Below are 121,250 nucleotides of genomic sequence, written 5' to 3' on the forward strand. Positions count from 1 at the left end.
GGCATCCCCAATAAAATAACTTGTCAGGGCCGCAAGTGCACGGTTGTGTCGGTTTTAGTATAAAAAGTATCGTATCCACAGAGACCAATTTAACAAGTACCGCTTCTTGTCGTTTCTATGTTTATCTAAGGCGAAATTCAAAACAATGGTTTCGCGCGTAAAATAAATATTGATTTTAATTAAATATTTGACGTGTAGAGACCAAAACGATGGTTTCCGTCGACCTTCGTCACTCGAGTAACTTTGCACTAATTCAATAGTAATGAGAAAAATAAAACTTTTATGGAAAGTATTGAACAAGAGACTTTGTTTGCTTTCGCAATACAATGTCAGAATTTTTAGGCGCGTAACTACCTACTTTCGTAGTATATAGTTCCAAGCTTAAAAAATTTCCTTTTCTTAATTCAATAAATTCCTAATTAAAAGAAAAGAAGTGCTTTCGCTTTAACCTTTTCAGTTAAAAATATGAAATTTTCTAAAGTCGGATGTCGTTTTCGCTCTTTCGATGCGTAAACGATATCTCGGTGTCTCTACTTTCGTAGTAGACTTTTTAAATTGCAAAGCAGAATTTTTCAAAACAACTATTTAAATTCTCGTCACAATAAACAGGCGCGCAGTTACATGAGTTTCGTCAGTACAACGGTCCCTCGTTTTGAACTCAAATAAAACTACTCAGACATAATGAAATAACAATCTAAACCTATTTGTGATAGATTCATATCAAAGCAAGTAAATGAAAGGAGCTGAACCTGTTATAGTTGGAAACTTTATTAAATAAAGAAAAGCAAGAAAGAACAGCTGCGATAGTGTGCAATTTCAATTAGTACCGTAGTATTAATTCTCTTGAACCTTTGAACCGTAGATATTCAATTCCAATTGAAGAAAAGACTCCAGGAATTCAAGAAGCAAAAGTATAAAGTGGAATCAAAATATTATTACGTGGAGCCACTTGAAATAAAAGGAATAAATGGAATTAATATGAATAGAAGCACCGCAAATTGAAATTGAATGGATCGAAATATAAATCAAAGGAGCAACATCAAAGTAATAACAAGAGTTAGCGGCTGAAATCAAAATTGCCGAGAACCAATAGTTTTGAAACTATTATATTGTACGGCAGCTAGGGTTCAAAAGAGATAACAAAATAAAACAGAAATTGAAAAACTCGGCTCCTCCGCAACTGAGTGTCTCATGTGCTTCTATAGTCTAATTCTTGAACAGAAAAATTGCCAAAGGTCGTTGGGCTTGTGACACATGATTTCTTCCTTTTCCTCATTTTAGTTCACTTCTGCTTTTTACACCTTATGGTCCTGAAACACATCAAAGTACTAGCGGTAATCGTTCAATCCATAGAACATGTCAATAATTCATCAAGATCCGCCACTAATGTCGCATTCATCATTACTAAGTTTACCTCTGTCTGCAGCTCAGAGAATAACTTTATAACACATCAATAATTCAGAAATATTAGATGTTATTATTTACAACAAAAGAGAAAATAATGAAATCCATAGAACATGTCAATAATTCATCAAAAGTCAGATGAAAAATACATAACCAAGTTAAGATTGACACCATTTTATCAGACATTTAATTTCATATCCTAGTCGGTAATTTATGGTGAGTAATATAATAAAAATCTATTCAAGAACAAAAAAGAAGTCCCTCTATCCCACCTTATCCAAAATAAAACGCAGCAGCAGTGACAAGTGTCTTTTTATTAAATAGGTAACTTCAAACCTTACTATTGAATTCTACTTGCTGAAATATTTTCAAAGCTCGAGAAAGTTCGGTTTTTGGATGATGATGATGATGATGTAGTTGTGCAGAAAGATCTTATCTATCTTTGGTTGATTAATTTGAAGGGAGACATAAATGATGATGATGTGAGGTTTTTGAGATATAAATGGTGTTGTCACCCCAAAAGAACAATGAATCATTACAATACAACCTACCAAGCACAAAAGTAGCAAGAGAATAGTAAGCGAGAGACAACTCGAGGCATCAACTTTATCGCAGTTCAAAATTTATATGAAATCATATATGAAGAGTAAAGATTATTTTGGACAACTAGCTATTTTTGACATTTCGTATACAAGATCAAATGTAACCATCTTTTTTCTTTTTTTTTTTGTTGCAGAGGATAGAATGTAAAAGGTTTTTGCATATTTGTTGATGTGAAGTGGAATTTAGCACCTAATTGTTCTGTTTGAAGATGGTTATTATAAAATGGCTAGTTGTATGCAGATACCATATTTCCACTATGCATTCAAACTTAAATTTTGGGCTATATTTAGTTCGTTATAAGACCAACGACTTCTTGCATTTTGTCTGCGTTTTACAGCGTTTCTTTTTTACAAACATACCTTTTGATAGAACCAATAATGGAGGATTCACTATAAAATGTGATTAAGTTTTCTGTTGTTGTTTAATTTCGACTTTTTAGCAGGTTGTGGCAGAATGTGATGATATTTATCCTAATCTCAGAAAGTTATGCACACAAACCACACTAGTAGACCGTTACAAAGTCTATTGTAGTGGATTGTGAATCCATCATGCGTGATGCAACCTAGGGGTTACCAAAACATCTCGTTGTTTTGAAATAAAAAGGTTGTTCGATGGAAAAAGTAAAAGTTCAGCCACATCTAAATTTTCATTCAAAACCAAATCATTCTTAATCATGTTATTCATCAGTCCACTATTACATGAACTAATGGTAAACAGAATAAAACAAATCTTGATATATAAAAAAGAAATGTCCAACAAATCTAGTAACAGCTTTAGCAAAGGCCAATACCTTTCTCAGTTACTTGATTAAGGCAGTTCCTCCAGTATAATAATCTCAGGAAGACTATACACACAATCAATAACTTCAACTATAACACAAACTGTTGATAGATGATGTTAGTAACTTAGGTAGTAGTGATAGTTAAGAGTGTAGTTGGATAGTGAAGAAGGCTTTAGTTGATAGTTGAAATATAGTAGTAAGTAGTGTGAGGACTTGGAGCAAGAATATATTGTATTGCTCTCCAAATTAGATTGATTGGATTATTTGGATTGATTACAAATGAGTACATGCTTGCCTATTTATAGGTGTGAATGTCATGTTCTAGATAGTTCTTTCTAGACTCTTCATGACATTTCATACTACATGTGTAGTATTAATTAATTCTAAAACATACTAAACTATTCTAGAGAAATCTAGGCATGTACATCATTCTATAAACTACTAATGCATTCTAGAGAATTCTAGAAATATGCAGCACATTCTAACACTCCTCCTTGATGCATATTTCGGTAACTCCAAGCATAATTCGTAGTAGCTCAAATCTTGATCTAGCCAAATCCTCGATTGATAAAATGTTGATCAATTCTTGTGTACCATGCTCGAGGATGTTTATTATGCCCATTCAAAGATTTTCTTATTCTTAGATCTTTTCCTCCATTGCCTTTGGCACATAATTCTGGTTTTGATGCCACTTCATAGTTGTCAGACTCATGTTTAGCCAAGTTGCAAGTTTCATATATATCCACCAGTGATCCCACTCTTGTTGGAGTAGATTTTAGAGAAGAAGTTTCTTGTTGAAAATGTGAAGGTGGCGTACCTGGTTCCTCAGTTGCTTCTTCTATAGCTTCACTGTTTGATTGTTTTATTGGAATGGTAATGCTGCTTCTCTCAACTTGTCTTGCATTCCTATTCCAGCTTGCATTTTCATCAACTTCAACTTTGAAGGCAGTGTTAGTAGTATATTTGAAGCTTATTGGAAAGCTTCTATTTCTTTTTTCCATTTTTATTTTGGCTATCTCTTGCCTTTTGTGATTGTTGTCATATATTGAGCATGTGTCTCCTTCAAAGTGTATAATATATCCTTTCTCCAACATTTGACCAATACTCAAAAGATTTTCTTTAAGATTGGGAACTAGTAAAACGTCTTTGATAAACCTCGTACCTTTCTTAGTCTCCACCATCACAGTGCCTTTGCCTTTAGATTCCACGACTGAGTCATTTCCCAGTCGAACCTTTACTTTGACAGAGTAATCAATATCCTTGAAGATGCTCTCATCTTTGGCCATGTGATTGCTGCAACCGCTATCCAAGTACCAATTACTTAATTCGTCATTGGAATCTTGGGTGGCATAAAAAAGAAGTTGGTCATAGTCACGTTGGTCCTTCTCACACTCATGCTCTTCAACGAAGTTTGCTTGATGCTTATTTTTGCTATAGCAGTCCTTCTCCACATGTCCAAATTTCTTGCAGTATCCACATTGTGGTTTTCCGCGCCATCGACAATATTGCTCGGCATGATTGGTCCTCTTGCATATGCCACATGGAGGATAATCATCTTGATTTTTCTTTGAGAAATTTCTAGAAATATCTTTGTTTCTAGAATTTTCTCCATTTTTCTTGTTTCCTCCAAATCCTTTATTTTGAGACCGTAATTTAAGCTTTGATTGAAAGGCATTTTCAATTGTATCATCGTCATGCCTAATCAATCTTTGCTCATAAGCTTCTAGTGAGCCTATTAATTCTGTCACTGACAAAGTAGACAGATCTTTGGTTTGCTCAATCGTAGTAACAATTGCATCATACTTACGAGGAATAGAAATTAGAATTTTCTCAACAATTCTTTTGTCGAGAATACTATCCCCGTAAGTTTTCATTTGACTCACTAGTTCTTTTATCTTGGTATAATATTCTTTTATGGTCTCAGACTCTTTCATTTTTAATAACTCAAACTCACATCTTAGAGTCTGAAGTTTAATGGCACGTACCTTGTCACTTCCTTCAAACTCCTCCTTTAGTGTACCCCAAGCATCTTTGGCACTTGTAGCTCCCATTATTCTTGGAAATATATTGTCTGCTACCGCTTGTTGCAGAAAGAACAATGCCTTTGCATCTTTCTGTTTATTTTCCTTCAACTCCTTTTTCTGAGCTGCATTAAGAGTTGAAATGTCTGCGGGAATTGTAAATCCTTCATCTACAATCTCCCATAAATCTTGAGAGCAAAAAAATGTCTTCATTTTAATGCTCCAAAAATCATAGTTTTCCCCATTGAAAGTAGGGATAATCATAGATGATGGTTGAATGGTATTAGCCATGGCTTAGGGAAAAGTTTAGAAATTGTGTAGAATATAAGGAGGGTTTGGTTGAAATTTAGGTGGATAAATTGTCTACGCCCAATATATGATCGAACGTAGCTCTGATACCACTGTTAGAAAATATAGCGTGAGGGAGCTAGTGGTAGGGACACACATTAGTGATGAACATATTGTAGGAGGAGACACATTAGTGATATGGTGAAGCCTTCAATATTATTGACATTGCATCTCAAAGGCTTAAAGGCTTGAATACAATTGCACCCATATAAGTCTATTTATAGGTGCTTATAGATGTTTCTAGAACTAGAATAATCTAGGCCTTTGTTTGCCTTTTCTACATTAGAATATTATGGATGTTTCTAGGCTACAACTTAACCTAGACATTAATGGAACAATCTAGAAACATATAATAACTTTAAGCTTATTCTAGTTTTCTCTAATGTATTCTAGAAATATTTAGAAATGTGCATCATATTTCAACACTCCTCCTTGATGCATATTTCGAAAACTTCAAATGTAGTACGTAGTTGCTCAAACATAGATTTGTGCTATCATCTCCTCCTGCATTGATACTCTTCATAGTTGATCAATTTGACATGATAGAAAATTTGTGCCACCTCTTGCCGGAATATTTGTTATTGGTCTTGATGAAGACTTCTGCATGGACCATTCTTCCTCCTTAGTTGCATGTGAATCTCCTTGTCGACATTGTTGAAGATTTCTGACAGGGAGAATTTCTTGTTCATAATTGCTTGTGAGTCTCCTTGTCACTCATGTAGTAGATTCTTGACAGGGACTCATTCTTGCTCTAGTAGTTACCTATGCTTGTACTCAAGTTAAGCATCAGAGGTCACATGTCTCCATTTATATTTATTGCCTGGACTTGTGCTCTATTCGAACTTGAGTGTCTTATTCGCCATAGGTCTTCGACATTAGTCGGACTTGAACTTTAAAGGATCGGGCTGTTAGGCTACCTGAACTCCTCTATAGCCTTCTTAGTTTTTTGTTTGAACTCAAACAGAGTAGAGCCTTGTGGCTACATGTACTCCTTTTGTGTTTGAGTCATAGACTGATAATTTCTACTTTTGTAGAATTCATGTTATAGAAGAACATATAGTTGGTGACACGAGGTCATATTTTGCTACGCTCTGTTAATGACCGAACGCAGCTCTGATACCACTGTTAGTAACTTAGGTAGTAGTGATAGTTAAGAGTGTAGTTGGATAGTGAAGAAGGCTTTAGTTGATAGTTGAAATATAGTAGTAAGTAGTGTGAGGACTTGGAGCAAGAATATATTGTATTGCTCTCCAAATTAGATTGATTGGATTATTTGGATTGATTACAAATGAGTACATGCTTGCCTATTTATAGGTGTGAATGTCATGTTCTAGATAGTTCTTTCTAGACTCTTCATGACATTTCATACTACATGTGTAGTATTAATTAATTCTAAAACATACTAAACTATTCTAGAGAAATCTAGGCATGTACATCATTCTATAAACTACTAATGCATTCTAGAGAATTCTAGAAATATGCAGCACATTCTAACAGATGAGTTGCAGCAATCCCTTCGCCGAACTAACATAAGAATCCTCACAGAAGTAAATCCTTACAACAAAAGAATATGTACATATGCTTAAATGAAGAAAAAAAAAGGAAAAGGGTCATACAGTCTTGAATGATGAAACTGCATCGCAGCATGCGAAGAGACTGAGAAGAAAACTCATTAATCAAGGAAATCACAGTCAAAGGCAGATCGTCACTGGTGAACGACCTACAAAGGATAAGGAAAAGGCCATTATATTGGTGATGTTGATTAGTTTGTGAGGCATCTGCAACATTGTATATATTTTCTTTTTCATTTTTTATTAACAAGTCACAACTACCTATGGGGTCAAATAAAGTGGAAATGAATTAGTTCGTGACAAAAGAAAGAGAATAGTAATTTAACGAAGACATACCAAAATTTATTTGGTGTTTTATAATCCTAGCTAATAAAAAAGCTAAAAATAAATCTCCGTGAAAATAATTTACGTTAAGACGGCCGGCAGTAGAATTCACCACAACAATTGTTGCGAATATGTTACCTGAGAGTATTGCATAATGGTATAGTTCAGGAGGGTCTTCAAACATATGTTATCTGAGAGTATTCAATCTTTGATTAATGGCGCAATGGAAGACAATGGAGACCTTAGGCAGTGTTTTTGCTGTCAATTGTGTTTAGAACAAGGCCTTTTTCTTGTGCAGTTTCAGACAACTTAATTTTGTTAGTTGGTATATTACCAACTGAATCCTCAAGTTGTCAAGTTGTAATGATTTTTTTACAGTCTCATTAATTGTTGATTCCAAGCATGAGTCAGACGAGGAAGACGAGGAGTAAAGGGAACTTCATTATATTGTTGATTTTAATATTGCAAAGCATGGTGATACTATTAGATATGCTGGCTGTCGGCATTTTCGTTATAGTAACTTGTTCCCGATTCATCACTCACAACCTAAGACCTGCCATCCGCCAAGGGTTCCAAGTTCGGAGGTGCCTCACTCCCAAACACGATGTGGAGTCCCAATCAACAACAATGGTGGGGGGACTCACATGCACACACACCGAGGGCTTCGAAAAGTCCGTTATAAACGCCATTCCCAAATTCATTTATGCTAAATCTAAACGAGAGGAATCACATTGTGAATGCACCGTTTGTTTGGATGAATTTGAAGAGTTATCATATTCGTACCCTCCCTCTTTCTTCCCACAGTTTCCATGTCGTTAGCATTGACACTTGGCTCACTAAACAACCTAACTGCCCTCTATGTAGCTCATGTCTTCCTTGTGCTCAGTTTGACCGGTCCTCTCTAAGACCTATTATGGCGGATAGGCCCCTCCGTCCAATACGACAAAATAAGTCCTTGTTGCATCTGTATGAATCATCATGAATATGCATGAGAATCCTCATAGCAGTAAACCCTTACAACAAAACAAGATGCAAAGTTGAATGAAAACATAGAAAAAAAAAGGTCATACAGCCATGAATGATGAAACTGCGGCATGCGAAACTGAGAAGCAAACACATTAATCAAAGAAATCACACTCGAAGCATTGGTCGCCAACACGAAACAAAGGACGAAGAAAATATCATCCATAGCAAAAGCATCAGAAAGGTTTCACTGCAGTTCAAAGGAAAGCAGAAGAGATGAAATTTAATTGATTAATATATAGGAGAAGTAGAGCATAGTAGTTAAAGAACGGTGGATCCATCGATCAAATTGGCAAGGAAGCGATGGCAAAGAGAAAAACTTTCAACCCTATTGAGTTCTAAGACGATCGACTTAGAATCCTATATTCACACGTTGTGTTTAGCCGCATCCATCCTATGAATAATCTAAATATATATTGTGTGAGTAGGTCGGTTTTATTCTAGGGCTTCAAATATCCTTATTTATTAATTTTGTTACGTCTGCAGCAACTTAACCTAATTCTTTCCCGCTCATTTGCTGTTTGCAATTTTTTAACCTAACAAATTCTATCTAAAAAAATGCATTGCACACCAATTTCATTCATATCCGCTTGCCTTTTTTTTTTGAAGAAATTATTTTCTACCATATCAATGATCACGTATGATCCTTCTATTTTATACTTTTCTTTTGGGTCAAGAATTTTACACTTTTTTTTTTGGATTTTTTTTTAATTTCATGCCTTTTTTTTGACATCCTTATTTATTAATTTTGTTACGTCTGCTGCAACTTAACCTAATTTTTTCCCGCTCATTTGCTTTATCAGGTTTGCAATTATTTAACCTAACAAATTCCATCTAAAAAAATGCACTGCACACCAATTTCATTCCTATCCGCTTGCCTTTTTTTTTTTTTGAAGAAAATCTTTTCTACCATATCAATGATCTTACGGGTTAAAGATTATTTATTGGTCTCTATTATAGTCGAAAAAACTCGTGCGACGCACGGGTCAAAAGTCTAGTAATATTCAAACCTAAATTATGTGTTAGCTAGCATCTTGGGTTGGGTTGGATTTGAATGGGTCCATACTCCATACTCCATATCATATGCGTATACTAGGGTTCCACACTTTTCTTTATTTTTTATTTTTATGTTAGATCAGGGACGGACCCAGAAATTTTAAGTAGTGTGGGCCATACATATATAACATTTCATTTCTAATACATTATAATTGTTCTATACGTTTTTTTTCTTCATATTCTTCAAACATTGAATGATTTTCTCATTTGCAATGTTAATAAAAACATCATTAGTAAAAGTAATCAGACAATTTTCTCATTTTATCATTAATCTCTCTTGCGATTTCACATCAAATTCTTGATAATATTCACAACAGAAAGAAAAAAAATTCAATTGTTGCAGTTGTCACAGTTAATATACCAACAGAAAAATAAGCACAACAAAACTAATTATATAAATTCACTCAAATAACCAAAACTCATACTCAACTAAGCACTACCAAAATAATTATATATATTTTGTGATATTAAGTTTTTAAAATAAATAGCATCTCTACCCCATACTTCTCTTATCTTTGTCGTGCCTTTTGTATATACAATCTAAAGCTACACAGACACGCAAAAGCTAATAACAAAAAAACTCTATCTACCACGAGAAAATCTTGTGTGGACCAAGACCAAGAATTTTGGTTTGGTCACACACAAAGAGAGAAGAGAGAAGAGAGAGAAGAGAGAAGAGAGAGAAAATGTAGAAGAGAGAAGAGAAGAGAGAGAAAGAGAAAATCTTGTGTGTGTGACCAAACCAAAATTCTTGGTCCTGGTCCACACAAGTGTTTCTCATCTACCACCAACACAATGGGTACTAGTTTTCTGATTTATTTGTGAAATGTAGTGAGGGCCCAGGCCCAAAGAGTGGTCTACCTGGGTTCGTCCCTGTGTTAGATCAATATAAGACTTTCACTACAAATTTTACTTTTCTTTTCTCCAAATAAAAATATCCAATCTTTTCTCCAAATAAAATATTCAATTAAAAAATCTATCACACTCTTTTTTATTATCAAGTAGCCTAATATGAATAAATGGAGAATTCATAGTTCAAACCTCTACTCTTGTATATTGCAATATCCGTACCTACCGAGTTATTTTCAATGGGAAATTTTTTTACCACTAATTGCTTTAAATTAAACATTAGTTTTTGTATAAGGTAGGTTAAATTATTTAGGTATAAACTTATACCCAAAAACAATATTATTTATGGCCAAGCTTAACTTTTTTTGTTTTGTTGAGAAAGGCCTAGCTTGACTTCATTATATTGTTGATTTCAATATTGCAAAGCATGGCGAACACAGCTCATCGGTTATTTTCAATATTTATGAATTTCATTACACCCGTTATAGCGATACTATTAGTTATGTTGGCTGTCGGAATTTTCGTTATAGTAACTTGTTCCCGATTCATCACTCACAACAACGATGTGGAGTCCCAATCAACAACAATGGTGAGGGAACTCACATGCACACACACCGAGGGCTTAGAAAAGTCCGGTGCAAACGCCATTCCCAAATTCATTTACACTAAATCTAAACGAGAGGAATCACATTGTGGCTGCACCGTTTGTTTGGATGAATTCACAGCTTCCCTCTTTGTTCCCACAGTTTCATGTCGTTTGCATCGACACTTCGCTGACTAAACAACCTAACTGCCTTCTATGTCGCTCATGTCTTCGTTGTGCTCAGTTTGACCGGTCCTCTCTACGACCTATCATGGCGGGCAGAATAGGCCCCTCCATCCATCACAACAAAATAAGTCCTTGTTGCATCTGTATGAATCATCATGAATATGCATGAGAATCCTCACAGCAGTAAACCCTTACAACAAAACAAGATGCAAAGTTGAAATGAAAACATAGAAAAAAGGGCCATACAGCCATGAATGATGAAACTGCAGCATGTGAAGGAACTGAGAAGCAAACACATTAATCAAAGAAATTACACTCGAAGCATTGGTCGCTAACGACGAAACAAATGACGAAGAAAATATCATCCACAGCAAAAGCATCAGAAAGGTTTCACTGCTGTTCAAACGTAAGCATAAGAGATGAAAATTAATTGATTAATAGATGGAAAATAGGAGAAGAAGTGCATAGTGGAATTATATGCATACCTGTTAGTTAAGGAATGGTGACACATGTTGAATAATAGATCGAATTGGCAAGGAAGGGATGGACTTAGAATCCTTATATTCACATGTTTTGTTTAGCCGCATCCATTCTATATATATATTGTGTGAGTAGGTCGGTATTATACTAGGGTTTCAAATAATATCTTATTATTATCTTATCTTATTATTATTATTATTATTATTATTATTATTATTATTATTATTATTATTATTATTATTATTATTATTATTATTATTATTATTATTATATAATCTTAATTACTAAAGCTTAACCCTTCAAGCTATTGTTGCCCTAATATTTTCTCCCCATTTTTCCCTCCACTTTTCTGAGCCATTGGATCTTGCACATTTAGGCGCCATTCAATTTTAGCCAATGATCATCTTACTTAATGCTACCCGAATTTTGTTATCAAGTTTGCTATAATTTTGGCCAGCCGAATCCTTATTTTTTAACCTAACAAATTTCATTCATATCCTCCTTTTTTTTGAATCAAATATTTTCTACACTTTTAGGTTTGCAATTATTTAACATAACAAATTCCATCTAAAAAAATACATCGCACCAATTTTATTCCTATCCTCTTGCCTTTTTTTTTTATGAAGCAAATATTTTCTACCCTAACTTACTAAAGTTTAACCCCTCAAGCTATGGTTGCCCTAATATTTTCCCCACATTTTTCCCACCACTTTTCTGAGCCATTGGATCTTGCACATTTAGGCGCCATTCAATTTTAGACATTAATCATCTTACTTAATGCCATCCAAATTTTATTATCAAGTTTGCTATAATTTTGGCCAGCCGAATCCTTATTTTTTAACCTAACAAATTTCATTCATATCCTCCTTTTTTTTTTGAATCAAATATTTTCTACACATTTAGGTTTGCAATTATTTAACATAACAAATTCCATCTAAAAAAATGCATCGCACCAATTTTATTCCTATCCTCTTGCCTTTTTTTTTATGAGGCAAATATCTTAATTACTAAAGCTTAACCCTTCAAGCTATTGTTGCCCTAATATTTTTCCCCCATTTTTCCCTCCACTTTTCTGAGCCATTGGATCTTGCAAATTTAGGCGCCATTCAATTTTAGCCATTGATCATCTTACTTAATGCCAGCCGAATTTTGTTATCAAGTTTTCTATAATTTTGGCCAGCCGAATCCTTATTATTATTTTTTTTGAATTCCTATCCTCCTTTTTTATATTCCTATCCTCCTTTTTTTTTCGAATCCTTATTTATTTTTTTTTGAATTCCTATCCTCCTTTTTTTTTTATTCCTATCCTCCTTTTGGCCAGCCGAATCCTTATTATTTTTTTTTGAATTCCTATCCTCCTTTTTTTTTATTCCTATCCTCCTTTTTTTTAAGCAAATATTTTCTACACTTTTAGCTTTGCCATTATTTAACATAACAAATTCCATCTAAAAAAATGCATCGCACCAATTTTATTCCTATCCTCTTGCCTTTTTTTTTATGAAGCAAATATTTTCTACCCTAATTTCCATGTAAACTTGGTTATCTTACTTACTAAAGCTTATCCCCTAAAGCTATCACCTTAATTACTAAAGCTTAACCCTTCAAGCTATTGTTGCCCTAATATTTTCCCCCCATTTTCCCTCCACTTTTATGAGCCATTGAATCTTACACATTTAGGCGCCATTCAATTTTAGCCATTGATCATCTTACTTAATGCCAGCCGAATTTTGTTATCAAGTTTGCTATAATTTTGGCCAGCCGAATCCTTATTTTTTAACCTAACAAATTTCATTCATATCCTCCTTTTTTTTTTGAATCAAATATTTTTTACACTTTTACGTTTGCAATTATTTAACATAACAAATTTCATCTAAAAAATATTCATCGCACCAATTTTATTCCTATCCTCTTGCCTTTTTTTTTATGAAGCAAATATTTTCTACCCTAACTTACTAAAGCTTAACCCCTCAAGCTATGGTTGCCCTAATATTTTCCCCGCATTTTTCCCTCCACTTTTCTGAGCCATTGGATCTTGCACATTTAGGCGCCATTCAATTTTAGTCATTGATCATCTTACTTAATGCCAGCCGAATTTTGTTATCAAGTTTGCTATAATTTTGGCCAGCCGAATCCTTATTTTTTAATGTAACAAATTTCATTCATATCCTCCTTTTTTTTTTGAATCAAATATTTTCTACAAATTTAGGTTTGCAATTATTTAACATAACAAATTCCATCTAAAAAAATGCATCGCACCAATTTTATTCCTATCCTCTTGCCTTTTTTTTATGATTCAAATATCTTAATTACTAAAGCTTAACCCTTCAAGCTATTGTTGCCCTAATATTCCCCCCCCCCCCCCCCCCCCCCCCCCCCACTTTTCTGAGTCATTGGATCTTGCACATTTAGACGCCATTCAATTTTAGCCATTGATCATCTTTTTGCTATAATTTTGGCCATCCGAATCCTTATTTTTTAAACTAACAAATTTCATTCATATCCTCCTTTTTTTTTTGAATCAAATATTTTCTACACTTTTAGGTTTGCAATTGTTTAACATAACAAATTCCATCTAAAAAAATGCATCGCACCAATTTTATTCCTATCCTCTTGCCTTTTTTGTTATGAAGCAAATATTTTCTACCCTAACTTACTAAAGCTTAACCCCTCAAGCTATTGTTGCCCTAATATTTTCCGCCCATTTTTCCCTCCACTTTTCTGAGCCATTGGATCTTGCACATTTAGGCGCCATTCAATTTTAGCCATTGATCATCTTACTTAATGCCAGCCAAATTTTTTTTATCAAGTTTGCTATAATTTTGGCCAGCCGAATCCTTATTTTTTAACCTAACAAATTTCATTCCTATCCTCCTTTTTTTTTTTTGAATCAAATATTTTCTACACTTTTAGGTTTGCAATTATTTAACATGACAAATTCCATCTAAAAAAATGCATCGCACCAATTTCATGCCCACCAATTTCATGCCTTTTTTATCCTTATTTATCCTTATTTATTAATTTTATTAGGTCTGCAGCAACTTAACCTAATAACTTCCCTCTAAAATTTTGCATTAGATTAGCAGCAATTTAACCTAACAAATTCCATCTAAAATGCAGCGCACCAATTTAAACTAACAAATTCCTTCTAAAATGCAGCAATCCCTAATATTTCTCATCGCTGATAAGCTTTTTATTCATATCCTGTTGTGTCATCGTTTGTATATATCTATTGTTTCTGTAGAGTTTTTTTTTTTGACAAGTTGTTGTACACTTATTAATGATATTTTTTTTTGTTACAATTATTAATGATATATTTGTACTATATTTATAAACAATAGAGGATTTTAGGCTGACTTTTGTTATTCAAACTATACCTTAAACAATTTTGTTTGTTACATTTGAAATTCATAAATATTTATGCTTATAATTTTGATCTATATAAACTTTTTTATATAAAATATCGTTCATAATCTATATGTGTTAGCGTAATAAAAAAAACGAAAAGACAGCTATGTGAATGCCCGTCTTTCCACACGTTGACATAATGTAAATCAATATTTTTCTAAATTAAAAATAAATCAAATTATTACGTGGTATATCCCATGAAAATAAAACTATCACATCCCTCCCTAAAAACAAAAGAAACAAAAAACTATCACATTCCTTAAAAAAAAAAAACTATCACATGCTTGAAAAATTCTATAAAAATCCTAACGAATCTTTTTCATTTTTATAAAGGAACGAATATCTTAATATATATATATATATATATATATATATATATATATATATATAAATGTTAGATATTCTCCAATCAACCTTAATTAACCCTAATCCCGCCCTTTTTGGCTGGTCTAAATATATTTTTTTTTAAAAATTGTTTTGCAAGGAATTGAACCAACTACCCATAACAACACCTTAGAGATTTTACAACTAGACCAATAACATTTTTATTGAAATATAGTTGCTTCTAAAATGGATATGTAATCTTAAAGGCCTTTTTTTTAAGCCACTAACACTCATTTTTATTGTGTTTATTTTCATGTTTGATTAATTTCACATAATTTAATTTATGACTTTTATTCCATGTTCATTTTTGTTGATGCAAACTAATGTTATAATTTTCTTTTTTGAGATTTTGCATGTCGATCACTCTCAAACATCGCTTAGTTTCATTGTTTATATTACTTTGAATGTAACTCTAAAATTAATAATATAGTCACTTTGATGTTTATATAAGAAACTCTACAAAACCCGTACATCGTACGGGTTAGAGTCTAGTAAAGCTTAACCCTAAAGCTATTTCTAACCCTAATATTTTCCCCCCATTTCTCCCTCCACTTTTCTGAGTCAGATCTTGCACATTTAGGCGTCATTCAATTTTAGCCATTGATCATATTTCATATTTATCTCTTCTATTTTCCGAAACAACTATTTCATATTTATCTCTTTTATTTTCCGAAACAACTATTTCATATTTATTTCTTCTATTTTCCGAAACAACTATTTCATATTTATCTCTTCTATTTTCTGAAACAACTATTTCATATTTATCTCTACTTCCGAAACAAATTGGCCCTACAACTATTTCATATATTTATCTATAACCCTATTTTTCCGAAACAACTATTTTATATTTATCTCTTCTGTTTTCCGAAACAACTATTTCATATTTATCTTTTCTATTTTCCGAAACAACTATCACTTATCCTTTATATCTAATCCTAGCAAACATGCTTACCCTAATTCTTTATATCTAATCCTAGCAAACATGCTTACCCTAATTCCCAACCCCTAACCCTACTTTTTTGGCTCCAAATCGTTCCAGACCGTTAGATCATTATAATTAGGGAGGATATAATATCAGCCGTTGATCAATTGTTACTCCTTGAAATTTGATTCACATGCTTAGGGAAACAACGAGCCTCTTTCTCTTCTCTGAAAACTTTTCATCACTCTGACCTAACCCCCTCTCTCCATTTTCTCTCACACCCATTCTCTAAGGTACCTCTGCCACCGGAATCTAGCGGATCACCGCCATTTCATCTCCGCCGCCCATGGAATCTCCCTTTCTCTCCCTCACCCTCGCCTCCTCCATCAAGATTTTGGTTGATTCCTCCGTTTCTCCCTTCTCCCTTCACAGGTCGAATCTTCCCCTCTCTCTTTCTCGATTCATTCATCATCGGTTAATTGTTACAAACTGCTATCAATTCATTTCAAACCTGGTGCTTCCTCTAAAAATCTACTCAGCTGGTTGGATTTATTCTTCCTCTATTATTTCACGGGTGTTGGTTTCTCATTTGTTTTAGATCAAGAAGGTAGCATCCATCACACAAGATGTTACTTTGTGCAAGGAAGTATTTGATTGGAAGAGATCCACGTAAATGTTCAGGTTCTCAATCTCATAAGATGTTATTTTTGTCAATCCGGAAAACATGTTTGTTGCTTTGATTGGTTTGTATACTTAATATTCCCTTACAACTTCTCAAAATGTTAACTTTGTAGCTACCACTGAGTTTTATAAATTTGGGTAATGTTTTATTTAACTGGAATTTTATATTGATTTATTAAATTGTGGTCGATAGTTAGTTTGACATTTTCTGAAATTGGTGTTGTCAAAGGATTTTCTATTGTTAGAAATGGGATAGTGCAATTATATCATCAAGGGCTGGTTTGGTCATAACAAATTATGAGGGGGATGCACTGACGTCATGGACATAATATGCATCACTTAATGATTTTTATGGTGGTTCCTAGAATTGTTTATAAGGAGTTTACTTTAAATTTTATTTTCTTCTCTCTTCTGCCAATTAAAGGGATGAATTTTCTCTATAATTTTCGTTTTGTAAACGCATACTTTATAGATTTTCTTTGGTCAAAGTTATATGACATTTGAAGGTTGATTGATTGATATGTTGAAAATATGGCTTTGGTTCTCTATAACGCCGTAATTTAAATTGATTTTATGGAGCTTAGAGAAGGGAAATAAGTCTATATAAGGTAAAATTTGTAGTTATTAATCAATTAATTGTGTAGCTGTTATACTCAATAGTCAGTCCAGACAAGGTAAAACTAAAATTAATTGATTTACTTTTATAGTTTCATTCTTTGCTTTGGTTTGTGAAGATAAACATTTAAATGATTGAAGTTGACTGACATATTATCAATATTGGCCCTTACAATGTCTGCTGAGGGAGAATGGGTGAGTTTGCTATATTTAGAAATTGAGTGATTCTTTTAATGATTGCTTCTACTTTGATGGCGTGCCTTCATTATGTTGACTCTTCACTCTGCCAATGACTCTGCGAGAAAAGTCTCAAATATAGGTTACTAGATTCAGAGGGCGATATTGGTTCGTGGGGACATGAGTATGTTAGGTAAGAATGGTTTAATTAGTTTCAAAGTTATGTACTCCCTCCATCTTAAAATTGTCTTTTCCATGCTGATTTAATTAAATTTTGGGCTGAAATATATTCTAAGAATTACCATAAATCTCTTGATAATAAAGTTTAAGCAATATGACACAAAAAACTTGAGCACCCGGTAATAGATATGTTTTCATTATAGTATTTGCTAACTTGAGATTCTAACCATAACTCTGTGTATATCTCATCAGGTATTCCACATAACCACTGCCATAGCTAAAGCTTTCAAATGATTGAAAAACAAACTAAAGTGCAACTTGCTTGAAAGGTAATCATATGATAATTATATAAAAAATGTTATTTTATAGAGATCATATGGTTATATTAAAACTATCAAACATATCCTCTACCTTATTTTTTATATGCAGTTTGTTGGTATTATTTGTTTTACATGCCTTGCCCTCAAAATTTTATTGACATTGCTTTTATGGAAGGGCACGACCTTGATTGACATCTCTCTAGAGTGTGTATGTGAAATAAATTGCAATATGTACACAACTATATCAATTTCTCTTTGACGATTTTATCAACAAATCTTAAGTATCAGATTTTAAGAGCTATAACTATAGTGTTTTATATCTAACATGCTTTTAATTTCTATTGGGCATTGAGGTGGCTGCTCGATCATAATGAAGTGGAAGAGTAGGAGATCGAGTGATGGTTGGCAGAGCTTCTTGAAATTGGAATAGGAGGGAGTGAAGACCGCGGGGGTTCACCGGCATTCATGAAAGCAGAATCTCGGCTTATTTGGTATATATTATATTGATAAATCTCAATTATAGATGAAGTATACACTTCTTTTAGTTTTGCTTTGAGAGAAAAATAGGTTGCTTTTGTAAGTGTCTGGTAGAAGTGATAGGATCATATTATATTTGTTTATCTCTTAAAACTCTTTCTCTTTTGAACCACTATCAATATTTTGTTTTACCGAGTGTATATTTTGATCATCTACCTTCACATGATAAGGATTTGTGGACTTGGTTCATAGTAAGACTATTGGATTCCTGTCATGTGAAAGTTGTAGACTACTTCAATTCAAGCTACTTCCAAAGCACCATCATTTTCAAGTTCCAAGGAACTCATCTCTATTTTATAAGGTCATTCCTTGAGGTCTTTATTATAACCCGATTGTTGTGCATGGAAATTTAATTTACTTTTGGAATGCAAAGGTAATGTGCATTCTTTGTTAATGATTGTTGCTTAGATTTTCAAATTATTAAAATCATGTTTCTTAGTTCGATTGTGTTATACATGTACTTCAATTTTTCTTTTGATTTAGTGAATGATGAAATTTGGTGAGAATTATTAACTTAAAGTTTCTGCTGCTATCTTAATGCTATTCTCATACCTCAATTTTTTTTTTTTGTAAGTACATCTCATTTTTTTGCCATTCATATAAACTTCATCGTCTCATTTTGTTTTTCCTTCCTCTCTACTTGCTAACAATCTTCATTTTTGTTTTAATATTATGAAGTTTTGGCTGTGATTTTTTTATATATTGAAGGGGGCTTATATTAATTATTGCTCAAATATGTTCATACTGTCTCAATTATTCTATTGAAGCATTTATGATGATTGATAATGTGTTTTTTTGGTGCTCCTATTTTTCTGGTGTATATGGAACACTAAGGCACTGAATTTTTTGAATAGGTGAAGGCAGATAGAGAAAGGTAGAGGTGGATGTAATGTTGTTCTATGGTTTGTTCTTCTCCAATGGAGGAGGTAATCACGGAGCATCTGGATTCTTCCATGCCTCGAGATAGCATTACTGCGACAATTCAATTTCAAACGTTGAGGTGATGCTTAGATCTACTTCTCTTATGAAATCAGATTATTCACTATGAGAAATGATTCATACTTAGTACTTTCTGTGCTTTTATTCATTTGCATCCTTATTGATTTTTTTGATTGATTCTAAATTTCTTTCTGTATTTTTTTCCCCTTATTTTTTGCACTCTCTTGATATTTGTTTCCTTTTCTTTGGGAAGTATGTTATGTCTTGAATTGTTCTTAAAGAATCTGATTGAATTTATGCAAAATCACATCTATGTGTCTTTTGACCATTTTATGACATATCTATTGATCTAAAATTGATACTTTGATTATCTATTTTTTGCAGGTTTCAGTGGTTTTTCGGTAGCCAAATTCAATATAGTGAAGATTAAAAAAAAAAAATTATATTATAGCTTGAAAGAAAAAATGTACAATTGAAAGAAAAATGATTATCTCAGATTTTTTTAGGAGTTATTGATATTGAGATCTGCAAAGTAAATTGTCTACACAGAGTGTCTAAAGAATTACAATATATTTTTGTTTATTGGTGCAAGTATAGTGTCATAGTGGATCTCATGATATATGTGCAGGGTGTCTAAAGAAGTATGTGTTAGTACAGGTAATTGTTGAACTGATAATGAAGAAGTATTCCGCAATTTGTAATGAGTCCTGCTGTCTGACTGCTATGCTACTTTGTCAATTAAATAGGTAATTGTTGAACCGATAATAAACAGAATTTGACATTATTTCTTTTTTTCTCCAAGCCTGCAAATGATAACTTTATTTGTTGATGTGTTTGTCCAGGTCAAGTTCAGTATGTAGCATAAGTTATTGGCTGTTTGTGCATCATTCAGAATCAATTTTCTAAGGTACCTTCTGCTAAATCGAATGGTAGATATTGAATGGCATATTACTTACTGTAGTTTTCAAATATAATAGGCAGATTGTATATTAAAGCATGTTAATGTTAATGGTTAAATAGGTATGTTGCTGTTGACACCATTGCCTCTAATTGGATTTCTCTTTGGTTGTTGTTGTAGTGCAGATGAATTGGGAACCAATTGACAGGACTTTCATGCCACTGTTGTTACAAGAAAAAACCCACAGCTTATGAGATTGCTATCTGTTTAATGACTTTGAAAATTTAATGTGGATAGGCCTCCCATGTTCAAAGTCTATGTTTCATTTGTTAGAGGCAACATGTCTGTCTTTGATCTCATGAAGTTGTTTTTTGCTATAAGTATTTCCTAATTAGGTGTATTGGAAGACTAATTTATGACCCCATTAATGCATTCTGATATGTTTCAATATTAACTGCATCTGTTTACTATTACTATGTGCATCTCATAGCAGGTTTATTGGGACCTAAGTGAGCATGTTTTCATGAAAAATCCTTCAATACATGTATTCCAAGTCTATATAATGACATGGTTGATGCATTATGTTATGCTAAATTGTGAAAGGCACATGTTCACCGTTATTAAGTGCCGTATTTAGTTATTACAATCCTTAACGTGCAATCTTAAAAAGTTGTGTATCCAATAGAAAGTAGATCGTGGCGTAATCACGTACTTTAATCACACTCACATTAAGTAGACAGTGTCAATTTCTCAAATAACAAATACGATTATTCTTTATTTTTTAAGTAATAATGTTTTAAACTATATATGACCCGTGCGGCAGCACGGGTAGACGAACTAGTTATTCTTAAAGCTTATTACGTCTTGCTATTGTTTAACCTAGATTTTTCCCTCTAATCACCCATCATTAAATGCTAAAATGTAACCCTAAAAAAAATTCCCTCCTTTAAATGTGCAATTTGAAATTCAAAAATTCCTTGTATCCCTCCTTCTGCTTTTTAAAATCGGAATTTTTAATAGCTTGACTATAGTTGTGACCTTTCCTATTCTAATGCCACATTTAGTGCATTCTTTTATGAAAATTGTAACCGCTTTCATTGTTAAACAACATAAAACGTGCTAATTTTCTAACTTTTAGAATATCAATTAATGCACTATTAGTTTATGTGTTGTAATTCAAGTCACTACTATTTCCCATACAGCCTCTTCTCTTATCTTCTACTACTATATACATACACGTATTCCATCTCCAACCTTCAATTGTTTCATGTCTCAAACATTCAGCTATTCTTCTCTCTCTATTTTTCAAGCTTCATATTTATGCTATTCTTCTCAATGGTATACTTGCTGAACAAAAACATTGGTTATTCCATTGATAAATGATGATAATGGTGATGAAGAATGTTAGTGCAAGCTGATGAGGATTGAGATAAAAAAGCAAAGGTCTACCATGGATTTAGAATATATCAGTTTTGCAAAGTAAAGAGGCTTGAAGATTGTGAGAGGTTTTATTTTTATTTCTACAAAATATTTATAACAGGGCTTTTTGCTTAAATATTTAAGTATTTATATGTTAACTAGCATGGACACCCGTGCCAAGCACGGGCTAGAATGTCGTTATATTTGATGGAGGGAATATTGTGATGTATCAGGTGTTACTTAAAATTTTAGATGGAGTTTTGGTTGTATCATTATCACTTGTGTGGTTTCTCTTTATCCAAATTGTCGATCTACATCAACGTAGGCTCCCACAGAAAGCCCAACGGTGGTATCACATCCGGGTTCGACGTTGTGGGGGATCGAGAGTTGTTCTTGGTGGTGGACTACAGACACAAAGATCCTAACACTTAATGGAGAGATGTTAATGTCTCAAGTGTGAGTTAAAATTCCGTATTGTATGCAAGAGTAGATGTGAGAAACATATAAGTGAAATGACTCATATACATAATGCCTTAAGACTTTGAAAGAAGATAGGATGTGAATCTCTATTCTGTGATTGATCTTAGCTTAATGTGATAATACAATCCATTGTAGGATCCTAGCCTAATGTGATGATTTGTTTCGTTATTTTTTGAGTGTCATTTGTTTAATTTTTCATCTTAAATTTTAGTTTTTGAATGTGATTAGCTTTCATGCACAAAAAAATAAGCTTTGTCATTTCAAATTCCTTCACTTATGGTATTTCATGGGATCTTGCAATGGAAAAATGTATATGTATGATGAGTTGACAAAATACATATTCGTTAGACATTTTAAATAGATGTACATATTTTCAATAAATCTAATATTTTGGTAGCATAATTGCCCAGTATATTCAACTTCTTCAACAAATCCATAAAATCACCAGCAATTCATTATGTTTCTTATGCTCTCATGAATAAAACGCACACTCCTTATTTTTTTTCTTTTTTCATTTCTATCAAGTTCAAATTCATTTTTAATCTTCTTTTCTTTTATAATTTACTTTATCTCTTCTCATGAAAGAAAGAAACAAACACCCCTCTATGAAACTACCGCCAACCCACTTTTTTTTACCATGTCGTGTCTCTGACCTTATGTGATATCTCACCAGATCACATACAAAATAGTCTCACGCTTAAGGGAGAGATGTTTATGTTTCATATGTGAGTTAAACTTGTGTGCAATAATATACATTGAGTAACATATAAGCAATAAGAACAATATACCTAATGTCTTAAAATTTTACGCAAAGATGTGATGTCAATCTCACTTGTGGAGTTTCTCATAGTCAAATGTGATGGTCCAACCCATTGTAGACTCCCTCAGAACTCTAAACATTATAGTGAGTTAAACTTGTGTGCAATAATATACATTGAGTAACGTATAAGCGAGAAGAACAATATACCTAATGTCTTAAGATTTTACGCGAAGATGTGCTGTCAATATCTCTTGTGGAGTTTCTCATAGTCAAATGTGATGGTCCAACCCATTGTAGACTCCCTCAGAACTCTAAACATTAATTTTTTTTTCTTTTTTAGTTTTTGAATTTCATTTGTTTAACTTTTTATATCAAGTATAAGTTTTTGGATGTCATTTGCTTTCATACAATTTTTTTATCCAATCAATATTATATCAAATACCTCCATATTTGGTCTTTGGGTGAACGAACATGCGAATGGAAAAATACAAATGTGTTATGCTAAATTGAAAAAGTACATGATTATTAAACATTTTATAAAGATATGGCGTTTTTTTAACCGAGTCTATTTTTTGGTGAAATATTTACTCTTAAATTTCCAACACTTTTTAACTGACCCATAAAATTGTCAGTAACTCGCTATATTTCCGATACTTCCATGGACAAAACACACACTATTTTTTTCCCTTATCATTTCTTTCATGTTCAAATTTCTTTTCATATTCTAATTTAATTTTATTGTTGCTAAATTTATTTCTCTCGTTTCATGAAAGATGGGAACACAAACTTCCCTCCGCAAAAACACCATTAATCCATTTTTTTTAACCATGTTGTGCCTTCGCCTAACCTTATTTGACTATCAACAAATTACAGACGCATTGAGCGTCTCACACTTTAGAGATATATGTTCATGTGTAAATTGTGACTTAAAGTTCCACATTATTGGATGCCAAAGTAGACGTTGAGAAACATATAAGTAAGATGACCAATACACCTAATGCCTTAAGGTTTTGGATAATGATGTGATGTCAATCACAATTGTGTGGTTTCACTTAGCCTAATGTGATAGTCCAACCTACTGTAGACACCCTTAGAACTCTCAACATTACGATAGACGGTTTCGTTAGTTTTGGGATGCCAATTATTTAATTTTTATATCAAATTTATGTTTTTGGGTGTTGTTCACTTTCATGCAATATTTTTTAATCAATCTCTAAGATATTAAATTCCTTATCCTTTGATCTTTGGTGGAATTTAACCATAGATAAACACTTAAGTGTTATGCTGAGTTAACAAAATATGTGCTTAGTAAATTCTTTATATGTTGTTGCGTTTTTTTACCCGGATCTAACTTTTTGGTAAATTAGTTTTTTTAACGCAATCTAACTTTTTGGTAAATTAATTACACAAAAATCTTCAACTCCTTCAACAATTTCATAAAATCACGTGCAACTTACTTCGTTCTTTATAACCTCATGGACAAAATACACAATTCTTATTTTTTTTAACCGGTATCAGTTCTCTCAATCTCAAATTTATTTTTCATCTTCTAATTTCTTTGATCTCTTCTCATGAAATAAAGGAACAAAAACACACTTTTAGTAAATTACCATTAATCTACCTTTTTGATCATGTTGTACATCGGTTTGACCTTATTTGGCTATGTCGCGTAATTACGGACACAGAGAATGTCACACTTGAGGGAGATATGTTATCGTGTAAAATAAGAGTTAAAGTTCTACACTGAAAGGAATAGTAGATATTGAATAAGATATAAGTGAGATGACTCACAAACGTGTGCCTAAATAATTTTTGAGAAATTGTGGTGTCGATATCATTTGTCTAGTTTTTTTTAGCCTAATGCAAAGATACAACCCAATGTAGGTTACACTTGCAGTCCCGGAATTATGATGATTTGTTTTGTTAGCTTTTGAATGTCATTTGTTTAATTTTTTATGTTAAATATTATATTTTGGAAGTCGTTCGCTTTCATGCAATTTTTATTTGTCAAGGCGATAACTTTTTTTTATTTAACCTCTATTATTTTAAGTTCCTTGACTTTTAGTCTTTAGTGGGATATGACAAAGGAAAAACGTTTATGTGTTATGCTGAGTTGAAAAATACATGTTTATTGTACATTTTAAATTGATGTGACATTTTTAATGAGTCTAATATTTTTGGTAGAATAATTACTCAGTAATATCCAACTCCTTCAACAAACTCATAAAACTACCCACAACTCACTCGTTTTCCTTGTCATTTCTTTCTAGTTCGAATAATTTTTCTAATTTAATTTCTCTCTTCTCATAAAATAAATGACAAAAAAAAAACACATCTCTATGAAACCACCACCAAGCCACCTTTTTTACCATGTTGTGCCTCTGGCCTTATTTGAATATTTCATCATATCATAGACATAGAGAGTCTCACGTTTAAGGGAGAAATGCTAATTTGTCATGTGTGAGTAAAAATTCTATATTTCCAGCAAGATTTGATATTTATGAACATATAAATGAGATGAGTAATATACATATTGTCTTAAGGTTTTGGATGAAAATGTGGGGTTTCTCATTTTGAAATGCAATACCTTGGTATATGTTCCTCATCAATATTATTGGACATCCAACTTTAAATCTTAATTTGTGGTTTGAAATATGCAACTGTTAATATCATTCAAGAACTCAATTGAATACCATTTGCTTTGTAGCTTTTTATTTTGGTCAGATTGACAAACCAAATCAAAGCTAATATTTTCCTTCTCGTTTTCTGGAAACAACGATAGAATAATATTGTTAAAGTGCTCAAATGGGTCCAAAGTTTGAGCAAGTATCCCTCGCTCTTGATTTTTTTGGAGATCTATATATTTTCCAAATTATTTGGATAAAAAAAGTCAATAAGGGAACACAATGAATAAGTTTGATCTAACCCACTTGTTTTGGCCTGGGACTACTTTTAAGGTCTCGTGTTTGATTCTCTCTGCTGCCTTCATATCAATTTTAAGGTCTCGTATTTTCTTTTCAAATCCATGTATCAATGCTTCATTGATTTTCAATGGAATATTGAAGGATGAACCGGTTGTACGAACACCTAGAATTAACATGTAAGCTATGACCCTAGGAAAAAATGGTCAAATTGATAATAGATTAGAGCCTCGTAAGTATGTGGATAGCAGTTCAATTTCTGCCTCATGTGTATGGAAAATATTCGGATGAGATGAGAGAACTCGTCTTATGTATCCCACAGGTTTTCCAACTAAGATTAGTCACTGCTAAGCGGTGATGTAAGCTTTATACCAATTTCATGATAACTCGAAAAAATATCAAATATAAAATTAGTTACCAAACTTAATTGATACATTTAATTAGTATATCTAATAAACATTAAAAATCAATATTTATTATTATTAATAATAATATAATAATAATAATAACAATAATATTTAAAAATTGATAATTTCAGCAAGCATTTATTTTGTATTATTTTCGACCAAAAATTTTCATCAATAAGTTAATCGATTGTTAGAGCATCCACAATGGACCTCTCCTTTTGGTTGCTTAAATGAGTCTCTATGTACATGTCACTTGCTCTTATAATTAATACTTAATAAGATTTAATCTTTCAAACTCTAGGAGTATATATGTTACCTAAATAACTCAAGGACTTTCTCTTAGTTCGTTCCTTTTATTTTTCTTTTGGTTTTCTTTACTTTTTATTTTTTTGTTATTTACTTTTTTCTTGGTTTGGTGTTTGCCCCTCAGCTTTTTGCTTAGCTTTATTGAGAAGGTTTTGGTCCATCCCCAACTCCTTTTGTTCTTGTTTCCTTTTATTTATGCATTTATAAAGTGATGCAGCTGGTTAATTGAACCCCATTTAACTAAAAAAATAAAAAATCTCTCAAACTCAACACTTCAAAAAATATTAAATGGGTCTTAGTAATAAATAATTGTTGTGCATTTTATATTAAATGTGTAGTTTTTTAATAAATAATAGTTGTTTTCAATAAGAAGTTATTACTTTCAGTTGCTTTAACATGTGCAATATTGCATCTAAAAACCCATAGGTCTAGCCACTGTATATGTTCTACACCTAATTTTCTAGTACTATCTAGTGGAGGTTCGGTTTAAAATTAACATAAAAAAAAATACACATTTGTTGGCTAGTGCCCCTTTTAAAATAGATATATTTTGATTAATGTGTATATACACTCTTTACAACTTTGTTTGTATGAGAGGTAGTACAATACATATATTATTGAGTAAACGTGTTTTATTCAAAATATTGATTGTTATAATGATTTTTTTAAATTACCATTTACATGCTCTTCAAAGTCAAATGAGGTTTGGGTTTTATCATTTTTTAAAAGTGAAAACGAACCAAACTGAATCGATGGTGTACGGTTTGGTTCGACCAAAACTGCATTTAAATAAAAGAGGAATTCCCTCAAAAAAAATAAAAGAGGAAATTTTTTTTCTTCAAATGTTTGTATTTATTTAATACTGAAAATAAAATATATGAAATTCCGTGAGAACACATAATTCAGAAATAAAGTTGCAATAAAAATTTAGATTTTTTTAGCAAAATTCAAAAATAATCATAGTAATAAAATTCAGAAAAACTTTTGCAACGTAAGAATCTAGAATATGTCAAAAAAGAAACTTAAGAATCCAGAAGAGAAGCTGCAACAAAGAAAAATGAAACCCTAATTCAAAATTCTTATAATGTAACACTAATCCAAACAACACAAAGAAGAAAAATAAACAAAAGCCTTAAAAAGACTAAAATACACACTTATTACATATAATTTGTGGTATAAAATGAGTAAATGACAAATTACCAAAAAAACTAAAGTTTGGCCCTGACAGTTAATATAGGATGCGCGACCTTGAACTGAATATATAGATAGGAAACTACTTTGTTCTCAATATTATAAAGGTCTCTGCAAAATAATGAACACGTTGTAAACAAAACCGATAAAAGAAATTTCAATAATGTTGAGTTTCCTCCCAATTAGAAGAAACACAACCAAACTGGAAGGAATTAAAGTCGATTAAACTCGTGCGACGCACGGGTCAAAAGTCTAGTAATATTCAAACCTAAATTATGTGTTAGCTAGCATCTTGGGTTGGGTTGGATTTGAATGGGTCCATACTCCATACTCCATATCATATGCGTATACTAGGGTTCCACACTTTTCTTTATTTTTTATTTTTATGTTAGATCAGGGACGGACCCAGAAATTTTAAGTAGTGTGGGCCATACATATATAACATTTCATTTCTAATACATTATAATTGTTCTATACGTTTTTTTTCTTCATATTCTTCAAACATTGAATGATTTTCTCATTTGCAATGTTAATAAAAACATCATTAGTAAAAGTAATCAGACAATTTTCTCATTTTATCATTAATCTCTCTTGCGATTTCACATCAAATTCTTGATAATATTCACAACAGAAAGAAAAAAAATTCAATTGTTGCAGTTGTCACAGTTAATATACCAACAGAAAAATAAGCACAACAAAACTAATTATATAAATTCACTCAAATAACCAAAACTCATACTCAACTAAGCACTACCAAAATAATTATATATATTTTGTGATATTAAGTTTTTAAAATAAATAGCATCTCTACCCCATACTTCTCTTATCTTTGTCGTGCCTTTTGTATATACAATCTAAAGCTACACAGACACGCAAAAGCTAATAACAAAAAAACTCTATCTACCACGAGAAAATCTTGTGTGGACCAAGACCAAGAATTTTGGTTTGGTCACACACAAAGAGAGAAGAGAGAAGAGAGAGAAGAGAGAAGAGAGAGAAAATGTAGAAGAGAGAAGAGAAGAGAGAGAAAGAGAAAATCTTGTGTGTGTGACCAAACCAAAATTCTTGGTCCTGGTCCACACAAGTGTTTCTCATCTACCACCAACACAATGGGTACTAGTTTTCTGATTTATTTGTGAAATGTAGTGAGGGCCCAGGCCCAAAGAGTGGTCTACCTGGGTTCGTCCCTGTGTTAGATCAATATAAGACTTTCACTACAAATTTTACTTTTCTTTTCTCCAAATAAAAATATCCAATCTTTTCTCCAAATAAAATATTCAATTAAAAAATCTATCACACTCTTTTTTATTATCAAGTAGCCTAATATGAATAAATGGAGAATTCATAGTTCAAACCTCTACTCTTGTATATTGCAATATCCGTACCTACCGAGTTATTTTCAATGGGAAATTTTTTTACCACTAATTGCTTTAAATTAAACATTAGTTTTTGTATAAGGTAGGTTAAATTATTTAGGTATAAACTTATACCCAAAAACAATATTATTTATGGCCAAGCTTAACTTTTTTTGTTTTGTTGAGAAAGGCCTAGCTTGACTTCATTATATTGTTGATTTCAATATTGCAAAGCATGGCGAACACAGCTCATCGGTTATTTTCAATATTTATGAATTTCATTACACCCGTTATAGCGATACTATTAGTTATGTTGGCTGTCGGAATTTTCGTTATAGTAACTTGTTCCCGATTCATCACTCACAACAACGATGTGGAGTCCCAATCAACAACAATGGTGAGGGAACTCACATGCACACACACCGAGGGCTTAGAAAAGTCCGGTGCAAACGCCATTCCCAAATTCATTTACACTAAATCTAAACGAGAGGAATCACATTGTGGCTGCACCGTTTGTTTGGATGAATTCACAGCTTCCCTCTTTGTTCCCACAGTTTCATGTCGTTTGCATCGACACTTCGCTGACTAAACAACCTAACTGCCTTCTATGTCGCTCATGTCTTCGTTGTGCTCAGTTTGACCGGTCCTCTCTACGACCTATCATGGCGGGCAGAATAGGCCCCTCCATCCATCACAACAAAATAAGTCCTTGTTGCATCTGTATGAATCATCATGAATATGCATGAGAATCCTCACAGCAGTAAACCCTTACAACAAAACAAGATGCAAAGTTGAAATGAAAACATAGAAAAAAGGGCCATACAGCCATGAATGATGAAACTGCAGCATGTGAAGGAACTGAGAAGCAAACACATTAATCAAAGAAATTACACTCGAAGCATTGGTCGCTAACGACGAAACAAATGACGAAGAAAATATCATCCACAGCAAAAGCATCAGAAAGGTTTCACTGCTGTTCAAACGTAAGCATAAGAGATGAAAATTAATTGATTAATAGATGGAAAATAGGAGAAGAAGTGCATAGTGGAATTATATGCATACCTGTTAGTTAAGGAATGGTGACACATGTTGAATAATAGATCGAATTGGCAAGGAAGGGATGGACTTAGAATCCTTATATTCACATGTTTTGTTTAGCCGCATCCATTCTATATATATATTGTGTGAGTAGGTCGGTATTATACTAGGGTTTCAAATAATATCTTATTATTATCTTATCTTATTATTATTATTATTATTATTATTATTATTATTATTATTATTATTATTATTATTATTATTATTATTATTATTATTATTATTATTATTATTATATAATCTTAATTACTAAAGCTTAACCCTTCAAGCTATTGTTGCCCTAATATTTTCTCCCCATTTTTCCCTCCACTTTTCTGAGCCATTGGATCTTGCACATTTAGGCGCCATTCAATTTTAGCCAATGATCATCTTACTTAATGCTACCCGAATTTTGTTATCAAGTTTGCTATAATTTTGGCCAGCCGAATCCTTATTTTTTAACCTAACAAATTTCATTCATATCCTCCTTTTTTTTGAATCAAATATTTTCTACACTTTTAGGTTTGCAATTATTTAACATAACAAATTCCATCTAAAAAAATACATCGCACCAATTTTATTCCTATCCTCTTGCCTTTTTTTTTTATGAAGCAAATATTTTCTACCCTAACTTACTAAAGTTTAACCCCTCAAGCTATGGTTGCCCTAATATTTTCCCCACATTTTTCCCACCACTTTTCTGAGCCATTGGATCTTGCACATTTAGGCGCCATTCAATTTTAGACATTAATCATCTTACTTAATGTCATCCAAATTTTATTATCAAGTTTGCTATAATTTTGGCCAGCCGAATCCTTATTTTTTAACCTAACAAATTTCATTCATATCCTCCTTTTTTTTTTGAATCAAATATTTTCTACACATTTAGGTTTGCAATTATTTAACATAACAAATTCCATCTAAAAAAATGCATCGCACCAATTTTATTCCTATCCTCTTGCCTTTTTTTTTATGAGGCAAATATCTTAATTACTAAAGCTTAACCCTTCAAGCTATTGTTGCCCTAATATTTTTCCCCCATTTTTCCCTCCACTTTTCTGAGCCATTGGATCTTGCAAATTTAGGCGCCATTCAATTTTAGCCATTGATCATCTTACTTAATGCCAGCCGAATTTTGTTATCAAGTTTTCTATAATTTTGGCCAGCCGAATCCTTATTATTATTTTTTTTGAATTCCTATCCTCCTTTTTTATATTCCTATCCTCCTTTTTTTTTCGAATCCTTATTTATTTTTTTTTGAATTCCTATCCTCCTTTTTTTTTTATTCCTATCCTCCTTTTGGCCAGCCGAATCCTTATTATTTTTTTTTGAATTCCTATCCTCCTTTTTTTTTATTCCTATCCTCCTTTTTTTTAAGCAAATATTTTCTACACTTTTAGCTTTGCCATTATTTAACATAACAAATTCCATCTAAAAAAATGCATCGCACCAATTTTATTCCTATCCTCTTGCCTTTTTTTTTATGAAGCAAATATTTTCTACCCTAATTTCCATGTAAACTTGGTTATCTTACTTACTAAAGCTTATCCCCTAAAGCTATCACCTTAATTACTAAAGCTTAACCCTTCAAGCTATTGTTGCCCTAATATTTTCCCCCCATTTTCCCTCCACTTTTATGAGCCATTGAATCTTACACATTTAGGCGCCATTCAATTTTAGCCATTGATCATCTTACTTAATGCCAGCCGAATTTTGTTATCAAGTTTGCTATAATTTTGGCCAGCCGAATCCTTATTTTTTAACCTAACAAATTTCATTCATATCCTCCTTTTTTTTTTGAATCAAATATTTTTTACACTTTTACGTTTGCAATTATTTAACATAACAAATTTCATCTAAAAAAAATTCATCGCACCAATTTTATTCCTATCCTCTTGCCTTTTTTTTTATGAAGCAAATATTTTCTACCCTAACTTACTAAAGCTTAACCCCTCAAGCTATGGTTGCCCTAATATTTTCCCCGCATTTTTCCCTCCACTTTTCTGAGCCATTGGATCTTGCACATTTAGGCGCCATTCAATTTTAGTCATTGATCATCTTACTTAATGCCAGCCGAATTTTGTTATCAAGTTTGCTATAATTTTGGCCAGCCGAATCCTTATTTTTTAATGTAACAAATTTCATTCATATCCTCCTTTTTTTTTTGAATCAAATATTTTCTACAAATTTAGGTTTGCAATTATTTAACATAACAAATTCCATCTAAAAAAATGCATCGCACCAATTTTATTCCTATCCTCTTGCCTTTTTTTTATGATTCAAATATCTTAATTACTAAAGCTTAACCCTTCAAGCTATTGTTGCCCTAATATTCCCCCCCCCCCCCCCCCCCCCCCCCCCACTTTTCTGAGTCATTGGATCTTGCACATTTAGACGCCATTCAATTTTAGCCATTGATCATCTTTTTGCTATAATTTTGGCCATCCGAATCCTTATTTTTTAAACTAACAAATTTCATTCATATCCTCCTTTTTTTTTTGAATCAAATATTTTCTACACTTTTAGGTTTGCAATTGTTTAACATAACAAATTCCATCTAAAAAAATGCATCGCACCAATTTTATTCCTATCCTCTTGCCTTTTTTGTTATGAAGCAAATATTTTCTACCCTAACTTACTAAAGCTTAACCCCTCAAGCTATTGTTGCCCTAATATTTTCCGCCCATTTTTCCCTCCACTTTTCTGAGCCATTGGATCTTGCACATTTAGGCGCCATTCAATTTTAGCCATTGATCATCTTACTTAATGCCAGCCAAATTTTTTTTATCAAGTTTGCTATAATTTTGGCCAGCCGAATCCTTATTTTTTAACCTAACAAATTTCATTCCTATCCTCCTTTTTTTTTTTTGAATCAAATATTTTCTACACTTTTAGGTTTGCAATTATTTAACATAACAAATTCCATCTAAAAAAATGCATCGCACCAATTCCATGCCCACCAATTTCATGCCTTTTTTATCCTTATTTATCCTTATTTATTAATTTTATTAGGTCTGCAGCAACTTAACCTAATAACTTCCCTCTAAAATTTTGCATTAGATTAGCAGCAATTTAACCTAACAAATTCCATCTAAAATGCAGCGCACCAATTTAAACTAACAAATTCCTTCTAAAATGCAGCAATCCCTAATATTTCTCATCGCTGATAAGCTTTTTATTCATATCCTGTTGTGTCATCGTTTGTATATATCTATTGTTTCTGTAGAGTTTTTTTTTTGACAAGTTGTTGTACACTTATTAATGATATTTTTTTTTGTTACAATTATTAATGATATATTTGTACTATATTTATAAACAATAGAGGATTTTAGGCTGACTTTTGTTATTCAAACTATACCTTAAACAATTTTGTTTGTTACATTTGAAATTCATAAATATTTATGCTTATAATTTTGATCTATATAAACTTTTTTATATAAAATATCGTTCATAATCTATATGTGTTAGCGTAATAAAAAAAACGAAAAGACAGCTATGTGAATGCCCGTCTTTCCACACGTTGACATAATGTAAATCAATATTTTTCTAAATTAAAAATAAATCAAATTATTACGTGGTATATCCCATGAAAATAAAACTATCACATCCCTCCCTAAAAACAAAAGAAACAAAAAACTATCACATTCCTTAAAAAAAAAAAACTATCACATGCTTGAAAAATTCTATAAAAATCCTAACGAATCTTTTTCATTTTTATAAAGGAACGAATATCTTAATATATATATATATATATATATATATATATATATATATATATATATAAATGTTAGATATTCTCCAATCAACCTTAATTAACCCTAATCCCGCCCTTTTTGGCTGGTCTAAATATATTTTTTTTTAAAAATTGTTTTGCAAGGAATTGAACCAACTACCCATAACAACACCTTAGAGATTTTACAACTAGACCAATAACATTTTTATTGAAATATAGTTGCTTCTAAAATGGATATGTAATCTTAAAGGCCTTTTTTTTAAGCCACTAACACTCATTTTTATTGTGTTTATTTTCATGTTTGATTAATTTCACATAATTTAATTTATGACTTTTATTCCATGTTCATTTTTGTTGATGCAAACTAATGTTATAATTTTCTTTTTTGAGATTTTGCATGTCGATCACTCTCAAACATCGCTTAGTTTCATTGTTTATATTACTTTGAATGTAACTCTAAAATTAATAATATAGTCACTTTGATGTTTATATAAGAAACTCTACAAAACCCGTACATCGTACGGGTTAGAGTCTAGTAAAGCTTAACCCTAAAGCTATTTCTAACCCTAATATTTTCCCCCCATTTCTCCCTCCACTTTTCTGAGTCAGATCTTGCACATTTAGGCGTCATTCAATTTTAGCCATTGATCATATTTCATATTTATCTCTTCTATTTTCCGAAACAACTATTTCATATTTATCTCTTTTATTTTCCGAAACAACTATTTCATATTTATTTCTTCTATTTTCCGAAACAACTATTTCATATTTATCTCTTCTATTTTCTGAAACAACTATTTCATATTTATCTCTACTTCCGAAACAAATTGGCCCTACAACTATTTCATATATTTATCTATAACCCTATTTTTCCGAAACAACTATTTTATATTTATCTCTTCTGTTTTCCGAAACAACTATTTCATATTTATCTTTTCTATTTTCCGAAACAACTATCACTTATCCTTTATATCTAATCCTAGCAAACATGCTTACCCTAATTCTTTATATCTAATCCTAGCAAACATGCTTACCCTAATTCCCAACCCCTAACCCTACTTTTTTGGCTCCAAATCGTTCCAGACCGTTAGATCATTATAATTAGGGAGGATATAATATCAGCCGTTGATCAATTGTTACTCCTTGAAATTTGATTCACATGCTTAGGGAAACAACGAGCCTCTTTCTCTTCTCTGAAAACTTTTCATCACTCTGACCTAACCCCCTCTCTCCATTTTCTCTCACACCCATTCTCTAAGGTACCTCTGCCACCGGAATCTAGCGGATCACCGCCATTTCATCTCCGCCGCCCATGGAATCTCCCTTTCTCTCCCTCACCCTCGCCTCCTCCATCAAGATTTTGGTTGATTCCTCCGTTTCTCCCTTCTCCCTTCACAGGTCGAATCTTCCCCTCTCTCTTTCTCGATTCATTCATCATCGGTTAATTGTTACAAACTGCTATCAATTCATTTCAAACCTGGTGCTTCCTCTAAAAATCTACTCAGCTGGTTGGATTTATTCTTCCTCTATTATTTCACGGGTGTTGGTTTCTCATTTGTTTTAGATCAAGAAGGTAGCATCCATCACACAAGATGTTACTTTGTGCAAGGAAGTATTTGATTGGAAGAGATCCACGTAAATGTTCAGGTTCTCAATCTCATAAGATGTTATTTTTGTCAATCCGGAAAACATGTTTGTTGCTTTGATTGGTTTGTATACTTAATATTCCCTTACAACTTCTCAAAATGTTAACTTTGTAGCTACCACTGAGTTTTATAAATTTGGGTAATGTTTTATTTAACTGGAATTTTATATTGATTTATTAAATTGTGGTCGATAGTTAGTTTGACATTTTCTGAAATTGGTGTTGTCAAAGGATTTTCTATTGTTAGAAATGGGATAGTGCAATTATATCATCAAGGGCTGGTTTGGTCATAACAAATTATGAGGGGGATGCACTGACGTCATGGACATAATATGCATCACTTAATGATTTTTATGGTGGTTCCTAGAATTGTTTATAAGGAGTTTACTTTAAATTTTATTTTCTTCTCTCTTCTGCCAATTAAAGGGATGAATTTTCTCTATAATTTTCGTTTTGTAAACGCATACTTTATAGATTTTCTTTGGTCAAAGTTATATGACATTTGAAGGTTGATTGATTGATATGTTGAAAATATGGCTTTGGTTCTCTATAACGCCGTAATTTAAATTGATTTTATGGAGCTTAGAGAAGGGAAATAAGTCTATATAAGGTAAAATTTGTAGTTATTAATCAATTAATTGTGTAGCTGTTATACTCAATAGTCAGTCCAGACAAGGTAAAACTAAAATTAATTGATTTACTTTTATAGTTTCATTCTTTGCTTTGGTTTGTGAAGATAAACATTTAAATGATTGAAGTTGACTGACATATTATCAATATTGGCCCTTACAATGTCTGCTGAGGGAGAATGGGTGAGTTTGCTATATTTAGAAATTGAGTGATTCTTTTAATGATTGCTTCTACTTTGATGGCGTGCCTTCATTATGTTGACTCTTCACTCTGCCAATGACTCTGCGAGAAAAGTCTCAAATATAGGTTACTAGATTCAGAGGGCGATATTGGTTCGTGGGGACATGAGTATGTTAGGTAAGAATGGTTTAATTAGTTTCAAAGTTATGTACTCCCTCCATCTTAAAATTGTCTTTTCCATGCTGATTTAATTAAATTTTGGGCTGAAATATATTCTAAGAATTACCATAAATCTCTTGATAATAAAGTTTAAGCAATATGACACAAAAAACTTGAGCACCCGGTAATAGATATGTTTTCATTATAGTATTTGCTAACTTGAGATTCTAACCATAACTCTGTGTATATCTCATCAGGTATTCCACATAACCACTGCCATAGCTAAAGCTTTCAAATGATTGAAAAACAAACTAAAGTGCAACTTGCTTGAAAGGTAATCATATGATAATTATATAAAAAATGTTATTTTATAGAGATCATATGGTTATATTAAAACTATCAAACATATCCTCTACCTTATTTTTTATATGCAGTTTGTTGGTATTATTTGTTTTACATGCCTTGCCCTCAAAATTTTATTGACATTGCTTTTATGGAAGGGCACGACCTTGATTGACATCTCTCTAGAGTGTGTATGTGAAATAAATTGCAATATGTACACAACTATATCAATTTCTCTTTGACGATTTTATCAACAAATCTTAAGTATCAGATTTTAAGAGCTATAACTATAGTGTTTTATATCTAACATGCTTTTAATTTCTATTGGGAATTGAGGTGGCTGCTCGATCATAATGAAGTGGAAGAGTAGGAGATCGAGTGATGGTTGGCAGAGCTTCTTGAAATTGGAATAGGAGGGAGTGAAGACCGCGGGGGTTCACCGGCATTCATGAAAGCAGAATCTCGGCTTATTTGGTATATATTATATTGATAAATCTCAATTATAGATGAAGTATACACTTCTTTTAGTTTTGCTTTGAGAGAAAAATAGGTTGCTTTTGTAAGTGTCTGGTAGAAGTGATAGGATCATATTATATTTGTTTATCTCTTAAAACTCTTTCTCTTTTGAACCACTATCAATATTTTGTTTTACCGAGTGTATATTTTGATCATCTACCTTCACATGATAAGGATTTGTGGACTTGGTTCATAGTAAGACTATTGGATTCCTGTCATGTGAAAGTTGTAGACTACTTCAATTCAAGCTACTTCCAAAGCACCATCATTTTCAAGTTCCAAGGAACTCATCTCTATTTTATAAGGTCATTCCTTGAGGTCTTTATTATAACCCGATTGTTGTGCATGGAAATTTAATTTACTTTTGGAATGCAAAGGTAATGTGCATTCTTTGTTAATGATTGTTGCTTAGATTTTCAAATTATTAAAATCATGTTTCTTAGTTCGATTGTGTTATACATGTACTTCAATTTTTCTTTTGATTTAGTGAATGATGAAATTTGGTGAGAATTATTAACTTAAAGTTTCTGCTGCTATCTTAATGCTATTCTCATACCTCAATTTTTTTTTTTGTAAGTACATCTCATTTTTTTGCCATTCATATAAACTTCATCGTCTCATTTTGTTTTTCCTTCCTCTCTACTTGCTAACAATCTTCATTTTTGTTTTAATATTATGAAGTTTTGGCTGTGATTTTTTTATATATTGAAGGGGGCTTATATTAATTATTGCTCAAATATGTTCATACTGTCTCAATTATTCTATTGAAGCATTTATGATGATTGATAATGTGTTTTTTTGGTGCTCCTATTTTTCTGGTGTATATGGAACACTAAGGCACTGAATTTTTTGAATAGGTGAAGGCAGATAGAGAAAGGTAGAGGTGGATGTAATGTTGTTCTATGGTTTGTTCTTCTCCAATGGAGGAGGTAATCACGGAGCATCTGGATTCTTCCATGCCTCGAGATAGCATTACTGCGACAATTCAATTTCAAACGTTGAGGTGATGCTTAGATCTACTTCTCTTATGAAATCAGATTATTCACTATGAGAAATGATTCATACTTAGTACTTTCTGTGCTTTTATTCATTTGCATCCTTATTGATTTTTTTGATTGATTCTAAATTTCTTTCTGTATTTTTTTCCCCTTATTTTTTGCACTCTCTTGATATTTGTTTCCTTTTCTTTGGGAAGTATGTTATGTCTTGAATTGTTCTTAAAGAATCTGATTGAATTTATGCAAAATCACATCTATGTGTCTTTTGACCATTTTATGACATATCTATTGATCTAAAATTGATACTTTGATTATCTATTTTTTGCAGGTTTCAGTGGTTTTTCGGTAGCCAAATTCAATATAGTGAAGATTAAAAAAAAAAAATTATATTATAGCTTGAAAGAAAAAATGTACAATTGAAAGAAAAATGATTATCTCAGATTTTTTTAGGAGTTATTGATATTGAGATCTGCAAAGTAAATTGTCTACACAGAGTGTCTAAAGAATTACAATATATTTTTGTTTATTGGTGCAAGTATAGTGTCATAGTGGATCTCATGATATATGTGCAGGGTGTCTAAAGAAGTATGTGTTAGTACAGGTAATTGTTGAACTGATAATGAAGAAGTATTCCGCAATTTGTAATGAGTCCTGCTGTCTGACTGCTATGCTACTTTGTCAATTAAATAGGTAATTGTTGAACCGATAATAAACAGAATTTGACATTATTTCTTTTTTTCTCCAAGCCTGCAAATGATAACTTTATTTGTTGATGTGTTTGTCCAGGTCAAGTTCAGTATGTAGCATAAGTTATTGGCTGTTTGTGCATCATTCAGAATCAATTTTCTAAGGTACCTTCTGCTAAATCGAATGGTAGATATTGAATGGCATATTACTTACTGTAGTTTTCAAATATAATAGGCAGATTGTATATTAAAGCATGTTAATGTTAATGGTTAAATAGGTATGTTGCTGTTGACACCATTGCCTCTAATTGGATTTCTCTTTGGTTGTTGTTGTAGTGCAGATGAATTGGGAACCAATTGACAGGACTTTCATGCCACTGTTGTTACAAGAAAAAACCCACAGCTTATGAGATTGCTATCTGTTTAATGACTTTGAAAATTTAATGTGGATAGGCTTCCCATGTTCAAAGTCTATGTTTCATTTGTTAGAGGCAACATGTCTGTCTTTGATCTCATGAAGTTGTTTTTTGCTATAAGTATTTCCTAATTAGGTGTATTGGAAGACTAATTTATGACCCCATTAATGCATTCTGATATGTTTCAATATTAACTGCATCTGTTTACTATTACTATGTGCATCTCATAGCAGGTTTATTGGGACCTAAGTGAGCATGTTTTCATGAAAAATCCTTCAATACATGTATTCCAAGTCTATATAATGACATGGTTGATGCATTATGTTATGCTAAATTGTGAAAGGCACATGTTCACCGTTATTAAGTGCCGTATTTAGTTATTACAATCCTTAACGTGCAATCTTAAAAAGTTGTGTATCCAATAGAAAGTAGATCGTGGCGTAATCACGTACTTTAATCACACTCACATTAAGTAGACAGTGTCAATTTCTCAAATAACAAATACGATTATTCTTTATTTTTTAAGTAATAATGTTTTAAACTATATATGACCCGTGCGGCAGCACGGGTAGACGAACTAGTTATTCTTAAAGCTTATTACGTCTTGCTATTGTTTAACCTAGATTTTTCCCTCTAATCACCCATCATTAAATGCTAAAATGTAACCCTAAAAAAAATTCCCTCCTTTAAATGTGCAATTTGAAATTCAAAAATTCCTTGTATCCCTCCTTCTGCTTTTTAAAATCGGAATTTTTAATAGCTTGACTATAGTTGTGACCTTTCCTATTCTAATGCCACATTTAGTGCATTCTTTTATGAAAATTGTAACCGCTTTCATTGTTAAACAACATAAAACGTGCTAATTTTCTAACTTTTAGAATATCAATTAATGCACTATTAGTTTATGTGTTGTAATTCAAGTCACTACTATTTCCCATACAGCCTCTTCTCTTATCTTCTACTACTATATACATACACGTATTCCATCTCCAACCTTCAATTGTTTCATGTCTCAAACATTCAGCTATTCTTCTCTCTCTATTTTTCAAGCTTCATATTTATGCTATTCTTCTCAATGGTATACTTGCTGAACAAAAACATTGGTTATTCCATTGATAAATGATGATAATGGTGATGAAGAATGTTAGTGCAAGCTGATGAGGATTGAGATAAAAAAGCAAAGGTCTACCATGGATTTAGAATATATCAGTTTTGCAAAGTAAAGAGGCTTGAAGATTGTGAGAGGTTTTATTTTTATTTCTACAAAATATTTATAACAGGGCTTTTTGCTTAAATATTTAAGTATTTATATGTTAACTAGCATGGACACCCGTGCCAAGCACGGGCTAGAATGTCGTTATATTTGATGGAGGGAATATTGTGATGTATCAGGTGTTACTTAAAATTTTAGATGGAGTTTTGGTTGTATCATTATCACTTGTGTGGTTTCTCTTTATCCAAATTGTCGATCTACATCAACGTAGGCTCCCACAGAAAGCCCAACGGTGGTATCACATCCGGGTTCGACGTTGTGGGGGATCGAGAGTTGTTCTTGGTGGTGGACTACAGACACAAAGATCCTAACACTTAATGGAGAGATGTTAATGTCTCAAGTGTGAGTTAAAATTCCGTATTGTATGCAAGAGTAGATGTGAGAAACATATAAGTGAAATGACTCATATACATAATGCCTTAAGACTTTGAAAGAAGATAGGATGTGAATCTCTATTCTGTGATTGATCTTAGCTTAATGTGATAATACAATCCATTGTAGGATCCTAGCCTAATGTGATGATTTGTTTCGTTATTTTTTGAGTGTCATTTGTTTAATTTTTCATCTTAAATTTTAGTTTTTGAATGTGATTAGCTTTCATGCACAAAAAAATAAGCTTTGTCATTTCAAATTCCTTCACTTATGGTATTTCATGGGATCTTGCAATGGAAAAATGTATATGTATGATGAGTTGACAAAATACATATTCGTTAGACATTTTAAATAGATGTACATATTTTCAATAAATCTAATATTTTGGTAGCATAATTGCCCAGTAATATTCAACTTCTTCAACAAATCCATAAAATCACCAGCAATTCATTATGTTTCTTATGCTCTCATGAATAAAACGCACACTCCTTATTTTTTTTCTTTTTTCATTTCTATCAAGTTCAAATTCATTTTTAATCTTCTTTTCTTTTATAATTTACTTTATCTCTTCTCATGAAAGAAAGAAACAAACACCCCTCTATGAAACTACCGCCAACCCACTTTTTTTTACCATGTCGTGTCTCTGACCTTATGTGATATCTCACCAGATCACATACAAAATAGTCTCACGCTTAAGGGAGAGATGTTTATGTTTCATATGTGAGTTAAACTTGTGTGCAATAATATACATTGAGTAACATATAAGCAATAAGAACAATATACCTAATGTCTTAAAATTTTACGCAAAGATGTGATGTCAATCTCACTTGTGGAGTTTCTCATAGTCAAATGTGATGGTCCAACCCATTGTAGACTCCCTCAGAACTCTAAACATTATAGTGAGTTAAACTTGTGTGCAATAATATACATTGAGTAACGTATAAGCGAGAAGAACAATATACCTAATGTCTTAAGATTTTACGCGAAGATGTGCTGTCAATATCTCTTGTGGAGTTTCTCATAGTCAAATGTGATGGTCCAACCCATTGTAGACTCCCTCAGAACTCTAAACATTAATTTTTTTTTCTTTTTTAGTTTTTGAATTTCATTTGTTTAACTTTTTATATCAAGTATAAGTTTTTGGATGTCATTTGCTTTCATACAATTTTTTTATCCAATCAATATTATATCAAATACCTCCATATTTGGTCTTTGGGTGAACGAACATGCGAATGGAAAAATACAAATGTGTTATGCTAAATTGAAAAAGTACATGATTATTAAACATTTTATAAAGATATGGCGTTTTTTTAACCGAGTCTATTTTTTGGTGAAATATTTACTCTTAAATTTCCAACACTTTTTAACTGACCCATAAAATTGTCAGTAACTCGCTATATTTCCGATACTTCCATGGACAAAACACACACTATTTTTTTCCCTTATCATTTCTTTCATGTTCAAATTTCTTTTCATATTCTAATTTAATTTTATTGTTGCTAAATTTATTTCTCTCGTTTCATGAAAGATGGGAACACAAACTTCCCTCCGCAAAAACACCATTAATCCATTTTTTTTAACCATGTTGTGCCTTCGCCTAACCTTATTTGACTATCAACAAATTACAGACGCATTGAGCGTCTCACACTTTAGAGATATATGTTCATGTGTAAATTGTGACTTAAAGTTCCACATTATTGGATGCCAAAGTAGACGTTGAGAAACATATAAGTAAGATGACCAATACACCTAATGCCTTAAGGTTTTGGATAATGATGTGATGTCAATCACAATTGTGTGGTTTCACTTAGCCTAATGTGATAGTCCAACCTACTGTAGACACCCTTAGAACTCTCAACATTACGATAGACGGTTTCGTTAGTTTTGGGATGCCAATTATTTAATTTTTATATCAAATTTATGTTTTTGGGTGTTGTTCACTTTCATGCAATATTTTTTAATCAATCTCTAAGATATTAAATTCCTTATCCTTTGATCTTTGGTGGAATTTAACCATAGATAAACACTTAAGTGTTATGCTGAGTTAACAAAATATGTGCTTAGTAAATTCTTTATATGTTGTTGCGTTTTTTTACCCGGATCTAACTTTTTGGTAAATTAGTTTTTTTAACGCAATCTAACTTTTTGGTAAATTAATTACACAAAAATCTTCAACTCCTTCAACAATTTCATAAAATCACGTGCAACTTACTTCGTTCTTTATAACCTCATGGACAAAATACACAATTCTTATTTTTTTTAACCGGTATCAGTTCTCTCAATCTCAAATTTATTTTTCATCTTCTAATTTCTTTGATCTCTTCTCATGAAATAAAGGAACAAAAACACACTTTTAGTAAATTACCATTAATCTACCTTTTTGATCATGTTGTACATCGGTTTGACCTTATTTGGCTATGTCGCGTAATTACGGACACAGAGAATGTCACACTTGAGGGAGATATGTTATCGTGTAAAATAAGAGTTAAAGTTCTACACTGAAAGGAATAGTAGATATTGAATAAGATATAAGTGAGATGACTCACAAACGTGTGCCTAAATAATTTTTGAGAAATTGTGGTGTCGATATCATTTGTCTAGTTTTTTTTAGCCTAATGCAAAGATACAACCCAATGTAGGTTACACTTGCAGTCCCGGAATTATGATGATTTGTTTTGTTAGCTTTTGAATGTCATTTGTTTAATTTTTTATGTTAAATATTATATTTTGGAAGTCGTTCGCTTTCATGCAATTTTTATTTGTCAAGGCGATAACTTTTTTTTATTTAACCTCTATTATTTTAAGTTCCTTGACTTTTAGTCTTTAGTGGGATATGACAAAGGAAAAACGTTTATGTGTTATGCTGAGTTGAAAAATACATGTTTATTGTACATTTTAAATTGATGTGACATTTTTAATGAGTCTAATATTTTTGGTAGAATAATTACTCAGTAATATCCAACTCCTTCAACAAACTCATAAAACTACCCACAACTCACTCGTTTTCCTTGTCATTTCTTTCTAGTTCGAATAATTTTTCTAATTTAATTTCTCTCTTCTCATAAAATAAATGACAAAAAAAAAACACATCTCTATGAAACCACCACCAAGCCACCTTTTTTACCATGTTGTGCCTCTGGCCTTATTTGAATATTTCATCATATCATAGACATAGAGAGTCTCACGTTTAAGGGAGAAATGCTAATTTGTCATGTGTGAGTAAAAATTCTATATTTCCAGCAAGATTTGATATTTATGAACATATAAATGAGATGAGTAATATACATATTGTCTTAAGGTTTTGGATGAAAATGTGGGGTTTCTCATTTTGAAATGCAATACCTTGGTATATGTTCCTCATCAATATTATTGGACATCCAACTTTAAATCTTAATTTGTGGTTTGAAATATGCAACTGTTAATATCATTCAAGAACTCAATTGAATACCATTTGCTTTGTAGCTTTTTATTTTGGTCAGATTGACAAACCAAATCAAAGCTAATATTTTCCTTCTCGTTTTCTGGAAACAACGATAGAATAATATTGTTAAAGTGCTCAAATGGGTCCAAAGTTTGAGCAAGTATCCCTCGCTCTTGATTTTTTTGGAGATCTATATATTTTCCAAATTATTTGGATAAAAAAAGTCAATAAGGGAACACAATGAATAAGTTTGATCTAACCCACTTGTTTTGGCCTGGGACTACTTTTAAGGTCTCGTGTTTGATTCTCTCTGCTGCCTTCATATCAATTTTAAGGTCTCGTATTTTCTTTTCAAATCCATGTATCAATGCTTCATTGATTTTCAATGGAATATTGAAGGATGAACCGGTTGTACGAACACCTAGAATTAACATGTAAGCTATGACCCTAGGAAAAAATGGTCAAATTGATAATAGATTAGAGCCTCGTAAGTATGTGGATAGCAGTTCAATTTCTGCCTCATGTGTATGGAAAATATTCGGATGAGATGAGAGAACTCGTCTTATGTATCCCACAGGTTTTCCAACTAAGATTAGTCACTGCTAAGCGGTGATGTAAGCTTTATACCAATTTCATGATAACTCGAAAAAATATCAAATATAAAATTAGTTACCAAACTTAATTGATACATTTAATTAGTATATCTAATAAACATTAAAAATCAATATTTATTATTATTAATAATAATATAATAATAATAATAACAATAATATTTAAAAATTGATAATTTCAGCAAGCATTTATTTTGTATTATTTTCGACCAAAAATTTTCATCAATAAGTTAATCGATTGTTAGAGCATCCACAATGGACCTCTCCTTTTGGTTGCTTAAATGAGTCTCTATGTACATGTCACTTGCTCTTATAATTAATACTTAATAAGATTTAATCTTTCAAACTCTAGGAGTATATATGTTACCTAAATAACTCAAGGACTTTCTCTTAGTTCGTTCCTTTTATTTTTCTTTTGGTTTTCTTTACTTTTTATTTTTTTGTTATTTACTTTTTTCTTGGTTTGGTGTTTGCCCCTCAGCTTTTTGCTTAGCTTTATTGAGAAGGTTTTGGTCCATCCCCAACTCCTTTTGTTCTTGTTTCCTTTTATTTATGCATTTATAAAGTGATGCAGCTGGTTAATTGAACCCCATTTAACTAAAAAAATAAAAAATCTCTCAAACTCAACACTTCAAAAAATATTAAATGGGTCTTAGTAATAAATAATTGTTGTGCATTTTATATTAAATGTGTAGTTTTTTAATAAATAATAGTTGTTTTCAATAAGAAGTTATTACTTTCAGTTGCTTTAACATGTGCAATATTGCATCTAAAAACCCATAGGTCTAGCCACTGTATATGTTCTACACCTAATTTTCTAGTACTATCTAGTGGAGGTTCGGTTTAAAATTAACATAAAAAAAAATACACATTTGTTGGCTAGTGCCCCTTTTAAAATAGATATATTTTGATTAATGTGTATATACACTCTTTACAACTTTGTTTGTATGAGAGGTAGTACAATACATATATTATTGAGTAAACGTGTTTTATTCAAAATATTGATTGTTATAATGATTTTTTTAAATTACCATTTACATGCTCTTCAAAGTCAAATGAGGTTTGGGTTTTATCATTTTTTAAAAGTGAAAACGAACCAAACTGAATCGATGGTGTACGGTTTGGTTCGACCAAAACTGCATTTAAATAAAAGAGGAATTCCCTCAAAAAAAATAAAAGAGGAAATTTTTTTTCTTCAAATGTTTGTATTTATTTAATACTGAAAATAAAATATATGAAATTCCGTGAGAACACATAATTCAGAAATAAAGTTGCAATAAAAATTTAGATTTTTTTAGCAAAATTCAAAAATAATCATAGTAATAAAATTCAGAAAAACTTTTGCAACGTAAGAATCTAGAATATGTCAAAAAAGAAACTTAAGAATCCAGAAGAGAAGCTGCAACAAAGAAAAATGAAACCCTAATTCAAAATTCTTATAATGTAACACTAATCCAAACAACACAAAGAAGAAAAATAAACAAAAGCCTTAAAAAGACTAAAATACACACTTATTACATATGATTTGTGGTATAAAATGAGTAAATGACAAATTACCAAAAAAACTAAAGTTTGGCCCTGACAGTTAATATAGGATGCGCGACCTTGAACTGAATATATAGATAGGAAACTACTTTGTTCTCAATATTATAAAGGTCTCTGCAAAATAATGAACACGTTGTAAACAAAACCGATAAAAGAAATTTCAATAATGTTGAGTTTCCTCCCAATTAGAAGAAACACAACCAAACTGGAAGGAATTAAAGTCGATTAAACTGAGATATACTCTAGTTATAAATCCGATAAGTTCTTTGTAAATTTGAGGAACATTGAGTAGCAATATGGTCATCCGCAAACAAATATATGGGAAAATAAATATGTTACATTAATAGCAAAAGAAATTTAATGAATAAGATCATATCATTATATGATGAAAATAATGTCTCAAATGAAGCATTTTCAAAAATGATATATAGTAGACAATTATTTGGAACAAATATAAATCATGAGAGAATTGGAACAAAATATAAATCATGAGAGAAGATTCAAGATCCCTTTCGTTTATGCCTTTCTTCAGCTTCAAAATCAATTTCTCAACAAATTATTTGATAACTAACATTCTCCCTCTTATTTTCTCCTGTACAGCTAAAAATCCAACTATTAGCAATAAAATCATAAACCATGGTCACAAACCATGATGAAGGGGAACGGTCTGATGCAATCAACAATAAAATTTGATGAAATTGTAGGAACTAAAGGTGTTCTTCATCTTCTTACCGTTCTCAAAACCATTTTTGAAAAATAGTAATAGTGATGAGAATAGGATGGGAGATAAAGATCTGAGCTATTTTATTTCCTTTTTGTGACAAAAAGAATCATTACCTTTCACTATTTTATTTTGGTTTTAATTTGATTTTAATATGTGAGAAACAATTCAACGATAGTCTTGAATTAGACCAATTGTCAACATTCTTTTTTAGGACTGTTATAAGTGTTGAATAATTTTGAATTTAATTTCATTAATTGGCAGTTGATAGTTTCTTGTTTGATTTTTTTATGGGCAGTTTCTTGTTTGATTTGATATCAGGCAATTAAATTTCTAGATATCATTTTGATCATAATAATAAATCGAATGATTTCTTAAAATAGAGGCAGTATATGGAAGTATGTGTTGAGACTGAAATACCAAGTGCTAAGCATATACCATGTAATGGCAATTTGAATTTTTCTAGCATTAATTAGCCTGACATTAATTAGAATGAGACTATAACATGCCACATGTACTTTTGAATGAAAATGGTTTCACTTGTTTATATTGTAGATTGTTGATGTAGATAAGGATACGGATAGAGATATTGATAGTTTAGCCGAGATTGTTGTCTTTTTTTTTTAATATAATTTTAAAATTAAAAAAAAATATGGGTATGAAATAAAGGCAAATAAATATTATCGATGTTGATGAGTGACTCAAACAACCATAAGTATGTGTTTTATCGTGCAATTTGTAAAAAAATTAACAAAGAAGTTTGAGTATGTGTTGATGGCAGAAATAAATAAATATGGGGAGATAAAAATGGAATGCTTGATTAGGTGATAAAGAGTATTTGATGCATGTGAACTAATTTATCAAATGAAATGAATGGATGAGATTTGATGTTAAAATAATTTATGTGAAATAATATATATATCAACGCCATGTTTAGTGAAAATGAGTGATTGACAATAGAAACGAAAAAACTTAATAAATTAAATCAGTTCTTTTGAATAGGAGCAAATGAAAATAATAAAGAAAATAGTGAGGTTTAGATAAAATTCATTGAAAAAAAATAACTAAAATAAATTTTCTACATTTTCGCAGTGGTTGGTCTTGTTCTACAACATACATGAATAGTTTGCACCACAAAAATGTAAGATAAAAATACAATATCTTGAGAACTATCAACTAATATGTTACCCAAAAATACTTGAGAATTCTCTGTTTTTTTTTAAGGAAGAATTCTCTTTTATATGCACAACTTCAATGTTGGAAGAACAAAACATTGACATGCCTTTCACATATCTCTCATTATTAATAGTGGCAAAACACAACTTCAATGTTGGAAGAACAAAACATTGACATGCCTTTCACATATCTCTCATTATTAATAGTGGCAAAAAAAATAGTTTTTGAATGAAGAAATCTGATTCAAAACGTCTTTCAATTACGTCGCTTCAAATTAATAGAATAATAATGAAATTCATTAAAACGTGAAGCAAACTTTTTCAAAAGGTGTAAATATATATGGGGATGAAAACCCTAAAATTAACAGAGCCGACAGCTAAACCTATAAAAGGGAATCAAAATTCGGAAGGAAAAAAAAAAGGTGCCTAAATCAATTTGATAATAATGAAATCAATAAAATTGAATTGGTCAGGAGGTAGAAATATTTGCATTTCAAATAAATGATATTATAAACAATTTGTACGAAAGGAGATGCATATACAAATGATGAAAGACAAATTGACTATATATAGGAAAAAAAAACTCAAGACTGACTAACTTAATATGATGATGTGTTGATTACAATTCGATTGGATGATAATTAAGAATTATGTACCAACATGTAATTGGTACATATCTTGTCATAAGCCGTTAGAACTCGAGGGTATAATAGGATGAATATGTGAATTTGAACAAAATACATGGATCTATACAACATGTAGTGGAGTAATATCATAAATTGAATCAATTTTTGAAATTAGAGTGATGAAAAAAATATGTTAAGAAGAAAAGTGTTTCAATAAAATAAAAGAGAGATTTTGAGAATAATTTTAAAATTTTAGTATGAATTCTAAATGATGTGAAGATGTTTGAGACGGACAAACAATATTTATAGGAAAAAAGAAGCAAGTAAGTCACATCAATTATGCCATTAATTTAGTAATGAAATTACACATTAAATAACAAAAATAATTTGAATAAAATATTCCATTTATTTTTTTGTCATTATAAGCCTTTTAGTCAACTTGCATAATCATGTTAATTACATAAGTCTTGCACAAATCACATAATATGTACCAATTACACAAAACATTAAATGCACCTTTCAATTTAAGGATGCCATGTGTACTATCAAAATAAAATAGTGCAAATATATATAATAGAGATGTTGATTATGATATAGTTTATGATATCATTGATATGTTAAAAAAAGAAGGTATTGATTTGTCGTTATGTGAATTGCAGTTTACATTGGGCATGGTTAAAAGGAGTCAATGAAAGAAATAAGAACCCATTGTTCCATTATCACTTATAATTGATGGAACCAATTTGGTATATATATCTTTGAGAAGTAATTAGAGTTCATGGAAAGGTTTACCATTTTTTTTGAATGGACGCGCGTGATGTGTGTTGCCATACCTACACTATATATTTTTTTTTAACTCTTTATACATTTTATTCTATATTAATTTAGATAAGTGCTGTTAACATATGGTGTTGATTTGAAAATAGCAGAGAAATTGAGACATAATAAAGAAGAGGAAGAGGATAAGAGAGCAATGTTATATATGTAGTCATATAAAAATATGAAGAATTGCAACGTGCCGCCTTATATGAAGGAAATCATGTGGCAGAGGAGATGTAGAGCAATGGACAAAAACTGTTGGCTCCTTTTGTTTTTCATGATTTTGTAATAATTAGCATTTTTCATATAGAGCACTCCCAATATTATTTCTATAGTTTTCCATATATTTAAGAGAGTTGAAAGCAAAGAGTTGGGTTTCCTTTACGTTTCATATATTCTTTTCTTTTTTTGTCGAAGATGCATTTCATATATTCTTTGTAACAATTTCTATGAATCTTCTCTCAAAAAGATAAAATATTAATTCAATGAATCTACTTTTCTCCTAAAAAATGAATCTACTCATTTTGGTACTATCCCATCTATAACACTTAATTTGAAAAGAAAAGATAAAATATTATGTATGGTTCTAAAAAAAATGACTAATATCATAATATGATTAGTGTAAATCAATGTTTAACATGTGATTATTTGAGAACAATCTTTTATTATGCTTTGATATTGGTGGTTTTTATTGTTGATATGACCCGTGCGGCGCACGGGTCGGCGATCTAGTTCAAACCTAAATTATGTGTTGGCTAGCATCTTCGGTTGGGTTGGATTTGGATGGGTCCATACTCCATACTCCATATGTGTATACTAGGGTTCCACACTTTTTTTTTTAATTTTTTATTTTTATGTTAGATCAAGATAAGACTTTCACTACAAATTTTACTTTTCTTTTCTCCAAATAAAAATATCCAATCTTTTCTCCAAATAAAACATTCAATTAAAAAATCTATCACACTCTTTTTTATTATCAAGTAGCCTAATATGAATAAATGGGGAATTCAGAGTTCAAACCTCTACTCTTGTATATTGCAATATCCGTACCTACCGAGTTATTTTCAAGGGGACAATTTTTTTTACCACTAATTGCTTTAAATTAAACATTAGTTTTTGTATAAGGTAACTTAAATTATTTAGTTATAAACTTATACCCAAAAACAGTATTATTTATGGCCAAGCTTAACTTTTTTTGTTTTGTTGAGAGAGGCCTAGCTTAACTTGAAATGCTGATATTATCATGTTGAATAGTAAACTATGAATGAAAGTTAATGGTTTATTTTACTAAATTAATTTAGAAAAATGGGTTCTTTAAAAAAAAATAGTCTCATATTTTTCTACAGAAAATGATTTTTTTTTAAAGTAATGTCTTGGACCTAAAATCAGGGGATTTATGCTATGGTTCGTCCCCTCCATCTGTTTTGTTTTGTTTTTCCTTTTTATTAAACAATATATAGGATGAGATGTATTTGACACACGGTGTTTTGGGGTGTCAACATAACTGTAATGTCAAAACATCGTATTATGGTGACTTTGGGTGCTAGCATAGTTGGGATTTCAACCACCATTCATCATTTATCAAAAGAAAAAAAAATAATGATGTATTATATTAGAGGCTCTTCTTTCATACTATGCTTAAGGCCCGTAAAACTCTAGGGACGGCCCAGATGGAGGGCGTGTCATTTTCTCTAAATATAATTCAGGAAGTATTCGAAAAAACTTTTAGAAAATAAACTTGGTTTAATGTTAATTTAACATGGAATCATTTGAAAATATGCAAATGTAGTGAGCTTAATCGATGATGCTCGGTTTGACTCACCATTAGGGTTTGTTTGGTTCAAGCAAGAGGAATGGAGAAGATGGATTTAACGAAGAGGAGAAAAGAATAGGGGAAAGAAGAGACATATTTATATATATATATATATATATATATATATATATATATATATGTTTGGTTCAAAAGAGAGGAGGGAAAGGAGGGGAGATATTTTGATTAGAAACCAGTTACAAATCCGACGATAGAGTCTGTCCAATAATCTTCAAAAGTAACTGATGCCTAAAGCAAGTTTTGATATATGAGACATTTTTTGTTTGCATACAAAGCCTTTTTTACTTATAAAAAATTTTGCCGGTTTCACGAGTGGCTTAGTTGGTTGGATTAATTTATTTGAACCCCACTTATAAAAAAAATTTAATAAAATAAAATTTTTGTCCGTAGGCTTAAACTCATGACTTTAATGGCCTTTCCCTTATGTCGACCTTGTTTGACCATAAGCACATGATCTAAAACAAGCTTCTAAGTTGTTGGTTGAAGATAGTAGTTCTTGTCAATCATCTTCTAAGTTGAGGCTTAAGCTAAGTAGACAATTGAAAATAAAGTATACTATAAAGAATATTAGGTTACAAATGCAGTTCTTCTGTCAAAAAAAAAAAGTGCAGTTCACTTTATATTTAAATATAGTCAATGATCAAATACACTTTTTTGTTAATAGGCCTGTGGCCATTCTTAATGCTCCTTGCGGCAACGGCCATGGAAATGGATGCCATTTTGGTTGAGTTGTGTTTAAGTGATGTGAAGTTGTTGGAATTGTTCTGCCAGCACGCACGGAGTGTTAGCATCGCTCGCTGCCTGCTTGTATATGATTGAATATTGTGCAGCAACACTTCAAATCCTCTGTACAATTCAGTAAATTTGAAGGTTCTTTCTCTCCATTTAATAGACGGCGTAACAGAAATGCATTGTTCTGCAAAATAAGGCCAGAAAAACATAAATTATAACACCATAGAAATGCATTGTTCTGCGAAGCCACAAGAACCAAACCACACCCTCAAAGCCTCAATTTTGGTTTTACGAAAAACCTATTTTTCATTGAACAACTTTGGATAACACCAAAAATGATATGGATCATAGCTAAGAAAACCATTACATTTTTGGTAATCACTACTAAACTTACCTCTTTCTAGCTAAGAGAAAAACATTATAACACAAACAAGTACAAATATACTAAAACAAAGCTATAGCTAAACATACTCAGATATCAGTAATTCAAAAATATGAAATGCATTATTTACAACAGAATATAAAAAAATGCAATCCATAGAACATATCAATAATTCATCAGAAAAAGAAGTCGCACATTCATTTTATATCCTTGTAGTTAATTTATTGTAAGTAATATAATAAAATTTATTCAACTAAAAAAAAAAAGAGTTCAACTATCCCACCTTATCCAAAATAAAATGTAGCAGTGACAAGTGACTTTTTATCTCTCAATTCTCAAGGAAATTGTTTATAAAATTTAAGGTTAACGATCCATATGAAATAAGTAACTTCAAACCTTAAGATTGAATTCTACTTGCCTAAAATATTTTCAAAGCTCGAGAAAGTTCGGTTTTGGATGATGATGATGATGTAGTTGTGCAAAAAGATCTTATCTGTCTTTAGTTGATTAATTTGAAGGGATACAAAAATACTGTTTTGAAACTATAGAAAGCTTCGATATTTCTTATCGTTTCTTTTTGCAGGATTTGAGATCAGTGCATTAAAGATCAATGAATTTGCGATCGGTTTTTTTGAGTTTGTGGTGTTATTCGCCTTTCATTCTTTGAATACATCCTAGACAAATGATGAATCATTACAACCTACCAACCACAAAAGTAGCAAGAGAATAGTGAGAGAAAACTTGAAACATGAACTTTATCACAGTTCAAAATTCATATGAAATCATATATGAAGAGTAAAGATTATATCTTACGTTGGATTTCTTGAGGCAAAATGTTCGATGGAAAAAGTAAAATTTCAGCTCCATTCCAATTTTCTTTCAAAACCAAATCATTCTTGGTCATGTTATTCATCAGTCATTCAGTCCACTATTATATGTTTCATAGCTGTAGAAAAATAAAAAAGCTATTACTAAACAGAATGAAACAGATCTTGATGTAACAACATTTGTAAAACAATCAATATCTTGATGTATAACAAACCTAGTAGCAACTTTTGTAAAACAGTCAATATATATCTTGATTAAGGCAGTTCACAACAATAAATTCTGCTACAACACAAATTGTTGATAGATGATGATTCCGCATTGCAGCATCAAAGGAAATAGCATAAAAAACCTCGTAGCAGTAAACCCTTACAACAAAATACTCCCTCCGTTTCAAAATGAGTGTCGCTTTAGCCAAAAAAATTTGTTTCAAAATGAATGTCGCTTTCAGTTTCCAATGCAATAATAACTTTTTCTTTTCAATTATACCCTCCAATTAATATTCTGCACACTACTTCCAAAGTATTACTTTTAAAACTAACCAATAATTAATAAGGATAATTTGGTAAAATAACCATTCTCTTTCTTTTAATCATTGCATTTCTTAATATGTGTGTAAACACCTAAAACGACACTCATTTTGAAACGGAGGGAGTAAGATGTACATATGCTTAATCCAAAACAAAGGAAAAGGTTCATACTCTCTTGAATGATGAAACTACATGGCAGCATGCAAAGGGACTGAGAAGAAAACACATTAATCAAGGAAATCACACTTGAAGAACATCGTCGCTGGTAAACGACCTACCCTACAAAGGATAATGAATAGACCATTATATTGGTGATGTTGAAGGACAAAATTCAAAGATAATACTATAAGATATAAAATATAATAGTAATAATAATAATAATGATTATTATTATTATTATTATTATTATTATTATTATTATTATTATTATTATTATTATTATTATTATTATTATTATTATTATTATTATTATTATTTTTATTTTTATTTTTATTTATAAAACTTTAGTTGGAAAAAGGTTACAAATTTTTTTGGGATACCAAATTTTTTTACGAGGAAACATTAACCCAAAATATCAAATTCTATACCTGGATTACAGAAGAAGTAGATGGTCTGGAATTAAAGAGTAAAAGACTATGTCCAAGAGCAGCTGCTTGAATAGGATCTTTTCCGCAGTCGCCGTAGACCTCTCTGTCGTCACGTTTTCCTCCGCCATTGACCTTTCCTCCGTCACCTTATCCTCCGTGTCCACCATCAAACTCATCCTGTCACCTTCTCCATCGACCTCTCCGACGTCATGTTCTTTGCCACCATCAACCTCTCTGCCGTCACGTTTTCCGCCATCTTCTCAGTAGGTCTCGTCTCTCACGTTCTTTGGTGTCGTTGTTCTCACCGGAACCCTTAGCCTTCATCGGCGATTGAACGGTAAATATCGATTTAATTACCCTTTTGAATCTGATCCAGCTGATTTGGGGTTTTTCCAGCATCAGTTACTGGTTCGACCGGGTTCAAAGCTAAATCGCCAACCAGCTGATTTGGGGTTTTTTCAGCCTCAGACACTGGTTCGACCGGGTTCAAAGCTAAACTGCCAAACTGGAAGTCAATAAAATCATTTTTTTGAACCTGGTTTGAACCGAAGGTAATGTTTTTCTTAACCCAGTTGGAGGATGAACCGTAACTCTTACCCAGACCTAGAATAAGGTCGAGGCTAACATTTTTATCCTTTGGGATTGGAGAAGAACCTGATTGCAAAATATAATTAGTTTTGCATCTTGATACTATGAAAATGATGTATGCTCCCTAACCAGATCCAAATAAAAAAGTTACACACATAGAAAATGCTTCAAATTGTCATCACACAAAGATAAATATTGAATCATACCTTATATTATTAATTGTCAAAGAAAACACATTAATCAAAGAAATTACACTCGAAGCATCGGTCGCCAACGGCGAAACAAAGGACAGAGAAAAGATCATCCGCAACAAAAGCATGAGAAAGGTTTCACTACAGTTCCAACAAAAGAAGAAGATTTTAAAAAAAATACCTACAAAATTATTTGATTAATAAATGAAAAATAGGAGAAACAACGCTTAGTGAAATCGTATACATACCTGTAATTAAAGAATGGTGGATCCATCGATCGAATCGGCAAGGAAGCGACACCAAAGAGAAAATCTTTGAACACTATTGACTTGTAAGACAATTGACTTAGAATCCTTATATTCACATGTTTTGTTTAGCCACATCCATTCTATGAATCTACTCTTAATATATATTGTGTGAGTAGGTCGGTGTTATTCTAGGGTTTTAAAATACAGCACTGATACATGAACCACCCTACGTGGCAGGACCACTCATCTACCACCACGTGTGACACAATTAATAATAATTTTTTTTTGCATAATCCATGTCATACCAAAAAAAAAAACTGTTCATTCTTTCTTTCTCTCATCTCCTCTTTCTCTCACCCTTGTTCTATTTTCTCTCAGCGAGGCCATTTCCTCCGCCATTCTCTTTGACGCCATATCCGTTTGATGGATTTCCCAAAAGGTCGATCTCCTCCCACATCCTTGTCATCGTTGCCGATTTCTCCACGATTAGGAATCCCTAGCTTGTTCCTCTCGTTTTCTCCCTCTTTCTCTTTCATCTTAAACGCAGGTATATTTGTCCATGTTCTTTTTGTTCGATTCACTCATTCCATCTTGTAATTTTTGTTTGTTCCTTTTTTTGGTGTGATTCAATTCTCATGTTTCTCATATCAATTTAATTTGAATTAAATTGAAACATTGTTGTGAAAATTATAAATCTCAATGTAGTTAATGCAGAATATTGATATGGAATAAATTGATTTTTTATAACTATATATGCAATTTAGCTAAAATATTGAAGATGTGAAATTAATGGTGGGTGAAATTTGATGTCGGTGTTTGGTTGAGTTTGATGGATAAAGTCTATGTAGATTGAGTTAGTCTCAATCCATACTTTTCTATGGAGATTGGGTTAGCCTCTTAGTTAACTATATGGAGGCGTAATGTAGATTAGATTTCACAATAAAATGTGTTTCTTCGTCTCTTAATTCAATTAGATTTCTGTTGTGGGGTTGGTACACTTATAGTTGAACAATTTTGAACACAAGGAAAACTAATTGGTTACGCCTTTAAAAAATTGTGGTTATATGGTTCCGTTATTTGGTTAGATGTATTTTTCATGTGAAAACAATATCATTTTTTACCAATTTATCAACAAAAGATCAAAAGTGACCAACTTCTATGTTTCCTGGTCTCTTAATTGTATTAGATTTTTGTTGTGAGGTTGGTACACTTCTAGGTGACCAATTTTGAACGCATGAAAAGTTATGGTTACGCCTTTGAAAAATCGTGGTTATAGGGTTCAGTTATTTGGTTGTATGTATTTTTCCTGTGTAGACACCCTAACCAAGGAAGGAAGTTGGGTGAAATGGTTTTTGATGAAGACCACTGAAGATGTACTTTTAAGTATTGGCGTACTGTTTCTATCGGTGCTTCGCCCTTGAAGCATTCGTGTAGTTTGAATTGTTATGCGGTAGAATTTGTTATTTTGTGTTGTTTGCTTGGTGTATTAATGGTATTGCTGCTTGGTTTCTGTCAGCTCTCATGTGTTTTGCAGATGTGTTTCGAGGTGTTGGCGTGTTGTTTCTGTTCTAGCTGATGCTTCGACCTTGAAGCACTGGTGTAGTTTGATTTGTTTTGTTACATAATTTGTTATTTTCTAGGGCAGAAATTATAGGCTGAATGTTATAGTGATGGAGGTTGCTGGTTTTATGGTGTGTTTAGACATAGATATGAGTCCTAACTTTGGTGAACGCAGGAAAACTAATTAGTTTGAATAATTTTCAAGTAGCCTTGGGGATTGTGTTTATGGTTGGATTGGTGTGTTGATACTGCATTTTGGTTGTGCAATTAATTGTTGTCACAGTTTTAACAGAAGTAGCAAGTTCAAATGCAAGAATGTTGATGGTGTTATTATTAAATACTTTTCGGTAAATACAATTTATTAAATATTAAATAATTGTATTTACTTTATAATATGGTTTATTTTTTAAATTGTTGAATGTCTAATAATTTTTTTTTTGTTTATTGCAGGATTTTTGTGTTTGGCAACCTCATCATCACCCTCTTGTAGAGACAAACTTTCATAAGTTAGCTGGAAAACTTTATCAGATTTATTATAAGATGAACGGAAGGAATGGAAAAAACACAAGGGCAATTATCGTACATCATGGATTGGAGAAAAAAGCTGGGAGTTATTTGAGAAATATTGGAGGGAAGATCCAAAATTTAACAATCGGTCCAGAGCTAACAAGGAGAACAGGGCATCTATTGTAGGAGGACATAAGCACGCATAAGGCTGTGTCAGTGTCACTACCTCGAAAATTCACACGAATAACAAACTTTCATAAGTTAGCTGGAAAACTTTATCAGATTTATTATAAGATGAACGGAAGGAATGGAAAAAACACAAGGGCAATTATCGTACATCATGGATTGGAGAAAAAAGCTAGGAGTTATTTGAGAAATATTGGAGGGAAGATCCAAAATTTAACAATCGGTCCAGAGCTAACAAGGAGAACAGGGCATCTATTGTAGGAGGACATAAGCACGCATAAGGCTGTGTCAGTGTCACTACCTCGAAAAATCGCACGAATATATCCAAAATTTCCTATGAATATTTTCCTTGGTAATTTCCTCGAAAAGCTATGTTTCCGACGAATTTGGTATGTCTTCCGACAAATAAATTCCTAGGAAATTCAGTGATATCTTGTAGTGCTTCTATATGTATTCATATATATCATTCACTGCAAATTCAGTAATACAATTTTTCGTGTATAAATTGTGAACAACATACCAAGAGTATCACATAAAAGCACTGATATGAATTTCAGTAGTATAAATTATGAACAATAATATCATTTCAGCAGTGCATGGTATATGACTGCACACCTTAATTTTGTATCCAAACCACCTAAAATAACCATTTAGTGAAACTCTTTAAACAGTGCTAGTGTGTGTATGCCCACCATTGTTTTGTAATTTTAGGGAAGATAAGCCCATCAGAAAATGGGAGACCCATTGTACACGTAAACACAGACCTCGAACAAGACTTTAGAATTCATCATGAAAAAATGGTCTAAATTTCAAATAAAAAAACAAAAAGAGCAGATTCAATAAATTTACATTTTAATTTTAAGCTGAATTTTTCTTTATTTACTATCAATATTACTTACACATGAATAGGAGGCAAGCGGGCAACAAGCTGCACCATTAGACCTTTTCGATTGGCAAAACCAATCCTTGTAAATACAACATTCATGGACCTAAGAGACATAACATTGCTATGCATAACCCTTTGAACTCTATGCAAAAGGTCAATAACCTCTGATGCTATGAAGTCGATAGTGTCAAAAGCAAATGGTACACAAGCTTGTTGATTGTCGGAACATGCTTTCTCATGTTTTAAGCAAAACAAAAAATGCACATCTTTTATTAATCCATTGGAGCACACTAATGGTAAGCATATCATGTTAACTTAGTTTTTCAAGGTCCAACTCGTTTAATCACTACACAAATTAAAAACTTCTCTAGTAGTTTATTATCACTTATGGGGGAACTTTGTTAAACATCTATCACAGACATACCATAATGTGTATGGCTACAATATTGTGATTTTGCTACTGCACACTCATTCCGTTCATGTCTATGATTACACTGTTGTTGGATGTTCCAAAAATTTCGCAAAAATATATTTTAATACCGCAACACAAATGATTTCTTTTCCTTCAGATCAATCACACAAAAAAATACATGAAATTGTCAATTCCACGCATGATTGGGACATTTAGCTTAGAATTTCAAGTGCTCAACTGCATAGTCAATGGTCTATTTGTATTTAGTTGATTAAGAATCTAATAATGAGATGAAATCATTCCATTGCCAACACAAAACAAGGGAAGACTCCTGCTTCCTCACATGTAATCCATTACAAGTATTTCTCCACGCCAATCTTCTGCTTGGGACTATATATGTAAAGTTCCTAAATGTAACGACGAGAATCCTAACTATAGAGTCGGTCCAATAATCTTCAAAAGTAACTGAGGCCTAAAGCAAGTTTTGATATATGTAGCATTTTTTGTTTGCATATGAGGTCTTTTTGCTTATAAAATTTAATAAAACAAATAAAAATTATTCTTGGTAGGTCTAAAGTGATGGCTTTAATGGCCTTTCCCTTGGGTCGGCCCTGCCTAATGACAAGCACATGTTTTTTCAAGGAATTGTTCTATCGTAAAAACACACATGACTTATAACAAGCTTGTGAATTATCTGATTTACATATTGGTTATGACCATATGAACTAGTAAACCACCATTAGCATATATGGTTTTACCCTGTGATGCTTAAGCTATAAGTAGACAAATAAAAATAAAGTACTATGAAGAATATTAGGTGATAAGTGAAGTTCACGTTATATTTAACCGAAGTCAATGATCCAATACACTTTTTGTTAATCAAACTGAAGTCAATGATCAAATACACTTTCTGTTAATCAATACTATTACTAGTTTCTAGTTAAAGCTTGGTAATCTGAGTTTAAGCAGCGGGAGCATAGTTATAGGCCTATAGCCATCGTCATCGTTGTCATTACCTTCCATGTATGAATCTCCATCTCTACTGTTATAATCTTCTTCAATGCAAGTTATAACCAAACATTCGATCATTCGATCGAATGTTAGGTTGAGACTCATAACCAAACATTTGATCACTTTCACCGCATACAATTCTTAATGCTTCTAGTGGCATGGAAATGGATGTCATTTAGGTTGAAATGTTAGGTGGAAAGAAGAAAAATAAGTTCGCGATAAGATAGTAATTAAGCTACTTGAGTTAAGAGAGTTGGTGTTTATATAACAAGAAAATTTGTTGGAATTGTTCTGCCACTAGAAAGCCATGCATGGGGTTTGTATTTATGCTTGCGCGCTACCTATGTGATTGAATACTGTGAAGCTACATTTCAAATCCTCTTTGCAATTCAGTAAATTTGAAGACACAACCTGGTAAAAAAGATGGGTTGGTAGCACTTTTATAAAGGGTCATTTTTACTCATTTCCTTCATGATAAGAGTGAAAGTAAAATAGAAAAAGAAATAAGATGAAAAAGATATTTAAACATGGGAGAAATGATAAGGGAAAATAATGAGTTTTTTGGTAATTTATGCGTTTGTTGCTGGAGGTAGAGATTATTGGGTAATTTTGCTACATAAATATTATAATCATTAAAAAAATGTCACATCAATTTAAAATATCTAATAAACATGTATTTTGTCAACTCAACATAACACATCTACATTTTTCCTTTTTCAGACTCCCCAAATACCAAAAGTGAAGGAATTTAAAATATTACATTGGCCAAAAAAATAATTGAATTAAAGTGAATGACATGAAAAATTTAAAATATAAGATAAAAAAAATCAACACAAATGACACCTAAAAATTAACAAAACAAATCACCATAATGTCGGGACTTCCTATGAAGCTTACATTGGGTTGGATTTCACATTAGACTAGGAGAAATTACACAAATGAGATTGACACCACATTTTGATCCAAAATGTTTAGACACATGTAGTCATTTCACTTATATTTTATTTATCCTCTACATCTTCCATCTATTGTAAAATTTTAACTCATATTAGACACATTAACATCTCTCTCTCTCTCTCTCTCTCTCTCTCTCTCTCTCTCTCTCTCTCTCTCTCTCTCTCTCTCTCTCTCTCTCTCTCTCTCTCAAGTATGAGACTCTTTATGTCTGTAATTATATGACATAATACAAAGTTAAATAAGGTCAAACGACGGAGGCACAACATGGTCAGAAAGATGGGTTGATAGTAATTTAATGGATTGAATTGTCAAAAAAAAAAGTAATTTAATGGATTGAGGTTTCTATTCATATCTTTCATAAGAAGAGAGAAAGAAAAATTAGAAAAAGAAAGAAGATTGTGAAAAATAAATTTGAGATTTAGATATATGATATTGGTATAAAAAATTAGAATTGTGTGTTCTGTCCATGAGGTTATAAGAAATAGAGTGAGCTTCTGGTAGTTTTATCAGTTGGTTGAAGGAGTTTGAAATATTTGGGTAATTAATTTACCAAAAAATTAGAGTCAATTAAAAAAAACTCCACAACATTTAAAAATGTTTAATAAACACGTATTTTGTCAACTGAGCATAACACATTAGCGTTTTCTATTATGAAATCCCAACAAAGACCAAAAGTGAAGGAAGTTGAAATAATAGAGATTGATTATAAATCATTGCATGAAAACAAAAGACATGAAAGAAAACTTAAATTTAATATAAAAATTAAACAAACAACATTGAAAAACTAACAAAACAATTCATCAAAATGTTCATAGTTTCAAGGGAGCCTACAATGGGTTAGATCATCACAAAGTACACAATTAGGATTGACATCACACCGTCACCCAAAGCCTTAAGGCATTGGGTATAGTGGTCATCTTACTTATATGTTTTTCAACATCTACTTTTGCATCATGTGGAACTTTAAGTCACAATTGACACATTAACAAATCTTTTTTAAGTGTGAGACTCTTACATCTGAGGTCTGGTGACATAGTCAAATAAGGTCAACTAGAGACATAACATGGTAGTAAAAAAGGTGGGTTGATAGTGGTTTCATGGAGGGAGGTTTATGTTCATGTCTTTCTTAAAAAAGAGAGAAAGAAAACTAGAAAAAGAAAGAATATAAAAAAGAAATTTAAAGATAATAGATATGATAAGGGGGAAAAAGGTAGTGTGTGTTTTGTCCATTGAAGTGTTGAGGATATAGCGAGTTACTGCAATTTTATGGGATAGTTGAAGGAATTGAAGATTTATGAGTAATTATTTCACCAAAAAAAAAGACTCAATTAAGAAAATACTTCATTTTAAAATGATTGATAAGCATGTACTTTGTCAACTCAACATAACACGTATTTGAAGGTATTTGAAATGGTGGATGATGACATCTTGTCATTACGTAATTTTCTATGTGTTTTCATCACAAAAAGGAGTTCACAAGAAGACTTAAGCAGCAAATAGAGCAGAAAAACTGAAGAAAACGCAAAGAAAGAAAACGTGTCACGATTTGTCTAAAAACGTGCCACGATTTGAGGAAGCTTCAGAAGGTTGGTTCGACATTTGGAAACGTGGCACGATTGGTAAAACGTGCCACGATTTGGAGAAACCCTAATCTTGTTTCTTGCTCTACAAGGTGAAAACGTGTCACGATTTACTTAAAACGTGACACGATTTAGGTGATATTCTATGCCTATTTAAGCTTAAGTCTATTCCAAAAACAAGGGTTACGAATTCTAGAGAGCAAAGTGCGATTTTGCAACTGCAAGGAAGACCCGGAGGACGATTTCTTCATCCTTCAACCACTTTGTGTATGTTTTATTACCTCTAATGATTATGTTATTTGTAAACACTATTATGAGTAGCTAAATCCATTAGAGGTTAGATCTGAGATGATTCGTTGTAACCCTAATTGAGATATTATGTCGTGAAAATCTATTTATTGTGAATGATATTCTAGTCTTTATTCAATTTAATTGTTCTTAATGCTTTTTATATCCTGATCAAATATAAATATGATTTTGTGAGAACGAATGACTACAGACCATAGCTTTCGACTTAGACCTATTGAATTGTTCTAATAAACATGGTTAGTCTAGGAATGGATAATCGTTTATTAGTGATATTAGGTTAACATGCTTTAAACCTTCAAAGATTATTAGACCACCTAAGGAATTAGGGGTTGTAGTTTGAGAAGAGGGTTCTAACTCAAGGGATTGATTAAGACTAGTATTAGAAGATCATTCATACGAATAGGTGCAACATAACAATTAGGGGAACATCGATGATTCGAAAGACCTAAACTCATCTCTCTCTTATTCTTAAAAACCAATTTTATTTTCAGCAATTACTTTTATGCAATCAAACGAATCTACTGCCTAGTGGAAAATTAAAACAACTTTTACACATCCTAAAATACAACGTAGTTGAATTATTGAGATTAAAAACAGTCCTCGTGGGATCGATATTTTACTACTTCGATAGTATTTGGTGCACTTGCCAAACGCCTATCAAGTTTTTGGCGCCGTTGCCGGGGACTGTTGATTTATTTCAACAAGGCAACTACGTTATAATTTAGGATTTCTGCAATTTAAATTTCTGTTTTTATTTTTAAATTTTCTGCTTTAGTATTCATTTGATTACTTTGTATTGTGCAGTGCTACTAAGGTATTTTGCTGTTTATGCGAGGTAAAAGAAGTTCCGACGATTTCGAGTTCAATCCAGAGATAGAAAGGACTGCTAGAGCACTTCGGAGAGCTGTCCGGTTGCAATGGTTGTCTCAATCAGTACCACCTAGTGAACGAACACCTATACCGGAGCCACTCTCAACTGAATCTGAAACAACTGCTTCTCCTAAATCTGCTATCGTGGGAGAACCTGCACCAAGACCAAAGCTAGGAGACTATGGGTTAGCCACTCATCGCGGTCAACTGACCCACACTTTTCAACCCGCTAACCCAGTTGCTTTTGACATCAAGACTACTGTTCTCAACGGTTTGAGAGATAGACAATTTGATGGCACCGAAGCCATGAGCCCACATGAACACTTAAGCCGCTTTGCTGAAACATGTGAGTTTTGTGTACAACCAGCCACTGTGACCGATGCACAGAAGAAACTAAGGTTGTTTCCTTTCACCTTGACGGGAAGAGCGAAAGATTGGTTGCTGACTATACCCAATGGGACTGTTCAAACTTGGGAGGAGCTAGAGCTTAAGTTCCTCGAGAAATATTTCCCTATGTCTAAGTATTGGGAAAAGAAAATGGAGATCTCTAACTTCAAGCAAGGGGAGAATGAGTCACTATATGATGCTTGGGAGCGATTCAACTTGCTTCTTAAAAGATGTCCAAACCACGAGTTCACCGAGAAACAATACGTCCAAATCTTCACTGAGGGGGTGACACCAAACACTAGAATGTTCTTAGATGCTTCCGCGGGAGGTAGTCTCAAGAGCAAAACTGATCATGAAGTCCAAGCTCTAATAGAAAACATGGCTGGCAATGAGTATCGTGCGGAAGCGAAAAAGAAAGAAAGAGGAGTGTTTGGGGTGAGGGAACAAACAGCAATTCTAGCTAACCAAGCAGCCATGAACAAGCAAATCGAGGCTCTAACTAAGGAGTTTCAAGGGTTTACTTTGGCTCATAAGCAACAACAAGTGGCTGCAATCAAGTGCGACTTATGTGGTGAAGAACATCCTAATGGTGAATGTGTTCCTGAAGGATCTAGTGAAGAAGCAAATTACATGGGGGGCTACCAAAGGCAAAATCAATACTATAATTCAGGTATCAACAAGCACCCCAACTTGAGCTACTCAAATAACAATGCTTTGAACTCTCAAATGCTTGCTCCTCCACAACAACAAAGAAAGCCTTCAGCTCTTGAGGAAACTATGATGAACTTTATGAAGACGACTCAAGGAAACTTTGAGGAGATGAAGAAGCGTCAAGAGGCTGAAAGAAAGAACAATGAAGCCTCCAGGAAGATGCTTGAAACTCAACTTGGGCAATTGGCTGAACAAAACAAAAGCGGATTCTCAGGTAATACTAAAGAAAATCCTAAGAACGAGTCTTGTAATGCTATTGAATTGAGGAGCAAAAAGGTTTTGACACCTTTAGTTCCAAAAGCTCCAAAGAAAGTTGATGAAGTAGTAGTGGAGGTGGAAAAAGATGGCGAAGTTGAGAAAGAAATTGAAAATGGTGTAGTTGAAAAGGAGAATGATCAAGGAGTAGTTGAAAATGAAAAGAAGAAAAAAATAGAGGGAGATAAAAGTGAGAAATTGATAGTTGAAGACTCAATCATGAGGAAGTCAAAGAGTCAAATCTTGAAAGATGGACACAAGCTACAAATTATTCCATCATATGTGAAGCTTCCCTACCCTCATTTAGAGAAGAAGAAAAAGAATGAGGAAGGACAATTCAAGAAGTTCATGCAACTTATCTCACAACTTCAGGTGAATATTCCTTTCAGTGAAGCTCTTGATCAAATGCCTTTGTATGCCAAGTTCATGAAAGATTTGCTAACGGGAAGAAGAAAGCCTAAAGATGATGAAAACATTTCTCTTTCCGAGAATTGTAGCGCCATTCTCCAAAAGAAGCTACCACCTAAGCTGAAAGATCCTGGTGCGTTTACTATCCCTTGTTCTATTGGACCGGTAAACGTCGGAAGAGCTTTATGTGATTTAGGGGCAAGTATCAACTTGATGCCCCTTTCAATGATGAAGAAGCTTGGATGTGGTGAGCCAAAACCAACACAAATGACCATTACTTTAGCTGATCGGTCAATCTCTTATCCTTTTGGTGTGCTTCAAGATGTGTTAGTGAAGGTGAATGATCTTGTATTTCCAGCAGACTTTGTGATCCTAGACATGGCTGAAGATGAAGATATGCCACTAATTTTAGGAAGACCCTTCCTTGCAACGGGTCGTGCCTTAATTGATGTTGAGATGGGAGAGCTAATGTTGAGATTCCATAACGAGCAAGTGGTATTCAATATCTTTCAAGCAATGAAACACCGAGACAAAAACCCCAAATGTTACCGAGTTGATGTTGTTGAAGAAATAGTAGAAGACAACTCTCGTGAACCTCAACTACCACAACCTCTTGAAAGAGCAATTATAAATTCTATAGAGTTGTGAGCCTGATGAAGATCTTGAGGTGAATGATTGTGTCAAGGCACTTGAAGCAAGTAAAGAACAGATGCAACCGCAACCACCTGAAGACATCCTGGATGACAAGTATGGGGGATCGGGAACTTTGAATAAAGGAAAAGAAAAGTCTACTTCCAATGGTCCATTTGGTATATTTGCTTACAGAAAAATGCCCTTTGGAATGCGTCATGGGCCTGCAACCTATCAATGGTGTATTCTTTCCATCTTCTCGGACACAATAGAGAGAGGTAGAAGGTACTATGACAAGAGGTTGGTAAGGAACACTTCTACTTATGAAGCAATGGAGCTGAGGAAGCATGGTGAACAAGAGAATTCTAAGAGTAACGCACGAAGGCTGAAACCATATCTTGAAGGTGAACTCCCAGAAAATGGAGAGGGAATGGTATCGAATGATCCTTAGGGGTCATCAGAAGTCAAGCTAGTGACGGTAAAGAAGCGCTTGGTGGGAGGCAACCCACATTTAGATTTCAGGTAGTATTTCTTTTTTTTTTTTATTGCTTTCAAATATTCAAAAACACAAAAAGATTTTAGCTAAAACAGACAGAGGAAAAAAAATCATGACCAGTACTATGCAAATCGTGACACGTTTTGGGCAAAACGTGACACGATTTGCCTGCCCTCTGAAGCTCTTCAAGAATTTTTTCTAAGTTAAAATGGTGCCAATTCGACATTTTCCAACACGTGTCACGATACTGAAATCGTGACACGATTTTTGGCACCTAAAATTTTTCTAAGTCTCCAAACTGGTGCATTTCGACAATTGGAAATCGTGACACGTTGGCCAAAACGTGACACGATTTCTGGGCAAGAAATTTTTCAAAAATGAGCAATCGTGACACGTTTTGCCCAAACGTGACACGATTTTGGTGATTTTCAAATTCTGACCGTTACAACGTGACACGATTTTCCCAGCCTATAAATAAACCCAACACGATTTTCATTCCATTCACTTCCAAAAGTAGCCAAACTCTGCCAATATTTTCCCAGGACCCTAACCTACGAATTTCTAACCCTTTTCTACTACAAATCTTCATCTTTTCATCTTCCAATCACCAAATCATCACAATAAACCTTCATCATTACCCACAAACAACCCAAATCCAACATCTCCATCATCTCCACCCCAACCCTAACCCTAATATCCATTTTTCTCCAAATCCTAACCCTAACCATGGTTGAAACAAGGAACAAAGGCAAGTCCCAAGCCACATCCCAGCCATCCAAAAAGGCCAAAATAGCCCCCAAACGCAAACAACTCGTTAAACCTAGCCCTAACATCGCCCCACCACCATCTGTCAACCACCGGTTTTACAACAATGCTGCCCGAGACCGTTTCAAAGATATCCGTGGCTTTAGAGTGATCCCGGAGAGAGGTTTTGATTTCACCAAACTCATCTCCAACCCCGATTTCCCTCAGGTGATCACTGAGAGAGGGTGGGAGTCCCTTGTGAGCATGATTTTTGAGCAGGCCAACAAAACTATTGGGATAGAATTCTATTTCAATGCTAGGTACATGGGGAGGAATTATGTGTCCTATGTGAGGGGGAAGGAGATTGACTATAGCCCGGAGAGGATAAATCAATTGCTGGAGATTGTGCCACCAGAGGTGTGTGATGCAAAGAGGAGGATGGAGGAGTGCAAGAATTGGAATGATGATAGGTGGGAAGAGTTGCTTCTGTAGATTTGTGTTGAAGGTGCTAAGTGGCATGGAGGGTCACATATGCTGTTGAGGGCTGACTTCAAGCCCCATGCAAAGGTGTGGGCATCTTTTGTGGTGCAGACTATTGAGGGCACCTCTTGTACTTCAGAGATTCCGCTGCCCCGCGTGCTTACCTTGTCGGTTATTCTTGATGGTGCACCCATCAATGTTGCCGTGATGAAGCCCATCACCGACACTTACATGGATGGCTTTGTCAAGGATTATCATGACCGTATGCATGCAATCATGGTTCCCGAGGCAGCAGCAGCAGGACGGCCACAGCCACCACCACCACATCAGCCACAGCCACCACCTCAGAGTCAGACTTTTGCTAGAGAGGGGAGCAGTCAGCAGGGTGCCTATGCACCTATTCATCCTATGATGCTGGACTACATGTTCGGCCATGCCAACTGGATGAACGAGGTGTCAGATCAGAAGTACTGGAACCGTCCGAGATTTGGTCAGGAGTTCACTGAGGCGGTCTGCCTCAACAGGAGGAAGATGACTGGGTCTTTTGAGCGCTTTGATGGGTCCGAGGAGGCTATGGACCACTATTTTGATGTCACCAGAGGTCGAGCTCAGGATAGGGAGCAGCAGATCAGAGCTGACTTTGCTGCTGGTGGCGCTCAGTCTAGACATCACTTTGGGGAGGATACCTATGCAGAGGAGGACCCCAACACTTGGATTTCGGAGGACCAGATACAGGATTGAGTGGGCTACTGATGGCCCATCTTTTGTATTTTTCTGTTTTTGTTTCAGCTCTTTGGTTATGTACTCTTAATTTCATGTTCGAACAATTTTATTTGCTTTCATTAAGTTTAACTCGGTTTTTACCCCCTGTTTTGTAATTATTCCTGCACTTGTTTATTATTGATGAATTTGTTTGTTTAGTTGACTTTTTACAGTTTAGTAACAAATAGTTGTTCAAGTGGTATTCCAAAAGTTCAAAAGGAGGAGTGACTTGGTTTTCAAAGGCGAAGTGTACGGCAGTAAAGATAGGTAGTCACAACTCCCAGAAATCTCAGCCATAAGGTTCATTGCCAAATTTTGTTTTTCAATTTACATATATTAGAATATTCCATGCATTTACATTTCTAGAACTTGCATTGTTTCTCTACTGTTGATTGATCTTTGTCATTAGCACACGGAGGCAAAAGTGCTTGGTCCTGTGAGCCTTTTGAAGCCTACCCTGATTTTAATTGTTAAATTTTATCCTTTTCTTAGCCAATTTGAGCCGGTAGGATTAGAACTTTTTGTTCGGTGATAAACTACATTACAAGCTTAGACACTTTTAGGACTTGTCCCTTATTGTTTTTCTGAGTTAGGCATTGTAGAATGTTGCTAATAATTAAGTTTGGGGTTGCTATTGGAATTTGCAACCAACTAAGTTTGGGGTGGGGGTACTAGAGAATAAGAAAACAAAAAGAAAAAAAAATTGAACTTTATCATGCAAAATATACACAAAAATGGTGTATGAAAAAAAAATGAAAATGAATGATGAAAAAGGGACAAAACATTGAAAATCCGAGTAACTTCAAACTCGATTGTCCCTAATGTATAAATATTCTCTAGTACCTTTGCAATTGTTGTTCTATAAGGTGAATGAATGAAGGATTGAATTTTATGCTTAAACTTCCATAGGAATGCCTAACTCAAATTTTGTGTAGCCTACTTATCCAAATATTATCCCACCTTCACCTAAGCCCCGTTATAACCTTTAAAGACCTCAAAGTGTGCATTGACATTGATTTTGATTGACGTTTAGAAACTTTTCAAGCGTATGGTAATATGTAGATTGCATGTCGACTGTGTATGAACCCTTTTCAATTAGTTGCGTGGAGTTGTGAATTGGTGGATGCGTACAAGTCAAACTAGCTCATCTTTAGCTAGTAAGGTGTTGAACTTTTGGGTACTACTGCTTGATCAGGTAATTGTTATTTTACTGTCGATTGTCAGCTTTGCAAGTAAATTCCTTGAGGACAAGGAATGGTTTAAGTTTGGGGTTGTGATGACATCTTGTCATTACGTAATTTTCTATGTGTTTTCATCACAAAAAGGAGTTCACAAGAAGACCTAAGCAGCAAAAAGAGCAGAAAAACTGAAGAAAACGCAAAGAAAGAAAACGTGTCACGATTTGTCTAAAAACGTGCCACGATTTGAGGAAGCTTCAGAAGGTTGGTTCGACATTTGGAAACGTGACACGATTGGTAAAACGTGCCACGATTTGGAGAAACCCTAATCTTGTTTCTTGCTCTACAAGGTGAAAACGTGTCACGATTTACTTAAAATGTGACACGATTTAGGTGATATTCTGTGCCTACTTAAGCTGAAGTCTATTCCAAAAACAAGGGTTATGAATTCTAGAGAGCAAAGTGCGATTTTGCAACTGCAAGGAAGACCCGGAAGACGATTTCTTCATCCTTCAACCACTTTGTGTATGTTTTATTACCTCTAATGATTATGTTATTTGTAAACACTATTATGAGTAGCTAAATCCATTAGAGGTTAGGTCTGAGATGATTCGTTGTAACCCTAATTGAGATATTATGTTGTGAAACTCTATTTATTGTGAATGATATTCTAGTCTTTATTCAATTCAATTGTTCTTAATGCTTTTTATATCTTGATCAAATATAAATATGATTTTGTGAGAACGAATGACTACTGACCATAGCTTTCGACTTAGACCTATTGAATTGTTCTAATAAACATGGTTAGTCTAGGAATGGATAATCGTTTATTAGTGATATTAGGTTAATGTGCTTTAAACCTTCAAAGATTATTAGACCACCTAAGGAATTAGGGGCTGTAGTTTGAGAAGAGGGTTCTAACTCAAGGGATTGATTAGGACTATTTTGTTGACTATCGTGGGATTAGAAGATCATTCATACGAATAGGTGCAACATATCAATTAGGGGAACATCGATGATTCGAAAGACCTAAACTCATCTCTCTCTTATTCTTAAAAACCAATTTTATTTTCATCAATTACTTTTATGCAATCAAACCAATCTACTGCCTAGTGGCAAATTAAAACAACTTTTACACATCCTAAAATACAACGTAGTTGAATTATTGAGATTAAAAACAGTCCTCGTGGAATCGATATTTTACTACTTCGATAGTATTTGGTGCACTTGCCAAACGCCTATCAGTGGAGGTTGGATAAAAAGTTGCATGAAAGTGAGCATCTAAAAACTTATATTTAATATAATAAAATCAAGCAAATGACATCCAAAAACTAAAAAAATAGTTCATCATAAAGTTTGAAGTTATGAGTGAACATATAATGGATTGATCATCACATTAGACCAAGAGAAACCCACAAGTGAGATTGCCACCACATCTTCACCCAAGACCTTTAGACATTAAATATATTGGTCATCTCACATTCATGTTTCTCAATATATACTCTTGCATTCAATGTAGAAATTTAACTAACACATGACGTGTTAACATCTCTTTGTAAGTGTGAGACAGTCTTTGTTTCTGATCTGGTGAGATTGTCAAATAAGGCAAGAGACACAACTTGTTAAAAAATATGGGTTGATAGCAGTTTCATAGAGGAGTGTTTCTGTTCCTTTCTTTTATGAGAAAGAATAAAGTAAATTAGAAAAAGAAAGAAGACGATAAAGGAATTTGAACATGAGAAAAGTGATAATGGAAACAAGTAAGGAGTGGTTGTATTTATCTGTGAGAGTATAAAGTATAGAATGAATTACTAGTAATTATATACATTTATTGAATGAGTTAAAAATTACTAGGTAAATATATTACCAAAATATTAGACTTAATAAAAAAATGCCACGAAAATTTAAAATGTCGAATAAACATGTATGTATTTTTTATCTCAGAAGAACACATATACTTTTTTTTCTATTGTCGGATCCCACCAAAGATTAAAAATGGATGAATCTGATATAATAGAGGTTGAATAATTTTTCGACTTTATGATAGATATCTGGCAAGTGTACCAAAATCTATCGAAGTAGTAATAAATATCAATCCATAAGGACTGTGTTAATTTCAATTCTAGCAAGCGCGTTATACGTTAGGATGTGTAAAGTTTGTATTTGGTTGCCCTAGGCAGAAAAGTTTGGTTTTATCATACTTAATTAAAGTAGAAAAAGTGTGAGAGAAAATTATATTGAGATGAATGGTTAAGCCTGTGAATCTGCTATTGCTTTATATGAAAAGTCTACCTCTCTCTACTCTCAATTACTACTCAGTTTTTACGATAAATTAAGTAAGTGGTTTTGATCAATCTCTTGACTCAAAACCCTTTCCTAAGTTATAACCCTATTAATCTCTTAACTTGATTGAATAACCATGGAAGCGATGTTGGAACGTTAATTCATGTATCATAACTCTCAATTTCCTATCTCTAGGTTCCTAGTGTTGAGTTAAACAAAATTACAATTTCAGGATTAAATGCTAGGGCTAGTAGTCATTCAATTCCTAAGATCAATTTATGTGATTGCAAGAAGCTAGGGCTAGTAGTCATACAAAACAATAACATGAAAAGCAATAAACACAAGTAATTCTGAATAAAAACTGAATAGCATTGATTATAGAGAGAGTTCAACTACAAAATCATATATTACAATAGTTTCATTATGGCTTAACCAAACTAGAGGTTTAGCTACTCTTAAATAAACAATTATAAGCATAAACAAGAGAAAACATACATAAATCTAACCAACGGAGAGTTGGTATGAGATTCAGGGCTTGTTCCTTGGTCTCCTGCCGTCCTCAGTGCTCAAAATCGCAATAATAATCGGTCCCCTAACCTTTGCTAGCAGCTGGATATTTATAGAAAGAATTTAGGGTTTCAGAAAAAGCCCATCATCGTGCCACGTTTCGGGACCATCGTGGCACGATGCCTTCATTAATCTGACGTGGCAGCAAGTTCATCAACCAATCGTGGCAAGTTTTGTTTCCCATCGTGCCACGAAAATTCCAGAATGTCACCATGAACTCCACATCGTTGCAACGTGCCACGACCAGTGATCAACGTGGCACGATTGCTTAAACTTAGGCAATATTTTCTTGTTTTCTCAAAGTTTCTTCTCTTGAGCTCTTGTTCCTGTTTTGGTTTGATTTCACCATGAATTCATTGCAGTTGACTCTCTAAATGCTATAATAAAGGTATAAATACGACTAAAAAACTAATGTTGATGCACCGTCATCACTTTAGAAAGCTGATATTTAAAATAAAAAAATTAAACAAACTACTTTCAAAAATTAATAAATCAAATTATCATAATGTTGAGACTTCTGTGAAAGTCTAAATTGAGTAGTATAATCATATTAGGCTAATATCAATCACACGAGTGAGATTAACATCATATATCCAAAGTCTTAAGACGTTACGTACATGGATCATCTCATTTGTATGTTGCTCACATCTACTCTTGCATACAATGTAAAATTGTAATTTACACTTACACATTAACATATCTCCAGTAAGTGTCAGACTCTTCGTATTCGTGATCCACCACCTAGAACACTTCTGCTCCCCCACAACGTTGAACCAGGATATCATACCACCATTGGGCTTTCATGAGGAGCCAACACTAATGTGGATCTACAAATTGGAGAAAGGGTAAGAACAAAAGTGAGAATGATACTACATTTACATCCAAAATTTTAAGGATTAAGCATGAGTTTCTCACTCTTTTGATGTTCAACCTACACTTTTTCATCCAACGTTGAACTTTAACTGACATTTGCTACATCACAATATTATCTCTCTCAAGTTTGACGGAATTCTATCAAGTGCTTGGCACGGGTGTCCATGCTAGTTATAAAACAATTTTGAAAACTTTTTTTTATTGATATTTTCGATTATATTCATCTGTTTTAAAATACATGCCATATTATTTTATTTTTTTTTGAAGGAAAATGCATGTCATATTTTTGTAATGTGCATTATTTTTATCATTTAATTTGACCATAATTTTTAACTAATATGTAAATACATATCTTAATATGTAAGATTTTGTTCAATTTATCTCGATAATATTTTAAAAATATTAAATTTATGTAATTTTTTACTTTAGATAGTTAAATATATTTACGCTCAAAGTTGTATTTTGAAATGTCTGAAGCGGTTGACTACGATACATATTTTGAAACAGATGGAGTATTATTTCTTTGCCAATATATCCCTATTTATTTTACTTTTTTTCTTCCATAAACAATAAATACTATGTTGAAAACATAAACTAATTCTCTCTCCTAAATAGATCTATATTGAATTTAACAACATAAAACACGTAATAAAATAATACATAACAAATCACAGATCAAGTAAATTAATGTTTTCATCTGGTGCGTCCAGTAGTGCCCTGATCTCTTCGTACTTCCTAGATCGGATCAAACTTTTCTGAATTTGTTCAACAGATCTGACCAACGAACGTCCAACTTAATCGGTTCTTTAGTACTGTATTATAGGAAATTGGTGTTTAATTAGAGGAAATTGGTGTTTATATATTAGTACTATATTATAAAATTTTCAATAATATTTAATTGATATGTTTATGAGAGGTTTGTAATTTGTCTTGATGGTGGGTATCAGCGTCGGTTCAATATATTTATAGGCCTAAAGTGAAATTTAAATAGAGATATTTTATGTGTGTTGACGAAAAATATAAATATATATATATATATATATATATATATATATATATATATATATATATATTCCATAGGTTGAAAGTAATTTTATTTGTTGCGCGTCGGACACTAAATATGCATATCTGATCACTCGAAATTCAAATTTTGGTTCGTCACGTTGTGAGAGTCTAGCCCCTTTCAATAAAGTTGTTCTAGACCGGTCAAAAAACCAGTCACACATTAACATGTGTCATAATTACCCCGTCTTAAGGCTCTGCACCTGAGGGAGCACGTCAGCCTAAGTGCACCTTGCCACATTCAAAGGCTCCCCCACGCGAGGATCACCCTACATGTGTCCTCTATCGTCTCTAATCACACGCCGCATAACCCGGAGATGGTTATGCCCAACGTGTGCCTATATAAGGGTGAACTTGCTTCACCCCCAAGGTATGATTCACTTTTCACAGCACTTTCTACACAGTCTTTCTTAGTTCCATTATTGACTTGAGCGTCGGAGTGCTAATGTGCTTGCAGACACCTTTCGTTCCACCGCGAAAACTCAATGTTGCCGTACTGGAAGCCGTTACCGTCACATCAGAGCATTATCTGCCACTGTTGCCTCTCATTCGTTCTCACCGGATAGATCAAAAGTCAACCCTATTAGCATAAGAACTTTTAAAATAAGAATAATTTAATCACTAATATATGTTTTTTTTTTTAAGAATCACTGATATACGTTGAAAATAATATTTAGTATAGACATTATTTACTAATTATTAAATCTTAAAATATCAAAATAATATTGAATTCTCATACAAATATAAATTATTTTTTACAACTGCAATCTTTGATTACACACTACCTATCTTGATATATTTCCATCAACTAACATCAAATTAAAATGATAATAATATCAAGGAAAAAAAGAATTTAAGGTATGAATAACAATTAAAATATCTAGTCTAGTATTGGGATCAAACTTACAACATGACTTACAATTCTTTATTTAACTACCACCTAAGTTTGGTGTAAAGAAGTTTACAAAATTTAACTTGCTATAATATACAAAAAAAATTGCTCTTCTAACCTCAAAAATTGTTTTTTAACACTGTAACTTACTCATTTTTTAACGTCGTTGAAATTTTTTCTTTATTTGCATGCTTTCACTTGTCTGCCATATGGACATATGGACAACAATAAAGGAGATAAGTTCCATCTTGATCTTCTTTTTCTAAAAGGGAGGCAATATATAAAGAGCAAAGAGGAAAGGACTTTCTTAATAGTCTCACATGCAAATTAGCTTAGGTGTCAAAATTTATAGTGGTTGCTAATTCAAACTCAAACAATAATGAACCATGTGGGGAGAAAACTATACGCTATACTTGGCAAAACGTGTAAATGAATACAACTTTGTCAAAAAAACATTGGCAGGACAAGTTAAACATGCAAAGGATGGGCAATTCAAGCATCAACGCCAATTAAGTGCTGTTAGGAAATCAAAGAAAAATTATCGTTGAGGACGAACAATTTTTTTTGTGGTGGTCGAGATTTGAACTCCAGATCTTACATACATTATGCATTAATAGGCTTAAAATTTTGAGATTTACTTTCCCCACCCTACTGCCTTCTCGCGCGCCCTGTTTTTTTTATCAAAATACCCTTTATCCGGACTATGTAATCCGGACAATATTCAGATCATATAATCCGAAAGGATTTGGAAATCACACTACCCCATGGGACTTGCGAAACATGGCTTTGGTCAGGGTGAAATACAATCCGGAAAACATAATCCGGACACAATGGTTGTATTCCGGAGAAGAAAATCCGCACGCCCTGTATTTAAACCAGGCGGGAAAAGTAGTCATTTTTTTCCAGAAAACGTAATCCGGACAGCTAGGTTATATATAGTTCTCCAGAACCTAGCTGAAGCAGACCACCTTAATCAAAAACACTCCCTACACCTCTAAAAAACACTCCATTTGGGCGAAATCATGGTTTGGAGCAGCAATCTGGCCATCAAGGGGGGTTAACATCATCATTTTCATCTGAATGCAAAGGTAATGTGTATATAAACCTTTCCCTAGTCGATTTTTAGGCAATTAACATTTGATCACGTTGTATGATCTTCACTGTACTTTTCCAAAATTTGAAATCCGAATTGCATTCATGTGTTTCGGATTTCGTAATCCGGACTGTACCAATCAGAAACTGTGATCATTTTCTGACTCTGCTTCACACTGTTTTCAGTCATGGATGTTCCTGTTGATCCCCCAAATGATGATCTACCTCAAAATGAACCTCATGTTGTGTCGCCGCTTCTTTTAGTTGAAGATGCACATGATTCTGGAAATGCCAAATCCAAGAATCCCCCACCACCACCCCCGAAAGTAGAGGATGCTCCTCCTCCTATTCCTCCTGTTGTACCACCTCCAGTTGTTGCTGTTTGTATTGACCAGAGAGAACATTTTACCACCAAACACAGGTTTGCAACACGCAATGATTTGTTGGAGTGGGTTCAAGAGAAAGCTAGGAAGCTTGGATTTTCCACTGTTATTGGTAAATTCGATAACGGTGGCAACGGAAGAAACGCATTTGATACTTTGATATGTGAAAGAGGAGGTTCATACACCGAGTACAAGAGAAAGAGTCGGCGCGAGATAGCTGGTTCGGTTAAATGCGAGTGTCCGTTTAGGCTGAGAGGTTACTTGTTGACTGGTGGTGATTGGAGCCTCAAAGTTGGTGATGGTAAACACAACCATGGCATGACAGATGTGTTGAAAGGTCATAAAACCGTCGGTCGTCTAAACCCAAATGAACGTGTTAACCTTGAAGAGATGGTGGAATCAAACGTTCCTCCGAGGAAAATACTTACCAACTTAAAGAAGAGGAACCGTACCACTTCAACTACCATCAAACACGTGAATAATGCTACTTACAGGTATATGCGGTCCATTAAGGGTTCGAGGAATGACATGCAACATCTCTTGAAGTCTTTGGTTGATAATGGTTATGGTTATGTTTATCATTGTAGGAAGTATCATGATTCTGATGAAGTCAGTGATGTTTTTTGGGCACATCCAGATTCTATCAAGTTGTTTAACACGTTCTCCACGGTGCTTGTGTTGGATTCAACATACAAGACAAACAAGTATCGTCTTCCATTGCTTGAGTTTGTCGGTAATACCTCTACCATGAAAACATACTCTATTGCTTTTGCCTATATGTTGTCTGAGAGGCAAGACAATGTTTATTGGGCTGTTGAGAGGTGTCGTGAGATGTTGCACTCCAAAGATCTCTATCCCAAAGTAGTTGTCACTGATCGGGACAATGCTTTGATCAATGATGTGGAAAAGGTTTTCCCTAAAGCTACTACTTTGTTGTGCTCATATCACATTGGACAAAATGTGAGAGCAAAGTGTAAATTGGATTGCAAAGTGACGGATCTCAAAGGCAAGAGTGGGCAAGCGATTAAGCCTGCTTCGGTGGTGAAGACTGTGATGGCTGCATGGATGGATATTGTGGACTCCGACACGGAGGAAGCATATATTGATAATTGAACCCGGTTTAAAGTTGTATGCGCAAAATTTCCCAAGTTTTTGGATTATGTTGAAAAGACAAATTTGGATCCGGTTAAGGAGAAGTTTGTGAGGTTTTGGGTTGACAAAAACCTTCATATGGGGAAACAGAGCTGAATCTGCACACGCTCGGTTGAAAAGGTATATGAGTAGTAGTATGGGTGATTTGAGTACAAACTGGAAATCCGTTCATGCCATGCTATGCTAGAGTTGCAACATACCAATACATGCTTCATTTTAGACGAGCATTATCATGCTTGAACATCGGTTCAAAGACAAGGTTTTAGGTTGATCCAGAACATTTCAAGGGAAGCTTTGCATCATCTCGTAGTAGAGTACAATAAGGCACTTGAAATTGGTACGGATAAATCAAGATGTGGTTGTTTGAGTTTGATCACTTACGGATTACCGTGTGCGTGTATGATAGCTTTGAAGATCAAGAACGGCACAGCCATCCGTTTGGAAGAAATTCACACCCACTGGAAGTGGTTGGGGTTCGAGTACGAGGTTGACCTGAAGCTTCAAAAAAGAAGACATCTCTCTATTGTCAGAATGGGATATTCTCCAGGTATTTTTTTTTCAAAACTGTCAGTTTATGTTCTGCCCAGGATTTCTGTTTCTGTATTTTGTACTGGTGCAATCCGGAATATATAATCCGGACATAATTGATGGGTTTCAGATTATATAATCCGGAAAGGTAGCATTTACGCCCCATGCAAGTGCATTTAAGGCTCATGCATATGGTGTATCGGGATGTTCTGGATTATATAATCCGGATGTCTTTATGTATTTCGGAAAATAAAATCCGGACTGTATCAGTAGTGGTACCAGAGTGCATGTTTCTGGCTGTTTTCCATCAACAAAAATGACAGTTTTTTACACATTGTAGGCCCGATTCAAGGATGCCGATTACAACATGAAGGTACATTTGAAAAAACAATTCCAACAATTTGTTTTACCGGAAACCACCTCTATGCGACCACCGCCAAATAAGGTCACCACCAAAGGAGCTCCAAAGAAAGATAAGCAAAGCATTCGATCGACAAGGCAGTCCCCTTCCCTATGGGAGATTGTTGACTCCCAGGAGCAAGAAACACAGGGTTCACAGACACGGTCAACAGGGACAAGTAGAAAGAGAGCACGGAAAAGCAACATGTCTCCTACTCCTCCTAAGCCAAATCCAAAAAATCTGAAGAAGCCAATACCCGTTGAAGTCCACATACCAAACAAAAACCAAATCCCAATTTGGATGCATGGCTTTATTGAAAAGGTTACGGACGTGCCCGATGACGGCCATTGTGGGTTCCGAGAAGTTGCGGTCCTACGTAACTTGACTGTTGATGATCATGTATTAGTCCGGTACAACCTTTACAAAGAGCTTATCGGTGTAGAAAATGGCCGCTATCGGAGAATGATTAATGATGATAGGCGGTATAACGAGGTCTTGGACGCTCTATCCTACTCCGGTATTGGCAATGCACCACCGGATAAATGGACGACAATGTCGGATATGCGGTTCCTCATCGCACAGAAATTCAGCCAAACGGTTGTTGTGTTGTCCATTGGGAAATCAGAAACCTTTTTCCCTCTATGTGATCCACCCCCACTGCCAACTATCGATCCGTTGATGTGTCTAGCATATGTGAATGAAAACCATTTTATGGCATTGAAATTGAAGGATGGTTGTCCGATTCCTCCCACTTCCGCTCTATGGAGAAAATACCATCGAGAGGATGCCGACACTTGGCCTGATAGATATGTCAGCCGGATGGCAGATTATAATAAGCTAAGTCGGGCGGCGGGTGTAGCGGTCATAGAAGATGATGAGGAATTGTACATTGTTGAAAATCTTGATCCCGATGAGAGGGTTGGTGTTGGACCTGCTCCTGGTGTGAAGGTTGAAATGGATGATAGTCTCATTGATCTTTCGGCGCCATAGATTAGATATATATCATTAGTTTAGTTGAAATTTATATCATTAGGTGAAATGTGTAATGATATAAATTCAACTACTTTTTGGTATAATGATATATATATATATATATATATATATATATATATATATATATAATCATTTTTTGATATAATATTTAAGTTAATTGTCTTTTATACAAACATATGTAATAATTTATTGAAAAAAAATGATAAAAACTACAATGACATGCAAATCTGTTTCAGTTCTGTGCACTGGTGCATTCCGGAATATATAATCCGGAATGTCCCGAGAGTAAAATTGGAAAAAAAATAAGGCGCGCGAGGAAAGGCATAGGGTGGGAAAGGTAATACTCTAAAATTTTAGAAGGCCTATATAATCCTTACTATGACAGCCTTATCCGGTTCAACCCACTTAAACTTTTGAATCCTGCTCTTTACCCAAATGATTTCGCTCATTCCCAAAGTAAAAGACCAAATTACCCCTACGCAACTTAACATGCGCTACGTGACTTAACATGCGCAGCGTGACTTAAGTCACGTAGCGTGAGTTAAGTCACACAAAGTGCCGTTTTTAGTTCAAAACTCAGCATGCAAGCCCAAAACACCATTTTTCTTTCCCCCCACTTCCAAAAACCCTAAAAGTGCGAATTTTTGGGTCATAATCTCAACTCCAAATCATTGCAAATCGTCAGGAAACAAGTTTCTACGCTCATCAAGCATCAAAGAACAGGTAATGTATCCCCAAAACTCATCCTATTTTCCTGGTTTTTGTGCCTGTCACGTCATGTTTTTCGTAAGTGTTGCGCAAGTTAACTTGCGTAGGAAGATAACACTAGCGTGAGTTAACTCACGCTAGTTTGTTGGCCAGATTTTGAAATTTTTCACCTCTTAATTTTTCTTGCTTTGCTTGCCGCACAAGTCATTTATTTAATTTTTTTCTTTGTTTTTTTTTTATTGAGTAGACATTGAGTGGCATGGTTGAAAATGTGGTGGAGGATGGCGTTGAGCCAAAACCCGGGCAAAAACAAAGCTTCCGGTGAAGGTTCCGGCATAGGCAAACCAACCAATGAAGTGAAGTTTAAAGTGAAAATTCCTTTTCAAGTTGAAGCTCACATACTTCACAATCAAGCAACACCGGTACCTACCGGTAATTTTGAAGAGAAGCCTAAATCGGTACCTACCGGTATTCGTGTTATTCAAGTAAACACCGGTTCATTTTTTACAACAATCGAGAGATGGAAAGATAGAGAGGAATTGTTTGGTTGGGTTCGTCGACAAGCGGCTAGGGCGGGATTTACTATTTCTATAGATAAATCTAGTACAATAGCGCCATACATGCAATGTGAGAGGAGTGGTGAATACAAGCCACCTAAGACGAGGAAGAAACTGAAGCTTGAAGGCACGGGATCAAGGAAGTGCAATTGTCCGTTTAGGTTGAAATACTTGATTACAAAGTTGGAGAAGCATCGGTATGTCTATTTCACAAGAGCAAATAGCGAGAAAACCACTCTTGAAGATTTATTCTTTGCTCATCCGGATTCAATTGATATGCTCAACACTTTTCCCACCGTTTTGGTCATGGACTCCACCTACAAAACCAATACATACCGAATGCCATTATTTGAGATTGTTGGTGTCACCTCTACCAAAATGACCTATTTGGTTGCGTTTGCCTTTCTTTCCTTTGAAAGAGAGAATAACTTCATATGGACACTTGAGATGTTGGTTGGTCTTTTGACCTCAAAACACAACATGCCTAAGGTGATTGTAACTGATAGGGACCTCGCTTTGATCAAAGCCGTTGCCGAAGTTCTCCCTAAAACGGACCATGTACTTTGCTATTTTCATATTGAGAAGAATGTAAGATCTAGGTGCATCACGGATTGTAAAGTCAATGCCAACCTTTCGAAAGGAAAAGGAAAAGTTGTTGCCAAAGAAGCAAAGGAAGCGGATGATGACAAGCAATGTGAGCTTGTTAAGAAAATAGTGAGTGCTTGGAGAGATGTGGTTAACTCTCCTACGGAGGATTCATTTGCAATTGCATGGTTGACATTCAAAGATGAGGTATGTGGACCGTTTCCATTGTATGTTAAATATGTTGAGGAAACCGTTTTGCCCCTTAAGAAGCATTTTGTGAGGGCATGGACGAATACATACTTGCATCTAGGGTGTAGGAGCACCAACATTGTTGAATCGGCTCATGCACAATTGAAAAGATACTTGAGGAGTAGTGTGGGAGATTTGGCAACATGTTGGGATGAAATAGACAAAATGTTGAAAAACCAATTCGGTGAGATACATGGGAGTTTTGGGAGGAGCAAAACCGTCATGGTGCACAAATACAAAAAAAACAAGTTATTCTCCGAGTTGGAGGGGTATGTCTCTAAGGCCGCTTTGGGTTTCATCGATGAAGAATATGAACGCTCTAGGAGATTCGGCTTTGCTAAAGAAGATTGTGGTTGTGTGCAAATGGCAACGTTCGGGTTGCCTTGTGCTTGTATTCTTGCCGAGAAGAGAAAGCAAAAATTGCCTATTCTTTTGGAAGAAATACACCCTCATTGGCGAAGGTTAAGTGTAATTGGAGAAGAGGTTGATGCCAATTTTTCCGTTACGGAGGAATGGGACGCCATTCAAGAACGTATCAAGAGGTCCCCTTACAAGATGAAACTCTTCATCAAATACAAGTTACGTGAACTAGGATTTCCGGAGGAAACAATGTTGAAGCCACCTCTGAGAAAAGTGGCCACCAAAGGGGCACCTAAAAGGGTGAAGTCTACACCGAAAACGAGGTCCACCGGTCGAATCCCCTCTTGGTGGGAGACTATTGATGCTCAAAATCCCGATAGTCAATGCACACATGGCAAGAGTAAGTCTCATAAGACTAAAGGTTCTCGTCTTGGCACTTGCTCCCGCTCACAAACTTCAACTTCTACTTCAAAAAAACAACCTTATTTGCAAATACCATACATGTCACAAATTCCAAATCTCATGAGACCATACGTTGATGACATTGTGAATGTTAGAGGGGATGGTAATTGTGGTTTCCGGGTTGTAGCTAGGCACATGGGATTTCATGAGGATGATCATGTTTTGGTTCGTCATGCACTTATTAATGAGTTGAAAACTCACAAGAGTGACTACTTGCCAATATATGCTACCGAGAGCCGTTACAAACTTATCTTGGATGGTTTACACCCTCCAACAAGTAAAAGTGGTATTGCACCTCCAGAGAAGTGGTTGACCACTCCGGATATGGGTCACATTGTTGCTAGTTGCTACAATAGAGCGGTTGTTCTATTGACTTTGCCCGAATTGGGTGATTCATGTGAGACATATTTTCCATTCCGGAGTGCTCCACCACTTAATGCACATTCCAACATAATGTGCCTTTGCTTGATTCCCGACCACTTTCTTCATGTGAAGTTGAAAGAAAATTGTCCGCTACCACCTCCTCCTAAGGAGTGGATGACTCACAAGATTGGTGATGCGGAGCAATGGCTTTTTCAGTTTTTGGATAGAAACGCCGCCTTCGATGAGCTCATGTCTAAGGAGCCAAAGCCGCCAAAGAAACCAACAAATGAGCACAATCCTATTACTTTGGACACCCCGGAAAAGCCAAAGCAAGAGAACGAAGTCATGGATGAAGATGGAGATTATGCACTATCACTAGTCTAGTTAGATAGGTTATGACACTTTTGGGTCGGTGGGTGTTCGTCCTATTTTTTGGTGGTATTACACCCCGACATATTTTTTGGTGGCCTATTGTGTAATTTTGATATTTATGGCCAATATGTAACTAATATTATATAAATATATGAAATGAATTATTTTGGATCGTTTACGTGTCATTAAGTGTGTTTAAATTATTACGGGTCATTACCGGCGAATTTATGAAATTTGGATCGTTTGGATCGTTTATATGTGATTACGTGATTGTGATAAAAACGATGTTTTTAAGTAATTTTGATCAATTATGTCGCATTATCCAATAAACTTCTTAAACTGACATAATTTGGTTAAGTTATGAATGTGGCGTGATTACGGGTCTTTCTAGACTTATCACAAGTCTGTTCTGTTACTGCATGCATTTAATGCAGTTTCTGTTTCTGCTATGAACGTGAGTTAACTCACGCCAGTGCAAATGGCAACGTGAGTTAACTCACGCACTGCATTACACTAACGCATGTTAACATGCGTGTTTTTTTTTTTTTACAAATAACACTAACGCATGTTAACATGCGCAGTGTCTTTTAACAAATAACACTAACGCATGTTAACATACGTAACGTAACTTAACATACGTTAATAATTGTACTAGCGTAACTTAACATGCGTAGGGGCAGTTTGGTATTTTACTTTAGGAGTGAGCAAACCTGTTTGGGTAAAGAGCAGGATTCTAAACTTTTTATATTCTAAAAGAAATGTTCCATAATGACCAAAGAGAATGAAAGCAAACAATAATATAGATTAGAAGAAGCAATGGAAAAAGTAATAATTAATATGACATAAGTATTATTTTTTGAAAATGTGACATTTACAATTCTGCCAAAAAAGTTATAAATAATAAAAATTAATTACATGCCCCGAATCACAAAGTACCACCTATATGGTAGTCCATATTTAGATCTACAAATAAAAAAAAAAGTAAAAAAAGGCAATTCAACAAAAAAAAAAATGCAAATAGGTAAGAAGATGATATTGAATTGAATTTCTCAAAATCTAAAAATTAAACCCATGTTTAACCAATTTCTCTTCAATGATAGTGTTTAACTGCTCAATCATTTGAGTTGTTAGAAGCTTTTCTCCATCTCCAACTTGGCCACGGCGAAAATAAGCATTGTTTTCAACACCAAATGACACTTTCCCAGTCTTATTAACCTCCAAGTTGCTCAGCTTCTCAAAACTACACAAATTTAATATATCATCAACCACCCCTTTAGATTCTTCATCTTTGGTGAATGGACACTCCAAAAATTCAGCAAGCTTTTTCAAATGAAAATAAGGCTTCATTTTCATTTCTTCAAATCTCAAAAACATAACCTTGTTTGATCTTTCCAAGCTTTCCTTCCAATAACCTAATACATGCTCCCAAAAGGGTCCAAACAAAGTCAACCCTCTAGTAAAATTTTCAAAAGACTCTTCTAATGGAAGTGTTCCACTACTTTGTGATCTTACCTTGTTTGAGAAATGCCATAGTGAAGCAAAAGTGTCTTTAGGATCTCTACAAAGATAAACCACTTTACAACTTGACTCTTTTACAGATTTTGGCAACAAATCATATGGAATGTGTGTTGCAAAGAGTCTTGGAGAGGATAATGAATTTAGGTTAGGAACATAATCTTTATCATAGTAAAGGTCAATCTCCAAGAAGGGAACAAGAACATGAGGGTTTGTAGTGAGCAAAGGATGCTTGATATTATGAATATTTTGATGTTTTTTGCGGTTTATCAAAGCAAAGGTTAATGCTTTGAGCCAAGTGGTACCTGATTTAGGAGTAGTAACTAAGAGGATATCTGTATTAAGGGCTTGAAAGTGCTTTTGACAAGATAAAACACCTTGGAGAATCCTTGTGCCAATCCAAAAACCTTGATATTGATGAAAGTTGGTACTAACCCATCCTTTTTCTAATGGTAAGGTTTGTATCAACTCCTTGCATTCTTTGCCTAAGTCATCTTCTCGCAAGTATTTTGGAACAAGAGAGTTTTCATCACCTAATTTTGCCATGTAGTATGTGGGTGAGTACTAAAGGCTTCAAGTAGATTCCCAAGATCTACATATTTATATATAAAATGAAGTTGAGTTAACCATACGCAACATTATATTTATATGGTGCTTCTAAAAGGTTCTCATTACACTAAACTTAGTGATTTTTTGTCAACCATTTTGATTTAGTAATAAAAAAGAATGTAACATCTACTACTTCGGTACCTAACTATAGAACCGGTTTTCCTAACTTGTGCAACATTTGGTTTATCACATGGTTAATTTTGTTGGGTAAATAATTAATAATAATTCAATTCACGATTAAAATTGTGATTAATTCAACTAAATATAATTGAGTTAGGATTCTCTTTATTTATAATTTTCTCCATTTGATGAGATAAAGACACAAAAATTCTTGAAAAAACTATAAAATAATTAATGCAAGTGGGACCTATCTAGTGGAAGCATTTATTATCATTTTTTTTTTTGTCTATCTCTCTCTAAATTATATACTCCATTAAATTTGATAAATGGAGGGATCTTTACTCAATAAAATTAGGGATCAAACCCTCAACTTTCTTATAACTTCATTTCTTAACTTCTCTACCTCGGCCCCCAAGCAAACCTTATATCCACATGCCCCTAGTTATTTTACATATATTTATGCAATCAACAACAAATATTATGATAAACACATAAGCTAATTCTTTGTCAAAAAAACATAAGCTAATTCTCTTTTGCAAAAAACAATGTCTCTTTGGTGTAGCCTATAGTCTTAATGAAATTATTTTTGCAAGGGAAAGGGCTAAAGAGATTAATCGTGTATTTTTTTTTTTTTTTGTGGTGGTCGGGGTTTGAACCCCGAACCTTGCATATTTTATACATTATCCTTACCAACTGAGCTAAGCTCACGAGGACCTTTTAATCGTGTATTTGGAATCACAGTGAAAGGTTTTAGATAACGGGTGATATTATAATTTTCTTATATTTCATTTATATTTCTATTTTATTGTGAGCATCTTTAGATAATATGCAAGTGTGTTAGGTGAGAGATATGACTATTATCTTATGTTTAAAACTATTTGTATTAATAAATAGCAATTACTCTGTGTTCTAATCATTTCTTATTCTCTTACTATATATTTATATATCTTTATTCATGTAATAGCTACCATTTGAAAGTAACATTTTCTTTTTGAACCTACCACTTTTATTTAGATATATACATCCATTAGCGCAATAGAAGAAGTGGACAGATGGACACAAGACACTAGTGTGAAAATAATATGAAGTTTAACTAATTTAATAAACTAACCAACTTGGAGCATATATTCTAATTTAATAAAGTAACCAACTTTTTTAATTCTTGTCATTTAGTATATGGAGCATAAATATTTGGAGATGTACATAAAAAACAATGGTCTGAGAATATTTCTCTTTCTGCACAAATCATTTGTAATTTGAGAAAGGTAGTCCCTTTAGTAAAAACAAATAATTGTACTAAAAAATTTCTTTGTAAGCACATGCTGATCTTGATTGAAAATACACTTTCATATCGTGCATATTCTATTATGGAAGACTGGAAGTCTCTCTCTTTTTTTTTTTTTAATTATCCCTTCTTCCCAATATACTTTAATATGTTGTTAACGTTTTCATTGTTCCCTCCGTTCTAAATTATAAATCATTTTGCCAATTTCATGCAGATTAAAAAATATAATCAATTGTGAATGAAAAAAGAGAAATTATGAGTTATTTATAGACCTAAAACGAAATTTAATCAATTGGTTTGATGGTGAGTTTCAACGTGGATCCAATGTATTTATAGACCTAAAACAAAATTTAAATAGAAATCTTTTAAGTGTGTTGAGAAAGAATAATGCAAAATAATAATTCTTTTTTCACAGTATGAAAGTAATTTAATTTGATGTGTGTCCGCCCTTAAATGTGGATATCTCATCACTCGGAATTTAACCTTTGGTTCGTTACTTTGAGAGTCCAGCCCCTTTCACTAGAGTCAACCCATTAGCGTAGGAACTTTTAAAAAAAGAATAATTTAATGACTAATATATGTTGAAAATAATATTTAGTATAGACATTATTTACTATTATTAGATCTTAAAATATCAAAATAATATTGAATTCTGAAACAAATATAAATTACTTTTTACTTTTGTAAACTTTGATTACACACCGCATATTTTGATATATTTTCGACAAATAACATCAAATTAAATTGATAGTAATATAAAGGAAAAATAAATTTACTCATTAAAACATATAGAAATTTGCTCAATCTCATTAGCAACAAACATACTAATAAATGAATTTCCAGTAAGCTTTTTACATGATGTTGGTTGAAGAATCAAATAAGTTATGTTTGGAACAGTCAAAAACTCTATCTCATTTTTATACACATTATAAAACAAATGTATCGATTTTGGAATATATTGATATAAGGGTCCTAATCACTTGTTGACATGGTTGCATTCTCAAGAACAAAATGCAAGAGCTTCATTGAACTTTAGACTATGTAAACACTATGTTATGAAAACTCCTTTCCTTTAAGGAGAAACCAAATTGAAACTAATCGGAATCAGAGTCTGGAAGTGGCATCTGGTAAGCATCAGATGGTTCGAAATCTGTCATGGAAGGGGGTGCTTTTTTACCGGACGGTCTCTGGACCCGGTCAGTTGGTCTCGGTTTTCTTTCATCGTGGGAGGGAGGCTCCTGTCAGCAAAAATTTACAATTATTTCTTCATTATAAAAATATGCAAGACAAGACAACCATATCGAAACAAAACTTTACCGTGGAACTTGGTTGAGTTGGTTGTTTTGACTGAGATAGATGAACTTGTTGGCTTCTTCTAAGCCATATGGTGCCCAGAGAAATTAAGGCTGCCAAAAGCAGAAAAGGACCGATTCTTGGATCATCGAGGTACACAGAAAGTCCGCCAACAACACCAAGAATTTGCTGCTTAATATTTTTGAAAGGAATCTGTTGTGCAGTTTTAGACCAAATAGGTTCTGTGTCATCTGGAACAAGCTTAGGAGTTCTGAGTGTCTGCAAAGAGACAAGGTATTGCATAATGAGAAAAATATACATAAGTTATGCGATCAACAACTATTTCTTAATTCAAAGTATTAACCTGCACATTATAAATAAAGGTAATATTGGAAATCATGAGACTTATGAAAAGCACTACTAAACAAAATCACACTCAAATACAATTCACTATGATAAGAAACTAATCTTATGATAAGAAACTAAAATACTCAAACATAGTATAAGATATAAGATACAAGATATTTCTGTATATTCTAACAAGGCTTAGAAACAAAACTTCCCAAGTTAAAAAGACTTACAAAGAAAGGCAAATCTCTGGAGTCACCATCTTTTATTATATTTGAAAGCCATTGGGTTATCTGCTTGAAAAACAAAAAAATGGAAAATATCGGTAAGAGAGTTGTGCATTACATCTATGTAGTTGTAGACAAGTAATCTCACAGCAACAGATACATTTATGTGAGTTACAAAAAAAATGTCAAATTAATCCTGCAATGATTCAGGAAATGCTAGCACCACTTCTCTATCTAAAAAATTTGATTGTAAAACAGCAAACCTCTGAATCATCGGCTGTGCCCTTGTACCCAGCTACAAACTGCCCTGCCTGATCAGTATCATCGATTAAATCTTGGACCAGTAATGATTTCCACTTTGAAAGATCCTGTGTCCTCGTATCAAGAGCACTACTATTCCTTAGGTAACGAATAACAAGCAACCGAGGAATATCAGTCATGCCCTTCCGTTGTCCACAAGTGGCTTCACTTGCACCTTCACCCAGGTAAAATTGGCAATAGTCCTGAATAAAAATAAAAATAAAAAATTGAAACACACCAAAAGAATTTAAGTAAACTCTCATTGAAAAATGTTTTAAAGTTATAGGAAGTAGGTCTGCCATGTGCAGATGCTACAACAAGTACAATCACATATTTCCACTTACATCTAAATTCAATAGGCATCAAAGATTAAGGAGCCACTCAATTAAGGAGAACAGTGGCTTGTTCAGCAACTAGTAAAGGATAGTCCAGAGCCTGTAGGTCGTACAGAGAAATGATTCTCCTAACAAATTCTTGGAAATTAACAAGCATGATTCTCACCACCACCCTCTCGTACACAATATATTCCCCTTCCCTCTAACTGAATTCCTAGAATCCAGCTCCACTTCACAACTAACTCTTCCTCTAAGTGGGTCCTGTATATTTGGGTCTATGTATATAGATCACGAACATATCAGAATTATCAAATTTTATGATTCCGTTTATCTAAATTGTTTGATCTTTTAGTTTCTCTGCTGAGTATGGAACTCATGCTTTTTCAAATGCCTCTAGACACATACTAATGCCCAACTTTTCATTCACAAACTATGAAGGGGACTAACACTAGTACCAATACCACAAGGCTCTATACGCTAATCAACAAACCATGTGTAACGTACAATAGCACAGAAATGATACATCTTACACAACTAGTATGTCATCCTAAAAAGTAAGTCTTGTTAAAGATGACCATGTAACACTGAAATTGTATGTGATAAAAAAAATTACGAATAAGCATGCTAAACCATTTTCATAAAACAATTTAGAAGTAAAATCAAATGACAAGTTCAAATGGATGTGTTATACACAACCACCATATAGAAGATTAAACATTGACATTAGACAAGACAGGGAAGCAACTTAGAATAATGTTTCCTTGATTATCATAGGTCATTTTCAAATAATATTGGCATCATTAAAAACATATTCTGAAGACATATCTATTAAATTCATTCACTGATGCTTAGTCTCAGCTTTGTGTAACACTATGACAAAAAGAAATTGAGTATCAATTAACCAACGAAAAAAAATTACCTTCTGCTTTTCACTGTCAAGCCAAGCAAACGTCAACCGCTTTCTCTTAAATGCATCCACGACTGGAGCCAAGGATTCATTTTCAGATGATGCATCTACCTCACTTTGCTTAGCCAATGTTTCTTGGACCCTGCAAATAGTCTATGGACATATATTACAACATCTGACAAATTTGACACATGCATGCTTGTTTAAAAACTCAAATGCCCCAGGTCCCTACCAAAAATACCAGTGATTTGATATTGACGAGGAAGCAAAGCAAAAGACAATTCATTTTAGGAACATATCATGCAAGTTAGGTTAAAAACAATATAAAATACATACTTCACGCATTCTGTTCAACTCCACGCTTGGCCTTCCCACTGCAATAGCACAATACCAAATAACTGTATCATATCCAGCACGAGAATAACCACGGGGATCACAGCCTAGCTCCATCGATGTCACACTCCTTAGTTGTGGTAGTTCTGTACAGAAAAAGGTCATAATGAATAATATCCTAACATAATATACCATTAAATGAATTTTTTCGTTGCATCACCTCGCACCCCACTTTTCTAAAACAAATGTGGGTAAGAATGTTTTAGTTATTAAAAATTAGTTATCAAATGAACTTGAAAATTTTTAAATTATCTACCTTGATCTTTATTTTTTTCCATCATACTCAAAAACAATGAATTGTTAACTGAACCTGCAGCAAACAACACAGATAGTCAGTTAAAGGAAGACTAAAGTATATTCAATTGGATCTATGGTAGAATGGCAAAGAATCAACATACCATGGTGCACAACAGGTTTGACACCTGGGTCTTTAAGAAATACTATAGCAGGTGTAGATTCTACTCCAAATCTGATATTAAGGAAATAAAAACAAAATAGATTCAATAAATTATTACATCAAACTGTGAATCAACAAGCTGATGAATATTTATTTAAAATATTCACAGCGCTTCTTCTATATCGGAAAAGTAACGCAGAACATTGTCCTCCAGTTTAGGTTTAATGAAAATAGAAACTTACGCCCCCAACCAATAGGATGCTTCCTCTTCCCGCCAGAGAATGAATGCAAATGAAGCATGAGCCCAATAGTCTTTTGCTACTTGTCGTATAAATGGAGAAGCACGCTCCCCAGATTTTGAGAAAAATATTACTTTCACCTATAATATGGTTCACAAAAATTCAACCCAACTTGAAACAAATAAATTCAAACATAGATGCACTGAATCAAAGAGCATATAACGAGTCTACGACTGCCCTAAGCCTTTCACGATTGTTTTTTATAATTAACAAAAATGTACCAGCAGCAAATTATAGGAATGAGATATAAGCATGATATAGACCACCTAATCAGCCATAAGAACTCCACGGTTAAGCTAACCCGCCCAGTGGAAAAAAACATTATTTGGTATTCGTTGAAGTTAGAGTTTTATTTGGTATTCGTTGAAGTTAGAGTTTTATTTGGTATTTGTTGAAGTTAGAGTTTTACATAAGGAAGAAAGGGAAGAGAATAAAAACTCTAAATTAATACTGTGGTTTAATATTATCCACTTGTCATTATGTAGACCACCTAATCGCCTTAGAGGAAGATGAAAAGAAAACTCCAAAATATTATCCACTTTTCATTATATAGACCGCCTAATCGCCTTAGAGAACGATGAAAAGAAAACTCCGAAAAAACTTCACAAAATAATTTGCTAACTAACATAATTAAGATACTGGTACTTTACATCAACAACAATGCTAACAAAGAAAATAAATAAGAACATACCTAGCAGCGGAATGATAAGAAAACTATTTATGTTAAGAAAATTAGGGAAAATGAAAATACAGAAATTCATTTACATAAATAATAGAAGAGAAAAGTAATTCTACCTTATGATGACTACTTTTTCCGAAAAAATTTGCCACCTGAAATATTATAAGTAGAGTTCCAGGTATATTTCAATCAGTAAACATAGAAATTTGAACAAGCAAACATAATAGGAATCAAACGATTAGCAATATCAATATACTATTTAACTGAAATTGAAATATAACATCATACAGTATACGATTGTGATTGTGATTGTGTTTCTGATTGAAAAGACAGAAGAAACTACAATTATTTATTAATTTATTTTTTAAATGTAATATATATACAATTTACGAAGGAGCTTCAACATTGAGATTTTGTTCAACCCTTAGAATTGACATTAAATAATATGACATTAACTACTACCCATAACACTGCAGAATGCAAATGTTCACTTGCACAAAGAATTCCCTTATATACCATAAATGGTAGAGACAGAAAAGAACTTTTCCACGTATACATTTACAGAAAAGAACACGATAGTTTAGAGTTTAGACAAATTACCAATGACTCCTTTGTGTAGTAGTTAATTTGAGGTAAAGCCAATACAGTTGTTGCAAACCAATTTGTGACCGCGTCAATCGTAGGCTCACCATCAAACCTAACACATATAAATCACGTATTGTAATTCCATGCTGTAGTATATGACTAATGAAAGTATCATATACACAATATAGGATACGTATCGTATTGGCAACTATATAAACTAAGTTAAATGTTAATAATCCTGAGTGAGTTAGTTAACAAAAAGGATTTTCAAACTCGTAAGGATTTTCAAAATTGTAATTGTGTGTCATCAAATCGAAACAATTTTCTTTGTCTTATAATAAAACTCACCTACTGAAGCATTTTGCAGAACGACATCCAGGGGGAATGGCAAAAAGAGATGGAATTCCTGGATAAATATATTCAATATGTCAAGACAAGCAACTTATGTATTTGGAAATCAAGTAGAATAACTCAAATTTCTAAGGCTTCACCATATTAAATGATTTATATAGCGCAATAATGCTCAGATGAACATATATGAGCTTGTCATAGATGGAACCATGTTGATGGGTCTGGGGACACATGTCCCCACCCACTTCAAAACCATTTATATTACTATTACTATTACTATTACTATTACATTCATACAAAACAAGCATATACAGACCCCAACATTGTCAGAATTAACAGCATGTCTGAAACTAGTCTAATTTATGCAAAATGAAACAATCTTTACAACGAACATAGAACTATAATTTCTGCAAATAAGTGCTTCTTATATTGTGTTTCGGCCTTCATGCTATAATTTTTTATTTACAAATATAACAGGAGTGGAAATCCAAACACTATTTAAACCTAGGCAATGGATGATTTGACGCAAGGCAGAAAACAAAAACTTTACTCGGCACATACCATTTCTGAAAAAGGATTTTCCTGTTGATCTTTTATCAGCAAAGTAAACAGAGACCTCCTTCTCACCAAGTTCCACCATACCAGTATTTGCAAATCCATCCAATAAAGAAGCTAGAAGCAAAGAAAACAATCAGCATTTTCTTATCCTTAAACTGGTGTGTAACTGATTTGACAAATTGCTTGGATATCATTTAGATAGAGTGATGTTTAAACTATAGATTAGAAAACTCATAAATGCAATGCAATATTTAAGTTCTGTTCATAAAATGAAAACTATACAGCACATTTGAAAACATAGTACCTAACTAGGAGTTTGTGATCAAATAACATACCAATTTTATTCCAGGACTTAGAGAACTCAGCACAACGATTGCTTCCCGATGAATACAACTGATACATATATGTATGATAACTCAGGAACTTTTTGAGAAAAATTATAACAAAGTTAAAGATTATAGAATCAGGCAACAATGGTGATAAATAGTCTATGCCAGAAAGATCAAACAAATCCATATTTTGAGGAGCAGCTTCACTACACCAAAAATGAACTTGATATCTTCCAGATTTACAAATGTGATCAAACATAAGTCATAGTTTCCAAAGCCTCGGACAACATGAAAACAAATCCCTTAAAAACAAATCCCAGTTATAGTTCTTAGTCTAATGTGGAATAAATGCTGTATTCTGGAATAAATATTCTTCAGGTTGAACAAATTATTAAGATCTTACATCAGTTCCCAATGTTTCAAAAATGATAAAATGTTGCATTCTGGAAACAACAGCTCATAGGCATAACACTTAGCTTAGATGTTAGCATGAAAACAATATATTTTATGTTGCCTTCTTTTCCTATCCCTAAAAACATAAAGACTTAACAAGAATCTCAAATACAAACTTGCATCATATTGGTTATAAATCCTCACCCCAAGGAGCTACCTTTGGGGATTGAGTTATACTTAGTCTAAATCCTATGATGCTATCCTACATATGTTTTTAGACCATCCTGTTGTTGCGCCACCCGTAGGTGACTAAATATGACCAAAAGAGTGGTTATTAGTGGTGGGCAGCCCTCACCCCTATGGCCTGGATTTTGGAAATCGGTTAGGCCTAACCATAATTTGAAAACAATCAACACAATTTCACAAACGGATATCATTAGTTCCGATATATCAGCATATTCTACGCTGTACGTACCTGAATTAGCCATGGCTTTGAATCTGGTAATATAGACTTGAAATCACTTGCAGTAATGACTTTAGTAGAATGATCAATAGACTCTGAGAAATAATAAATAATGTATGCGTCAAAATATTTCCATGTCATAAATCCTTTAAGAATATTCAACAAACAATTCCTGTCATTTATGATGAAGGGCTTGACTAACCAGAGGAAGGGGTGTGTAGTAAAGGGAGGTCCAATTCTGAAATGCTTTTCCCAGCATAACGCTTGTTGGCACTCTCAATTATATGCTAGCATAAAAAATCATATCATTTAGTTGAGAAAAATTGGAGTCGACAATATATCAAGAACGAAACACACTCTTAGAACAAATTGTATAGAACAAACTCGAGTTTTAAAGAATGCAAAAGTACTCACAAGTTGTTCATCAATGCCAAATAAGTCATAGTCTCTTTTCCATAAAGGATTAGTCAGCAACTCATAGGCATATCGAATCTGTAAGATTTCATAGCAAATTAAGTACAAAACTATAGTAAATAAACAACACTCGTCTCATAAAAGGACAGCTTCCAAATAAATAACATACACGACATCAGAACCATATTGCAGGACATGAGCATATGGTAGGAAAAAGACGATATCAACGTACAAATGAAGTTCTAGTAACATGTTTCTGTGTTATAATATCCAAGACATTTTCATCATTTCATTTTCAAAGGAGTTACATTGCTTTGTAGGGTTCAACGGTTGAGATATATAAGATATCCAAATTCAAGTTACAATTATAAGATATCCAATTATCACAACTACAATCAGTTTGAGAGTTGAGATCACTCCTTTTTTCTCACTTCAATACTACCAAATACCAATCGTTTCATCTTGCTAAAAATAATGGGCTTTGTCAGCAGACTGATTCACACTAAGGTAGCTTCACTAGCAAAGACCGTATTTGAACTATAGCTCTGAACCTCTCATACATAAACAAAGCACTTATTTTTTTCATATCACTTCTCATATAGTATATGCAACATTTATTTTAAGAAAGCGCAGTTCAACAAGTCAAGGTTGTAACTGTGTGTGTCCGACTATTACGGATTCAATGCCTATGAACCAAAATGACTGCACTGATATACATTCTTGGAAAACTGTCTTTCTACAATGCTCAAATGATTTAACAGAGTCTACTCTTTAAGAAATACAATATACTTTATTCAGCATAAACTAAATTAAATCAAAAGTCCAAAACAAAAACTTAACAACAATCAGACAAAAATGAAACTGGGTAGAATTATCCTAATTGTAGTTTTTGCCACTTTGCGCCATATTTACTAGAAGGCTACTTCACATTACCGCATAGGCATAGTTATTCCTATGTATCAAAGACCTTTCTCTTTGAGGATTAAAGTGCATTACACAACAATTCAAATGATACACTACGTAACTCATAAATGAAACTAACCTTTAAAAACTCGCGGACATCAGATACTTCCACATCCGAATTCCTGAAAGACCATGGAAATAGTCGCATAAGATCGTTAACAAGGATGCTGATAAAAGTGTCGTCAAAGATGCCACAATTTGTTTTTAATATTCAGAACAAACTAATACAGGACAACGTGTTCAACAAAACTACTTGATAATTAAAAAGTGTTGTTCTTCATTTGAAAATTACTTTACTAAGGATATGTTTGGATTGAGGGTTTGGAGGGGAGGACTTACTTTTCCTTTTTAAAATTAGGGAAATGTTAAATTGTGCCCTTAAGGCACAAGTTTAGAAACCAAATGTAGAAATAATGTATTGGAATGCGTGCATTAAATTTAATTTTTAATGTTTTAATGAATTGAGTGTACAAAATTTAAGAGTATATTTCTTTTTTTGGATTTCTTAACATGTGCCCTAAGGGCACAAGTTAACACTACCCTTAAAATTAATGACACTATAAAATGTTTTTAGAAATGAATTAAGTGTGATTAAAGTATTATATGCATTTATGATGTTCTTTCAAAAAAAAAATTAAATATCAAATATATATCAAAATTTAGAAACCTTTTGTTACAACAATCAAACTCCATTTTATGCTATAGAACTCCTAATTTAAAGCAAATCCTACTTAGACTTGTAACAAATGTAACCTACCAATCTATGGTAAGTAACTATGAAAAATATAAAATAAGAATGCTACAGTACCCATGCTAATTAGAGTGAGCACTGAGTAGTACTAATTACATAGCCACAACTTATCTACAACAGACCAAATCCAAACAGAAACCAAACATTTAACTACAATCTACCCCCCCTTGTCCAACACCATATATATTTTCTTAAGATTCAGTGTATGTTTGGTTAACAGTTGAAAAAATGCAACGTAGGTTTGGACTTGTTGAAATCTCAAATTGACCAGGTCCTGGTGATCATTAGATAACTCTAGTCTTGCATTTACATTGCATACAACAACAGCAACAACAACAACAACATCAACCAAGCCTTATCCCAGTAAGTGGGGTCGGCCAAGCCTTATCACGAAGACATTAAATCTTCTCCCACTAAGTTCTATCATAAACCATACTTTGGTCCGACTCATTAATCTCTAATCTTTCTTAATAGTTTCTCTTATAGTTTTTCTAGGTCATCCTCTGCCTCTAGTGATCTTAGGACAAAATTAAACTTATTTCGTATTAAGTCTTAACCACTAGAAGGATGTAGCATTTTCCAAAGCATTGTCAAGGTATGAAGCTCAGACTTCAGACACAATACTGACACATAGACAATGATAACATTTTTAAAAAAATTGAAGTAATCAGATACTACACTCTACTAGCATGTATGATTTAGCGTTTTGTATGCTTTTCTCGCGTGTCAATGTGTCTCCACCGTGATTTTAAAAAGCTATAAATCCTATTTTTTGGTCAATGGTACGACCCCATCATGGAAACAAACAAACAATCACTACATCTATCGGTGTCGTGTAGGTGTCTGATACCAAACAGCCTTTAATCTTAAGTTGTCAAATTCAAAACAAGAATAAAACTATACAGTAACCAAATTCAAAGAAACAAACTAAAATTCAATTACCATTTAGATTCAAGATTGACATAAGCCTCCTTCACCTCATCAATCGAACTATACATCTTAATTCTCAAAACTGCATTCACCAAAACAAAAATTCAACAAAAAAATTACTATAAAGCAAAATTCAAAAAAAGGTAGTTACTAGTTACCATCATAATGAGAAGGAGGAAAAGCATTGGGAATAAGAAAAAGCTGGTAGAACATAGCAGCAGAGAAGAGAAGAAGAGGAAGTGCATAAACTTTGATGATGGAAGCCATTGAAGATGATGAAGGAGGTGGAGAAGGATTCGTCGGAACCCTAGACATGGTGGTGGTGGTGATTCAGAATTCAGATGAAAGAGAATAAGCGATCGTGTGAAGGTATTTATAGACTCCGTGGTTTGTTTGTTTCACTATATCCTAGGAGCAGAACATCACGGTGTGTAACTAACTTTGTTTTGTTTTTTAAACAAACTCAAACTTCGAAGAATGTGTTTTCTCAACAACAATTGTATCTTTTCCTTTCAAAAAAAACAAACGATTAAAACAATTATATCTTTTTTTAAAGGAAAAAACACCAAAATTTAATAAAAAAAAATTTTAAGAAAATTTAATAATATTATTGAATACGTCATTATTCATACTAACGTTGAGATGGACACTACTTTCTTTTTATTGTACGCGTTTGTCGTAAATAAAAACAATAGATATCAATCTTTATAAAAAAAAAATAAGATTATTTAATATTGTTTCTATTGTAGACGTAGTGGTGTTGTTCCTATTGTAAAGGGATTTGTTTTTTAATTAATATTTTGATTAATATTATAAAATTGATAAAACAGTAAATAAAATAGTTTTTTTGTGGTGATCGGAGTTTAAACCGCGGACCTTGCATATATTATGCATTGTCCCAACCAACTGAGCTAAGTTCACGAGGACAGTAAATAAAACAGTTTAAATAAAGGGTAATTTTATTGCAATATATAAAAACCTGCTAGAAGGTGTAAATGTAATATTGATGCTTCATTTTTCATGCGCCGAATAGAGTTGGAATTGACATGTGTATTCAGGATGAAGATGACCGTTTTGTGTTGGCCAAAACATAGTGGTCGACTCCACTCCTTGACGTAGATTTGGGGGAGGCCTTAAGACTGTTATCGGCTCTCAGATGGGTTCGTGATCTTCAATTGCGTATTGTGGATTTTGATGTTGATTCCAAAAACTGTGGTGGATAGTGTAACACCCTTAAACCCCAAATACTATTTAAAGTAATAATTCAACGATTATAAGAACATATCAAGGTGATACTCTTCAATTTTCAACACATATCAAGTCTCCGTCGTAAAATATCAAATCACAGCAAAAATAAGTCTCAGTAACATTAATGTCATACATCATATCTCATAATAAGTACATCATCAAAATGAACTCAAGGTTCCTCAAACATAATAAAATAACATAAATAAAATTCCAACAGTCCTAATCAGAGCACAACTAGACAAGACTTCAAAATCAAAGAGGTAAAAGACGAATAGGCTCCAAGCTGTCCTCGGGAAACTCACGACAACTATGTGTCCTCAACCTTCAAATCTCCACTACAAGGATGTAAGCGACCATTTTCCACACGTAGCGAAAACAGTCTTAGAAACATTAATGTCATACATCATATCTCAGAATAAGTATATAAACAAGTATTCACATCATCAAATTATCACCAAGTGGAATAGCATTCACACTTCATCATCATCGTCAAATCACACATTTTCCACATAGATACACATATTCATATACGCATCTTTCACATAGATTCACATAGTAAAGTACACAACTTCCACATAGACTCATATGCATGCAATGTTCTAATTCGACTCTATATGCATGTGGTACCGTTTTGGATATCAGAGGTATGTTTCTGAGTGATCCCACCATCACTTTTCACTGTCACTTGGACTAAGCATGAATGCATGAACATTTCATTACGACTCGACAATGCATAAATTCATATGACTCGACAACTAACATCAACAACATCGTCATATATTCACCGTCACTATTTCATCTTCATCATTTTCATCATCGTTATATCATTATCATCATATCAATGTCATTATATCATCATCATCATTAGACAATTTACACTTTGTTAAACAATGCACCATTCACATATCATTAACTAGCTCAAACATTACTCATCACATTCACATCATTAAATACTCATCATCATATAACCATTTACAAGCCAACATTCCATAATTCATCAATTCACTACTTTATTCGATTTTCCAATATTCACATATCCTAAGTTACATGCTCATACATACTTATCATTCACACATGATATTCTTATGTCCAACATCACATTAGTTCAAGCATCACGACTTTTACTCATTTTGAAAACACTATCTCATTCTAACGCATTTTCAAGTTCCAAAACAGATTCCATTTTGTCTCAAAATCACTTAAAACAATTCAATCCAAGGCAAGCATTGATCACATATCAATTAACCATATCCATTATTTATATAATCTTAGCCACTATTGTTTTCATAGATGTTTCATAGTTCATTGTAAAAGTTATACTGAAATTTTATGAAAAACGCAACATGGCCCACATGTAGTATTTTGATCATAACTCAAGTTCTAGATGTCCGAATGGAGTGAAAACAAAGGCAAAAGAAAACTAACATCCATATCTACAATTTTCATTAAGACACTTAAGGTTGATTCGATTCACATCGTTTTGAATCGATTCAAATAGTCAGAGAGAAATATTGATACGATTGAAAGATGTATGAATCGATTCAAAATTGCCCAGATGCAGATTAATACGATTCAAACTTTCTTGAATCGATTCAATGGCCTGGAAAACATATTTTTAGGCTCGGGATCACCCTCAAATCATCCCAAAAATCCCCATTTTGATCCCCTTTAGCCCAAAATCGATAGATAAACATACAACCCACAACTTCCCAATTGCTCAAAAATTTAAATTAAGTACTTACATGATTCATGAAAGGAAAAGAAATCATACAACCCACAACTACCCAATTGCTCATAAATCTCATATGACGAAAATAATCTACGATTCCAACACACCTCACGACTAGGCATATGATTGCTCAACTCAATTTGGGCACCAAATGCATGTTGATTCACTTGAAGTTGAGGAAAAAAAATGCTCGCAACATTAAGATAAAAAAAGTCGAGAAGCCTTAAAAATAAACTTGTTTGGTAGCAACTTTAAGTTTGAGGTTTCACGAGTTGTTTCAAAAGATGTATTTTGACAATGTAATTTGAAAGAGTGATTTCATAGTAGGGGTAAGAATAAGTTAAAGTTGAAAAAAGTGATTTCATAGTAGAGATTTTTGCTTGATTATTCATTCGCAAATTACAACCTTAATATAACACATCAATAAGTAACTAAATTCCTATAACTACTAATAACTTCATAAAACTACTACTAATAACTACCTATTATATAATTAAAAATTAACCCTATAATATAATATTGACATAATACTAATATATACTCATAATTTATAACTTATATTACATATAAATGCATACTTAATATTTTATCTTACACAAGTATCATTACTCCATTCGTCCACGACAACCTTGTCCTCAAGGTTGTAATTTGCACAAATATAATATCCACTAGGATCATATGGTGTTGTATCCCATATATGCAGTGCAACTGCTTGTTTAGGCCACGAGTCAATTTCATTGATGAGTAATAATTTAACAATGAATTTGGTAGATATAACTGAATGATTCGTTAATATTTGTTTGGAGGAATTGACTTCGGTTGATTCTAGTAGAGAAATCAATTTGTCATTGATATCACTTTGTTGCATCACCACTTCTATGGGTTGTTGAATCCGATAACATGCGGTTGACACAAAACAATCAAGTCTGTCTTTGAAGTGATAGAAGATTCCGACACGACGATGGACAATTCAGAATCAATCATTCTTTGCAGTGTGTCATTCATTCTTGTAAATTCTTGAATGATTTTACAGAATGATTCATCTATACGTTGATCAATTTCTCTATATGACTCATGTATGAGAGAATTAGAATTCATGGATGAAATAGAGTTGGAAGATGAATGTATGTTTGAAGATGAAATGGAGTTCATTGATGCAATGTTGGTTGAAAAGGAGTGAGAGTTTAATGATGAAAGCACCAATGATAGAACATAGAAATTAATGGTAACAATTATCCCAATTCGAATATAGATTCTATTTTGGGCATAACATGTTGGGTTTACTACTTCTACCCAGAAGTGTTTAGCCAAATTATTTTCATGAATCATGGTTTTGGCCATTTCTTGTAAAGATCTATTCTTGCTCTCTACAATCCCATTTTGCTGTGGAGTTCTAGGAGAAGAGAATTCATGGACAAGTCCATGTTTTTCACAAAAAGATTCAAATGGTTCATTTTCAAATTCTCCACCATGATCATTTCTAACTTTTAAAATTTTCAATTCTTTTTCAGACTCTACTTGAGTGCAGATGTTACTAAACACATCATATGCATCATCTTTAGTTCTAAGCAATCTCAAGTCCATCTACTGTAATTATCAACAATGACTAATCCATTCCATAAATGGATGCAGTGCTAACTGGTCCAAATAAATTAATATGAAGTAATTCTAAGGGTCTAGAAGTAGAAACAATGTCTTTAGATTTAAAAGATGATTACACAATTTTTCCCTTCTTACATGCAACACAAAGTGCATCTGAGTGATACTCAATATCTGGTAAGCCTCTGACTAGTTGTAACTTACTAAGCTTAGAGATTAATCTCCAGTTAGCATGTCACAACCTTCTGTGCCACAGCCATTTCTTATCACTCACTAATAGAAGACAAACTACCTTATGATTAGCCAGTTCTGAAAAATTAATTTTATAGACATTATTTTTACTTTTTTCCCTTAAACACTATGGATTTATCATTTTTGTTGATTATTGTGCAGTTGTTCTTATCAAACATCACATCATAACCACTATCACAAAACTGACTAATGCTAAGTAGGTTATGTCTAAGTCCGTCAACAAACCACACATTATTAATAGAGATAGAAGAGTTACCAATAGTTCCCATACCAATGATTTTGCCAGTCTGGTTTTCTCCAAATCCCACAGTTCCTCCCTCTTTCATTGTTTGGGTTAGGAACATAGACCTTTCTCTTGTCATGTGTCGTGAGCAGCCACTATCCATGTACCATAACCTCTGCTTTTCCTTTCCTCTTAAGCAAATTTGCAGCATCAAGAATTTCAGACTTAGGTACCCATATCTTTATGGGTCCTTTAGGGTTAGTCCTGAAGGATTTAGTCTTCTTTTCTGCCTTGTGCTTGAAGTTAAGTGGCTTATGTCCATTCAAGACTTTAGGTTTAGCACCATTTGATCTGGAATCCCATGAAACAATTGTTTCCATCCTCGAAAACTTAGACTTTAAGACTCCAGACTCCGAGTTCTTTAGAACCTGAGATTTAGGTTCTGGCCTCTTCAGAATCTGAATCTTTGGAGTCTTATATTCAGAGTTAGACATAACCTTAGACTCAAGATTCTTTGACTCTGAAATATTCACAGTCTTAGAATCAGAAGCTTCAGGTTCTGACTGGATCACAACTTCAGATTCAACAGCTTCAGGCACAAAGTAAGTTTTCAAACCTTTCCTTAATGCATTCAAAACATGATTTAAGACTGATTCCAATAGGTATCCCTTCTAAAAAACCAAGTCCTCTACCATTGTTCTGGTATATGCTATAAATCATAGAAGCTACTTTACTCCTGTCAATACTAGTCATAATAAAATCCTCAAGAACAATTTCTTGTTTACTTAAAGGTTTCTCATTACACTTATCATTTAGTTTCAGACAAAGATACTTGAGTTTAGCTTCATAGTTTCTAACAATAAAGTCATAACTCTCATTTTCTTTTTCTGACTCTTCTAGATCCAAGAGAGTTTTCTCATGTTGATTCAATAAACTAACATATTTTTCTTTTAAATCTTTCAACTCATTGGATCTGTTTTCAAAGTGTGTGAGAATCTCTTTAAGAGACTCAATAAGCACAGCTCTGGGAATATTAGAATATACCTCATTTTCATCTTCAGAGTCTGTTCTAGATTCTGCATCAGAAGCCATGGTAGCCACTAACCCCATAGCCACATTTGCTTCATCTTTTTCAGACCCTAACTCATTGTATAAATCTTCTCAAGTATCCATTAGACTCTGCTTGATCTATCTTATGAACTTGTTGGATTTGAAGGTTGGTTTCTTTGATTTTTCCTTGGCTTTCTCTTTCTGCAAGTCAGGATAATCAGCAATGAAGTGACCATGTTTCTTGCAGTTGAAACAACCCTTCTGATCTTCCTTTCATGATCCTTTGTAACCACTGCCTCTGCCCAAGAACTTCTTATTTTTCCTTGCCAGATACTGAAGTCTATTGGAGAGCATAGCCATCTCTTCAACAACAATAAGATCTTCATCTGAATCTCTAGCAGGAGACTCATCTTCAGATTCATTTGCTTTGAGAGCTTTTGAAGACTTTCCTTTAGACTTAAGTGCAATAGATTTAGGCTTTCTAACCGGTTCTTGTTCAAAAGAGAGCTGATAAGATCTTCAACACTTAAAGTGTTTAGATCCTTAGCTTCCTCAATAGCAGTCACCTTAGGTATCCATTTAATAGGTAAACTCCTTAGTATCTTGTTCACATGATCATAAGCTACATAACTTTTCTTCAGAATTTGAAGTCTAGAGACTAGAGTCTGAAACCTTGAGTACATAGTCTCAATGTCCTCATCCTCTTTCATCATGAACAACTCATACTGATGAACTAGCATAGTAACTTTAGCTTCTTTGACTTTCATGTTTCCTTCATAGTTAGAGCACAGAGAAGCAAACATTGCTTTAGCACTTGTTTTATCATTGATCTTCAAATACTCTTTGTGAGGTAGAGAAGCAACAAGAATGCCTCTGATCTTGTAATGTTTCTAATACATCTTCTTATGAGCAGCAGTGTGTTTCTTCCTATCAACAGCAGCTCCTTCATCTAATTCCAAATCACTGACACCATCTTCAAGGACATCCACATAGTTCTTCATCTAAACCCATGATGTAACTATACATCTCGGTTTTCCACCAGAAGAAGGTATCAGGATCTCCATAGAACATTGGAGGCTTGTTTGAACCAGATGACTTGTCATCAGTACCATAATCATATGGTATAGCAACACCACTAGAAACACCTGAACCACTTCCACCACCAGTTGACATGTTTTTCTCAGATCTTGTTATGTTACACTGTTAAGTGCTAAGAAAACATAACCGAAGCTTTGGTACCAACAAAAGGTGAGAAAAACACAAGAATGGGGGGTTGAATTGTGTTAACTTTTTCTTCTTTTTAAACTAAGTCCAGAGCTCATAGTTTGATAAAGTTCAAATCCTAAGACAATGTTCAGAGTCTAATGCAGCAGATAAAGTAAAGATAGAGAAAGACACAAAGAAATTATACAGGTTTCTTCCACAATCCGGAAGTAGTCATGTCCTCCTTGCACTTCCAAGGTAAGTTCACTAAAATCAGAATCTGATTACAAATGCTCAAGCACACAAGCAAGAGACTTCAAATAGTCAAGCACACATGCAAGAGATTTCCAATGCTCAAGCACAAAAACAAGAGACTTCTAAACAAACAAAATTACACAGAAAGTTGTTTGGTTTGAACACTTGATATACAATCAGTGGTGTTCACAATACAAATTAGATACAGACTCTTAAGACTCAAGAATTTCTAAGATATAAAAGTTTATAAGAAATTCTAAATGAACGAATGTGCAAAAAAATTCAGTAGAGTTTTGGCACAAGTTAAATTGTTGTTAAGTCTCTACAAATCTTCAAGTCTTCACTCCTTTATATAGAGGTGTGAAAGAGACGTTGTAGAATTTCCAGCACATCAAAGAATTGATGTTGAAGCTTGATCATCATCAATGATCTGTTGCTTGATTTGGTTAATGTCCTAGGAGGGAATAATTTGAAATCCATTCCTTGTTTGGAGATATAACCAGCGTAGACACATCTGTAGCAGTACTATGTGCAGACAACATCGTAGACTTAAAACTTGCAACATAAGCTTCCTTTGTAGAATTTCATTGCTCTCATTTGTTCTTCCAGAGCCAATACCTTGTCTTAAGACTTATAAACAAAGAAGAACAATTGGATATGCTAATATTGTTCAATAGTATTCTATCATCACCAACATTTTTCCGAACATAGAAATAATCTCCATTCCCACAAGCAAAACTCAATTTCTAGGTAGTGTACAAGAACTACCACCATCTAATCCAATGAGTGAAAAAGCCAGCAACCAAATATGTGTGAGACACTGAATATTCCAACCTTGTTTTACCAAGTGTGTGAGAGCTACATGTAGAAATTTCTTAATCCCACTCGTTTGTTGTGTTGTACCAACCTTCTCTTTTTCACGATCTATTTCACGTTTTTCGGTTTGATTTGTGTGCTGTTTTGGTGCTGGGAGTGTCTTGGTGGCGTAGGCAGTGGTGTTGTCTGTGTTTTAGCTTCTGATTTTTGTGCCAGCTGTTGTCACACTTTTCTCCTCATGTAGGTGTGTTTATGTTAGTAGTGTGGGAGTCTTATTTTCTTCTGTATCAGTTCTGGATTTGTGTAAGGAAAGAAAGAAAAGGTCACTGTTTGATTATTATTTTTGGACTTGTGTTGAATTTGTGTTGTTAGTGTTGAATCTTACTTATGGATTTCTCTTTGAGCTGGTGAGAGTTTGAAAAATTTATGTTGTTGTTGAGAGTTTGAAAAGGGAAGAAGAGAAGAAGAGGCTCGCTGGGAAGAAGAGAAGAAGAAATTGGGATTTTTAATTTAGCATTAGGGGTATTTTAGGTATTTCACGTATTTAGTATTATTTTTTGTAAAAAAATTATTTTGGTCCCACGTGGAAATAAAAAAAAACTAAACTAAATAAAATAACACTTCAGCACGCCACATAAGCTAATTTATCCAATCAAATGGCATGGGGGTGTGAACCAGAGAATCTACATTTTACAAGGGGGAATCTCCAAGTTTTTTTTACAGGAGGTATACCAAAAGACCCCCATATGGCAGGGGTAAAAACCTATTAACCCTTTAAAAAATGTAACAAACTAGATGAGTATATTGATACTTACTTTTTCATCATTCTAATTATACCATTAAACAACTTTTTCTATAATAAAATTGTTGTTGGTGTCGTTAAAAAAAGAATTTAGATTATATTTTTTATGTATATTATTGGTGCATTAAAATAAGATAATCATGATTAGTTTGGTTTGTTATAACTTGAAAGCAACAAACATTTATATTTTTAGTCTTAATCAAATTTCATAAAAAAACACCGTTCATAATTTTCAAACTTTAACATAATAAAAAGTGTGAAAAACGAACACTTGAGTACCCATCTTTTCGCTAGTACTCAATAAGAGAGTTTTAGACTTTTGTTCACCATTGAGGTTTGGAACAAGAATGAAATTAAGTGATCTGATAGATGGATTCATTGCCATATTGACTATTTCTTGTTTGCTACCACCACCACGTTAGACGTAGCCTTAAGCCCAACTTTTATGATTTATTTTAAATAACTTTTTTTCTTATAATCTTTTTTGAATGGATCATCCTAATTAGTGTCTTTAACAAAATTATACAGGTTGTGCTCTTATATAGAGCTACTAGAGCATTAATCGACTAACATCCTAATAACAAAATTTAACTACCTACGTACACATTTAAATAACTCTAGTGAGAGTTGGATGGGTAACTCGGTTGATTGGGATGAGATTAATTAAATGAGTTAAAAGTTCACGGCTCGAATCATAAATGAGTTAAAAGTTCACGGCTCGAACCATGACAAGGGGATTAATAATTACATATTAAAAACTAACATCAATCAGTAAAAAATAATAATTTAACTAGTTAACTCCTATATTCTAGTAACTAAGTTGGTAAAAGTGTTTGAATTCATGTAGTGTTTGAATTCATGTAGTGGACAATGATACAAAATATTGATCAAACTGCTTTATCTAAAATAAATTATATTGAACTCTTCGAGTCAGTGCCAAGCTCTGTAGTGGACACTGATACAAAATATTGACCAAACTGCTTTATCTAAAATATTGAACTCTTCGAGTCAGTGCCAAGCTCTGTAGTGGACACTGATACAAAATATTGACCAAACTGCTTTATCTAAAATAAAATGATATTGTACTCTTCGAGTCAGTGCCAAGCTCTAAAATTCATTGATTATATTTTTTTTATTTCTCGATTCCTTTCAAAAGCATCCAGAGATCTATTTATACACAAAATAGAACACTAAATTCCCTATTATTACTATATTGTAACAAACTAAAATAATAACAGCATTCCTGTTCCAGTCTGGCTATGAGACCCGAACAAGCCAATGCCCAGTTAGCCAAGGCTCAATAAAGACTGGCCCACAACGGCGATGGAATAGACTAAGCTCTGTGCGCGACACCGCATGAGAGCACGCCTCAGATCCATCTGATTTGTCCAAGCCATCTCTAACCACTTCCTGAAGAGGCGTCACATCTCACGAAGATGGTTATGCTCCTACACGCCTGTATAAGGGTGACATAGCGTCACCCCCAAAGTATGATTCACTTTTACCTCATTTTGACATATCCACCTCATTCTCTTACTGACTTGAGCATCATAGTGCTAACGTGCTTGCAGACACAATTCTGCTCCGTCGTGAAGACCACCGTGAAGGATCAATCTCCACCGCAATGGAGCATCAAGCACAACAACATTCTTTTCTCGAACTTCGTTAGACAAACCAATTCCTATTATTATTATATCATAACAAACTTTGGTATCCCTATTGTTTCTAGATAGTAACAGAACCCTTCACTATAACATCATTTGTAATCTTTTCCCTTCACTTTGGCATCGTTAGCGTTAAATAGTCATACATTAGATAAATGATGGCCTGAACATGTGTTTATAAGTGCGGGCAATCATCACCTCACAAATTGGTTTTGTAGGGTTGTGTTAGACAGAACCACGATTTTTAAGATGGTATCAGAGCCTATCGATCGGGTCACCCATCATTTATATACATGTACCGCGAAAAAGCCAAGTCTCAAATCAGACAAAAGATGACCTGGAAATGTGTTTATAAGTGGGGGTAATCATCACCTCAGAAGCCGGTTTTATAAGGCTGAGTTAGGCCCCAAATTTCTTCAAGGTATTAGAACCTTTGTTTAGATCTATCAAGTTTTTGCTATGAATTATGCTCTTTACCCAAACTTTTTTGCTCATTCCCAAGTGAAATGACCATATTGCCCCTGCGTGAGTTAACATGTACTGCTTGAGTTAACTCACGCTACGTACTGTTATATGCCCAGGCAGAGCCTCATTTCCTCATTTCCAATCAAATCTCTCTCAAATTACCCAAATCCTAAATTCCTTCAACTTCAAGTCAAACAACACTCCAACAACAAGAACAAGTAAGTTTTCACTTAAATTATGTTGGTATGATAGATTTTTTCACTTAAACTAGAATTTTTTAAGTTTAGTGTTTTGTAAAAATTTTGATTTTGTTTTTGCAAGAAATGATAGAATGTTATGTTGGAACAAAATGCGTTTAACAATGAACCTTAAAGAGTTTTGATGATAACAAGGTATTAAAAATTGTAAATTGGACTAGCTAATATTTGTTCAAGTGTACAGGACCACAGTTAAAAAGTTACATCATTAATTGGTTCTGAATGAGCAAATAAAGAGCAAAAGAAAATGAAGCTTAGGTGATTCTGAAGGCAATACGCTCCTGAAAGTGAAAGCGCTCCTAAAGTCAAGCTGCTCCTGAAGATAGTAAAAGCGCTCCTGAAGAATAGTGCTCCTGAAGACAAGAGGTCCAGAAGCCACATTATCAGAAGCTGCATCATCAGAAGCTGAAGAAGCTGCACCATCAGAAGCTGCTTCATCAGAAGCTGCATCATCAGAAGCTGCCTCATCAGAAGTCATTTCACCAGAAGCTGAAGATCAACTGGATTTGCAGAAGATTCAAAGATTGAAGAATCTACATTGCAAAAGCTGTCTATTGGATTCGAAAACACAGCAGAAAATTAGTGGAACATTGCAACGGTCATTTCAAAGGTGTTTGAAGGCATGTGCTTGCAATTTGGACGAAAGAGTTGACATTGTACTATTGTACGAACTGTACAACCACCTTCTCCACTACTCTGTTTTGTGTCCCCGCTACAAGACAAGAAAACAACTCCAGAATACGGTCTCGCCTGCATAGATGTTCCTTTGGATAAGGAATGGATTTCAAATTGGTTCTTCATAGGACAACAACCAAATCAGGCAAAATATCATTGGTGAAAGATCAAGCTTCAACAACGACTCTTTGGTGTGCTGGCAATTTCACAACGTCTCTTTCACACCTCTATATAAAGGAGTAAAGACCTAGAGATTTGGTAATGCAAGAACGCTGAACGAAAGACTCACAACATTTATACAAGTGCCAAAACATCTGCTGAAACTGTTCTACATTCACTTAGAATTTCTGTGTCTCAAGTCATATCTTAGAAATTCTTAAGTCCATTGAGTCTGTATCTGATTTGTATTGTGAGCACCTCTGATTTTATATCAAGTGTTCAACCTTAAACAATTTTCTGTGTAATTTTGTTTAGTTAGGAAGTCTCTTGCAGTTGTGCTTGAGCAAGAAGTCTCTTGATTGTGTTCTTGAGCAAAGGAAGTCTCTAGCTTGTGTGCTTGAGCAAAGGAAGTCTCTTGCTTGTGTGCTTGAGCAATTATAATCAGATATTACTCTTAGTGAAATCTCCTTGGAAGTGCAAGGGGGACTGGACTACTTCTGGATTGTGGAAGGAACCAGTATAATTGCTTTGTGTCGTTCTTCTTCTCTCTCTCTGTTTTATTCCGCTGCATTTAGATTCTGATCATCACTTCAGAAGCTGTCTCACTTAGCTTCTGATCAGTGTGTTCAGTTGTTTAGGAGAAACGAAGAATTTTTTAAAAACACAATTCAACCCCCCTTCTTGTGTTTTTCTCACCTTCAATTGGTATCTAGAGCCTTGGTCTGTTGTGTAACACTTAACCGTGCAACAGTCAAAGATCTGAGAAAAACATGTCTACTCCTCCTCCTACTGGTTCTGGTGATACTAGCTATAAAAATGTCTCACATGATTATAGTGATAGTAAGAAATCCAGTGTTGGAAAAGTTCCAAAGTTCAATGGAGATGCTGAAGAGTTCTCTTGGTGGAAGACCAACTTTTACAGTTACATCATGAGCCTAGATGAAGAATTATGGGATATTCTGGAAGATGGTGTTGGTGATTTAGTCCTTGATGAAGAAGGAGCTGCTGTGGATAGAAAGAAACATACTCCAGAACTGAGGAAACTCTACAAGAAGCATCATATTATCAGAGGAGCTCTTGTCACTGCCATACCCAAAGCAGAGTACATGAAGATGAGTGACAAATCCACTGCTAAAGCTATGTTTGCTTCTCTCTGTTCAAATTATGAAGGGAGCAAGAAGGTCAAAGAAGCAAAGGCTCTCCTGCTTGTACATCAGTATGAGTTATTCAAGATGAAGGATGATGAAACTATTGAGGAGATGTACTCAAGGTTTCAAACCTTAGTTTCTGGGCTACAGATTCTAAAGAAGAGCTATGTTGCTTCTGATCATGTAAGCAAGATACTCAGAAGCTTACCTGCCAGATGGAGACCAAAGGTGACTGCCATTGAGGAAGCTAAAGATTTAAACACTTTAAGTGTTGAAGATCTTGTTAGTTCTCTCAAAGTTCATGAGTTAAGTCTTAATGAACATGAGTCTACTAAGAAGAGTAAATCAATAGCTCTTCCATCCAAAGGCAAGTCATCAAAAGCTCTCAAAGTGGTTGAATCTGAAGAAGAAGAAAAGTCAAGTTCAGATTCTGAACCAGATGCTGCTGAAATGGCCATGCTCTCAAACAGACTTCAATATCTGGCCAAGAAGAACAGAAAGTTTCTCGCCAAAAGGGGTAACTCCAGAAGCTCAAGGAAAGAAGATCAGAAGGGATGCTTCAACTGTAAGAAGCCGGGACACTTCATTGCTGAATGCCCTGATCTTCAAAGAGAAAAGTCAAAGGACAAGTCAAAGAGGTCTACATTCAAACCAAGCAAATTCAAGAAGCAGATTAAGCAGAGTTTAATGGCAACCTGGGATGATTTGGGTAGTGAATCTGGATCTGATAAAGAGGAAGCTGATGAAGATGCAAAGGTAGCTATTGGGTTGGTAGCAACAACAACTTCAGAAGCTGGATCAGATTCAGACTCAGAAGATGAAAACGAGGTATATTCCAAAATTCCCAGAGATGAACTTGTTGAGTCACTTAAAGAACTTCTTACACATTTTGAAGTAAGAACCAATGAGTTGAAGGATTTAAAAGAAAAATATGCTGATTTGGTACAACAGCAAAAATCAACTCTATTGGATCTGAAAGCTTCTGAACAAGGACTTAGGGGCTTTGACTTCATGTGTAAAACATATGAAGATCAGCTCAGGTTCTTATGTCAGAAGCTACAAGAAAAGTGTAATGAAAAATCTTTAAGTAACCATGAAATTGCTCTTGAAGATTTTATTATATCTGGCATTGACAGAAGCAGAGTAGCTTTTATGATTTATAGCATTTACAAGAACAATGGCAGAGGAATTGGTTTTCCAGAAGTGAAACTTGAGAAAACCAACCTAAAATCTTGTTGTGAATGCATCAATGAAGGTCTGAAAACCTTTTTTGTACCAGCAGGGGCTGAGTTGGAAACTGTTGTTCAATCAGAACCTGAAGCTTCTAGTTCTAAGGCTAAGATTACTTCAAAGCCAAAGAACTCTAAGTCAAAGGCTATGATCAAATCTGATTCCAAGACTTCAAAGGTAAGGATACTGAAAAGATCAGAACCTATTCCTCAGAGTCTGGTGAAACCAAAATCTGAGGCTCTGAAATTTAAGTTTCAGAAGAAGACAGTTACTGCTTCTGAAGTACCAAAACCTAAGGTGATGGTTAATCAGAAGCAACCCAACTCACAGCACAAGGTACAAGAAGTGAAGAGTAAAGCCTTAAGTACTAACCTTCCAGGACCCATAGGACAATGGGTACCTAAATCTAAAAATGTCAATGATGCAGGTATGTCTAAGAGCAGTGCCAAAGCAAAGATCATGGTACCTAGACAGCGGTTGCTCAAGACACATGACAGGAGACAAGTCCATGTTCCTCAGCCTAACAATGAAAGAGGGAGGAAATGTGAAGTTTGGAGGAAACCAGACAGGCAAGATCATAGGTACAGGAACTATTGGTAACTCCTCTACCTCAATTAATAATGTATGGTTGGTAGATGGTCTTGAACATAACCTTTTGAGCATTAGTCAATTTTGTGATAATGGTTATGATGTGCTTTTTGAAAAACCCAACTGTACAGTAATCAACAAGGAAGACAAATCCATTGTGTTCAAGGGAAAGAGAGTTGACAATGTCTATAAAATCAATTTTTCTGAACTGGCTGATCAGAAGGTGATTTGCCTACTATCAGTGAATGATAAGAAATGGATGTGGCACAGAAGGTTGGGACATGCTAACTGGAGGTTAATCTCTAAGCTTAGTAAGTTACAACTTGTGAAAGGGCTACCAGACATTGACTATCATTCAGATGCACTCTGTGGTGCATGTCAGAGAGGGAAAATTGTGAAATCATCTTTTAAAACCAAAGACATTGTTTCAACCTCAAGACCTTTAGAATTACTCCATATTGATTTATTTGGACCAGTGAGTACTGCATCCTTATATGGAAGTAAATATGGATTAGTCATTGTTGATGATTACAGCAGATGGACTTGGGTGAAATTCATAAAGAGTAAAGATGTTGCGTGTGATGTATTCAGTAGCTTCTGCACTCAAATTCAATCTGAAAAAGAATCAAAAATTCTGAAAGTCAGAAGTGATCATGGTGGAGAATTTGAAAATGAGCCATTTGAAGCTTTTTGTGAAAAACATGGAATTTTCCATGAATTCTCTTCTCCTAGAACACCACAACAAAATGGGGTTGTAGAGAGAAAGAATAGAACTTTACAAGAAATGGCCAGAACCATGATTCATGAAAACAATTTACCAAAACATTTTTGGGCAGAAGCAGTGAATACAACATGCTATGTTCAAAACAGGATCTATATCAGACCTATTTTGGAGAAAACTGCATATGAACTCTTTAAAGGAAGAAAACCCAATATCTCTTACTTTCATCAATTTGGATGTAAAAGGTTACATTCTGAACAACAAGCTCTACCTAAAGAAATTTGATGCCAAGGCCCAAAGAGGAATCTTTTTAGGTTACTCTGAAAGGTCAAAGGCATACAGAGTGTATTATTCAGAAACACTCTGTGTTGAAGAATCTATGCACGTTAAATTTGATGACAAGGAGCTTGAAGATAAAACTTCAAAGCAAGATGAAAGTTTTGCAGAGATACAGGTTCCTGAAGCTATTCCAGAACCTGATCAGATAGCTGAGTCTGAAGATAGTCCAGAAGCTGAACCCACATCAGAAGCGCAAGATGAAGCTGCTTCTGATGAAGCACAAGATGGCTCACATCAAGCAGATCCTCCCAGAAACACATTCAAACACAAGTCTTCACATCCTGAGGAGCTAATCATTGGAAACAAAGATAGTCCAAGAAGAACAAGATCACATTTCAGACAAGTAGAGTCAATGATTGGACTAATCTCAATGATTGAACCTACAACAGTTGATGAAGCACTTTCAGATGATGGATGGATCCTAGCTATGCAAGAAGAGTTGAATCAATTTCAAAGAAATGATGTGTGGGATCTGGTACCCAAACCTCAGCACAAGAACATTATTGGAACAAAATGGGTATTCAGAAACAAGCTGAATGAGCAAGGTGAAGTAACAAGAAACAAAGCCAGGCTTGTTGCACAAGGGTATAGTCAACAAGAAGGCATTGATTACACTGAAACGTTTGCTCCAGTTGCAAGATTGGAAGCAATCAGGTTACTTCTTTCCTATGCAGTTAATCATGGCATAATATTATATCAAATGGATGTCAAGAGTGCATTTCTAAATGGTGTCATAGAAGAAGAAGTGTATGTCAAGCAACCTTCTGGATTTGAGGATATTAAATATCCTGACCATGTTTTTAAACTGAAGAAATCACTATATGGCTTGAAACAAGCTCCCAGAGCTTGGTATGATAGACTAAGTAATTTCTTAATCAAGAATGATTTTAAAAGAGGACAGGTTGATACTACACTCTTCAGAAGGACCCTTGGGAAAGATATTCTTGTTGTGCAAATATATGTTGATGATATAATATTTGGTTCTACTAATGCATCTCTTTGCAAGGAATTTTCTGAGTTAATGCAGGATGAATTTGAAATGAGCATGATGGGAGAGCTGAAGTTCTTCCTTGGCATTCAAATCAATCAATGCAAAGATGGAGTCTATGTTCATCAATCAAAGTACACAAAGGAGCTTCTGAAGAAGTTCAAACTTGAAGATTGTAAAGTGATGAACACTCCAATGCACCCTACGTGCACCTTAAGCAAAGAAGATGAAGGAGCTAAAGTAGATCAGAAGCTGTATAGAGGTAAGATTGGTTCTTTGTTATACCTCACTGCATCTAGGCCAGATATTTTATTCAGTGTATGCTTGTGTGCAAGATTCCAATCAGATCCTAGAGAATCTCATATGACTGCTGTCAAGAGAATCTTCAGGTATTTGAAAGGAACAACTAATCTTGGACTCCTTTATAGGAAATCCTTAGATTATAAGCTAATTGGATTCTGTGATGCTGATTATGCTGGTGATAGGATTGAAAGAAAGTCAACCAGTGGCAATTGTCAATTTCTGGGTGATAATCTTATATCCTGGGCTAGCAAAAGACAAACTACTATTGCTATGTCTACAGCAGAAGCAGAATACATTTCAGCTGCAAGTTGTTGTACACAACTTCTTTGGATGAAACATCAGTTGGAAGACTATCAGATAATTGCTAACAGTATTCCCATTTATTGTGATAATACTGCTGCTATTTGTTTGTCTAAAAATCCAATTTTGCATTCAAGAGCTAAGCACATTGAGATCAAACACCATTTTATCAGAGATTATGTTCAAAAAAGAATTTTAGATATACAATTCATTGATACTGAAAATCAATGGGCTGATATATTTACTAAGCCTTTAACTGTTGAAAGATTTGATTTTATAAAGAAAAATTTGAACATGCACTACGTGTCTGATTAGATGTTTGCTTGCTCCTGAATAGGATTTTAGGTTCTGAAGTTAGTTCAGAAGCAGTAGTCCATCAGAAGCTCTTTATTGAGGTTCTGAGGAAAACTCGCTTCTGATGATGACGTCAGCATCTGAAGTCCAGAAGCTGGATTTATTGCTTTCAAATAGTTGAATTAGTGGAAACGTTGGGAGTTACTTTTTAAAAGTAACTTCTGGCCCACTAACTTGGTAGTTACTCTGTGAACTTCTTACGTGGCCTGTATGTGTTGGTGTATAACTAAAAGGGCAATGATGATTTAATAGCTTTGAAACTACTTTTCACGCGCCCCCAATTTTGTCATTAATGTTATGTTTGTTTGTCTCTTTTGAATTGCAAACGTTTTTACTCTTAAACACTTTTTCAATTCACACACTACTCACTCACAACAAACACATTTTGCTCTCAAACCTCTTGCGAAGTAAGCGCAAAAACCTTAGAACCCTAAATTCTCTAAATCTTCTTCAATCATTATCAAATGGCATCATCAAGCTCTAAAGTTTCAGAATCTACTTCAAGCAAGCAAGGCGCAACAGAATCTGGGTCAGTCTACAAAGAAAAGACTATGGATATTCCATGGAAATCCTTAATCGTCCAAGTAGAATCGCCAGTGGACTTCACTTCACTTAAGAAGTACGAAGTGGACATGGAAGGTTATGTAGAAACTCAGAAGTTGTCCGGATACTTCAAGATGCTAAATGGGCCAACGTATGTGAACTTGGTCAAAGATTTCTGGTTAAGGGCTGAAATCGTCAATGGAAAGCCTGTGAAGGTAGCAGGTAAACAAGCTGGGTCGAAGAAAGGAAAGATAGAGATAGAGTTGAATCCCACTTCCTTCAGTAGCCTTGAGATAAGGTCTGAAGTGATGGGTATTCCCGTAACCATCACAGAGGAGATAATTGCTAAAGCTTGTAGAATGAATGCAGAAGGAAGGTTTCAAGAAATAGTTAAGAAGGATGATGTCCTGCTGCAAAACTACTACAACACTCTTCTGGGTGGTAACAAAGATGCTAAGCCTTCTGAAATGGAGATTCACAACAGAATGTTGGTGAAATTCAGTAATGATTGCTTCTTTCAAAGAGCATGTGGGTCTGATCAACCCAACAACCAACAGAAGCTAGCAATTTACTTCATGACCAATCTGGAAAAGATAAACTTCCCAAGATATGTAATGGATCATCTCTGCTGGGCTATTAATGAAGGCACAGTCAAAGGAAGGAAACAAGTGCCCTATGGAAGATTGCTCTCTGAGATCTTTTATCAAGGGAGAGTGCTGGATTTATTGAGAAAGACAAGGGATGCTTCTGATAAATGCTTCGAAGTTTCTACTGCAGAGAAGACTATCAGTAGCAAGACATTGCATTTTATGCACATATTCAAGACAGCCCCTAAAGATGAGAAGTGGTTAGAGATGACAACTGCTGAAACTGAGATAATCAGGGACTTTCCTCCCATCTTTAAGGAAAGTGACTCTGATTTCCTAGTTCAATCAGTTGCTAAGTATGTCTTGGAGGAAGATGCAAGCTCTCAGGAAGTAACTACTCCTATTAAGACCAAAGGGAAGAAAGTTAAAGGAGTTAATGCGTCAGAAGCCACTGATAATAAGCCCAAGCAAAAGAAGGATGCTAAGAGAAAGAGAGGGAAAGCTGAAACAGTTTACTACAAGGAAAAACTGGATGAAGCTTTGGATGAGATAGAGGAAGAAGAGGCAGAGCCTAAGCTAAAAAGAAAGAAGGCTCCACTTGACAAGAAAAGCTCCATGGTTCAAGTGACTCCAGCCATGAAGAGAATGGCTAAGGAACATTCTGGTGACTTCTTAGCAAATAGGCGAGAAGTGAAAGCCATGAAAGAACTTGAAAGAGAAGAGGAAGGAGAAAGGATGCTAATCATGGATGAAGCTGATGCTGACAATGTAGAGCAAGTTCAGAATCTTGGAACTTCAGAAGCAGTAGATAGCTCAGCTATGTTATCTAAGGTACCTCAAGTTTCTCACACATCTTGTACCGCATCCTCTATTCCTTCTGAAGACACTTCTTTTTTAGAACACCTAGAAAGTCATTATCTAGGTGAACTACCCCAATCTGGCTTTACCACAACCTCAGAAAAAGCCTCTGAGACAACTCCAGAAGCAGCTGCTTCTGATAAAGTTGTTTCAGAAGACCCCCCACAACAAAAACCTTCACCAGATAAAGCCTTTTCACCCCCTCAATCTGCACCTACAACTTCATCACCCCCACAACAACAACCAATTGTTCCTGAACCATCTGTTCCTGAACAAGTCTCTCCTCAAAAGACCGTTCCTGAACATATTGTTCCTGAACAACCAGTTACTCAACCCATTCCTGAACCTGCATCTGAAACTGCCGCTCCTGAACACATTGTTTCTGAGCTAACCTCTGCTTCCATAACTCCTTCACCAGTACAAGTTATCAAGATCACCCATCATACTAGTGTATGTGATATGGACACAGACTCTGAGGATGATCAAAATGATCATGCATCTGATATGGTAGTTGACCCCACTCCTGACCAACCATCAACTAGCCAATCATCAATTACAAATGACCAATCTTCATCAAACCTACCAATTGTTCCCCTAGCCCCTCCAAAACCCTCTAAACAACCTTCAACTCCCACCATTTACCTGGATTCTCAAGTACTAAAAGATGTGTGGGAAGATATTGCTTCTGAAGTTCTCAGACTGATAGCAAGTAGAAATGACTTGGGTCATACAATAAGCTATCAGAAGCAATGGAGAAGGATCAAGGAAAGGGTCATCAACCTGATTTCAGCGCTGCATGATTCCTGCATTGAGGCTCAAGAGCAAGCCAAGCAGAAGCTGGAAGATTGGTTGAATGGAATTGAAGAGAATGCTGGAGATGTAGAAATTCTTGGTACTTGGGTGAAGAATCCACTCAGTATCAGAGGCAGAGAACCTGATGAATTCCTGCCTAAGGAGCTGCATCTGATCATTCCTTCTGAGATCCTGGAAAAGTTTGATGCATCTAACCTGGCTCTAGCTCAGGAGAACAAGGTGCTCAAAGAAGAAAATGAAAGGCTGGAAACAGAGCTACTAGAGCAGAAGCTGAAGATATCAAAGTTGGAAGCTGACATGCAAGAAGCCAAGATCAGAGAAGACAACTACAGAAAAGATATGGACAAGAAGTATGCTGATGTTCAAGAGCTTCTGAAGAAGATTTTAGAGAAATAAGCCAAACCCATAGTTGCACACTTTTAGCTTATTTTTCTGTCTTTTTAGGCTTTTGATACTCTATGTTCATTTCTGCTTCTGATTTCTTTCGCTTCTGATATTAGATGCTTCTGAATTCTTCTTGCTTCTGAAAATCTTTAACTGTTTATACCTTGTGTGTTATTATTTGCTTTGATAATAATGCTTGCTATGCTTGTTTATTTAATCTTTGAAGATGGTTAATATGCTTTAAAATGATTTGAATTATGCTCTGAACCTTTAATCTTATGTTTTTCTCATCTCTTCTTTTTGTTTATGTCTTTTTGCTAATGACAAAAGGGGGAGTATATGTGATAGTATTTAAAGGCTCTGAGCCCCATTAATTAATGTTTGAAAATTTTGAAAATTTCTATCTCTTTTTATCGGTGTATCAAAAAGGGGGAGTATCAAATTTCAAATAACAATTAATTGAACCATTCTTCTTATCTATAAGTCAATTCTTTCAATTTTTTTTAGCTCTGATATTATTGTGCGAAAAATGAATTTAATTAACCTGGATAGAACTTAGGGGGAGCTTACAAACCTCACCTTAAAGACTATCAAACTCAGGGGGAGTTAGAGCTTACAAACCTCAGACTCTGAGCTTACAAACCTCAGAACCCCAAGGTCAACTTGTTAATTAGATTAACAACAATTGATCAATTTTTAAATACTATTGTTTGTCATCATCAAAAAGGGGGAGATTGTTGGAACAAAATGCGTTTAACAATGAACCTTAAAGAGTTTTGATGATAACAAGGTATTAAAAATTGTAAATTGGACTAGCTAATATTTGTTCAAGTGTACAGGACCACAGTTAAAAAGTTACATCATTAATTGGTTCTGAATGAGCAAATAAAGAGCAAAAGAAAATGAAGCTTAGGTGATTCTGAAGGCAATACGCTCCTGAAAGTAAAAGCGCTCCTGAAGTCAAGCTGCTCCTGAAGATAGTAAAAGCGCTCCTGAAGAATAGTGCTCCTGAAGACAAGCGGTCCAGAAGCCACATTATCAGAAGCTGCATCATCAGA

The 121,250-nt window shown here is 33.8% G+C and overlaps 6 protein-coding genes, 4 long non-coding RNA genes and 1 pseudogene across 15 annotated transcripts; 8 read left to right on the forward strand and 3 right to left on the reverse strand.

Moving 5' to 3' along the window:
* Positions 1–15,980: 15,980 nt before the first annotated feature.
* Positions 15,981–20,741, forward strand: LOC146937143 (uncharacterized). 3 transcript variants are annotated; one of them, XR_015030852.1, is made up of 8 exons: positions 15,981–16,372; positions 16,539–17,606; positions 17,846–17,922; positions 18,267–18,404; positions 19,305–19,450; positions 19,774–20,135; positions 20,232–20,296; positions 20,473–20,741. It is a non-coding gene; the product is annotated as an uncharacterized LOC146937143 (long non-coding RNA). The 3 variants fall into 3 exon arrangements; XR_015030851.1 differs by having other exon boundaries at positions 15,981–17,606; XR_015030853.1 differs by having other exon boundaries at positions 15,981–17,606; positions 20,047–20,135.
* Positions 20,742–35,699: 14,958 nt separating this feature from the next.
* LOC146937144 (uncharacterized) lies at positions 35,700–39,702 on the forward strand. 3 transcript variants are annotated; one of them, XR_015030856.1, is made up of 7 exons: positions 35,700–36,568; positions 36,808–36,884; positions 37,229–37,366; positions 38,266–38,411; positions 39,008–39,096; positions 39,193–39,257; positions 39,434–39,702. It is a non-coding gene; the product is annotated as an uncharacterized LOC146937144 (long non-coding RNA). The 3 variants fall into 3 exon arrangements; XR_015030855.1 differs by having other exon boundaries at positions 36,433–36,568; positions 38,735–39,096; XR_015030854.1 differs by lacking the exon at positions 35,700–36,568 and having other exon boundaries at positions 36,787–36,884; positions 38,735–39,096.
* Positions 39,703–52,514: 12,812 nt separating this feature from the next.
* On the reverse strand, positions 52,515–56,104 carry LOC146937145 (uncharacterized). The gene is made up of 4 exons (XR_015033245.1): positions 54,959–56,104; positions 54,543–54,650; positions 53,830–53,962; positions 52,515–52,818 (listed from the first exon to the last, which is right to left on the reverse strand). It is a non-coding gene; the product is annotated as an uncharacterized LOC146937145 (long non-coding RNA).
* Positions 56,105–56,278: 174 nt separating this feature from the next.
* On the forward strand, positions 56,279–58,817 carry LOC146937146 (uncharacterized). The gene is made up of 2 exons (XR_015030858.1): positions 56,279–57,892; positions 57,996–58,817. It is a non-coding gene; the product is annotated as an uncharacterized LOC146937146 (long non-coding RNA).
* A 5,404-nt stretch (positions 58,818–64,221) lies between these two features.
* On the forward strand, positions 64,222–66,672 carry LOC146937147 (uncharacterized). Its single transcript, XM_085749343.1, has 2 exons — positions 64,222–65,046; positions 65,791–66,672. The coding sequence occupies exons 1-2, from the start codon at positions 64,222–64,224 to the stop codon at positions 66,670–66,672; spliced, it is 1,707 nt and encodes a 568-aa protein (XP_085605469.1).
* A 10,599-nt stretch (positions 66,673–77,271) lies between these two features.
* On the forward strand, positions 77,272–78,579 carry LOC146937148 (protein FAR1-RELATED SEQUENCE 5-like). Its single transcript, XM_085749344.1, has one exon. It carries the CDS (start codon positions 77,272–77,274, stop codon positions 78,577–78,579), a length of 1,308 nt encoding a protein of 435 aa, XP_085605470.1.
* A 934-nt stretch (positions 78,580–79,513) lies between these two features.
* Positions 79,514–80,536, forward strand: LOC146937149 (uncharacterized). Its single transcript, XM_085749345.1, has one exon. The coding sequence runs from the start codon at positions 79,514–79,516 to the stop codon at positions 80,534–80,536; it is 1,023 nt and encodes a 340-aa protein (XP_085605471.1).
* A 992-nt stretch (positions 80,537–81,528) lies between these two features.
* Positions 81,529–82,232, forward strand: LOC146937150 (uncharacterized). The gene is made up of 2 exons (XM_085749346.1): positions 81,529–82,161; positions 82,224–82,232. The coding sequence occupies exons 1-2, from the start codon at positions 81,529–81,531 to the stop codon at positions 82,230–82,232; spliced, it is 642 nt and encodes a 213-aa protein (XP_085605472.1).
* Positions 82,233–82,236: 4 nt separating this feature from the next.
* On the forward strand, positions 82,237–85,041 carry LOC146937151 (uncharacterized). Its single transcript, XM_085749348.1, has one exon. It carries the CDS (start codon positions 82,252–82,254, stop codon positions 84,205–84,207), a length of 1,956 nt encoding a protein of 651 aa, XP_085605474.1. The 5' UTR covers positions 82,237–82,251; the 3' UTR covers positions 84,208–85,041.
* Positions 85,013–86,307, reverse strand: LOC146937152 (cytosolic sulfotransferase 12 pseudogene; annotated as a pseudogene). The gene has a single exon (XR_015030859.1). The product of XR_015030859.1 is annotated as a cytosolic sulfotransferase 12 pseudogene (transcript).
* Positions 86,308–88,511: 2,204 nt separating this feature from the next.
* Positions 88,512–99,065, reverse strand: LOC146937153 (DNAJ heat shock N-terminal domain-containing protein). The gene is made up of 20 exons (XM_085751601.1): positions 98,798–99,065; positions 98,652–98,721; positions 97,038–97,080; positions 95,996–96,073; positions 95,784–95,868; positions 95,594–95,676; positions 94,732–94,789; positions 94,400–94,510; positions 93,836–93,893; positions 93,503–93,599; positions 93,019–93,054; positions 92,167–92,303; positions 91,926–91,996; positions 91,784–91,837; positions 91,471–91,613; positions 91,147–91,287; positions 89,856–90,095; positions 89,599–89,658; positions 89,042–89,296; positions 88,512–88,962 (listed from the first exon to the last, which is right to left on the reverse strand). Exons 1-20 carry the CDS (start codon positions 98,952–98,954, stop codon positions 88,819–88,821), a joined length of 2,121 nt encoding a protein of 706 aa, XP_085607727.1. The 5' UTR covers positions 98,955–99,065; the 3' UTR covers positions 88,512–88,818.
* Positions 99,066–121,250: the final 22,185 nt, after the last annotated feature.

The sequence above is a fragment of the Medicago sativa genome, chromosome 3 (assembly GCF_051527215.1).
Source record: "Medicago sativa cultivar Bolivia chromosome 3, Bolivia_mono, whole genome shotgun sequence".
In the NCBI taxonomy this organism is placed as follows: domain Eukaryota; kingdom Viridiplantae; phylum Streptophyta; class Magnoliopsida; order Fabales; family Fabaceae; genus Medicago; species Medicago sativa.

Coding starts and splice junctions, on each gene's coding strand:
- LOC146937147 (XM_085749343.1), top strand. CDS start 64,222: ATGCGAGGTAAAAGAAGTTCCGACGATTTCGAGTTCAATCCAGAGATA. Junction 65,047..65,790: donor ACATGGCTGGCAATGAGTAT/CGTGCGGAAGCG, acceptor AAGAAGAAAAAA/ATAGAGGGAGATAAAAGTGA.
- LOC146937148 (XM_085749344.1), top strand. CDS start 77,272: ATGGATGTTCCTGTTGATCCCCCAAATGATGATCTACCTCAAAATGAA.
- LOC146937149 (XM_085749345.1), top strand. CDS start 79,514: ATGAAGGTACATTTGAAAAAACAATTCCAACAATTTGTTTTACCGGAA.
- LOC146937150 (XM_085749346.1), top strand. CDS start 81,529: ATGGCGTTGAGCCAAAACCCGGGCAAAAACAAAGCTTCCGGTGAAGGT.
- LOC146937151 (XM_085749348.1), top strand. CDS start 82,252: ATGTTGGTTGGTCTTTTGACCTCAAAACACAACATGCCTAAGGTGATT.
- LOC146937153 (XM_085751601.1), bottom strand. CDS start 98,954: ATGTCTAGGGTTCCGACGAATCCTTCTCCACCTCCTTCATCATCTTCA. Junction 93,055..93,502: donor ACTACACAAAGGAGTCATTG/GTAATTTGTCTA, acceptor ATAATATTTCAG/GTGGCAAATTTTTTCGGAAA. Junction 91,997..92,166: donor GCATCCTATTGGTTGGGGGC/GTAAGTTTCTAT, acceptor CCTTAATATCAG/ATTTGGAGTAGAATCTACAC.